Source organism: Staurois parvus, unplaced genomic scaffold, assembly GCF_062004578.1.
Source record: "Staurois parvus isolate SC_StPar_1 unplaced genomic scaffold, SC_StPar_1.0 ptg000454l, whole genome shotgun sequence".
Taxonomy (NCBI): Eukaryota; Metazoa; Chordata; class Amphibia; order Anura; family Ranidae; genus Staurois; species Staurois parvus.
The window spans coordinates 3,560,474-3,704,652 of record NW_028318250.1 but is presented as its reverse complement, the minus strand read 5'-3'; the positions used below and the strand labels follow the sequence as shown (position 1 = coordinate 3,704,652).

General features: G+C 40.4%; 1 protein-coding gene and 2 long non-coding RNA genes across 5 annotated transcripts in view; 1 reads left to right on the top strand and 2 right to left on the bottom strand.

The window, feature by feature from the left end:
- LOC149452939 (uncharacterized) overlaps nucleotides 1–4,712 on the bottom strand; it is a 10,273-nt gene extending 5,561 nt beyond the window's left edge. Inside the window, exon 1 of the long non-coding RNA XR_016314743.1 lies at nucleotides 4,243–4,712. This is a non-coding gene — a long non-coding RNA (uncharacterized LOC149452939). The remainder of the gene's footprint in view (nucleotides 1–4,242) is intronic.
- A 46,028-nt stretch (nucleotides 4,713–50,740) lies between these two features.
- POU3F1 (POU class 3 homeobox 1) lies at nucleotides 50,741–52,466 on the bottom strand. The gene has a single exon (XM_089688785.1). It carries the CDS (start codon nucleotides 52,413–52,415, stop codon nucleotides 51,291–51,293), a length of 1,125 nt encoding a protein of 374 aa, XP_089544911.1. The 5' UTR covers nucleotides 52,416–52,466; the 3' UTR covers nucleotides 50,741–51,290.
- A 294-nt stretch (nucleotides 52,467–52,760) lies between these two features.
- Nucleotides 52,761–133,585, top strand: LOC149452937 (uncharacterized). Of its 3 annotated transcripts, XR_016314748.1 has the most exons (4): nucleotides 52,761–53,044; nucleotides 56,037–56,811; nucleotides 67,640–67,796; nucleotides 128,779–133,585. It is a non-coding gene; the product is annotated as an uncharacterized LOC149452937 (long non-coding RNA). The 3 variants fall into 3 exon arrangements; XR_016314746.1 differs by lacking the exon at nucleotides 128,779–133,585 and having other exon boundaries at nucleotides 67,640–69,141; XR_016314747.1 differs by lacking the exon at nucleotides 128,779–133,585 and having other exon boundaries at nucleotides 52,761–53,048; nucleotides 67,640–69,141.
- The last annotated feature ends 10,594 nt before the right edge of the window (nucleotides 133,586–144,179 follow it).

Sequence of the window (144,179 nt, the reverse complement as noted above, 5' to 3'; positions counted from 1 at the left end):
TCACAGATGGCATCAAGTTACCATCCAAAATTTGCTGAAATTTTATTGAATCCATTTTTCCTTCTACTCGTGAGATGTTCCCTGTGCCACTGGCTGCAACACAACCCCAATGCATGATTGATCCAACCCCATGCTTAACAGTTGGACAGAGGTTCTTTTCATTAAATTCTGTGCCCCTTCTTCTCCAAACGTACCTTTGCTCATTCCGGCCAAAAAGTTCAATTTTAACCTCATCGGTCCACAGAACTTGTTTCCAAAATGCATCAGGCTTGTCTATACAGTTGCAAGAAAAAGTATGTGAACCCTTGGGATTACGTGGAGTTTTGCAAGAATTGGGCATAAAATGTGCTCTGAATGTCATCTAAGTCACAACAATAGAAGAACACAGTCTGCTGAACATAATACTACACAAAAATTAGATGTTGCCATGGTTTAATTGCACATAACATGTAAACATTCACAGTGCAGGGAGGAAAAAGTATGTGAAGCCCTAGCTTAATGACTTCTCCCAGAGCTAATTGGAGCCAGGAGTGAGCCAACCTTGACTGCAATCAGTTTGATGATATTGGATGTGTTGCTGACAGCTGTCCTGCCCTTAAAAAACACACACCTGTTTTGGGTTTACTGGTTTCAAGAAGCACTGTGTGATGTGAACCATGCCTTGCAGAAAAGAGCTCTCAGAAGACCTACGATCAAGAATTGTTGACTTGCATGAAGCTGGAAAGGGTTACAAAAGTATCTCCAAAAGCCTTGATGTTCATGTGTCCACGGTAAGACAGACTGTCTACAAATGGAGAAAGTTCAGCACTGTTGCTACTCTCCCTAGACGTGGTCGTCCTGTAAAAATGACTGCAAGAGCACAGTGCAGAATGCTGCATGAGGTAAAGAAGAATCCCAGAGTGTCAGCTAAAGACCTACAGAAATCTCTGGCACATGCTAACATTTTTGTTGACACATCTACAATAAGGAAAACATTAAACAAGAATGGAGTACATGGGAGGACACCACGGAGGAAGCCATTGCTGTCCAAAAAGAATATTGCAGCACGTTTGAAGTTTGCAAAAGAGCACCTGGATGTTCCACAGCACTACTGGCAAAATGTACTGTGGACAGATGAAACCAAGATTGAGTTGTTTGGGAAGAACACACAACACTATGTGTGGAGAAAAAAAGGCACAGCACACCAACATCAAACCTCATCCCCACTGTAAAACATGGCGGAGAGAGCATCATGGTTTGGGGCTGCTTTGCTGCCTCAGGGCCTGGACGGATTGTTGTCATTGATGGGAAAATGAATTCCAGAGTTTATCAAGACATTTTGCAGGAAAACGTACGACCATCTGTCCGCCAACTGAAGCTCCGCAGAGGATGGGTGATGCAACAGGACAATGACCCAAAGCATACAAGTAATTCAACAAAACAATGGCTGCAACAGCAGAGAATACGCCTTCTGGAGTGGCCCAGTCAGAGTCCTGACCTCAACCCGATTGAAATGCTGTGGCATGACCTTAAGAGAGCGATTCACACCAGACATCCCAAGAATATTGCTATACTGAAACAGTTTTGTGAAGAGGAGTGGTCCAAAATGACTCCAGATCATTGTGCCGGTCTGATCTGCAACTACAGGAAACGTTTGGTTGAGGTTATTGCTGCCAAAGGAGGGTCAACCAGTTATTAAGTCCAAAGGTTCACATACTTTTTCCTCCCTGCACTGTGAATGTTTACATGTTATGTGCAATTAAACCATGGCAACATCTAATGTTTGTGTAGTATTATGTTCAGCAGACTGTGTTCTTCTATTGTTGTGACTTAGATGACGTTCAGAGCACATTTTATGCCCAATTCATGCAAAACTCCACGTAATCCCAAAGGGTTCACATACTTTTTCTTGCAACTGTATGTTCATTTGCAAAGTTCAAACGATGATTTTTGTGGTGAGGACATAGAAGAGGTTTTCTTCTGATGACTCTTCCATGAAGACCATATTTGTACAAGTATCTCTTTATAGTGGAATAGTGTACCACAACTGCAGTGTCTGCCAGATCTTTCTGGAGGGATCGTGCAGTCAAACGTGGGTTTTGAATTGTTTTTCTGACAATCCTGCAAGCTGTTCTGTCTGATATTTTTCTTGGTCTTCCAGATCTTGCTTTAACTTCCACTGTTCCTGATGACTGGCATTTCTTAATTACATTCCGAACAGAGGATATTGACATCTGAAAACGCTTTGCTATCTTCTTATAGCCTTCTCCAGCTTTGTGAGCGTCAACTATTTTCAGTTTCAGTTTTCTAGACAACTGCTTAGAAGAACCCACGGTGCTGATTGTTGGGGCAAGGTCAGATGAGTCTGGGCATTTAAAACCTTTGAGATTGACATAACCTGGTCTTCTCAGACGATGATTGAGAACAATCCATGACACTGGCAGGTCTCAGCTTTGCAAAGGGGGCAGTGCATGCTATAAATTCTGCAGGGTGCCCAAACTTTTGCAGACGCCATTTTTTTGTTTTCTGTTATTTTGAAAGTGTAAATGATGGAAATAAAATCTAACTTTTGTTGACATATTATAAGAATGTCTAATCTGTAATTTGATGCCTTTTGGAGATTTTTCCATCTTTCCTTGGCTTCTTTATGCACATTAATACACATTTTTAGCTGGGGTGCCCAAACTTTCGATCCCCACTGTAAAAGAAAAAACCCACTAAGGAGTTGGAGAGAGATGTGACAATTGGAAGGAGTGTGAGCCGTGCTGTCCAGACCAGGCAAGGTTGAGCTGAAGTTAACAGAGCTGTTAGTGAGCGGAGCCAAGGAGCAGCTACTCTGGGGAGATCCTTCAACATCCGAAGCTTTTATATAAAGCGCTTGTATCCAGATCACCACAGCCACCTTGCTATTTAAAAATGGCCCCCCCCCCATTGAATGACAACTTGCATGCTTAGCAGACAGAAGGATTGGGTGACAGGGTCACCAACTCACACTTCACTACAAAACATTAAAGTTAGTTCTTGTTGCCACACAGGCCTACCTGGGTTATGGTCATTTACTGATGCTGTCCATAATAAGAGTTAAAACACACTTTTGCCATCCATGACTGTAAGCTGCCTCCTTTTACACTAAAGCTGCCCCTGAACCCAGACTTCCAAACTGGATTATCATTTCTCTTCCTGCTTTGCACACTCTTGGCTTCAACAAAATTTACCTTTGCTTAGCCATTTACAAAAAGTCATTCCTACTGACTAACTCCAGTCCTTCTTTATGCAAGTTTCTCATTCAATTCACATCTTAAAGTGAGTGTCCCCATTAACTTCACATCTTAAAGTGAACCTCCTCATCTTAAAGCAGCATCATCCTGCTTTGTGAGCCAACATAAAGGGCCCCAATTGAGCCGGCAGAATGTTACATCAAAGGACTATTCAAACTCAAGGGTCTGCCTGGTAGCAGCACTGGTGTGCAGGAGATTTGACAGACTTTCAGGCCAAAGCGTAGCACTACCAGCTGAGAGCTGCTAAGTGAAATAGCCTATCGCCTTATTGGTAGTCATCTGAAGTCACTTGGAGTGTGATCTCCCAGAGACCTTATGTTTACGCTCTTGGTACTGCAGTACATATTTAGCCTCACTTTAAAGGCACTGTGTTAACTGCACTGTATTGTCATTGCCTTCTCCTTGCGTGTTAGCTTTGAATATTTGAACTACTGTATTACCTTATCACTCTAGTTTTGCCAAAACAACACATTTACTTTACCACAGTCAGTATGTGCTCTTCCTAACTGCCAGGAGGTCCCAGCAAGGGTATTCTGGTGGTGTCAGCAGGAGTGAGGTTTCGCCTAGGGCCAAGGAAAAGAGCAGTGGATCCAATACTACCAGCGGCTCCTACGGGGGTAGAGCTACACTAAGCTGAACTAATCTTGAAGCGTCTCAGCTCACCAGTACATTAGGGCCTGTGGAGGCTGTGATCTGCCAATACGCAGCTGGCACTATACATACAGAAAATATGTAGAACCAACAGTACTCCAAACATTGCTGTGAAGAAGGATGCACTTTATTTTTCACAGCATAATGGTAGCAATATATCAAGCTTGTTCAATGTCTTTTTGCCTAATGTAACAGCTTTATAGTATGTCTTATAAGGTTGATGGTTCTTCATGTTTCCCTAAACCTGAACGCTGGTCATTTTGATGCTACCCATAAATTCATGAATTATTGTTCTCTTAGTCTTTTCAGAGGTCTAATGCAGAAACACACTTACTTTTCCTCACTTCCATGGCAGCCTTTACTTTTCTTCACTACTGAAGTGGAATCTGGATGAGGTCTCGAGATCATTATTTCCACAATGCTGTTGGCAAGTGGCGCAACCGCATGATAGGGAGAAGAGGAGCAGTTTTGCAGGGCCGATCGTCCATCCTAGTTTGGATGATGGTGACATTCCTCTGCATTACATCATCCAGAGTTATCAGTAATTCGTGATTATATGGGAAATGGAGCACTCCAATAAATATAACCGTTTGTTATAACTAACCTGGTTTAGCGTTAACTATAATCCAATCTTAATATGAACGCATTGATGTGTCTGTCTCATCTTCTGAGTAATTTCTCAGCAAGCTGTAAAATAATACTCGATCATTTGAGGTTTACGCAGGTTGTGCACAGTAGTAATACTACATATTGCAAGAGTATTCGTGGTATTAATAACACCTAACCAGATTTTTCCACTAGGAACATGTAAGGAGAAAACTGATTGATTGCTTTGAATGACACAGTGTTTTCCTAACATTTTCACATACTATATATGGGCTGTACCGCGTCTCAGATTTGAAAAAATATTTTATAGTGCCACTGGATCAATGTTCCTCTGGTTTTAAAGTATTAAACATTAAAGTGTTCCTAAACCCAGGACCCTGCGTTCATTATATCTGGTCTCCCACAGTACACAGAACATGGAAATGAAATTATTTTAGTAAATATAAACTGCTAAATACGTTTTCTCATCAGCAGTTAGAGCAGTCTTGTGACTTCTATCAGTGTCCAGCAGAGCTCTGCTAAAGCTTGTAGGAAGAGTTTTTTTTAGGAGGATGCAGAACCCCTGACCTCTTTCTGGACAATGCTGATTGGTCCTGTGCTAATCACACGCCCTCGCTCAAGGAAAAAAAAAACCTCTGCAGCAATACACACCAAACTGAGAATGTGCAGAGTGACTCCGCACAATATGTCATATCAGGAGATAAGAGGGGGACATTGGAAGAAGGGATCGGAGAAGACAAGTTCAAACACCATTTTTACACAATGCAGAGGATTAACCCCTTAGGTTCCACAATGAAGCCTGTTTTACTGCATATACAGACTGATTTTACTGTTGTGGGTTTAGTAACACTTTAATACTAATGAGTATTCTAGTAGAGTTCTAAGGGTTCGACACTTTGAAATGCTAACCCACCCAAAACTAAAGTTTTAGTGCATTAGTTTCAGTTGTTTAAATTAAAGTTTTAGCTCTTAGTACATTGGCTTAATTTTTTCAAATCAACATTGTAGCTTAGTATTTTTAGGAACCTGGTAGTGAGATCTCTATACTTCTACTCACAACTAACTTGTCATGGGTATAATGAGAAATCAGCATTTTTCATGCGTTTTACATGATAGAGAATTGAGCTGTGGGGATGGGGGGGTCTCCTTTGCTACAGCAATAGAGTGGATACTTTATTACTGGTAGAGTCTACTGCCTTACATGAAAGGATATTGAAGACCTGACAGAGCAGCAGTACTGTTGTGGACAGCTAAAGTGCTGCTGACTCAAACTTTATCCCAGTGTTTCTCAACCTTTTTTCAGTCAAGGCACCCTTTAAAATTACGGACAGTCCCGAGCAGGGGCGGACTGACCATTTGGAAACTCGGGCACTGCCCGAGGGCCCGGGGTCAGTAGGGGGCCCCATGAGATGCCCTGGTACCTTTTTCATGGGCTTTTTTGAGTTTGGGCAAGGACACATGGGCCCCATGATCCCCTATTGCCCGGGGGCCCCATGAGTTGTCAGTCCGCCCCTGGTCCCGAGGCACCCTTTAAAATTATGGACAGTCTTGAGGCTCCTTAAGAGTGTCCATAATTTTAAAGAGGCATTCATTCTAAAATGTGAAAAACTATTCTAATAGTTTTATTAAACACAGCAACATCCACACATGTAGGACACCCAACGTTAGATGTGATTTATTCTTTCAAAGCAAATACACTTCTGCACACTGGTACTGACTAGTATACCGGTGTTTCTCTTCTCCTTCAATTTTTCTCCATCACTGAGCTAATGTGACCCCTAGCACTGATGGAGAGGGGCAGGGGAGGGTCAAACTAGGATGCTGTGCAGGCAGCTGACATCCTCCTTAACTTATGATATCATTGGTTGTCAGGATGCTGGCGGCTAGAAGGTCGTAGTGGTGAAAACCTGTGGCTTTGTGTAACTAAAAGGCAGGTTTGTTTTACCCCACACGCTGGTTTGTACACAAGTTTTGGGCAATTTTTAGACATTTTTCCAAGGCACCCCTGAAGAAACCTCAAGGCACCCTTGAAGAAACCTCAAGGCACCCCAGGGTGCCTGGTACCCTGGTTGAGAAAGGCTGCTCTATCCTACCCTCATTGCTTATTTGAAGAGAGATTGGTAATGGCTATGAAACCAGTTAGGTTGATGTCATATGATTTATCCTACCTACCCACCTTCTTATGAAGTCCGTACCCCACTGGTCAGACAAGTACAATATTTAATTCTTGCTGATCCCTTGCTATCAAGCAAGATTCTGCAACATTGAACTCCAGAGAGGTAGAGACTTCTTTAAGGGAGGTGGTTTCCCTACTTGGACACCCCTTTGACATCACAGATAACAACCACAGTAATAGACTTTTTTTTTACCATCCTTATTGACGTAATCAGAATAATATATTAATTAATATAAAATAATATTTCTTTAAGATCTGTCAAGCTATTTTTTTTTGTAAATTCCTATGGTCGAACTGGAAAGCTATACACATTGTTTTTAGATGTCTTCCTTGTAAGTAAGGATCATACTAGCTTTTGACACATCTTGCAGCCACTAGCTGGGTCACTCTGCAAAGGTGACAAAGTATCCCAGCTTTAATCAAAGACTTAGTGATAGATACACACCCTGTGGCAGGGTTCTGCTTACCTGTCCAGCTGAATCAGTGGTAGACAGTAGCAGCTGGGCCCTGCAGTGTCTCATATCCTGAGCTGCAGTCATTACAAATACAGTGTGTACAGACAGAAAGGTAAAGATTTGAGAACACGACCCCAAGCCTTCTCCAAATGTTGTAATGTGATAGGAAACTGCTTTCTTATAGTAACACATGTATTGATAGTAGATTAAACTTACATAGGCTCCTGTACTGTATTGTACTTCACAGGCATAAATGATGTGTTCTGAAAAACAGAGTTTTATAATATCACATTTATCATAAATAATGATAATATTTTCTATATTTATATACAAATGTTATAATTTAATGTTGGAGTAGCTGTTTCATTACCATAAAATGTAACTTATACTGTATTTTGAAATATAAATTAGTCATCACTTACACTGGAAGAGCCACATCTGGATATCAGGATAACATCACATTTTTCTTTGTTTCATGTTAAAAATGTATATTTCGTAAGGAAAAATACCCTCCAAATCTTATTCTGCAATTAAAAGAATATTGGAGATTATCCTAAAGACACCCTGTGAGCAAATATAACGTATAGCACCACCCCGGAAGGAGATGCTTGTTAACTTTGGGTTCTCTGTTCTGTTCCTTGACTTCAAGAACAACCACAGCCCCTCTGAGACACCTGGTTAAAGCGGAGCTCCACCCAAAAGGGGAAGTTCTGCTTTAAGGACTGCTCCCCCGCTCACCATTAAGAATTGGCACCTTTGGGGGGCGGGGGGGGAGCAGGTACCCGAATTTGACCGATACCCGCTCCCACTTCCAGTCCGATCTCCTAGGCGAATGGAAGCGGAAGGTGTCCTCCCTCCCTCTCTGTAGTCTTTTGGGACACGTGACAGGTCCCAGAAGACTACAGGACCATACATGAAGTGCAGTGCTACTCGTGCATGCGCAGTGCGTACCCAGCTGTGAAGCCACAATCTATCACAGCCGGGTGCCCACACTGAAGATGCCGGCCTTCTGGAATACAGGAGGGCCGGTGAAACGGGCTGCAGGGGACACACTGCGGGACCGAGGGACAGGTAATTGGCTGTTTTTTAAAAGTCAGCAGCTACAGTTTTTGTAGCTGCTGACTTTTATTTTTTGACAGGGTGAGTGGAACTCCGCTTTAACTAAAAATCACTGCGAACATTGATAAATACACAAGTATAAAATACCTTTCATCTGGCTTTGGGTTACTACCAGTAAATAGACACACATCAGTTTAGTGGTAAATGTGCTTAATCTATTGATACGGGTTAGAAAAAATGGCAACTTGTACATAATGAGCACCAGCTGATTATAACACAGTCTGCTAGACAGAATAGTAACTATGTTAAATTGGCAAAAATCAGATTTTATACCCCTAACTAGAATCAGAAGGATGAGTTAGTAAATCAGCAATAAACAATGTTATTAAATGTTAAATGCAATATAAATAACATAAAGACTACACTAGGTTAGAGTACACTTTAAGGGACTGGCTGGAATTCACTGTCTCTTAAGAGGTACCTCTTTTGGATGGAAAACTCGGGGTGGTCACAAATGTAAATAGGAGTGTAAGGATATAGTGCACTTGGAAAGTTAAATAATTACTTATTATAATTATTATACAGGATTTATATATAGCCAACAGTTTGCTCAGCGCTTTACAATATAAAGGGAGACAATGCAGCAACGATACAGTTCAATACAAGAGAGTTAGGAGAGCCCATTAACCACTTGCCAATCATGCTATAGCCGAATTACAGCTACAGTGCAGTTGTCCAGTTCTGGGAGGGCATCATATGACGTCCATCCAGAACGCACCCTCCCGCGCGCCCCCAGGGGTGCACACCCAGCGATCTCTGTGATCGCTGTGTCCTATGGACACAGCTGATCACGTGATGTGGTAAACGGCCAATCACAGCGGCCTTTTACCATGTGATCAGCTGTGTCCAATGACACAGCAGATCACTGGTAAATGCAGTTGCTGGTTATCGGCTGCATTTTCCTCACGCTGTCACCGGCAATTGTCAGAGGATGGATCGACACCAACCATCAGGGCCCTGATGAACAGTGCCCAGCAGTGCCACCCACAAGTGCCCAGCAGTGCCATCCACCTGTGTCCATCAGTGCCTAGTAGTGCCACCCACCTGTGCCTACCATTGCCCCCATCAGTGCCACCCATCAGTGCTGCCCATCAGTGCCATCCATCAGTGCCCAGCAGTGCCGCCAGTCAGTGCCCACCAGTGCCATCAGTCAGATCCATCAATCAGTGCCATCCATCAGTGCTGCCTATCAGTGCCCATCAGTGCTGCCTATCAGTGTCCATCATTGTTGCATATCAGTGCAGCATCATCAGTGCCACCTCATCAGTGTCAGCTCATCAGTGCCGCCTATCAGTGCTGTCCATCAGTGCCCATCATTGCTGCCTATCCGTGCCACCTCATCAGTGCTGCCTATCAGTTCCCATCAGTGCTGCCTATCAGTGCAGCCTCATCAACGCAGATCAGTGAAGGAGAAAAATTACCTGTTTGCAAAATTTTATAATATAAACTTTTTTTTTAAATTTTTTGCTTTTTTTTTGTTTATAGTGCAAAAAAGAAATCAGCCAGCGGCGATTAAATACCACCAAAAGAAAGCTCTATTTGTGTGAAAAAAATGGGCAGCAACTGTTAGGGCAGTCTTTAGTCCTGACCCTTCAGCTGGGTAAACGTTAGGGCACATGTTAAGGCAGTCAATAAGGTCTGCAGGCAGTATTAGTGCTGTGGGGTACAGGTGCGGACTGACAACTCATGGGGCTCCTGTGTCCTTGCCCAAATTCAAAAAAGCCCATGAAAAAGGTACCAGGGGCATCTCATGGGGCCCCCTACTGACCCCAGGCCCTCGGGCAGTGCCCGAGTTTCCAAATGGTCAGTCCGCCCCTGGTGGGGTAGCTTGTAGGTAGTTCCTAATGGCTCAGCTTCTTACACCCTGATCACATCAAAGCCGATTTTGAAATCGTGCGACTTACAGTGAAGTCGCATGATTTCACAAACGGGTGACCTACCAATTTCCAAGACTTTGACACAGATGTCTCTACTTTAGAAATTGACCAAGTCAAAATGCATTAATATGAAAGCTCTAATAGCGGACAATAGAGTGCAACTTGGCATACAATTTGCAAGTTGCCTGGCATGCAAATTGCATGCCAAATTGCACCCGATGTGACCGGGGGCTAGTGGTGGTAACGAGCAGCAGCTACAAGGCCCTCTCACCAGACCCAGGGACACAGCAACAGTGATCTCTCCGATTTGGTATCTGCTCACTCTGGGTTGCCAGTGGTAGGCAGCTTCGTTCCTCCACTATAACTGGTCACACTCTGGTTGTCCCTCACATGGCAATGGCCTTCCACTGAAACAGGCTCTTTCTCTCATAAATGGAGCTCCTGAACATGGTCCTCTCACATTCCTCTCATGTCAGACTCTCCCCAGAGTAGAACTGACTGAGAAGAAAACCTTTTTCTGGTTCGGTCTTCCTTACTACTGATTGGTCCATTGCTGTTGCTAGGAGACAGTCCTCACAGACAGTCCTCTTTTGTATTTAAACACTGCACTGTGGACAGGAGGAGGGGGCAGCGGCAAGTCACACAGACAACCTGCAGCTTACCTCTCCATTGTCACAGTACAGCGACAACTGGTGGAGAGGGCAGGCAGATGAGCAGATAAAGCTGGCCTTACAAGTTTTTTAAGAACCTGACCAAATTCACTCTGTTGTTGTCCCTGTCAACACGCTACCATCCAACATCCTTTGACTGAAAAATTCAACCAAAAAATTGTTGGCCAAACAGCAGTTGCATCTAATCAGATGCAGTCGCTGTTTTGGTATTCTGACAGCCGTTGGTGTCAGCTGTCAAAATGAATTAGCCACAGTAGGAGATTTGGAACCAAAATCTAACTCGGTATGACCAGCTTTAAAGGCTTCATACTCAAACTCTTCCAGGTCCTAAGTCAATTTCAGGATCTCACAGCACAGGGAGTGTGCAAGAGCTGCACAGAAACACTAATGTGGAACTGGTGTTATAGAACAACAATGGGCAGCTGGGAGATGCAGCCATTCAAATGATAATGAATTAAAATGATGGCAGCTTCTATAAGGGTTCTTATACAGGGGCTGGGTTTTTTCAAGAACAGATCCCCTACTGAATTGGAGCAAAGTAGGATGGGTGTTACTTTTGTGACATCTGTGTCTGTTTTTTTTGTCTGCATTTTGACAGTAGACTACGGCAGACCTATGTTGGATCTATGGGATGCCAGCTATAAATGGACCACTGGACAGGCTTCCTCTGATCCATCACATTTAGGTCCATTGTTTCCTGACCTGGATGAACTCAGAGGTAGGTGGATGTGAACGAACACAAGTCTGTTTACATCTGTTTGAATCCACCTGCATGGAGCTTCCTATCAGGTCAGCCTGAAAAACTGATAGGTGGACCTGATCAAAAAGCCTATGTCAAAGTGGTCAAACACTGTAACACATCAACCATTTGATTCAACAGTAGTACTATTATTGAGTAGTATGCCTTTTCATGCAGTTGTAGCACCCTTTAGTGTGCTACTAGAATAGTGTAGGCAAATGTATTTTGTATGACTCATGGTAACTGTGTGAGTCTGTGATTAAGGTCAGGTTACTGCAGTTCCACCTGGATGGCTTAAGTTGAGACTCTATCGCCTCCACTTGGTTCTGGAGGATCAGTGGAATCTTCTAGAAGCCAGTAGGCAGAAGAGATGGAGACCTAATCTGCATGTTTATGGGAATCTAACTAATCCCACGTTTGGAGGTCCTGGTAACCAGCCCATAAATATGGGATAGTCAGGCTGGCAGGGGAGCTTGGTGAAAGATGGAGTGCCGAGGAAACTATCAGTGACCTGGGAGGGGTCTCCTAGGTCTGGGGGGCGGGGGGGGGGCTGGCCTTCAGGATGGGCTTGGGCTGGCTCAGGAGGGTCCATTCAGCATTACTGCATGAACCGGGTCAAGGTCTGGAAGCAGTGGGATCAAGGAGGACAGAGTGAGTATGCTAGCACATCCTGGAATTCACAAGGGGAGAGACTGCCATCCGTAGCAAGCTTTCTAAAGACAGCACTTTAGTTTATCCTTTTTCCTTGTTGTGGGAGATCCTCAGAGCAGCCAGGAGGGCTGGTAGTGTCTGCAGGCTGTGGAGCTGGGAGCAGTTCTACAGGGGAGAGGAGACATCTCTGCATGTAGTTTACAAGAAGCTAAGTTGATTTCAGGGGGGGTTGCGAGCCCCTCATCCATAAGGGGCTGTTGCTACTGACCTGCAAAGACTGGCAGCTTTAAAGGAAAAGAATAGTCCAGGATCTGTTTCTGTAAATAGGAAGAAAGTTGTCCCTGAGCATTGATTTAGTCAAGTTGGGCATCCCATAATCACTATTGCCCTATCCAAGTTATTTTCCCCTAATAAAATAATAAAAACCCAAGTTCATGGACTGTTCATTGACTGTCAAAAGGGGGGAGAATATTGGAGTTTACTCGGGTGTTGGGTCACTCCCAATTAAATAATACACTAGTGCCACATCCTAGTTAACCAGACAAAAAAGGAGAAAAGGACAAGGGGAAGAAGTGCACTTCTTCCCCTTGTCCTTTTCCCCTTTTTTGTCCTGTTCACTGACTGTGGCTGAAAGTGTGGAAAATGCATGTTGCCTGACTGTGCAGAGCTTAGGGGTACCAAGAAACACAGCGGCCCTCACGACGGTAGTGCTAAACAGTATTAAAATGAGAGAAATCATATTCATACAGGGCCACCCTCATTTTTCCCAAAATGCAAAGGTCGGTGACAGATTGGTCAGATTTAAATCTCATGTTTGTGCAAGGCAGCAGAGAGGTGCACACTGAGAAGAGAAAACAGTCCAGTTTAAGACACAACACAATACATACTTTTGTGCTCTCCTTGCCTACTAAAGTGTGAAGGTTTTGTGGTAGGCAGGGAAATAAAGACCCATCAACTGGTCATTAAAGCTTGTTGAGCTACCCATTGAGGAATGTGTAGACTTCATTTTTGAATTAAGACAAAGCTTTTGTAATAAGGCATTCATTTATTTATTGAAATCTGTACTATCATAAATTAGGAAATGGCTTAATCACCATATTCTACACATACAGAATAAAAGAAGTTTATTATCTCTAAGAGTGTAAGCTCCAAGGAGCAGGGCCCTCCTAACCCTCTTGTATTGAACTGTATCGTTGCTGTATTGTCTCCCTTTATATTGTAAAGCGCTGAGCAAACTGTTGGCACTATATAAATCCTGTATAATAATAATAATTAACCCAAGAATGAAGGGAAAGGTAAAACTGGTGTGGCTCAAAGAATGAGAGAGATGCAACTTGCTGTCAACATGTGATGCTCCCACCCTGCTCCAGCCTTGTCACTTTCATCAGCCAGTCCACGTGCCTTGACCCATGATGATTTATGGTGGCTACAGTGCAATTGATGCTGCCCTAGCCAGTGGAAAGGAGGGGGCAGGGGACTGCTAAATGGTAGCTATGTCATTAGTTTAAACAGAGGTTAAAGGTGATCAATAGCAAGGTTTTCATGTCCCATTGATCATCCCCTGCTGTTTATTTCTCCTTCTCCTTCCAATCCCTGGGCACTTTTAGCAACCGGTAATTACAGGTCCAACAAGTGTTCTGCTCAGCTGATAATCAAACACAAGACTATTGATTTCCAACGCGTCCCCTAATGACTTCATGCGAGGGCCACAGTTATCCATCATAAGTTTACAAACATACTTCTTTTAATGCTGGAAGAAAGAATATGTTCAGTTTCTCCAAGCAATTTGATTTGGAGTGGTTGAAAATTTTGCTTTTGAAGTCTGCAGTAGACTTTTGGATATATGATTTATTACTAATAAAAATAAAGTCAAACAGCAAAATCAGTTTTATAAGAACATCTGTCTTGTATACATGTCTGAAGCCGTATCTGTATAAGAGTCTTAACATATCTCATAGCTAATACAAAAGCACACATACATACAAGTACACAATTACACAGTAAAGACTTCTGGAAGTATACTCCCAATGACATTGTAAGGTGCTTTCTGGATTTATGCTGCAGTACAAAAGAGAATTTAATAGTCATCTATTTAATCACATTAATTTTAGCACAACAGCAGTTTTTGCAGGATAGCATTAGTAACTAATTGTTTTCACCTGTTGCGGTCGATAGCCAATATTCTATGAAATTATGCCCGTGATTAGGAACATTTTGGTAGTAGAAATAAGTTTCCAGCCTATACAACATATTTAACAAGCCCAACTGAAGGATTCCATGGCCCTGTCATTCTCCACTGTTTGTTACTCATTTCTACTGCCAATGTGAGGACACCAGGCTTAATGCTGGCAGTCTATGGCAGGATTACAGTCTTAAAGAAACCCTATTACCTAATTGCAGTAAAAGCACAAGAAAATCAAGTATTTTCAATGCTTACTTGCAGTTCTTTCTCCAGAAACTATTTTCTATTCACTTGCAACGTGACTTTAATATTGCCAACAAAATTGACTAGTCAGTTTCCTAGCACAGTCCTCCTTCCTTGCACAATATAGTCCTCTTTTGGGAGTATCTAATTATTGTCATTGCTGGCTTAACTTGTCTAGCACTTCCTTATTTATTTATTTCAGGTACTTATATAGCACTGTAAATTTATGCAGCGCTTTACATATATATTGTACATTCACATCAGTCCCTAACCCTTAAGGGGTGTACAATCTAATGTCCCTTACTTACATTCATACACATTCTGGGGCCAATGTAGACAGGAGCCAATTAACCTACCTGCATATCTTTGGAGTTTGGGAGGAAACTGGAGTTCCCAGAGGAAACCCACACAGGCACAGGGAGAACATGCAAACTACAGGCAGGTGGTGCCGTGGTTGGGATTCAAACCGATGACCCTAGTACTGCCAGGCGGAAGTGCTAACCATTTAGCCACTGTGCTGCCCACATCCCACAACTTTCTTACACAACCTTTTGTAGCTGCTGGGGAGGGAGTGAAGGAAAATTATATAGAATATCACTTAATTCACAACTTCTGCTTGGGCTGCCAATATCACATTCAAGATGGTGGTTCCCAGCAGTAGTCTCAGGGTTTTTCAAAGTTTGGCTTTTACATTTAAATACCATAACATATATAAAGTATGTGTAGCGCTTACCCCCAAAGGAACTGCTGGATGTATTGGGTTTCCTGTGCCAACAACTCTGCAAACAGTACCGTGCATTGTGACACACTTGGCTGGGTGGGGTATATTTATTGCAGATGTACAGTCAGGTCCATAAATATTGGGACATAATAATCATAAATCAAAATTTCACTTTTTAATACTTGGTTGCAAATCCTTTGCAGTCAATTACAGCCTGAAGTCTGGAACGCATAGACATCACCAGACGTTGGGTTTCATCCCTGGTGATGCTCTGCCAGGCCTCTACTGCAACTGTCTTTAGTTCCTGCTGGTTCTTGGGGCATTTACCCTTCAGTTTTGTCTTCAGCAAGTGAAATGCATGCTCAATCAGATTCAGGTCAGGTGATTTACTTGGCCATTGCATAACTTTCCACTTCTTTCCCTTAAAAAACTCTTTGGTTGCTTTTGCAGTATGCTTTGGGTCATTGTCCATCTGCACTGTGAAGCGGCGTCCAATGAGTTGTGAAGCATTTGGCTGAATATGAGCAGATAATATTGTCCAAAACGCTTCAGAATTCATCCTGCTGCTTTTGTCAGCAGTCACATCATCAATAAATACAAGAGAACCAGTTCCATTGGCAGCCATACATGCCCACACCATGACACTACCACCACCATGCTTCACTGATGAGGTGGTATGCTTAGGATCATGAGCAGTTCCTTTCCTTCTCCATACTCTTCTCTTCCCATCACTCTGGTACAAGTTGATCTTGGTCTCATCTGTCCATAGGATGTTGTTCCAGAACTGTGAAGGCTTTTTTAGATGTCGTTTGGCAAACTCTAATCTGGCCTTCCTGTTTTTCAGGCTCACCAATGGTTTACATCTTGTTGTGAACCCTCTGTATTCACTCTGGTGAAGTCTTCTCTTGATTGTTGACTTTGACACACATACACCTACCTCCTGGAGAGTGTTCTTGATCTGGCCAACTGTTGTGAAGGGTATTTTCTTCACCAGGGAAAGAATTCTTCGCTCATCCACCACAGTTGTTTTCCATGGTCTTCCGGGTCATTTGGTGTTGCTGAGCTCACTGGTGTGTTCCTTCTTTTTAAGAATGTTCCAAACAGTTGTTTTGGCCACGCCTAATGTTTTTGCTATCTCTCTGATGGGTTTGTTTTGTTTTTTTAGCCTAATGATGGCTTCCTTCACTGATAGTGACATGGATCTCATCATGAGAGTTGACAGCAACAGATTCCAAATGCAAATAGCACACTTGAAATGAACTCTGGACCTTTTATCTGCTCATTGTAATTGGGATAATGAGGGAATAACACACACCTGGCCATGGAACAGCTGAGAAGCCAATTGTCCCATTACTTTTGGTCCCTTAACAAGTGGGAGGCACATATGCAAACTGTTGTAATTCCTACACCGTTCACCAGATTGGGATGTAAATACCCTCAAATTAAAGCTGACAGTCTGCAGTTAAAGCACATCTTGTTCGTTTCATTTCAAATCCATTGTGGTGGTGTATAGAGCCAAAAATGTTAGAATTGTGTCGATGTCCCAATATTTATGGACCTGACTGTATATGCAGTACCCTTGTAGTAAAAGAAATATGACATACTGTATATATAAACAGTATTGATACAGCAAACAGTTAAATAATAGCAAGGAACATAATGCAAATAGGTGAACATTAGAAAAAAATATACCTTTTAAAACTAGCAATGGAAGTAAACTCCAAACGGGGGCGATTCTAACTAAACTAAACTAAATTACACAACTCCAACAGTTCAGCAGTCTGTAATATGTGCGGTCCTCTAATGCCTGCCAGTGTTTTGGAGTATCCTGCACCTTCACCCCTTTACCCGCCTGTGTTAAAGTTCTACAATAAGTTTTCAAAAGGATACCCCAAGACTGAGGGCATCATGAGCACTGAAACTCCGTTCCACCACGTTTCCGTCCAATTGCACGTTGCCACATTTACTAGGCTAAGGGAAAAGTCCCTTGCGAAGTGAAAAATTACTGGCAAAGTGAACATCCCACTTGCCTTTAATAAAGCAACCCCAAAGACTGACTATCTTACATAGCAGCATGCTATAACTGTGAAAAAACATTGGTGTTTAAAAAAAAAGGGGGGGGGGACATTCCATCTACATTTTATAGAGTCAGAATAGTGCAAATTTAGACATCTTTGCCATGATGAAACAGTAATCTTATATTTTAGGCTAACATCTTTTGATCCATTCATTTGGATAATCTCATTGATGTTCGCAAATATTCCACCCTGTGAATGGGATTGCAGTTCCCTGGGTAGAGGGAATCTTTAGGAATTTACTGATCGCTTATTATGATGAAGGTCACAATAATCCAGTAAAATCTGTTCTGTTGATAGATTTCACCAATTTATTAATTCTGAAAAATGATAACTTTTTTTTTTTAACTAAAGATTATGCCAAGTGTGTTACTTCCAAATTATAACCAATGGAAAGAACTTTTCCATAGAAATGTCACTTTTTTTAATTTCACTATATTTTGCTGTCTTTTCACCAGTTTGACATATTTCAACATTGCGACTTTCAGTGTCAAAATTATAGAAAAGCTGGCAAGGTTGGGGTTTAAACTGTAAAAAAAAGTAAAGTTCAACATGAAGCAGTTATTCAGAGGATCTTTATTATTAGCCCCCTTTCCAATCTTACCCAGTAACTGAAACATGAGACTTCAGAACTTTAACATATGAACCTTAGGTTACTACAATAGATGATCAGCAGGGACTCTGATTACAGCTGTTGGTTCGGACCCTGCTGCTGTACACGTGACCTGGAATTTCAGCAGGGAATAACTGAACTTAGAATGTGTTTTCAGGGATCCATCCAATCTTTCTTATTGCTGGTGTTTCTATTTATGTTATCACTCTATCTAAGGAGCAGGGCCCTCCTATCCCTCTTGTATTGAACTGTATTGTTGCTGTATTGTCTCCCGTTATATTGTAAAGTGCTGAGCAAACGGTTGGCTCTATATAAATCCCATATAATAATAATAATGTATAAAGTATATTTTTAATGGAGCTACGAAAGGCTGGACATGCCACGAGGTTTGTTCTTTATTATTCTGTGCACCCATTTCTCAAACAACAGATTTTTTTGTAATGTATTTTGTTTGGCTAAACCAGAAAATTTCAATTGCACAGATCATTGTATAGCTTAAAAAAAAGAAGGTACGTGTGGCTGAGGCAAATTACAGTACCTGAACAATACATCTTTTCCCCTGCACACATTCTGGTCATAGGCACACAACTTTGATCCAGACTAAATAGATCAAGACAACCTACCACCAACAGTTTCTGAAACCACCAAACTGTGTGAAGCATGAACATAACTGGAATTCACAATGTCCCATAGAAAAAATTAGATACAGTAGGTTCCCCGATGACCTCTTTCCATGGCATCTGCTGTTGTCGGTGTACTGACAGCTCTAAAGATATATGCCAGTAATTTGTGCATCAAATATGACAGGTAGATAGGCGAGTCACTACATTGACAGGTACAGGTGTTACTGTTGCGGGGAGTTGTGGGCAGGGTAAGCATTCCAGATAAGAAATTGGCATAGCTGCCTGCTTTAATGGGAGGGAGGGGCAAGTTTCGCAATTTTTTCCATCTGAATGAGTGGGGATGGTTTCAGAGTCCTATCGACATATACAGACACATAACACATGCACAAGCATACACATGGAGAAATACACAAACCATATATAGATGCACACATAGCAATAAACACACACAGGCAAATGCACTTGTATACATATACTCCACACATAAAATAACAAAAGTAGACATAGACACCACCTACATACACATAAATCTAGACAGCATATACATAAAAGCCTCCACAAATTATACTTACAGTCCAGCATAAATGTATTCTGCCCTCCTTTTGGTTCTCTTCCACCCTGCATACTAAGTCAGTGTGTGCTCATGTAGATCAGCATTGTTTTCCTGTGTTTGATATGCAAGTCTGCAGATTCCTATTTACTTCAATATTGTGTTGTTGGGATGACAGTTCTGAGGCTATGTTTGAACAGCTTTGCATTTCTTTGGATGCAGTAGGTCCATTTGGGATTCGTTCATATTGCAGGTGCAGCAGGTCAAATGCAACCTCTTGCTGCACTTTATATTTGAAAGCACGTGTTTAAGCAGCCTTGCTTCTGAATGTAAAAGGAAAAATTCTACATCAACGCCCATCTATATAAGCTCTGTCTTTATCAACCTCATAGAACAGACAGCCGGACCCCATAACAGTGATGTGGGCTGCTATACCTACAAATACGGGGGTAACTGATCTTGCAACCCATAGAGATCCGCAGGATCAGCTTCAGAGGTTTGCAACCTGTAATGGGTTAACTGTGGCAGCTCTGTGCTAAAGTCGGAGATCGGCGATCGGCTTCTTCAGCCTGAAACCGGCATATGTGCAGTTGCTTCAGGGGATATTTCTTCACATGTCCGGGATACTCATTTTACCGCTACACCGGGGGCAGCTGTCACTGTGCTAGGAATCCGGGTTCACCCAATAACTGGCCTGGACCTTCACAGAGCCTAGACGCTCTGCTAGCATCCTGCTCTTGCACCCCCTAGGGATGCCACTGCTTACCCTGACGTGTCTTCAAAGACTTGAGCTCTGTTATTTTTTCTAGCCATTGTTTCAAATTTTTAGAGTTTAATGGATAGCTTGGTACCAGTGGATACTGGCCAATAAAGTGTCTCTATTTAAAAAGTTTATATATAAAAGTCTTTACCAAGCAATTACACTCCTAACTTCTATAGTTGGAAAGAGACTTGCAACTTTGATGAAGGACCACATAGAAGAGGTTTTGCTAGAAAACAATATAATAACCAATAGTCACCATAGTTTTACAAACAGTCGAAGTTGTTAAACAAATCTGATTTCTTTTTTTGAGGACGTACGCAAAAACATAGACAAAGGATGGATATAGTATACTTGGACTTTGCAAAAGTGTTTGACGCAGTTAACACAAATGGCTAATTCAGCCTGTAAATGCATAGAAAACTGGCCTACAGACCAGGAAATAGTGATCTATGATTCATACTCACGAATAGTTCATTATGGTGTTTGCATATGACACCAAGCTATATAGTGAAATAACATCCTTACAGGATATCTCCAACTTACAAGCCAACCTTAATGCACATTTTGGTTAGGAAAATATGTAGCAAATAAGGTTTAATGTTGACAAATGTAAAGTTATGCACCTGGGGGCTAAGAATATGCATGCGTCATACATACTGGGGGGGGGGAGTACAACTGGGGGAATCAATGGTGGAGAAGGATCTGGGAGTTCTGGTAGATCACAAGCTTAATAATGGCATGCAATGCCAATCTGCAATTCCTAAAGCAAGCAAAATCCTCTCTTGTATTAAAAGAGGTATAGACTCCAGAGAGAGAGATATCATTTACCCCTGTACAAATCATTAGTAAGACCTCATCTGGAATATGCAGTTCAGTTTTGGGCACCAATTCACAAAAAGTGTTGTTGGGGAACTGAAGAGACAGCAGAGAAGGTAACTAAATGAATAAGGGGCATGAAGGAGCTCAGCTATTAAGAAATTAAACTGAATTTATTTTGCCTTGAGAAGAGGCGTTTATGGGGAAATATTATCAACATGTAAAAAAATTCAAAAATGGTCCATACAGTCATCCACCTTACTAACCGTTCCACATCTGCTACCCCTCTCTGCCAATCCCTCCACTGGCTTCCCATTGCTCAACGGATAAAATTCAAAGCATTAACAATAACATATCAAGCCATTTATAACTCTGCCCCAAATTACATCACCAATCTTGTCTCCAAATATCACCCAAACCGTACTCTCCGCTCCTCGCACGACCTCCTACTCTCTAGCTCCCTTGCCTCCTCCTCCCATGCTCATCTCTAGGACTTCCCCGGAGCTTCCCCCATCCTCTGGAACTCTCTACCCCAATTTATCAGACTATCGTCTACTCTGCTTACTTTTAGGCGATCTCTGAAAACCTATCTCTTCAGGGAAGCCTATCCTGCCCTCAGCTAATAATGGAATCTTCTACTCCTCCTACCAGTCCATCCCCCACAGTTGCTACCTTTTGCACCACTAGCCCCTCCCTCCTAGATTGTAAGCTCCAAGGAGCAGGGCACTCCTAACCCTCTTGTATTGAACTGTATTGTCTACCATTATATTGTAAAGCGCTGAGGAAACTGAGCGCTATATAAATCCTGTATAATAATAATAATATAGTGAACTGTGTACAAAGTTATTTAATTTAAGATCATCCCCCCCAAAAAAAGTGGTGCATTCAAAGAAAAATAGGTTTATCCTTTGCATACAGAAAGGCTTCTTCACAGTAAGAGCTGTGAAAAAATGGGATAAGCTACTGTAGGAACTAGTTCTATTCAATCTGGTTGATATAAAACGTAGTATGCTTTCCTTAATGCTCAGAATATAACTGGCTATTTACATTTGTAAGTAATTACACCAGAGACTGTTGATCCAGGCAAAATCTGATTGCTTTGGGGAACCAGGAAGGAATTTTTTCCCTAAGGGAGCAAATTGGACCATGCTTTATAAGGTTTTTTTTTACTTCCTTATCATTATTACAAAGATATATGGGAACTGTAAAATATACTGTTAGAATGCATTTTTTTCTGCAAATACTCCTTCAAACAGTTTTCCTTTGAAGTGTAGAATTGGATTGGTTGATAAATTGAGCCTACTGCAAGTGTTAAAAGAAGGACTACATTGCTGTCACATCACAGACACCTTTTTCTTATTTGTTATTCTCCGTACATCTACTTGTTCAACCTGCCACCCGTTTATCCGTATTTCCATGGACCTCTTGTCTTATCATGTATATCACCTACTCAAAGTCTATAACTTCTTACATTTTCATCTGGCTTTTGCTTATGTGTAATCATCATCTTTTCTCACACTTTTCCTGCCATCCCAATACCAGCTCTAATCACCTTGAGCCATTTCATTCCTCATATTGAATGGCTGCCTTTACCCTGTATTAATTGTGAATGCTCCATCCTTTACTTGGCTGTCCATGTTATATATCATGAGATTCATGGATTTCCATTCACCTTCCCTGTCAGAAGATTAAAGCTGGGTACTTGTTTTTCTTGTAACAGTTCAATAAAGTAAAAGACTGTAGATGGAGATATGAAGCCACAACACTACACAACACAATCCCTACTAGGGATGAGCAAACCAATAAAGGCAAAATAGATTTTAACACAAAATTAACTATTTTACTAATTGTTAAAATTTCACTTGGGTGAAATTTGTTTTTTAAAAAAATCAACTACATCAACTTTTTCTTTTTTTATAGCATTTTTTTATTGGATGGTATATTTAGGGTGTTGAAGTCTACTTGATTTAGTTGTCTGTTCCTTTGTTTCCTTTTTGTGTATTTGATAGTTATTTGACAACTGTTGATTTTTTTCAACTTTTTTCACTGTCCATGTTTTCTTTTTGTGAAAAAGTGTATTGCAATGAGGCAAATGAGGGGTCATTATAGACACTAGAACAGGTCCAGGATTTTCAAAAGGTACTTCTATAACCCACTGGAGCTATTTAAATCCCATAGAGTGCCCTGCCCCCCCCCCCCCCCCTTCCCATGCTTCACATGTAGTTGAGGGCTCAGTGAGTGAACTCAAAGAAGTTTCTGGTTTTAGTGAAGTTTTTCTTTAAGAAACTGCAGTGACACTGAAATTTTACATCTTTTAAATTATCTCTAACAATGAAAATGAAGCTTTATCTGCCCCCGTAATGAACTCTGCTATTCTCACCAGTACATATCAAAGGGCGCCGTGTGGTGAGCAATTCCTTTTAGGATATAACTGGACCATTACAGATGTTGGAGAGTGGATAATACAGACCTCTTGTTACATTTGCTACCTAACACGTAGCCCTCTGGTAAGTGCATAGTGGTGGCGGATTGCACGTTGGACTCCAGAGCACTGCATAGGACCGAACACGATATGCTGTGATTACTGCTATCACATCACTGATACTCAGATTTATATCGGAAGGACTTTTTTTGTTTATTATCACATGGATTGCACTGAGATACATGTATATATAATTCATATTTTTTTTCATGTTATTGCTTTATTATTTATTATTATTATTTTATTTATTTATTATTTATTTATTTATTTTATTTATTATTTATTTATTATGTTTGTTTATTGAGATCTGTTATCACTGGTGCTAGCTTAATCTACTATTATAGCTCTCGCATTTGCATTTTGAGATTGTTTCTTTAAATCCCATGGCAACGTTAACATCCAGCAAAAAATATCTTAATTTTACCTTTCCCACTGACACGAATGCATTTAGCAAAAATTATGAATTTTTGCTGATTTTTACCAATATTTTGTGGAAATGTAATTATTATTGGAATTATTTTTTCTCAATCTTATTCTATATATTTTACGGCATTGTGAACTTTGTTAAAATATCCGTCTCTGTAAAAAATGCAGCTGTTTTATTGACCACAATTTTTTGTCTTCTACTGACTACACACTATCATCGTATAATTTTTACTGCACTAGTCAATAGGAAAGTATTGCAGAAACCTACTTTTGGTCAAATGGCTCTTAACTGTGACTTAAAATTACTGTGAAAACTCCTATGTAGTCTGGGCCTTTAGGCAACAGAAGGTAGCAGCAAGTCTGATGCCCAAAATGGTGATAATATTAGGTAACATGTTTGGGACCCAACACCCATTACTCACAACTAGTTTGGGCCTTTAGATATCTGCTACATAGGTGATTCCCTGAGAATTGCTCCTACTTTCCCATGACTGATTTCAGTCTTTGGGGACAAATAGCAGTCAAAGGTCAATTCACTAAAGCATAATGCGTGCTGCGTTTTCATTACCACATGTCATTTGCTCACATTCACATTGCTTAATGATGATTTCTTTTTAGCTGAGTTTATCGCATGAATGTTATATCAGATTTTTCAGTATTGTGAATGTAAAACTGAATTTACAAAATGACCTGCAAACGGTGTTGTTTCTTCTTCCCTTCCCTGTATAACTACCCCCTCCTTAATTTAAGTTTCATTATTTGTTATATTTTTTATATAAAAAATGACAGACCTCAAAAGCTGGCCACATGTTACAACCTGATTGTACAATCTCCTTTAGATGTAATAACTAAAAATCAATTTATATTTAACCATGCAGAACCCTGCACAACATACTTCTAATTAAATATAAAGGAGATTGGACAGTCAGATTGTAGTGTGTGTGGCAAGCTGGATTGATCTTCATACAGATCTATTGTATTGATATGTTTCCCCAGTTCAAGAATGAACCTAAAGCATACATGGCTGCAAAGGAAATAACTCCACTAATGGGCAAATAGATAATGCCATTCCATTCAATATTGCATATAGCATTACAAATTTTAAGCAAGCTGTCTCTAATCATTTCCCTAACATATTTATTGTAAGAATGAGTCATGTATTTAATTGTGTTTACTGATAGAAGCTTGGTGCATTTAGAGAAATGATAAAATAACGCCAAAGAACTACCTTTCTATTAAGTCCGTATTCTTCATATCTTTTTCAGAATGAATATTATTGCTTGCCTCTTAGATAAATCAGCTGGCATTCTGGATTTCTTATTATGGTTGTTGTAGGAAGGCAGCAATACAATTTTTGGCACATAGAGGGCAATAGTGTTCCACAAAAAAAATGCAGATGATCAAAAAAATGTAAGTATTTGGAGTCAGCGTAGAAGGCGCACAAACCATTGGGCACTGAATCCTTTACTCAAATCAATACATTAATCTGTAAGCAAATGTAATTTAATATATTGCTTGTGGATACCAACAGAAGTCAGAGTTCAGAACTGCAGTAAAAGTACTCAGCCAGAATGGGGGACCAATGTGTGTGTGTCTCTGATTTTCTGGATCCCTTAAGATCATTATCTAGATAGTTCTGCAGTAAAGAAATATAAAATTTGCTCTTTGGGTTTTACTCATGGCAACCAGAGATAACCTTTCATGGCTCAGATTGATCTGAGCTGGTGAAAGGTAAAATGTGATTTGTTACTCTGGTTTACTGGAATTCATACATTATTGCTACTGTTTTTGCTGCTCTTTTAAATAACCCAGTTGAAAACACCAGACAATGGCTACTATTGATATTACTTATATTCAATTATTTAAAAATCAGTAATACTTATTTAAAGCAAGTGTAAACACTAACGGGATGACATTAGCATCATAAACAACTGCCATTTTTAACCACTTACCCTCCAGAGGATTTACACCCCTTCCTGACCAGGCCATTTTTTGCGATACGGCGCTGCATTAGCTTAACTGACAATTGCGCGATCATGCAATGCTGTAGATAAGTTACATTTGTGTCCTCTTTTTTCCCCCACAGATAGAGCTTTCTTTCAGTGGTATTTGATCACCTGTGCGGTTTTTATTTTTTGTGCTATAAACAAAAAAAGAACAACAATTTTGACTTTTTGCTATAAAACATATCCAGTAAAAAAAATAAAAAAAATCAAATTTCGTCATAAATTTAGGCCAAAATGTATTCTGCTACATGTCTTTGCTAAATAAAAATCCCAATACATGTAAATTAATTGGTTTACATGAAAGTTATAGCGTCAAATGGCGGTATATATACTGGAATTTTTTTATACTAGTAATGGCAGCGATCAGCAACTTATAGTGGGACTGCGGGACTGCGGAGGGCATTCTGACACTGGGTGGGAACTGACTAACTGCCACTGACATCCCCAGTGACACTAATACAGTGATACAGTGCTAATAAAAAGCACTGACACTGTACTAATGGCACTGGGCAGGAAGGGGTTAACATCTGGGGCAATCAAAGGGTTAACTGTGTGTTGTGTGCTGTTTTACATCATGTGCTGTGTGTGTTTTACTAGGAAAAATGCTGCTTTGTATTAGTCTGTTGTGCTTGCTGACAGGAGAGAAACCTGTGTTGTTTACACACAGGTCTCTCTCCTGTCAGTGTTACTCGGCGTCCGCCAGGTGCCGGCGTTGAATCTCTGGCCGGGACCTGGTGATTGGTATCTGAAGCCGCCAATGGCAGCGCAGATAGGGTGGTGTACACGCACGCCCCCAACCTGGAAATGCAAATCACACACACACATATACACAGTATACATATATAATATATATATATATGGGATTTAGCGCAGCCCTGCCGCCCTGTAGCAGTACTTCTATTATAGGGTGGCTGGGTAGCGGTTAAAGTAGAACCTGACTATATCTGAGCACCACTAACTGAAAATGCTATTTAATTCATTTTAAATATTAAAAGCAAACTCGCCCATCCACCCATGTCTCCTTGCCTAATTTTGTTGAGAAATCACTTTGAAAAATGCCCCCTAGCATTTCTGGCCATGGCCATGTTGATTAATGGCAAATGATTTATGTAGCATTTACTTTCTGGAATCCATCTGTCCTTAGCTCTGGCACGCAGACAGGAGAGTGTGCTTAGTTGAGAAAACCCCTCATCCCCTTCTCCAGAAGAGAGAAAGAAAATGCCATGAAGACTCTTGAGATAACATCATTTTGGCCTGGGCCAGAAACCAGGAAGCAACTGAAGAAATGTAAAAAAAAAAGTTTAAAACAAGTGAATATAATGTACCTTCTAATCTATTTACTAAGGCTAGCAGAAAAATGGTTACTGTTAATTGAGACAGTTTATGTCAATGTCAAGTAGTACAGAAAAAAGTGATGATGCTAAAGCTACTGTAACCTATAGTAATCAACAAGCTTTCATATATTTTTTATATACATATTATAAAACAATGCGACCACTGTAGTATGCTGGGTGTCCAAAACCAATGCTGCTACTTTAAAGGTATTGCTAAAAAAGAAGACAACTTAAAGTGTTACTAAACCCCTGGGTTCAATATATCCGGTCTCCCTCAGTACACAGAACATGGAAGTGTAATTATTTTAGTAAATATAAACTGTTAAATACATTTTCTCATCAGCAGTTAAAGCAGTCTTGTGACTTCTGTCAGTGTCCAGCCAAGCACTGGTTAAAGCTTGTAAGAAGAGTTTTCATTTTGATCTAGGAGGATGCAAAACCCCTGACCTCTGTCTGGACAATGATGATCGGCCCTGTGCTGATCAAATGCACTCTCCCAAGAACAAAAAAAAAAAAAAAACCTCTCCAGCAATACACACCAAACTGAGTATGTGCAAAGTAACTCCACACGATATGTCTTATCAGGAGATAAGAAGGGAACACTGGAAGAAGGGGAGGATCAGAGAATACCGGATCAAACAGCCTTTTTAAACAATGCAGAGGATTAACCCCTTAAGTTCCACAGTGAGTATGCTTTACTGCATATACAGTCTGATTTTACTGTTGTGGGTTTAGTAATACTTTAAGTACGGTCTCCATCCCAATTTCTGTTTTCTATGTTACCATCTTTCTTTACAGGAATACTCAACGATTTTACTAATAGAATGTTATGGCATTAAAGCTGTCTGCATGGAGTTTGCATGTTCTCCCTATGTTTTGTTTCCCCCCACCCTCCCCAGACACTCTGGTAGGATAATTGGTTATGGTCTAAATTGGCCCTAGTATGTGCATGTATGAATGTGAGTTAGGGACCTTAGATTGTAAGCTCCTTGAGGGCAGAGACTGATGTAAAGGTATAATATTGTAAGCTCGAAAGAGCAGGGCCCTCGAACCCCTCGTGTATTGTATTGTTACTGTCTTGTCTCATGTTCTGTCCCCCTTGCTACTGTACAGCGCTGAGCATACCCTTTGGCGCTATATAAATACTGTATAATAATAATAATATAGTATGTATAGCACTGCATAAAATGATGGAGCTATATAAATACCTGTAATAAAAAAATCAAACAAACAGCAGGGTGAGGGTGAAACTATGGATGAAGGGGTTGTGCCAGGCTCCCTTCCTCCAATAACCAGCCATCCGGCAGCAAATGAACTCCCCTATTTCTTCAATAGAGACTTTATGCATCCAGATCCGCAGCGTCTCCACAGCTGCAAGCATTTCTAACCATTGAACTGCTCAGAGAAGCTTTTATATCCCACTGACCAGGGACACCGTGGGAAGGGGAACAATAGAGGGGAGAATAGCTTGCAGGGACAGAGCGTTGCAGTATGGGACCCTATTGCTTAGGGGCATTGTGCTGTAACAACTGTTCTCATGGCACAAGACAGGACTGCTGGGGTAGAAATATATCTACAAAAACTCAAGTATCTACGTCTTTGAGTGTAACAAAACAAGAATGTCCTGCAAGAGCCATCATCAGCTGACAAAATATCATTCAGTTATCACTTTTAATCCCCCCATGTATTAATGTGTTAGTACATAGAACCGTTATTATTTTTCAACAGCTACCAATCAGATTCAGTTTTTGGATTCCAGATGTCATTTTCCAGGGAAGGCTTGAATCTGATTGGTGGTTGTAGGAGACTAATAACACTTGCTGACAATTCTTACATGACATACATAATGAAACAGGGAAGATCTATTTTATATGTTGGTGCCAAAAGGCAAGACATTAAAATGCAGAAATAGTAGGTTTAATGTTGCTTTAAGGATGAAGATAACAACATGAAATAGATCCACTGTTTGTAATATTCTTACATTTTATTGCAGGTTCATTTGTTTAACGATATCTATCATAAAATTGGTAGTTTGAGGTTATTCTAACAATCTTTTGATTGATTGGAATCCACAAGAAAGAATTCCCCTTTAAATGACATTATACAAGACGCAATATGCAATAGGTAAATTCTAGGGACGGTTTAGTGTATTTAAAGTGTTACTAAACCCAGGACCTGCATTCACTATATCTGGTCTCCCACAGTACACAGAACATGGAAATGCAATTATTTTAGTAAATATAAACTGCTAAATATATTTTCTCATCATCAGCAGTGAGAGCAGTCTTGTGACTTCTATCAGTGTTCAGCAGAGCAATGGTTAATCTTGTAGGAGGATTTTTAATTCTTTATAACAAAATACACACAAACATATACATATACATCTTTCTTTTGCTTTATTTAATATCTTTACACTTTTTTCTTATTACATACTTCGTTTTCCAGTTTTTCATCTTCTTTATTATATATTTTTTTACATTTCTTTTCTTTTCTTATTGCATTTCTTCTTTTTTTTCTTTTTTGCTCCCTTTGTTTTTTGTTTTTGCTTTTGAGTTTAGAGATTTTATTAGTTTTTGCTCACATTTGATATATTCTTCTCTAAAGTTTTTTCATCATCCTTCTCTTACACCCCAGTCACATCGCGTACGACTTGGCATGTGATTTGCATGCCATGCGACTTGCAAATCGTATGCCAAGTCGCACCCTATTGTCTGCTATTAGAGCGGTCATATCGGTGCGGTTCCGACATGGTCGGAGCCATACCGATTTTTAAAGTAGTGCATGTACTACTTTTGTTGCGATTTACCATAGACATCTGTGTCAGATGTTTTGCAAATTGCAACTGAAATCGGTAGGTCACCCGATTTTGAAATCGTGTGACTTCACTGTAAGGCTGGCCGTACATTATACAATTTTCTTTAGAAAATTGCTTTAGATTTACCAAAAATCATATAATAGGAGGTCAAACCTAAACAACACTTTCAGTTGTATCCAATTAAGCAGGCCCTTGCACTACATAGTTGAAGGTAAAAAAATTGGGCAGAAATTGAATAGAAAATTGTATAGTGTATTGCCAGCCTTTCACACGATTTCAAAATTGGCTTTGATGTGACCAGGGGCTTAATCTTTTCCTCACATCACCTGCACACACACCTGTTTTCATGGCCAATGATGCTATATCTAGCACTCAGGCTGTCTGTTTCCTAAGCCTCGGTGACCAAGCCCACTATGGGCGGGGCAAAACATATCAGAGGGCATGGCTGGAGCGACGGCTGAGACCATCCATCATACACCCCCTTCCTGAATAGGACATTTTCTGCGATACGGTGCTGTGTTACTTTAACTGACAATTGCACGGTCATGCAACACTGCACCCAAATGAAATTTATGTCCTTTTTCCCCACAAATAGATCTTTCTTTTAATGACATTTGATCGCCTGAGTGGTTTTTATTTTTATAAACAAATAAAGACAAACAATTTGAAGAAAAAAAACAATATTTTTGACTTTTTGCTATTAAACGTGTCCAGTAAAAAAAAAAAAATTTTGCGATAAATTTAGGCCAAAATGTATTCTGCTACATGTCTTTGCTAAAAAATATTCCAATACATGTAAATTAATTGGTTTACGTGAAAGTTATAGCGTCTACAAACAGCAGTATGTATTCTGGGATTTTTAATTTTTTTTATACTAGTAATGGCGGCAATCAGCGACTTATAGCGGGACTGCAGCGGGCATTCTCACACTGGGTGGGAACTGACTAACTGCCACTGACATCCCCAGTGACAATAATACAGTAATCAGTGCTAATAAAAAACACTGACACTGGGCAGGAAGGGGTTAACATTTGGGGCTATCAAAGGGTTAACTGTGTGCTGTGTGTGTTTTACAGTGTTTTTGTGTGTGCTTTACTGTGTCAGCACATTGCTTTGTATTGCTCTGCTATGCAGAGCAATGCAAAGAAATGTGCAGGAGCTGACAGGGGAGAGATCTGTATTGTTTACATACAGGTCTTTCCTCGTCAATGATACTCGGCGATCGCCAGGTGTCGGCAGGTAATCACCGGTCGGAACCCGGTGACTGACAGCTGAGGCCGCCAATGGGGGCGTGGGTAGGGCACGCGAACACGGGAAATGCAAATTCACGTATATATATATATATATATACACGTGATTTTGCGCAGCCCTGCCGCCCTGTAGCAGTATTTCTGCTATAGGGTGGTGAGAAAGCGGTTAAGCTTTGGCAATAAGACCTGGAAGCTGGTTTTTAGGCAGAGCTGCACCAGATTTTGCACTCTCCAGCTTAGGCTGCAATAAATAACCCCCTGTGTGTTCAGATCCATGCACCTGCTCCTGCCCATAATCCATAAACCTGATCAGCACAACCATCGTGGCTCTAAAATCTCATCTTTCTTCAGTAAACCGCAGCGTAAAAAAGTTACAGTAACAGTCAGTTAATGCGTTTCAGCCAACATGGTTAAAGCCGTGTAGGCTGAAATGCGACAACTGGCTGTTACTGTAACTTTTTACACTGTGTTTTACTGAATAAAGATGAGAACCACATCTGTTGTACTGATCAAATTTATGGATTATGGGCAGGAGCAGGTGCATGGATCTGAACACACAGGGGGTTATTTATTGCAGCCTAATCAGAGCCATGTCACTCGTGCTGATCAAGTTTATGGATAATTGTTTTCAGCTATACGACTGAGGATCGAGCACCTGCTGGCTCTATGAATGGAGATCTGCATAGGTAGAAGCACCACTTTTTTCTTTTTTTCAATATTGGACCTGCTTCTGCCCACATGTCAAATTTTGACATACAACTGTGTCCATGCAGCTTCTGCATCTCCATCCTATTCTTTGGGCTGCCTGAACGCAGCTCCAAGGTGGATGCAGATGCAGCAAAATGTGGCTCTGCATGAAGGACGTGCCTGTCTGAATGAGCCCATAAAATGACAAACTATACAGAGAATCAAGGATTTCCAACTATCATACTTATTGTTATTATTCATTTACCATTTTTATTCTTATTTACAGCATACTGATTTCTAAAAAAACACTGAAAAGACTATTAATTCTTTTAAAGACTTTATAACTAGAAAACAACCATGAAGAAAACCTGTGACTTAAAAAAAATAATTAATTAAATATTCTTGCAATGGAAGTCTCAGAATACTTACATCTACGCTAGTCCAGCCCCAGGGGCGGACTGACCATTCCGGCACTCGAGCACTGCCCCTGGTACCTTTCATAGGCTTTTTTGGGTGTGGTTTGAGTGTGGGCGAGGACACAGGGGCCCCATGATCCCCTATTGCCCAGGGGCCCCATGAATTTTTCAGCACTTGTCACATCCAGGAGTGTTGGATGCCTGCCCCATAGTTCCATCTGTCAGCCCTAGGGAGCACAGTAGTACAGTGTGCAGCAAGGGTCAAGATAGCTTACACACACAGATGAGATGAATCTGAGGAACACCTTAGCATTTGAAGACAGTTGAGTTCAAGCCAACTGCCCACCGGAGAGGTAAGTATTCAGAGGATTCTATTGCAGGGACCTTTTACTACATTTTCTTAAGCAGCAGAGTTCATTTCCAAATTGGGTAAAAAAAAGCATACTCATGCAATCTCCGGCGTTGTACCCCATAGACTCCCCTGCAATGGTACATCACTTTTCTTTAGGGTTACATGACACCCAGCATAATTTATCCCACATGTGAACCCAGGATGTCCCCCTACCAGGGGCGGACTGACAACTCATGAGTCCCCCGGGCAATAGGGGATCATGGGGCCCCTGTGTCCTTGCCCAAACTCAAAAAAGCCTATGAAAAAGGTACCAGGGGCATCTCATGGGGCCCCCTACCCTTGATTCACAAAACCGTCGCTGGAGAAAGCAGCAGCATGTTATTATGATGACAAGGGCAAAAAGGACCCGTCACCCGTGACTTCAGAACACAAAAGAAACCTAGAAAAATGCTATGTATACAGTTTTTCTTCTAATGCTGTAGGCAGGGGGTGCTCTTATAAAAGGTTTGGGGTGGAAAACAAAGGCTGGGATGATTTTGCTGAGAGCAACACTTTGGGCTTCATTTTTTAAAGGTAAATACACTAAGCATGTTGCAAGGGAATTTGCTCCAGAGCTTAGTAAATGAGGCGAAGCTTCACTTTGCAAAGAATACCTAATCACATGCAAGGAAAATTTAGAAAAATGTATTTTAGCTTACACATGATTGGATGATGGAAGTCAGCAGAGCTTCCCCTCATTTACCAAGGTCTGGAGCAAATTCCCAACTGCACTTGCAAAGTGCACAGTCTACTTGCCTTTAGTAAATCAACCTGTGTGGAGAGTTAAATAGTATTTAGCATACATGTGTTGCAACTGATACAGTATATGATGTCCATTTGCTGGTTCATGTATGCCATATGTGTCAAACACAAGGCCCGTGGGCCAAATCAGGCCCCCCAGGCCATTTCATGTGGCCCTTGCACCTCTCCTGCAGTTGTGGCACCCCCCTCGTCTCCACCACCACCTTGTTTCAGCATTTATCGGAAGAGAGGACAGAACTCCTCCGCCACATCCTGTGCCTCTATGTGCAGCCGCAGTACCCCCTCATCTCAGCCTCCCTTGGACTCAGCATTCAGCAGACTCAGACAGCTGACTCCTCCTCCAGACTCTGCACTTTCTGCTTCGCAGCTCCACCCCCAGCTTCTTCCTGGCAGAAGCACAAGGTAAGGTGGTCCACTGTAATGTAAGGAAGGGTGGGGGCCTCTTGACTTCAATGGTGGGGAGGCTCTTGACATCTGACGTAAAGGGGGGGGGGGAGTCTGGACATCTAGTATTACAGATACAACTGGCTCTTTGAGGGCGATGCTGATGTGGCCCATGATGAAATTTAGTTTGACACCCCTGATGTATGCTGTACATGTAATGGCACTTGTAGAGAGTGTGCATGCTAAGACTCGTACATCCTGTATGTGTTCATTTACAGGTACTGCCAGGGGCGGACTGACAACTCATGGGGCCCCCGGGCAATAGGGGATCATGGGGCCCCTGTGTCCTTGCCCAAACTCAAAAAAGCCTATAAAAAAAGGTACCAGGGGCATCTCATGGGGCCCCCTACTGACCCCGGGCCCTCGGGCAGTGCCCGAGTTTCCAAATGGTCAGTCCGCCCCTGGGTACTGCTACAGTGTGGTGCGGTTGTCTGTGTGATTGTGACTCCGTGTGGATTAATCCAGCTCACTATACAGGGAGTAGAGTGCTTGGTATGCAAAGACTGACACTTTCATTTTTCTACACCTCGTTTAACCTCATTTCACCTTGTTTCATTGGGCATGTTTTACAGATAAGGTGTGAAGCAATGTGACGTTCACCTGTATTTAACTGAAATCCAATCTTTTGAAGTATAAGCTCTCTTACATCAAATGTTCCTGCACATGATTGGAAGTTTGGACTCGGGTTCCATTCATTTCAACCTGCTGCACACTGATAAATTAGCCTGTGTGTATGTCTAGAACCAAAATTTGGAGGAACATGAGCATATTGGGGCTGGAAACTGCACTCCAGGTAGATATAAAAACATCATTTAACACATTTGGGAACTCCCGTTAAAATAATTCAATATTTTCAACTAGCACACCTACCTGAAAGTGTCTTGGTATCAGTCTCTGCCATTACCAGTACAGCAGCACTCAGACTGGAAGAGGAAGGAATAGGGTACTTGAAGCCAATCAGACTCTGCTTTATGAGTCTGTGGAAGTTGCTAATAGGAGGAGAGAACAGATTGACTAGAACCAGGGGCGGACTGACCATTTGGGAACTCGGGCACTGCCCGAGGGCCCGGGGTCAGTAGGGGGCCCCATGAGATGCCCCTGGTACCTTTCTTAGACTTTTTTGAGTGTTGTTTGAGTGTGGGCGAGGACACAGGAGCCCCATGGTCCCCTATTGCCCGGGGACCCCATGAGTTGTCAGTCCGCCCCTGACTAGAACTGTTGACTTATTAGTGTTTTGCTACTCCTTCATTGTCCAATAAGCAAGCTGTGATGTGTGTGTGTGTGTGGGGGGGGGGTTTGTGACACCACTGCTGTCACTTTGTACTGAAAGCTACTATCATGTGGTGCAGTGAACACAGCCAGGGCTGCTGTTAGAAACCATGGGACCCCATACAGCCAACCTGACAAGGCCCCCCACACAAAAAACACAGTTTACGATGATTCAGTTATGAATGAACACAGTGACCGATCACTTGTTGTGTTCAGTCAGGAAAAGAAGAGGACGCTAAATGTGATGTATTTACTGCACCCTTCCCCGCTGTCCATCCTGAAGTATCCTATTGTGTGCTTGCAGTTGCTGGTGGGAAGGAGAGGAGGAAAGCAAGCAGCGCTGCGGGGCCAAGTAGGGTACACAGGGGCCTTGGGCAATAGAGGGAAACGTATGGTGCACAGGGAGGGTGATCAGTGAGGTGGGGGGCAATTACCCCCTGATCCCCTGTATGGCTCTCTGCAGCAGAGAGAGAGAAAAAGAAGCCAGCTTTCAGCAGCTGCAAAGAGAGCCATACAGGGGATCTGTTTCAGTAATCCCCACCCTCGCATGCCGATCACCCAGCTGCCTGGGCCCCCCTGCTGGCCTGGGCCTCATACAGGAAGACTGGTGGTACCCACTTTTCCCTGGCCCTGAACACAGCCAGAGGCATCTGCACCTGTGTACACCTGCTTTTGGTATTCTCTGCTTCGCTTGAATGTCAAGCTCCTTTGATTGCACAAAGTTTCAACACTTTTAGTTAGTGGCAGATACTAAGCCCCACCCCCACACATTCATATAGGTCCATCACTATGATGTGTTGCCTCACTGGCCAATAGAAATGTGTGTTCGGGAGGGGGGGGGGGTTCTTGGCTATACAATGACGGACATACATAGATCTTTTGGCAGATTGGCACACATATGTGCTTTTAAACCGTGTATTTACCTCTTTGCCTTGAGTCCAGCTTTAAGTAATATTTTCACTTAAAGATACTATGGTTCCCATTTACTCTCCATGCTCAGATGCCCATTTAACTTAATTTCCCAGCAATCCCTGGCTTCCTGGACAAACACACGGAAAATTCGTTTTTTTGCTTCCCTTCCTTGTCTGTTCATAAAGGCCACATCTAATGAGGTAGTTAGGCAAATGATCTGCTGCCAGGTGAGAGGCCCTCTACTGTCAGAACCGTTGTGCAGGCAGCTGGACAGGAGTCTAAAAGAACTGAGGTTCTCCAAAAGACCCAGCTACCGTAGGGAGCTCTGCTCAGATTTCTACTGCAGTACGGCAGTTCTAGTAGGGTGGCTCTTTGTCCTTAGGTGTTGGGACCCTTTGGCTGTTTACCTGTGTTCAGGGGTGGACTGACAACTCATGGGGCCCCCGGGCAATAGGGGATCATGGGGCCCCTGTGCCCTTGCCCAAACTCAGAAAAGCCTATGAAAAAGATACCAGGGGCATTTCATAGGGCCCCCTACTGACCCCGGGCCCTCGGGCAGTGCCTGAGTTTCCAAATGGTCAGTCTGCCCCTGCCTGTGTTACCAGAGCTGCCCTGAACTTCATGATGAAGGATGTTATTTATGAGGATAATAAAAAATAATTGCTTGTGGTCTGAAGTGTTTAACAGTGGGTAGCACAGTGACTAAATGGTTAGAACTTCCGCCTGGCAGTACTAGGGTCGTTGGTTAGAATCCCAACCGCAGCATCACCTAGCTGTAGTTTGCATGTTCTCCCTGTGCCTGTGTGGGTTTCCTCCAAGTACTCCAGCTTACACCCACACTCCAAAGACATGCTGGTAGGTTAGTTGGCTCTTGTCTAAATTGGCCCTAGTATATGAACGTAAGTTAGGGACTTTAGACTGTACGCCCCTTGAGAGTTAGTGACTGATGTGAATGTACAATATATATGTAAAGCGCTAAATAAATTGATAATGATATATAATTACCTGTAATCAGGGGCGGACTGACCATTTGGAAACTCGGGCACTGCCCGAGGGCCTGGGGTCAGTAGGGGGCCCCATGAGATGCCCCTGGTACCTTTTTCATAGGCTTATTTGAGTTTGGGCAAGGACACAGGGGCCCCATGATCCCCTATTGCCCGGGGGCCCCATGAGTTGTCAGTCCGCCCCTGCCTGCAGAAATAGTGATTCTCATCTTAATTATCTGTTGTTGCAGAGACTTTGCTATACCTCTATATGTTACCCTGATTGAGTTACAGAGACATTGTCGTGAAGAGTCCATGTTTGTGCAGCTTTTAAATTCTGTTTTGAATTATTTTACTTTGTATGCATGCTCTTTGCCATCATTGATTCTACTTTGCACCTGTTTAGTAAACTACTTTTACTCTGTCTCACCATTTGGCCTTATTACACATTCTGGCAAAATACCTTAATGTTTCAGGTAGGAAAAAATATTATTTAGTTACTAGTTGTTTGTGTTTGATTTGCATAGTCACATCTTTAGCTTCTGAAGAATTTATTAAAGTGGAGCTACACTGTATCTGAGCAGTGCCAAAAATGCTATTTCATTTCTTTTTAATATTCAAAGCAAACTCCCCCATCCATCCATGTCTCTATGCTTTGCTGGGATATTACTTTGAAAAATGCCCCCTAGCATTTCTGGTCATAGCCATCTTGAGTAAGGGCAGATGCGGCATTTGCTTCCTTGAACCCATCTGCCCTTAAAGTGTTACTAAACCCAGCACCCTGCATCTACTATATCTGGTCTCCTACAGTACACAGAACATGAAAATGCAATTATTTTAGTAAATATAAACTGATAAATACCTTTTTTCATCAGAAGTTAGAGCAGTCTTGTGGCTTCTATCAGTGTTCAGGCAAACACTAGCTAAAGTTTGTAGGAGTTTTATTTCTGCTCTAGGAGGATGCAAAACCCCTGACCTCTGTCTGACCAGTGCTGATTGGCCCTTTGCATGCACTATCTCAAAAAAAAATAGAACCTCTCTAGCAATGCACACCGAAGTGAACATGTGCAAAATGCCTACCGTTCAGTCTGTCTTATCAGGAGATAAGATGTAGACATTTGAACAAGAGGAGGAGCAGAGAAGTCAGGATCAAATGGTCTTTTTACATAATGCAGAGGAATAACCCCTTAGGTTCCACAGTGAGTATGCTTTACTGCATATACAGGCTGATTTTACTGCCGTGGGTAAGTCAGGCACAACGGCAGGAGGGTGTGCTTCACTCTTGAAGACTTCTGGGATTTATGACATCATTTGCCTAGGCCTGGAAACCAGGAAGTAACTGAAAAAAATTTAAAAAACAAGTTAAAACAAGTAAATATGATGTACTTACCCATCCAATTACTAATGCTAGAAGCATAAGGATTAAAAATAGTCACTTTTGACTGAGGGAGTGAAGTTCTGCTTTAAACCAAGCTTTTCATAATGGAGTAGCACAGTATGTTGGGCTTCTATGTACTGCGCTACTGCCACACCAGCAGAAAATTCTTTTTTTCTTGTTAGTAGTTTTTCAAATAACCTGAAACCATCCATCTGATATGAAACCTCTACATAGATCTGTCATTCCCAAAAAAAGAAAAAAAAACCAAAACAAGGAAATGGGTTGTTTCAGAAACAATATTAAATGAACTGATGACTGCCCAAAAACACTATAGGCTTTCAGCAAAGATGCATTTAATAAATCCCACCTTTTGTACTTCAGTAACATTTAGCCTGTGAATGATATTGTAGTGTATTCCAAATCAGTTTAACCCAGAATGCAATGCAGTCCTCCCTGACCAAGCAGGGGATTAGATGGTGGTAATTACGGCTCTCCTTTGCTAAGGGGGAGGAAGGTGGATCACGATTCAACACAGCATATTGATGAGCAGATAAAACGCACACTGGCACTCTCTAGGGAGCTCAGGGAAAAGGAAACACTAAGTAAAAGGAAAATACTGCAGTGAGATAAGAGGAAACATAAGGAAGTAAAGAAAGTGTTAATCAAGTGGCCTGCAAGGACAGTGGTGGTGGTGACACCTGATCGAGAGATTGGAAGTCAACGATAGTGAACACAGATATGTCAATCACGTGACTTCCATGATAACAGGTTTGGTTCTGTCTGCTGTATAGCACCTAGGAACTTCAACAGAAAATGTGCTGTGAGATAATGTGGGTCATAGAACACCCATCATTAAGTGTGGCACACCTTCCGAAAACACTGTGTGGTCGTATGTACATTGTTATCACAAGAACTGGTGCGCTTATTCACCAGTCTTCCTGCATGTATTCACATTTAGATTCCTTGGGAATTCATAATAGGGTAGCCTTATCCATCGCAGAGCAGTGGTGTGACCCATCGTGCCCAGTAAGCAATTTTATTTTTTTATTACAGGTACTTATATAGTGCTGTCAATTTATGCAGTGCTTTACATATATTGTACAGTCACATCAGTCTCTAACCCTCAAGGGGTGTACAATCTAAGGTCCCTAAGAGGCCATTCGAGCACTCGGGCACTGCCTGAGGGCCCGGGGTCAGTAGGGGGCCCCATGAGATGCCCTTGGTACCTTTCATTGGCTGTTTCATAGGCTTTTTTGGGTGTGGGCGAGGACACAGGGGCCCCATGATCCTCTATTGCCCAGGGGCCCCATGAGTTGTCAGCCCACCCCTGGTCCCTAACTTACATTCATACATACACATACTATGGCCAATTTAGACAGGATCTAATTCACCTACCAGCATGGCATTGGAGTGTGGGAGGAAACTAAAGTACCTGGAGGAAACCCACACGGGCACAGAGAGAACATGCAAACTCAAGGCAGGTAGTGCTGTGGTTGGGATTCAAAACCAATGACCCTAGTACTGCCAGGCGAAAGTGCTAACCATTTAGCAACTGTGCTGCTCTAAGCAATGAGCTTTTTTTAGTGTGAAGAAAGCTGACTTTTCATTGGTTTCTGTAGAATACTACACATCATTGCTCATTGGACTGTTTTAATCACTTCCCGTCCGGCCCATGTACATAACTGGGAGCAGTGCAGGAGCGGGTGGCCATTTATAAATGTCCTCCCGCATTCCCTGTCTGTGCGTGCTCCCTGGGAGTGCGCAGCACCGCGATCCGGTGCCCACTGTGTCCGGAGAACACCGATCGCTGTACGGGACCTCTGTGTGAGGTCCTGATCATGTGATCACTGATTGGCCAATCAGTGATCACATGAATAGCAGTAAGCAAGATGTCACTTCTGACATCATTGCTTACTACTAGTGAAGATTGTGAATGATCACAGAGGTCACATGGTACAAGGCTATACTATACACAACAGCCTTGTACCATGTAACAAGCTGTGACCAATCACAGCTCTCACAGTATTTCGCAAGAATGCAGCCACAGAGAAGGAGAAATTATTGCTTTCACAGCCTTTATCGGTGTAAAAGCAATCAGTGTAAAAAAAAAATCATCACCCCCCCACAAGTAGTGCAGTGTCACTGTACTGCTAGGGTGAAAGTATGTTAAAAAAACATAAATAATAATATAAAAAAAATTAAATAAAAATGTAAAAAAATGTATTTCAAAATTATAATTTTTGGTTATAAACTAATTTGTTTTTTTTTTTTTTACCAGAAAGATAACTGAATAAATTTTGGTCAAGATGTATGAAGAAAGATTATTTATTTGCAAAATGTTATAAGAAAAACACTTTTTTAAAAAAAATTGTTTGGACTTTTTCATTTATATAGCAAAAAAATAAAAATCCCAGTGGTAAATAAATAACACCAAAATAAAGTTTTATCTGTCTCAAAAAAATGCTAAAAAATATAGGTACAGTGTTGCATGACCCAATAATTGTCATTCAAAGTGTGATAGCACTGAAAGCTGAAAATTGGCCTGGACAATAAGGGGGTGAAAGTATCCAGACTGGAAGTGGTTAAAGGAAACTCAGTTCTGTGCCATGTGTTTCTTTTGTAAGCATGGATTAATACTCCCATAGCCCGACCAGACTGCTATACATTAATATACCATCTTACGTTATTAGGCATGCTTCTTGTAAATAAGGCCTCATGTGCACAAGACATTAAAAAAAACTCATCTAGAATTTGTCCTCCTGGCAGCAGCACTATTGCAGAAAAAATGCCTGACGCTTGTAAAAGTATCTAACACTTTTACAAGCGTCAAACGCTTGGGCGTTGATTCATTTAATTGGCCAGAATGAAAATGTATTTTGGTCATTGAAATGAATTAACGCTCAAGCACAAAATGTGCTTAGCGTTTAGGCACGTTTAGCTGCATCAAGCATTTTTTCTTTCAAAATGCTTCTGCTCCTGAACGCATGGGCCCTGTGGGTTTTTTTTCCTGCTGGTAACCGCTACTGCTACTAAAAGCTTCTAAAAGTCTATGCTTGCATGGACACATAGGATAACATAAAGGGCCGTTTGGAAGCAGTAAGAAAAAAAAAAATGCCTAATGTCCCTAAAAGAGGCTGCAAAAGCGCCCTGTGTGCATGAGGCCTAACACTATAAATGTATTTCTGGGACACACTGGGGTAGATTTACTAAAACTGGTGCACTCAGAAATTGATGCAGCTGTGCATGGTAGCCAATCAGCTCCTAACCAGCTTCTTCAATTAGGCTTTGACAATAAAATCTGGAAGCTGATTAGTTTCTATGTTAAGCTGCACCAGATTTTGCACCATGAAGTTTTAGTAAACAACCCTTGTTGTTTTTAAATGTAATAGTATTTACAATAATGGTTTAAAAAAAAATACTTACTGTAAAACAATAGAATTTTATTAGTTTTGGGTGCACTGTTGAAAGAATGTGGCTGTTTCTTTTACCATGAAACCATTTTGTACCTTTGTGAACATGTATAAATTGCTCAGCTGATAACAAAGTTTAGCTACATTTCGTTGGTTAAAGTGAACCTGTATTCTTCCAGAACCAATTAAATTTTAATTTGAATCCTAAATAGACGCACAACAGCACCTTCATTGATCTTCGAGAAGGCCTCACATGCCCCAACATCCAGAAAGTTGCATAGTCAAAGTCTAGGAAGTTGCAGTTCTGTTATCCCCCACCTTAACCATTGACTCTTTCAATGCAACCGGGGAAATTTACTAAAACCGGAGCGTGCAAAACTGGTGAAGCTCTGCATAGAAACCAATCAGCTCCAGTTTTTTTTTTAGTCAAAGCTTAATTGAACAAGCTGAAGTTAGAAGCTGTTTGGCTACCATGTACAGCTGCTCCAGATTACTTCAGTTTAAGTAAATCTCCCCCTATGTTTCATATCTTCTTGGACATTGCAGAGCCATGCATTACTGAGGGCCAGTACTCTGCTGCAGGCTGCCATTACATATTAATCATATTCATGGGTTTAGGGGCACCCTGAACATTTTGGAAGATGAAGGGAGAGGAATGTAGGCACGGATGTAAGCCTACTTTTAGATATTGATGTTGTTTCCACTGGTTTACTTCCAACTGCAATTGCACAGGGTGTCCCTAAAGTCTGGACACATAGAGAAAATACATATTAAGAAAAAAAACCATATAGTTAGTGATATTTCCTATGTGTCCAGACTTTAGGAACACCCTGCAGTTTGGGAAGAAAGCATACACTGTAACTGACACATGTCAGGATGATGAGATAAGCAATGTTCTACTGAATTATGAAGCTGTTAGTGAATTTTTGAAAAGTGTTATTGAGCCTTAACCTAAAATGGTCATTCCTTAGGTTGATTTCACATCAGTGCTAAGAGCTGTAAAGTGCGGCAACCCATAGTAAGCAATGAAAAAAGAGCTTTCATTAGTCTGTCAACTCAAAGCTACCAATGGTTCGTTCTTCTTTGACGACCTTGATTTTTTGTTCTGTCCATGTTAAATAGGGACGTCCCTGAGTATAAGAGAGTTACTGTCCATCTTAACAGTGAAGTGATAGTATACACATGTGCACACATACACACTCACGCTCTTACTCTCTTGTTCACTGCACTCAGTCACTCACTCACACATTTTCTCTTTAGGAAGGCATACCACTTTTTATTTAAAAATCTTAGTTTTTTTCCTCAATGCTCCAGCATTACCAGTGCTGACTTTATTAAAGTACTCATAGTTAGCATACCACATTGAGAAATCTAGCCTAACAAGTTCCACAGGAACACCTAGATTTGAATGGCTATCTGTGTTAACTATCTTCGAATATTATATGATATAATGTAAAATATCAGCTGGTACAATTGCAATGGATATCATGCAAGAATGTATACATTTGTTTTTTATTATTTTTTGTTAATCTCAAAAACATTAGAAAAAAAAGTCACCTTTGTGGTCATTCTACCGCCTAGAAAAACCTGCAGTTGTTTTGAGTCAAAATAGCATCAGCATCTGAAGCATAGCATAAAATGTTTAAATCTTCAGTTGAGATTGCATTCACTTTTAAACATATTGTATTTATAATAATCAAAACTAGGTCTTCGCATTATCTTCGTTTTATGTGACTCTTATTAAGATATTCATATTTTCCTTCTTACCCTACATTCATCACTGCCTTTCCTATCTGTCCCTCCTACTTCTCTTTTATAAGATTTATTTCTACTTACAAGACCTAGCAAGGTGGCCAAGGAAATCTTCACTAGTTTGTATGTGGCATAAATAGTGACAATAACTATTTTAAAATATGGACATATGTATTTTATTCCTGGAATGCATTGAAGCTTCCACTGGACACAAAAGGCATCAATGAGTCAATGAAGGCAGAAATCTTAGAAGTATATGGCTCATTATTTGCATGGTGGATGACTTGAGGGTCACCCTTTCCATGGTGACACTCATGTAACATGCTAGACTCCTTTTCATTTCTAGGGAGATGTAAAAGAGTGCTTCTTGTAGGAGAAAGCTGTGGAGTGTTTAGCTCACAACATTAATCACTCTCCCATTACTGGAAATCACCATGCTGTTGGTTTTAATGATGTGGACATCTGAATCTGTACATGAGAAATCACTCAATGTACACAGACTTGTAATTTACATTATATGCCTGCTACATACACTTCATTAAAGCATTTCAGCAAATGTAACCTCAGAATGGATTTTTGCAAATGGTGTCCTGTAGCAACCTTGAGCTCACTCACTTTATGTAATGGCTTTCTGGAGATGGCAGGTTATATGATCAAGAAAAATAATACATGATTTGTATAGGTTCTTAATTGTCAGACTGATTGCTGAAAAAGAAAGAATAGATAGATAGATAGATAGATAGATAGATAGATAGATAGATAGATAGATAGAAAGATCAGCTGGTACTGTTATTTTCCAACTAGCATCTTGAAAAATACTATACCTTAATGTGAAAATAATTTACTCTGGTGAAAAGTCTACCCCCAAAACTTTAGGTTTTGACATTACCTAAACTGATAAAAGAGAAAAGGGAAATTAGGTTCCCAGTAAGGTATACCTTGTATGCCTTATAATGGTGAGCCTCTGAGAGCTTTTTTCCAAACATCTACGCCATGCTGCCAAGACTGACTCACCAAGACTACTCTACCAAGCGTGTTCCATAAGCCAAAAGAGTAAAGTAACACTGGTAGCCAAAAAAATATATAATATTTTATTGATATGACTATATAATTCAAATTTATTCTGACTGTGCTTCTGCACTTTGTTCATCATCATCATTGTGGTCCGCACTACTTTACTGACTAAGTCAATTTAGCATTAAGTAGACATTCCAACACACCATGTTTGCCTCAGATGATAGTAGCTTTTAGTAGTAGCTTTGACATTGTGGGATGTCTTTCAGTGTGGTTTATTGCTTCATGGTCTTTTAACTGTAAAGTTGCATCCATGACCATGAAGCCTCAAAGTTGCCACATAGTGAACCAGTTTTCGGTGACCAGTCTTGAAACCATTAAAAACAACCATCTCTTCTCTGTGCCTGTGAATATTAAATAGGTGGTCTTTGAGAGATATGTTCATCATGTATCTCATCAATTCAGTAAGACTCTGTTCCCCTTCCCCCATGTGCGTCAGCTGGTGAGTTGAGCTGGCTGACTGACGCACACTTTGTAATGGGATGCAGGGAATGCTGCATCATTCCTGTTTCCCTTTTAATGATCTTTAAGTACTATGAATCTTATCCGATAATGCTGTACATGAACTTCATAAAACATCTGCAGGACAGTGACCCTGCTCTCATGGCCTATGGGCACAACCCTGAGCTTTTCTTTATTCTTATATATTGAGGGTAGGTCTTCTAACTTTTAATTTGATGTACAGTGGCTTATGAACTGTACTGTCCTCTTTTCCTATTTGATGAATAGCCAAATATACAATTTACAATCAACTTAGCATGAAAGGCTATTGTGGCAAAATAATTTGTTTACTTCCCATGCAGTGCATCGTGTGCCGTATTTATTTGCTCATTCCATTACATTATTAAAATGTAGTATTCTTCATGGACCCAGGAATTAGTCCATTTGCTGACTGCAGAGCAATGGTATTGTTTGAGGAATCAATTCATTTAAAAAATGTGGAGTTTAGCATATCAGAATGCTTGCCTTATGCATTGTGGGTGCCTCCATATTCTGACTTACCAGGTGATGCACTATACCCATGGCTACATGAACCCCATGCCATTGTTGTAATTCAAAATATAATATAAACTAAAACCAACTCTATTACATTATCAAATAGTTCTTTATTGTTCCAAAGAAAATGCATTTCCAGGCCTTTGGTAGAAATCTATTCACTATAAATATTTGTAATATTTGAAAACTCATTTATTAGGACAAATTGATCCAAATGAGTTTTGAATTGCTACTGAATGCATCTATTCCACAAAAATCAATCCATAAGCAAAACTTTACATTCCTAATTCTCTAAAGGATATTAAATTGTAGGCCTTTGTAAATGATAGAATTGGGAAATATCTGTCACCTGTGTTTTTGTAGATCTTAGATCTAATAGTTGATTTTAAATTGGCTGTAAATGACTTCTCCCCACAAAGGTTAATTCATACCTTCTACTAAATTCAGTAACTTATAAGCTATCCTTACATTGGGATTTAACAAAGCTTTGCTTGCTTCAAATATTTAATTGCCTTAAGGAAAGAAAAAATATATTTTCCTTAACATGTTTACTTGCTGTTTGGTGGGTTCTCTGGCCTGACAATCCTTAATAATTGTTAAATCTTTACCAAAAACAACTTTTTTGCAAACGATTATCAGCCAACACAAAAGAGAATAAAATGTAATTTCTCACTGTCACCAAAGAAGTGTAGTAGCCACAGTGTTGAACTTCAAGCTTTCTTATTTAGTAACATTCTATTTTTCATTTTAATATGTATCTATATATTGGTTCAGAGGAACTTTTCAAGTATTTTGTAACCAACAGAGTTGTCATATAGTGCTAAATTTGTTGGTGTCTATAAAAAAAGAATCATTTAAAAAAAAAAGTAAGACGTAACCAGTTTAGTAGCCCCGCATTTACCTTTAGCAATGTATATAATATATATCTTTAAATCCGCAAGGCTGTTTTGGTGCAACATAAAGGTAGAGCCTGAAACTTTGCATAAATTGTAAATCTCTTAAATCAGCTCTTTCTAAACAAACTAAAATTACACCAAATAAAAAAGTCTTAGCATCCCCCTGATTACTAAGAAAAGTCAAAAATTCCCACAAAATGGTATTTTTCATAAAATATTTTGTAGCATGCAAGATAAACATTTTCAAAATTCTGCATGTGCTAATACTCAAGCAGCCAAAACATTACAGAGAACAGCATGATACAAGTTGAAATCCACAGCTTGTCATCTTACCTCCTTGCCAGTGTTGACATAAATGCAATATATTCAAATATACAATATATTAATGGCACAGGGCTGTGAAATCTGCTATGCATGAAATTAACCCATTCCCAGGAGGTTAGCGTGTATAGCCTAAAAAGGATTTAAATATTATTGCTTTTATGTTTTGCCTAAGTATAAATTGTTATTAAAATGCTAAGGCATGTGATAACTTCAGAAGTTATTAAACAGCAGTGAAAGCACCTCCTGGCAATACTCAGGTCTATACTGGAGTAGGTAAAGGAGAAAGTGCCCAGGAAGGTTAGCTTCAAGCCATTTGAGAGCAGTCATTAGCCAATAACCAAATTATCTGTACCAAAGATGGATTTTATATTATTTTCTCCCTGTGGCTAATACCACCCATCTGCTCTCTAAATAATGGAGTTGTGTTAATTGTTCATTTCTACTCTTTCAGGGGGTTTTAGATTGTTTTTGAACTAGTTCCAGTACATCAATATAAAAAAAAAAATCATATGAGGGCACATTAAATCACATATACATATATTACGCTATTTGTGTTATATATTTACAGAGATTTGATAATAATGTATCTGTCAGCAAAAAGTCTATATTAGCTGTAGGAATAAAATGTATTTTGATGATTGTCTTGGAAAGCACATCTATGCACATTGCATTTCAAGATAGTGCATTACATTACAGACATGAAAATGTTAATAAACTATATACTGTGTATCCATCGCATTAGGTACTTGATATATTTTGAAGTGTTAGCTACAATGCTAATATTAATAAGGTACTTTCGTAAAAAAAGTTTTACAAGTAATGTGCATGGAATATATTTTTTATAAAGTGTCAAATTACGGTTTGTGGTATATAGTAATGTTATGAAACAGTATATGTTGCATTAGTTCAAATGCTACAGACTTTCAAACATCCATATTTAAAAAAGCAGTATGGCAGTGCTATTATTTCCTACTCAGTAACTTGAGATAAGTGCATTTTAAAAATGAGTCTAAAATAAAAGCATATAGATAGATAGATGATAGATAGATAGATAGATAGATAGATAGATAGATAGATAGATAGATAGATAGATAGATAGATAGATAGAAACAGAAAAACAGATATAGATAGATAGATAGATAGATAGATAGATAGATAGATAGATAGATAGATAGATAGATAGATAGATAGATAGATACCACTGTGTTAGAAATGACTTAAAGGTATATTTTAGCATATGTGAGCGTATAAAAGTATGCCGCTTTATTATGTCTTATTAATATTAAAATGAAATCATGATTTATTTATAAATATTTTATTTAAAAGAGTATGTACTGTGTATATATATATATATATATATATATATATATATATATATATATATTTTTTTTTTTTTTTTAATTTATCTTTTTTTCCTATCTATCATCTATCTATCTATCTATCTATCTATCTATCTATCTATCTATCTATCCCTTTGTATTTATATCTTTTTAAATAGTGCACTGTTTAATACTAATAATAACAGCAATAATAAAAACAGAAAAACTAGCAACAACTGCAACAATGCCTGCCCTTTATAAAGAAGTGTGTTTTATTTTTATAGTAACTCCCTTAACCTGTAGCCACCTGTACAGTCACAAGATTTTAGTGCTTATGACTGTACAGGTGTAGGATGAAGGAAGCCTTCCTCCTACACTTGTCCACAAAAATGCTACAATGTATGTAGCTCAATTCACTGACATAGAAGCAACAATGACTGTTTTTATGAAGCAAATGGAACCATGATCGTGTACCTCCTAAAGGATACATGATTTCAACACAGTAGGGTCAAGAGGAGGCCATCTAAAATAAAAGGAGACAAACATTTTTGCAGCAGGAAACATAACATAGGAAGTCATTAATTTAGCACAGGTGATGAAAAAGAAAATCACATAATAAGCAAAATTCACACAAATAAAAAATATATGGAACTTAGAAGACACCAACCTATTTTTTTGCAGGCCAAAAAAAAAGAAAAGGGCTTGGTAAGGTCAATAGATTTTGCATAACATTAAAAAGAAAAGATATATATATATATATATATATATATATATATATATATATATATATATATATAAATATATAAGATTCACCAGCATTTTGCGAGTTAAAAACATGTATATGACTTGGTAATTCAACCCCACAACAATAAACGAATTTAAGGCGATGTAAGAGCAATCTGGTACTTCATCAAAAGATTCTTCGCCATGTGATCATAATTTGAAAAGATTGCAATTCCCATTTCTAATCCAAAGGATAACTTTTATGCTATAGAGTTTGTAATGCCAGTAACAGAAGTGCTTCCTCATAAACTGCATAGGTAGGCTACTGAAAACTTTTCCCAGTAAAAACAAAAAAAGTACTTCAAAGGTACATTACACCTGCTGTTAAAAAACACTACCATATGGTCAAAGCATTGTAATCCAGTTAGCAAACAAAGTTTCATCAAATACATCATCAACTTAATCCAAAACAAAATCTAAAAACCTAGGAGGGAAAAAAAAAAAAAAAAAAAAAAAAAAAATATATATATATATATATATATAAAATTTAAATAAAGATGCCTATAGCTTATATGACTTATGGCTTAAGGAAGCATTACAGATCAGGAAAGAGGAACATAAGATAATTTCCCTATTAACAGATATTTCACTTTAATGGAACCCAAGATATATATATATATATATATATATATATATATATATATATATATATATATTTAGTTAGTTATGAAGGTTTGTGGCTTTATTTTAAATATGTTTAAAAATTATTATGTTACTATTCCCCAATTGACACAATTTTACAATATAAAAAATACTATTAACCGATACTACAATCCACCATATATTATTTACATATTTGTGTTTATGAGTTTGTAGGAAGGCTGCATATTATCAAAATCAGGAAAGACTGACTTCTGATATGTTATCTTCGAGCTATTGTGGGTTGTTGGCACCATCAATTATGCTGAGGCAGCAAAGGAGACTTTTTTACAATACATATGCATTTATTCGAAATATTATTAAGACATTCTTGTTTTTGATTTTAAATTCAAAAGTCAACACTCTGGTTGTTTCCATATATATATTTACATAGTTATATAAAAAAGACACAAGGCTTTCTTAAAGGAATTTCTTTTTTTTATGTAAGTAATACAATATTACTTTAACATAAATATAAAAAGTAAATTGCAAATCTACATTTGTAAAAGTTACAAACAGAATTCACCAAACCGAAAAAAAATATATTGCAAAGTATATTACACAGCCAAAAAAAATGTGAAAATAAATAGAAAGGGCAGGTTTATCTGGAAATAATATTAAAATATTCTCTTAAAATTAGTAATTGTACAAAAGTGTGTAGAATGAAAACAGAACGAAAAAAAAATACACAAATTTCAAAAACATACATATGTATACATATAACACATATTTACAATGTTAAGTCAATGTTAAGTAAAAAAAAACATTTCTCCTCTTTTTTTAGTTTATTTGCTTTATAATGGAATATGTAAGTCTCCTTTGATCTTTGTTTTCTAAATAGTTCCCCTTTTGTAGAGTATACACCATATACTTTTTTTTAGCTTTTACAGAGCTAGGCAATTGTCTGAGGTTTTGTAATCCTTTAATCTATTAAAGCATATGGATACAGTAAAATAATGTATCTTTAGTGGCAGTATGAAAAAGACTTAATATTAAACAGCGAACTGGCATTCTGACCTTACAAGTCATAGTATAACTATGCCAATTAATAAGGATCCTAAATAATGTATGCATCTCATTAATTAATGCATAGCAACATCACTTTGCTGCTTGTCCCAGGATGTACTTTTTGGTATAAATAGGGTATTTGCCAATGACTTTGAAAACATACACATAATACCAAAAATAACAAATAAAAAAACAATTAAATAAAACTTTGGATATTTAATTTAATTTTTTTTTTAAAAAAGAAACTTTGTGGATCTGAATAAATAAGTGTAACTTTTATTTTTTTGTGTAAAACAACAGGGGTTTATAGCATCCACTTCCATGCCAGAGATATTTCCCTTGTACTGCACTTCAGGAGCTAAATAGTCTAATTAATAAATAACACACATTTCCATTCAAAGCTGCCAACAAATTTGTGAGAATGAGAATTTACATTAATAATAAAAATATTCACAGTTCTTATAATCTGCCTCTATCCCACAATATTCTGAATCAATAAATTACTTCCCTCCCCTTCTCCTTTTTTTTTTTACCTTCAAGAAGAAACAAGATTATTAAATGAGCTGAGGTGTACCCAAAAAAAAAAAAAGGTTTGGGAAAAGGGATTTTTATGGTGGTGTCTTAATTTATTCTTCTGGCCAAAGGTACTCCAGTCTCTTTCTAGGGGTCCTGTTACAATTTTTTCTTTTGTAAAATCCAAAAGTACTTACTTCATCCCCCACATCCTCCCTTTATAGATTTCTTAGTCATTGTACAGAGGTCTGCAGCGTGTGATGGAGTGGAGGGGTCTCTGCTTGTGAATACACATCCTCCATGGGGGGGTGAGGGACCCCTGCTGGGGTCATCCTTTTCTCTTTCTGCCTTCTGTTGCAAAACCAAACTCTCACCACCTCCTTCTCCAACTGGAGACTGTCTGCCAGGCTGGTGATCTCATGGGCTGAGGGTTTAGGACACTTTAGGAAATGGTTCTCCAGGGCTCCCTTCACCCCAACTTCTATGGAGGTCCTCTTCTTCCTTTTCCTGCCTTGGGCTGCGATCTTGTCTAGGTTGGTGGGGCTCCCTGTGGTGGAATCGGTCTCCTCTAGCCATTTGTTCAACAGGGGCTTCAGTTTACACATGTTCTTGAAACTCAGCTGCAAAGCTTCAAACCTGCAGATGGTGGTTTGGGAGAAAACATTGCCGTACAAGGTGCCCAGGGCCAAGCCAACGTCTGCTTGGGTGAAGCCCAGCTTGATCCTCCTCTGTTTGAATTGCTTGGCAAACTGTTCCAGGTCATCGGAGCTGGGGGCGTCTTCATCGGAGTGGTCCTGATGGTGGTTGAGATGCTGGGGAGGCGACTCGACATGGGTGTCGTGGACTCCTGGGTCATCGTGTAAGGGGTCCCTCATGCTGTGGTGTAGGGAGGAAGCCTGGGGCCCCAGCATGCCGTTCAGATTCGTGTAGGAGGACTGCGAGTAGAGGAGAGGCTGGTGGCTGTTGGAGCTGGGGGACATCGGAGACAGGTGGTGGCTTCCTCCTTGCGCCCAGGCGTGAGTGCTGGGAGTCTGTTGGTGGACCAGGTGCGACCTGTGGTGGTGGAAACTGGTGCTGAGGTCCTCTCTGCTGTTCTGCACCCCACCTTTGTGGTCTGCTTGCCCGGCCAGGTGAGAACCGCTCCCCCAGTCACTGGTGGGATTGGGCAACCACTGGTGATGAGTGAGGCTCATGGGGTGGCCGGCGTTAGTGGCTAAGCCTTGAAGGTACTCTTGGTGCATCATCTTCTGCACCTCTCTGTAGGTGGTACCTTGGTGCATCCTATCGGAGTCCGGATGCATCAGAGGATTGGAAGGCAATGTGTTATTCCTGGGCAGATACTGAGCAGTTGCAGCCATGGCTCCTACTCCTTAACTGGCTGCAACTTCCTCGCTTTCTGGGCTTTAGAACCAAGCTCCAGCCCTGTGGAGAGAGCTCGTGCGAGAGGCACCGCCCACCGCCTCCCCGATTGGCTCCCGCCCCTCTGATTGACACGCCGGGCTCACCCCTCTCACTTTCCATTGGTTTCCAACCTCCCCGCCATTGGCTCCCCTCGACATATTGACTCGGGAGCGCTCTCTCCCATTGGCCGAGCGCTTTCATTCATGCTGTTTTGCAAACAACCACGTGGGGGAGTAAGGAGTGTATTTTTTGCAGTTTACATAGAAATCTTGTAAATAGTACATTGCCATTTTTACATTGGACTGCATGCCTGGGAGATGGGCAGGTTTGGCTGGAATTATGCATTATTAATTCCTCTTATTATGATACTTGATCAGCGCTAATTGAGAGTATTCAATGAAAAAAAAAAGAAGAAGAAGGGAAGGGGGGTGTCCTGGCACGACGATAATTACGTATGATCTCATCTGGGGTTTTACAAGATTAAAGGGGGGGTCAGGATTAGATGATCTGCAGCCAGCATGTACACGTTCCAATGAACATTAAACCAATAACGAGGGATCAATCCGTACAGACTCAGGACAACCTGGTAGGTACGGCCGATCTGCTTTATTTTCCTTTACAAGTCTGCAGTCCGAACTAGAACTTCCACTAACGCTGTCATCCTCATCACACGATCGCATCGTTCATCCCAAACCTGCTGCGATCATCCCATTGATCATCCTCCTGCTGCCGGTGTCACCCAGATAATCATCCTGCACCCAGCAATGGGATCTGGAGTGGATCATCATCCTACAGCCGGTGTCACCCCAGATCCCTGATAATTTTCAGCAATGGGATCTTCCTGCAGCCGGTGTCACCCCAGATCCATGATCATTGTCAAGCAAGGGATCATCCTGCAGCCGGTGTCACCCCAGATCCTTGATCATTGTAAGGGATCATCCTGCAGCCGGTGTCACCCCAGATCCTTGATCATTGTAAGGGATCATCCTGCAGCCGGTGTCACCCCAGATCCTTGATCATTGTCAGGCATGGGATCATCCTGCTGCCGATGTCACCCAGATAATCATCCTGCACCCAGCAATGGGATCTGGAGTGGATCATCATCCTACAGCCGGTGTCACCCCAGATCCCTGATAATTTTCAGCAATGGGATCTTCCTGCAGCCGGTGTCACCCCAGATCCATGATCATTGTCAGGCATGGAATCATCCTGCAGGCGGTGTCACCCCAGATCCTTGATCATTGTAAGGGATCATCCTGCAGCCGGTGTCACCCCAGATCCTTGATCATTGTATGGGGTCATCCTGCAGCCGGTGTCACCCCAGATCCCTGATCATTGTCAGCCATGGGATCATCCTGCAGCCGGTGTCACCTCAGATCCCTGATCATTGTCATCCTGCAGCCGGTGTCACCCCAGGACTGTTTCAGCAAAGGGATCTGGATCACCATCCTGCAGGCAGATCCCAGATCATTGTCAGGCATGGGATGTGAAGTATCATCCTGCACCCGGTGTTCCCCCCAGATCGCATATAATTGTCAGCAATGGGATGTGGATCATCATTCTGCAGCCAGTGTCACCCCAGATCATTAGGGATCATAATTCTGCCGCCATATCCCAAATCATTGTCAGGCATGGGATGTGGAGCACCACCCGGCACCCAGATCCCATATAATTGTCACCAATGGGATGTGGATGATCATCCTGCATCCGGTGTCACCTCGGATCCCAAATAATTGTTAGCAATGTGATGGGGATCATCATTCCGCACCCAGATCCCATATAGTTGTCAGTAATTTGTTGTGGATCATCATCCCGCACCCAGATCCCATATGGTTGTCAGTAATTTGTTGTGGATCATCTCGCACCCAGATCCCATATAGTTGTCAGTAAATTGTTGTGGATCATCATCATCCTGTACCCAGATCCCATATAGTTGTCAGTACTTTGTTGCGGATCATCATCCTGCACCCAGATCCCATATAGTTGTCAGTAAATTGTTGCGGATCATCATCCTGCACCCAGATCCCATATAGTTGTCAGTAAATTGTTGCGGATCATCATCCTGCACCCAGATCTCATATAGTTGTCAGTAATTTGTTGCGGATCATCATCCTGCACCCAGATCTCATATAGTTGTCAGTAATTTGTTGCGGATCATCATCCCGCACCCAGATCTTATATAGTTGCCAGCAATTTAATGCGGACCATCATCCTGCACCCAGATCCTATATAGTTGCCAGTAATTTAATGTGGATCATCATCCTGCACCCAGATCCCATATAGTTGTCAGCAATGAGATGGGGTATAGGGATAATCGTTCTGCACCCAGATCCCATATAGTTGTAAGTAACTTGTTGTGGACCGTCATTCTGCAACCAGATCCCATATAATTGTCAGCATGGGATGGGGGTCCTTATTCTGCACCCACTTCCCATTTAATTGTCAGTAATTTGTTGTGGATGATCATCCTGGACCCAGATCCCATATAGTTGTCAGCAATTAGATGGGGATCATCGTCTTGCACCCAGATCTCATATAGTTGTCAGTAACTTGTTGTGGATCATCATCCAGCACCCAGATCCCATATAACTGTCATCAATGGGATGGGGATCATCATCCTGCACTCCGATCTCATATAGTTGTCAGTAACTCGTGGATCATCATTCTGCACCCAGATCCCATATAGTTGTCAGTAATTTGTTGTGGATCATCATCCCGCACCCAGATCCCATATAATTGTCATCAATTGGATGGTGATCATCATCCTGCACCCACATCTCATATAGTTGTCAGTAATTTGTTGCGGATCATCATCCTGCACCCAGATCCCATATAATTGTCATCAATTGGATGGTGATCATCATCCTGCACCCACATCTCATATAGTTGTCAGTAATTTGTTGCGGATCATCATCCTGCACCCAGATCTCATATAGTTGTCAGTAATTTGTTGTGGATCATCATCCTGCACCCAGATCTCATATAGTTGTCAGTAATTTGTTGAGGATCATCATCCTGCACCCACATCTCATATAGTTGTCATCAATTGGATGGTGATCATCATCCTGCACCCAGATCTCATATAGTTGTCAGTAATTTGTTGTGAATCATCATCCCGCACCCAGATCCCATATAATTGTCATCAATTGGATGGTGATCATCATCCTGCACCCAGATCCCATATAGTTGTCAGCAATGGGATGGGGATCATCATCCTGCACCCAGATCCCATATAATTGCCAGTAATTTGATGTGGATCATCATCCTGCACTAAGATCCCAAATCATAGTCAGGCATGGGATGTGGGAGATCATCCTGCACCCGGTGTCACCCCAGATCATTGCTAGCAATAAGATGGGGATCATCATCCTGTAGCCAGGACCCTAGATCATTGTCAAGCATGGGATGTGGGTGATGATCCTGCGCCCAGTGTCACCCCAGATCCCAGGTCAGAGTCTGGCATGCTGCTACTATTGACTAAGCGGTTGGGGATGTTTGTTTAGCGCAGGGCACTGCCATGTATATCTGTAATGACAACCCTGCGTACCTGTGATCACACAGCACTGTTTGTCTTGCAGCAGGTGAATAGCAGACGGCAGCCAATAGCTGATCGGAGCTGGCCCTGTTGGAAAACTTCAGAGAAGCAGCACAAATGAAATATTCTGCTTTCTAATGAGGCATAGCCTGATGATCTAATGAAAGAAGAGGCTGCTCCTGACAGTATTTGAAATACTAGAAGAATAACCATTATTTCCAAACGCTGGGAGCCTTTGCTTTCCCCTCCCTTCCACTGCCTCCCCCCTTAAAAAAAAGTCTTTAAATCAAAATAATGTAATTACAAAGGCACTGAAACAACCGCAACTAATTATTTTGAATTAAATTTTAATCCTGCTGCATCTATCAAGGCATGAAAAAAAACAAACAAAAAAACAGAACAAAAAAAAAAAAAAAAACTGTTTACTAGGCTGGGTGTTATTTAAGAAATAAAACTGCATTTTGTGCCTTTCAAAGTCAATTAGATAGTGATGGCCATTTCTCTCGTTTTCCTCTCTGCCTGTGTGCTCTGATTTCTGATTGTTTTTCTGTTCACGTTTTGCCCTAACTGCAAATTACCAGTTGTATGAATTGCAGAGCAGCTGCCATGAACAGAGCAGAAAGGGAGCTGAGCACACACACACAATCACATCCCTTATGTACATTCCCAGCGCATTCACACCCTCTGCCTACAGAGACTACTGGACCCACTACTCAGCTCATCCCCTTCCAGCTCTGACCACTACTTCCAACACACTCCTACTAAACAATGTCACTTTTATGTCACCACCTCAGGAGCAGCACAGCAACTTGCTAAAGGTGAGTCATTGCCTTAAAAAAAAAAAATCCTTAAAGCTTAATGATTATTATTTTGTAGCAACTGGTTTTATACTGATTCGGTCATTATTTGTTGTAGTAGTATTTAATTTATTCTTTGGATGCGCTTGTGATATTTATTTAAACTGAGCCCTTTTTATTTTAAACAGGAGGATCAAATTTTGTATTTATTTGATCCAACATTTAATTTATCCAATAATATTTTTATTTACACTCTATATAATCTATCTATCCATCTATTACAGCAATTATAAACATGTATATATGTATGTATAAAAATGTATTGTATGATATATATATATATATATATATATATATATAATGTATAAATAGAAATGTATTGTATGTTGCATATATATATATATTTTTATATATATATAGTATATATATTGTAATCATAAATATGTATGTAGAAAAATGTATTGAATTATATATATATATATATATATATACTATATTATTTAAATGCAGTAGTTAATAAAACAAGTGGAGTATTAACATATATTTAGATTTTTACTAAACTTTGAAAGTTTGCTCTGCCCTTAAAGTGGACTAAAGTGGCCAGCGAAGGTCAGCTTACAGCATATGAATTCACAAGCAGTTCTTATGATTAATATTCCTCCCATGTTTTTTTTTTCTTTATATATAGCTACATTTTGCAGAGCTGATCTATTGGATTTCTATGTTATTTTCAGTTAAGTCTGTGTGTAATGATTCTAGGGTACATGTTAGTGTATATATTTGTATTCTTTTTTTTTCATTGATGCTGCTTACTAATAGATTTGTTTAATGCAATGTTTATGTAAATAGTTTATAACTGTTCACTATTTTATAGCTATGTGCTGATTATAGTGCACGTGGTCATTTATAGGACTAACATCCAGTTTTTAAAGCAGTACACCAATTCAACTGAAATTGTAGTAGTACTACATTCAATTGAAAGCCTATAAACTTAGTTGTAGGGAAGTCAGGGATATACAGAGAGTAACAGAAGGCAGTATTGTTGCTACTTTCCTAATTGTGATCTATTTATCATTGCAACTTTGAAAACATCAAGTTACAAAAGTACATTCACATGCACACAGAATTATACAGTGTGTGTGATTCGATAGATAGATAGATAGATAGATTAGATAGATAAATAGATATGAAATAAATGTGTGTTTCATATATAGATTTCATAGAATTAGAATGTGCATTGCTAAATGGTAAGCTTTATTTTTACAGTTTTGTTTCACAGTGGAGATGTTTTGTTTAATATTCTCTATAGAATTGCAGTATCACCTTAAGCTTGGTTTAATGCATTACATTTGTATAACTACTGCATATTTATCAATATAAGTGGTACTGCTGATGAGAATAAGAGCTTCAATTTTAAGCAATAGATGAATAAATTTTGTCTCTTCCGACGCATGATAGGGGCTATACTTTTCCATAGGTGTATGGATTCATATAAGCATTTGTGTTTGTGCTATAATTTAGACAATGATCTTTTATTTTAACACAACCATTTACAAAATGCTAACAATGATCTTCTTTTTTAAATGAAGTCATCCTTAACTGCACTCTTCTTTGGTTTCCAAATCGATTAGATGATTCCCCAATATACTAACTGTATCAGTTCATATGTATATTATTATATGTTTATTCTGTTTTAATGTTGACATGTTGTAAAATTAAGTTAAAATGCTGTAGACTATAGACCCAAATCAGCTATATATAATTTTGCCTATTTTGGAGATATTCTGTTTGAGTGGAAAAAAATAAAAGTTACTTCTTATTTGATGCCATTATAAGCAACATCAAAATTCCCTGATTTGCCTTTACAGTTATCCTAATTTGTAGACATGAAAAGCTTGAGAGATGGTTGGAGGCCAGTAAAAAGAAAGACTAGCTGCTATGGTGTTACAGGGACAAGCAGTAAAAGTTGGTTAAAAGTGTCCAGATTGGCCATTGTGAAGAATATGGCCTTGTCTTTGTGAAGGGACATATTTGTCAGGATCCCAATGGTAACTATGGAGAGAGAATTAAAGGCCTTACAGAAAGCATGCTGAATGGGGTTCAATCAGAGGGAGACAGAGAGAGGGAGAGTGTTAGAAAGGCTTCTGTTTAACCTAATCAAGTCCACAACTCATGCGAAACTAGGAAAGGATTCATCCGTTTATTCAAAAACAGAATTTTTCTATGTTTGTTAAAATATTCTAACAGTATTAAAACATCAGGAATGCTACACTAGAAATAGAATTTTTAAGATAATGTACACAACAGGCAGCAAGCTTATTCAAAAGGACAGAGCACAAGGCTATTCAACAATGATCTAAAGTGCATCAACTGACAGCAACCAATTAGGGCTCAGTTAACTGTAGTCGCATGAGTGAAAGATGGATTCTGATTGGCTGTTACGGACTACTGCTCTTTGATTTTTACTTTATTAAGTAAAGCATTTGGCTACCCACTAAAATCATGTTGAATGCTGTAGTATAAATTCATACAAGTAGTATGCAAGAATGTACAATTCATTTCCATCATCAGCATCAAAAGTGCTTTAGTATTTGCCCTACCATATTGTTACATGGCAGATAGAGTGCCAAAAGACATAAGCATGCTTTCCTTCTGTCCCTCTCCTCTCTGAAACAAAAAGAAAGGCTGGTCAGCTAGTAAGAATATATGGCATATGGAAATTCGTATTTACTTTGAACAGACTGTTCAAGCAGACTAACAATTTTATTGTTTCTTTTGCCCCCTAGTTAAACCTACTGATAACAAAAAGAAAAACAAAAAATAGCCTATAAACTTTTTGCTATCAAAGTAACCTTTTTATTATCTTAGGTTAACACTGTTTAAATAGTCATTATAAGGAAAAAAAATTAATGGATCTTGTGTTATCACTAATTTGGCGAAAAACATTGACTCTTGAACTGTGCAGATCTTAAATATAACCTATTAAGGCAGAACATGTTTCTGGTCAAGCACTTTGCAGAGCACAGGTACATATGTACTCTCTAAATAGGTATCTATCTATCTATCTATCTATCTATCTATCTATCTATCTATCTATCTATCTATCTCTGTTTCACTGCAAAATATTACTTTGTGTTGGGTTATTGCCTTTAAAAGGTTACCCTGTGTTATATTCTGTTATTACATTTTGGGGGAAGCTTCCGCATCTACCGAAGATTTAGATTTAAATAAATAGGTAGACAGCAAGTGCAGGCATACGCCATACAAATGTATATTATTAGATCTACAATCCACCTCTATTATTCAAAGCCCATGAATAATAGATTGTGCACTATTATTCATAGATTGTATCCCTGGCATTCCCACAGTCTCTGCTAATCCACTGGTCCATAGGCCTCACTAGTATTACCATTTCAGTGTTTACTAACTTATAAATCTTAATGTATCTTGGGTCATGTAGTACAAGTATCAGCTACAGGTACAGAGCAAGCAGTCACAGGTTTAACATTCAGCCCATAAACAAGTCACCTGTATTCAGGCTGAATGTTGCGAAGTGCAGTGATGAACTGTAGAGCCTCTATGGCTCACATTGGTTGGTTCATAGAGCTGGCAAATTAATTATTTTACTATAGTTCTTGTTATGGATATAAAGATTATTTCTGGGTCTGATAGAAATGCCATACCAGTGCAGAGTGATATTGCTGGACTATGTTTTTCATAATTTATTAAGGTTTTTTTTTTATAAAGGTTTATTTTAGCTCAACGAAACTGCCTCGCATAGAAAACTAAAATGAACACAACACTCACAGACACACACACACTTGTGCACAAACGCATTCACTAACGCATACTCACAACACATACTTAAAATGGTATTAATAACTATTTAATAAAATGCATATTGTATTTAATTTTTCTTAGTCCTTTATATGGCAATTTATTTAAATTTTTCTATAAATATATAATATATGCTTTAATGACAGATCAGCTACAAACAATATAGTACTTTTTTTTGTCTTGAGTGGGCAAGGGTGTAATAAAAACAGGGAGGCTCCAGAGTATTGTACCAGCTTACTTCATCTATTTATTTCCTTTTTTCAACTAAACAACAATAAAGGACTTTAAGACTTTAAAAAAAGGAAAATCTGTGTATTATATATTTATAATAATACAGGTGGGATCTTCATAACCAAGTCTTAAAGAAAATGGCTATTCATGCCATCAAGCTCAGAACCCTATGTACTTCTTTCAATGTCTGAAAAGTCATCTCCAACTATAGTGAATAGAGCTTCTCTGGCATTAAAATAATACAAAAGGGCTTCTTCACTTAAATGTATTATTTTATTCTATACTGCTCAGACGTCTCGGTAAGAAATTGATCTAAAATTTGGGAACTGATGCTGGGAATTTATGTAATAAGATTTTTTTTTTCCAAAATGTAATTTGACCTAAATAATGTACCTAAAAAGGGAGCTAGTAGGTAATAAAAGAAACATAAAATAGTAATAGAGTACACACACACAGACGCACACACCAACAAATGATTTACATATACAGTGGCAAAGTTTTCCTTTTCTTGATTTCAGATTCAAATTTTATTTTATTAAAAACCTGAAACTTTTACGGTTATCTATAAGCTACTTGCCTATGTGCTGCTATTTTCAAACTTTTTAAATGCTTTCCTTTTTAGCATCCCCTCAAAGTTATTTTCAGTCATCCACAGATTAAATTGATGCAAACTTTGCAATTATTAGGAAAGATGCTTACAAAGTCTTGCTTTTGTATATGGTTAAGTCCTTAAGGTCTAATTTATTTGGGAAAACAGCTTGTGTTAAGTTTAAAACCAGAAAGCTATCACCTACGTTATTATAGGCCAAGCTGATGCTTTCTAAAACTATTATAGTTATCAATGTGAACAGTGCAATATTATCAATGAAAACTTTGATGTACGCTTTGACCTTCCTTTAGATCAGAGGTAACCGCTCATCTATCACAAGTATTGTGCTTGTCCATGACTACATTAACCATAGCTATTCCCTGTGCTCAGAACATCTTGCCAAATCGAGTGGGATTATGTGTTCAATCACAAAAAGCTTCCAGGCATTTTACAGGGACGAGGTGTTGCTGTTGTGTTTTATTGCACAACTACCAAAAAAATGCCAACACAAATATAACTCCCTAAAGAAAGGAGGAGTATCAGATAAAGAAAAACAGGTAACACCTGTACTGGGACAGGGAGAAACAGGTGTGTGCAGGGATGTAGTAACCTGCTATAAAGTAAAAGTTGGATTTTAATTAAAATATTTCTACCTTGGATCTGCATTACTTTCACCATTTACACCTTTCAGTATTTGTTGATATACAGTGACATGTATTATCCTCCAGTGAGCTCACAAGCTGAATATTTTTTCCACTTTGAAAAATGCGTGCGCGCACACACACAGGGGTTGACTGAATAAAGGAATATTTATTTTATGTAATTATATAGACCCATCAATTTATGCAATGCTTTTACATATATATTGTACATTCACATCAGTCCCTAACCCTCAAGGGGTGTACAATCTAAGGTCCCTAACTTACATTCATACCTACACATACTAGGGCCAATTTAGACAAGATCCAATTAACCTACCAGCATGTCTTTGGAGAGTGGGAGGAAACTGGAATACCCAGAGGAAACCCACGCAGGCACAGGGAGAACATGCAAACTCCAGGCAAGAGGTGCTCTGGTTGGGTTTGAACCAATGAAGCTAGTACTGCCAGGTGGAAATGCTAACCATTTAGCCACTGTACTGCCCATATAAAAACTGTTCACTTTGAAAAATTGTATTTTCACATTGCAAAGTGAAGGTTCAATGAAAACGTTGAAATTTTGTTTACTTCAGCCCTGCGTGTGAAAAAAACCCTTTTTAAAAAAATCTTCTTTGCACATGGTTGAATGTTCAAAATTAACAAAGTGTCACCTTTTTTTAAAATAAAATATATGAACATACGCTTTGCAAAGTGAAAACTGAACAGCCGCTACCTTTTTAGTATATCAACCCTATAGTGTTTATTCTTGTAGCTGCATATATCTGCCGAAAAAAAAAGATCAGCATCATGCACACACCTGGAATATTTTATAGACAGTCTCTATCCATCTTTCATTGATGACCCTTCACACAAACTAGCCCCATACATAGTGAGTCTAGTATTGGCCCACATAAAGGTCTTAGTCTTAAAGCTGGATTCTAGTCAGCCATATAAAATTCCCATGAAACGCCATCCTCCCAGCACTGCAAGGTTAAATGCTATTTTTATTTCTAAGGGATTGCAATAAGAAGTAATAGTTAGCTGGTCGTGCATTGTATGTGATGACGACAGAAGGCCTATGACTGGATAAGCGACGGTGATGGCCTTTAAGAGCTAATTGTTAAGCAATACGACCCATAAAAACCCTTAGAATCTATTTTAGACTTCATCAGAGTAATACTGCACTTAAAAATTAGTATGTAGAGTAAGGGCCCTTTATGTTATAACAATGGTTACAGAGAATGTTTACACGATATCAGTAGACCTTATCTCACTGGAAACATTTGATTTAATTAATAGAAAACTCATTATTTTATTTCCCCTTCTCCTGCTAAGGTCTCGGAATGGAGTGCATTTGTTCAGCTGCTGTAAAATATTTTCATCTTAGCTAAGTGAGCTTATTTTGTAAGACTGTACAATTTGATAATAGGTTGTAACTGATAGCATCCAATCCCATTTCAATTCCCTTTGTCGGTTCAGTAAAACACAATTTTAGATAGTTAACTGTTGTGTGCTGCACTTGTTTAGTTATTGTTCTTTGCATTACCATATTAAATATGGCCTTATGCTTTGAGTAATGCAAGCTTACCTATGCCATTCAGACCCCCTGATAGCCGGTGTCACCTTTAAGTTGGGGTGAATTGACAGGAGAGACGTACAGTGGTGTTTATAAGAAAGGGATTTGATTTTTACTATCTTTCCTATCCTTAGGGGGAGTGCTAATCCTGCTTGTAGACTTTTTTATGTAAAATCTGGTGGATGAAATTTAGGCTCCTGTCATGGACACATAGGGGTTGATTTACTAAAACAGAAGAGTGCAAAATCTGGTGGATGAAACATAGGCTCCTGTCATGGACACATAGGGGCTGATTTACTAAGACTGAAGAGTGCAAAATCTGGTGGATGAAACTTAGGCTCCTGTCATGGACACATAGGGGCTGATTTACTAAGACTGAAGGGTGCAAAATCTGGTGGATGAAACATAGGCTCCTGTCATGGACACATAGGGGCTGATTTACTAAGACTGAAGAGTGTAAAATCTGGTGGATGAAACATAGGTTCCTGTCATGGACACATAGGAGCTGATTTACTAAGACCAAAGAGTGCAAAATCTGGTGGATGAAACTTAGGCTGCTGTCATGGACACATAGGAGCTGATTTACTAAGACCAAAGAGTGCAAAATCTGGTGGATGAAACAAAGGCTCCTGTCATGGACACATAGGAGCTGATTTACTAAGACTGAAGAGTGTAAAATCTGGTGGATGAAACTTAGGCTCCTGTCATGGACACATAGGGGCTGATTTACTAAGACTGAAGAGTGCAAAATCTGGTGGATGAAATATAGGCTCCTGTCATGGACACATAGGGGCTGACTTACTAAGACTGAAGAGTGCAAAATCTGGTGCAGCTCTGCACAGAAACCAATCAGCTTCCAGGTTTTTTTATTGCCAACGCTTAAATGAACAAGCTGAGTTTTAGAAGATGATTGGCTACCATGCTCTGCTGCACCAAATTTTGCACTCTTCAGTTTTAGTTAATACCCCCCATAGTGATTGGTGGATAAATATCACTAGTCACAGCAAGCCCTGAGGACCTCCAGCTCCCTCATTAAATCCCTCATTGATCAGACAGGGAGTATCTTTAACTTGCAATCTACTAGCCTGGTGCAAAATTTGAAGCAATAATACGAAACAGGTTCAGAGTGGCACCGCAGAATATTACAAAACAGATCATGAAAGATGCAGAAACATGGACTCTTCGCAGAATGTCTCTGTGACTCCATCAGATTAACATATGGCTGTATATCACAGGGGTTGATTTACTAAAGGCACATAGACTGTGCACTTTGCAAAGTGCGGTTGCTTCAGAGCTTAGTAAACGAGGTAAAGGTTCACTTTGCAAAGAATACCCAATTACATGCAAGGAACCCCCCCCCCCCCAAAAAAAACTATATTTTTGCTTGCACATGATTGGATAATGCAAGTCAGCAGAGCTTTTGCTCATTTACTAAGCTCTGGAGCAACTGCTCTTGCAGAGTGCAGCTGCACTTACCAAAGTGCACAGGCTATTTGCCTTTAGTAAATCAACCACAAAGTCGCTATAAAACGCTATAACAACATGGGGAGATTTACTAAAACTGTTGCATTTAGAATCTGGTGAAGCTGTGCATGGTAGCCAATCAGCTTCTAACTTATTTACTTATTTCAGGTACTTCTATAGCGCCATCAATTTACGCAGTGCTTTACATACATATATTGTGCATTCACATCAGCCCCTAAACCCTCAAGGGGCGTACAATCTAAGGTTCTTAACTCACATTCATACATACACATACTAGGGCCAATTTAGACAGGAGCCAATTAACCTACCAGCATGTCTTTGGAGTGTGGGAGGAAACCCACGCAGTCAAAGGGAGAACATGCAAACTCCAGGCAGGTGGTGCCGTGGTTGGGATTTGAACCAGTGACCCTAGTACTGCCAGGCAGAAGTCCTAACCATTTAGCCACTGTGCTGCCCAGCTTGTTCAAATAAACTTTGGCAAAAAAACTGGAATCTGATTGGTTTCTATGCAGAGCTACACCAGATTTTGCACTCTCTAGTTTTAGTAATTAACCCCCAAAGAGTCTAGCTGAGAATCACTTTATAGCAAAAGAGTTCAGAACACAAACAGTTATTTGCAAGTATTCTCATAGACAGTATCCCTCTCACTAAAGTCCAGGGTAGCTCTGGTAAGGACAGCAGACAGCTGGAGGGATTCAAGGCCCACCCCACTAGAACTGGTGTACTCTAGCAGCAATCGGAGAAGGACTCCCTATAGTAGCTAGGTGTTTTGGAGCAGCTGAGTGATATTAGGCTGCTGCATGGCTGCCTGCACACCAGTTCTGACAGTGGAGGGCCTCTCACCTGGTTGAAGATTGCTTGCCCAGCTATTTCTGCCACATCACATGTGGTCTCTCTAAGGGAGGGAAGCAGAGAAACATTTCTTTGCTGGATATGTCCAAGAACTGAAGAGTTGTGAGGGAAGGAGTTAAAGGACCTACATCTGTATCTGAGCATTGTGAATCATTGAAGGTACTCTGCTACAGTTGTAATACAATAACTTCTACACTTTCCAAATCTTAGATTCAGAATAAGTATGCAAATCAGTTGTTATAGTTTCACTCTGATTTCACTTACTGCATGATTGTTCCAGTCAGACAACTAACAATTTCAGAAGGTGGTTAACAGGGTTTTTCTACTTTTGTTCTTGGTGTTTTGTTTCATCTTCTAAAAGATAAGTTCAGCTTTAATAACGTGTTACATGTTACATCATTTCCCCGCACCTACTGTCACATTTATAAAAACGGCACGATTGTGTGGGGCTCTGCCTGCACATCCGCGCTATATATTCTTGGCAATCTGTGAATGAAAAAAACTACATGTCCCACCTGCCACCACAGCTAATGGACTTGTAATTTCAATGAATTTTGAACTCACTGATCAGTTTGCCCATAGAATAGCCATTCTTCCTCTAGCTTCGTAACAGAAAGTTTATACAGAGGTATGGGCACAAAGCTGGAGGAAGAGGAGCCTGACATTGCATCCATGATCTGCTTTTAAGGGTCCTGTAAAAAAATAAAAATAAATGCACATTATTTTAAAATCATGGGCATTTATTATTATTTTTTTAAGGTGAACTTAGCCTTTAAAGTTGTAAATCTGTACACACTCCTGCTGTTTTATTTCCACTGCATGAACAGAGAACTGTCCTGTAATGATCGGGTAGTGTTGAAGAGAACTATACGCAGTCCTTTTTGTGGGACTAGTCTTATTAGTGAACACCACACAATATGATTGTAGCAAGTTATTGAAGACTGATCACCATCATCTCTGATCAGACCTTGTTTACTGTGGCAAAATAAACAAATGAAGCCCCTGCTACCATCTCCCCGTTGGCCTGCTATGAAACCGATCGAACTAAAGGTCTGCGTTAGCAGATTTTTAATCAAGGCACAGCATAAAATTATGCTCTTGAGGGCAAATGCTACTTTCTAAAATCAGTGTGATACAAATGAGTTACCGGTCAGGGAGAGGTTAATCTGCTGCTACGAAGCGATATAAAAAACCACTAGTGTAGTTTAGCTGAAAAGTTGCCCAGTTGCCTGAACGACTTTACAAACTAAGCTAGGAAGATTTAAAACATGTTGTGATAAAACAATGGAGGCTGTCGTTGCTGACCTCACCTTCCGAGAATGGCAATTGGCAGGGTGTCATGCTGCTGCTTTGGCTTTAGTACGGTCTGAGTCACTGACCTGGCATAAGCATATAGATAAGGAGTTCTGACTTTCTTTTGCTGCATTCTTGTTCTGGGTCTGTGATTCAAAAATATTAAAGTCAAACGGAGTCAGAAACCTAGAATAATGGGAAGTATGGTAATGGCAAGCTGCTTATTTATAACTTGTATGGTCTGTAGAGTAAACCCATACTTTTTCCATGCAGGGCAAAGCAACAGTTTCAGTTTAACTGCCTCCATATGTCCAGTATCATTTACCAAACTTTTCTTCTCTCCTGCAGCTCCATTCAACATCAGGAGACAAAGGAAATACCAGGTAGTGATTGGCCAGCGCTGTCACACAGGGAGTCTACAGCCCTGTCTAAGCAGCAACTCCAGAGGCTTGTAACCTTCAGATGGTTTTCCCTTCATTCCAGGTGGCTTAATGAAGGAAAGAAGGCAAGTATAAGCTGCTTCAGAGGACTATTTTAATGTGACCCTGTTGCTTTGCCCTGTATGACCAACAGAAAGGTCCACATTAGGGATATTGCCATTAATGACTCACTCTGGTTCTGCTTTGGCAGATTTGGTCAATGATGAGAAATTATATTTTTTATATGATATAATTAAAAGGGCATTGATTTAATAAAGGTATTATATGTTGTTATTCTTATAGAAATTGTTATATCTCGCCTTGACTATTGTAACTCCCTCCTCATTGGCCTACCTCATTGCAGGCTATCCCCTCTTCAGTCTATCATGAATGCTGCTGTCAGAATCATCCACCTTACTAACCGTTCTGTATCTGCCACCCCTCTCTGCCAATCCCTCCACTGGCTTCCCATTGCCCAACGGATAAAATTCAAAACACTAACAATAACGTAAAAAAGTCATTTATAACTCTGCCCCAAATTACATCACCGATCTTGTCTCTAAATATCACCCAAACCATACTCTCCGCTCCTCGCAAGTCCTCCTACTCTCTAGCTCCTCCCATGCTCATCTCCAGGACTTATCCAGAGCTTACCCTATCCTCTGGAATTCTCTACCCCAATTTATCAGACTATCGCCTACTCTGCTCACTTTTAGGCGATCTCTGAAAATCTATCTCTTCAGGGAAGTCTATCCTGCCCTCAGCTAATACTGGAATCTTCTACTCTTCCAACCAGTCCATCCCCCACAGTTACTAACTTTTGTTCCACTAGCCCCTCCTTCCTAGATTGTAAGCTCCAAGGAGCAGGGCCCTCAAATCCCTCTTGTATTGAACTGTATTGTCTCCCGTTATATTGTAAAGCGCTGAGCAAACTGTTGGCACTATACAAATCCTGTATAATAATAATAATAATAATAATAATAAAAAAGGATTCATTGAATCTGTTTCAGATAGAATGTTTTTTTTAATTCAAATTTTCCCAAATCCGACTGGATGTTGGGTGTAATTATAGGCTAAGATAAAAATGTATCCTTTGGAAAGTCAGCCTGGGTGTACAAAATGTGTGTTTCACAAGCCAAGTAAAGTTAGTACCCCTAAAAGACTGTATGATTCAGACCCAAGAGTTTTGTCAAGCCAGGAGCATTAGGCAACAGTTAAAGTCCACCCAAATTGAGCTGACTTGGAGAGCTTTCCTTTCATAAAAACAGTTGTTTATAGAACTACTGAATGTTGCTCTCTTTAAATTACTACATTTGCTGTTAGTGACTCACTCTGGTTCTGCTTTAGAAGATTTGGTCAATGATGAGAAATCTTTTCTATATGATGTAATTTAAAGGGCATTGATTTAATAAAGGATTAATTTAATCAGTTTCACATAGAATGGGTTTTTTTATTCATATTTTCCTGAACCCGACTGGATGTTGGGTGTAATTACAGGCTAAGATAAAAATGTATCCTTTGAAAAATCAACCTGGGTGTACAAAATGTGTGTTTCACGTGCCAATTAAAGTAAGTAAAAATGTACCCCTAAAAGGCTGTATGATTCAGACCCAAGAGTTTTGTCAAGCCAGGGGCTGTAGGCAACAGTTAAAGTCCACCCAAGCTGAGTTGACTTGGCTTGAGCTTTCCTTTCATAAAAACAGTTGTTTGTAGAACTATTGAATGTTGCTGTCTTTAAATCTCATTTACAGTGTCCTCTAAAATATAAGCAACAGAATGGAAAGAGAAACACCAGACTTAAAGAGGAATTACACTCCTACATTCCTGTTTTTTCTTTTAATCCCTCTTACCTGGTATCCAGGGTTGCCCTCAGTTCACCTACTCATCTGTCCTGAAGATCCACAATTGTTCTGTTGAGATCCACTGCACCGCTGTCCCATACTTCTGGGTGCCTCTTCCTGGTTCAGGTAGCCTAGCCCAGACCAGGCCCACCTTCCTCTATTTGCTATGAATGGAAAGTGAAGCATCCTGATATATGTGGTGTACACATCTCAGGAGGCTTCAGAGGGGTGGAGACATCATTCTCACTTAGGCAAAAATAGCACCAGGGGGTGGTATAAACAAAAGAATAAAAAAAAGGTAAAGAAAGGAAAAAAATATTCAGTTTTAGATAGTGGAGGGGAAAAAAGAGAGCAATGATGCTCAGTGCATCCAGTAGGTGAAGGTCTGCTTTGAGAAAGTGCTGTATTATCATATACCCACACACACCTATTCCCATGTGCATATATAAATTGAAATGTTGCAAAGAAAGTTTTAAAAACCCGTGCTAATAACTTACATCACCATGAGCCTGAACTGCACATGATGGATCCATGGATACATTGACAAGCTGGAACTTCACGTGGTCCACTGCCACCTATCCTGTCCAAGGTACGAAGTATTGTGTGTTTAGAGATTCCTTCCACGCATCAATAAGAAGAGAGGTTATCTGAACGGATGTGGACTTCTTTGGACTTCATTTTAGCCCAAGGCTTGCTTGAACTTTTTTGTAAAAAAGTGTGTTTGAAAAACCGGTGAGCAAATACTGTGCGACATAAAAAATTGCATAACCCACCATTTTATTCTCTAGGACCTCTGCTTAAAAATATATTATTTGTGGGGGTTCTAAGTAATTTTCAAGAAAACAAATGCTGATTTTTTCATGGAAACCAAAAGTGTCAGAAAAGTCCTGGACTTAAAGTGGTTAAATGGGTTAATGGGCAGCTATATCTAATTTATGGTATAATGTATACATTTACAATTTTGCTGTTTGAAAATTTTTATTTTGCATGATGTATGCTTTATATCTGTGCTTCTACAGTATAGTCTCTCTCCCTCTACTGGTTCTCTCTCTCTCTCTGTCTCTCTCTCCACCATGCTGGTCTTCTAAGATGGAACTATGAGATTTAAATATGAGCTGCAGGCACACAGTTAAGTGCACAGATGAGTTACATATAAGGGAGTTGTTTTACCTGCCAAATGATATGTATCTCTGTCCATCCAGTCCTGAGATTTACACAGCTATGCCACACAACACAGTCCTGTCTGGCACAGCAGAAGATCTGTTTTTTAAAGCCGCAGTTAGAGTGGATGTAAAGCCCACACCTTTTTTTACATTTGGATAGATTAGGGAATGGTTAAGACCTCTGTGAAGTGTTGGGGAGATTTCCCTTCAATTCCTGCCCTAGAAACAAACAGGAAGTAAGAAATGATCTCCCCAAAGTGAAGAGATTAAAAATGTTGTCTTTTCCATTACTTTCTTTACTGGAATAAATAGTGAGGGTGAATCTCTCCAAAAATGACATAGATAGGAGTAAAAAGCTGACAGAGGTTTTAGTCACCACTCTATTTAAATCTAAAATTTAAATTTGGATTTAGATATATTTTATTTTTTATTTTAGATATATTTTATTTAGCTACATTTGGATTTATATATATTGTAAGAAACACTTACAGGCCACATTCCTTTTTAGCATACTAGCACTGCAGTACAACTGGTTGCTTCTTTTTTGCTGGTTTTCCTTTCTCCTGGGGTTGGATTTACTTAAGAAAATCTAGCTGTTCACTTTGCAAGGGAAAAGTGAAAGAGATGAGGTTCTGCTGATTTCCATCATCCAATCATGTGCATTCAAAAATGCTGTTTTTTTAAATTGTACTTGCACATGACTGGGTATTCTTTGCAAATTTCATGTTATTAAAGTGTAGCTCCACCCAAAAGGAGAAATTCTGCTTTAAGGCTTTGGCCCCTGCTCCCCATTAACGATTGGCACCCTTGTGGAGTGAAGGGGGAGTGGGTACTCGTATTTGACAGGTACACATTCACACTTCTGCTGTGATCGCATAGGCAATCAAACATATCTGTAGTCGTCTGGGACACGTGACAGGTCCCAGAAGACTATGGGGCCATTCACAAAGTGCAGTGCTGCAAGCTGTCACAGCCTGGTGCCCACACTGAAGATGCCGGCACCAGGTAGAGAGGATAACCAGTGAACTCTGAGGACACCGCGGGAGTCTGTATTTTAAAAGTCGGCAGCTACAATTTCTACAATTTTTTTTTCTTTGACTGAAGCTCCACTTTTATATTATTATTATTATTGTTATTATTATTAATATTACACAGGATTTATAAAACGCCAACAGTTTGCGCAGTGCTTTACAACATGAGGGTAGACAACACAGTTACAATACAATTCAGTACAGGAGGAATCAAAGGGCCCTGCTTGTTAGAGCTCTGGAGAAAATCCCCTTGCAAAGTAAACAGCCTATTTAATCTGAACTCTGATGTACAGAGGATTGCAATAGGTCAAAATCAGATTCTTAGGCTTTCTTTATGCTAGCGGTGCTCTCTGAAGAGCTATCCACGTTCAGATCGCTCTTCAAAGAGCATTTCACAGGCATTGAGGAGGTGTCACCTTTTCACTGCCTTCTTTAACCCCTTGAGCTCCTCCATGCATATGACTGTGGGGCATCCCTATTCTGTAGAATGTGTAGAATAATAATACATCATTAAATGATTTCTTAAATGCAGTCAGGATTAGGCCTCCTTTACACTAACAGTTGGGGGGAGGTGTGTGTTTTAAAACCATGTGGTTGATCTGCAGTTTTACCACCCCCTAATACTGCAAAGGCAGCAGCCAGGAGTGTATACATGCTACAGCAAAAATGACTGCCCAGTAAATGCAACAATGGGGATAATTTTTGCCATGGCATGTGTACACTCCTCGCTTCTGCCTTTGCGGTATAACGGGAGATGGTTGGGGGATGGTACAACCGAGTATCGACCACATGGTTTTAACGCCTCCACCACCCAACCGATAGTGTAAACGAGGCGGAACACTGCATGTATTTAAGAAATAATTTAATGATGTATTATTGAATACAGAGCTTGATTGATGTTTGTCTTTCATTCTTTGCCAGGTGACAAACCTTCTACATGTAGCTACTTCCCCAGCCCCCCTTATACTTAACTGAGCCCGATCTTGATCCCTAGTGAAGTGCATGAGAGCAGAGGCTCTCCTGGCTATCTCTCCTCCCATTGGCTCCAACTGCTGAGAAGGGGGCAGGGCCAAGTCTGTTTCTCTGTGTCTATGGGCACACAGAGCTGGCTCGGGAGTAAGCCCGCACAAGCGCCCCAAAGCAAGCAGCTTGCTAGGGGGACACTCAGCAGGGAGGAGGAGCCCAGAGCACCGGTGGAGGACCCCAGAGGAGGAGGATTGGGGCTGCTCTGTGCAAAACTACTGCACGGAGCAGGTAAGTATGACGTTTAATATAAAAAAAAATTAATCCCACATTCAAATATTTGAATGCGGGTAAGTTTATTTACAACATCCTACCTGTTCACTCACGTATAGGAAGGTTTCGCGGTTCTAACAGTTTTACTTATTGGGTTGTGCTTTAATTCACTGTCCCATCTTTATGCTTGGATGAGGCAGTTTTAGATTCATTTGTAAAATACAAATCAACTGACTATATAGAGATATTAGAGGGAAGACAAATGTGTAAAAACAAATGCTCACTGCCGGATAGACAAACACAGCCATCCGCGTTCATGAAATGTGACTTACGAGAAAAACATAATTCCCATTTATATACAGCTTGTTTCACTCTTATTATGGCTTATCAGTGAATGGTTTCTGAATGGCACTTAACATGCTGAGGAGGAGGCAGCCCCACCGAAAAACATTAGGACAAGTTTTACATTTATTCTAATCAGCCACCCCTCCTTTTTTTTTAAACCAAACATCTCTTCTGCTGAAGAGCAGCTCAGCTGACTCGTAGATTTGTCAGTTTAATAGATTGACAGGCTGAGTGCGTGTGAAAAGGATGACAATGACAGTGCTATAATTCTATGTAATAAATGTATTGAAGAATAAAAAATGTTTCAGTGAAAACATTGGTTGCCTGTTAATTTATTGAAACAATTTATACGTCTTCATCTACTTCCTTGTAATAACTTACAGATAAGGTCATCTGTTCATTAGAGGAACTAAGAAACACAACGTTTTTATTTTACAAAATAAAAAATTAACTTTTGTTAGCTATTAGGGCAGTTTATTAACGAACAAATGCAGACAGCAGTAATGATATGTCTCATTCAATACTCAAAAGAGACTGAAATGATGAAGCCTAATAATATATAGTAGAGAAAAGAAAAATGGAGCAAAGGAGGAGCCCCCCACAGCTATTTCCTCCTGTACCACTATTCCCTCCCTCCTAGATTGTAAGCTCCAAGGAGCAGGGCCCTCGAACCCCTCGTGTATTGAATCATATTGTTACTGTACTGTCTCCCATTATAATGTTATAATGTACAGCGCTGAGCAAACTGTTGGCGCTATATAAATCCTGTATAATAATAATAACAATAATGATAATAATAAAGCTGTTGTCCGTACTGACCAATCATATTTCTTATTTTTTATTCTTGGAGTATATAATAAAACCATACTGGACTTCAAGATATAGCAGCTTCCCTTCATCTCATTTTCCTTTCTCCAGTATAAATAAGATCCAGTGTCCTTACCAATGTATTTGGACTCTTTGTTTTAGGTTTCTATACCTCCAAATCAGCCCACAAACCTAACCATTAAAGTGGTTGACATGATATATGAACAAAGTATATCCTATGGTGTGTACTGGTCTCAATCTAGAGCAAGCGTCTTTTCTCTCTGCTTCCTTGTTCCTCATCAGTATGAATTACTTCTGACAAGTTTTCCTGACAGAAAGAGAAAAAAAGTGACGGGGAGGAAGCTTCAGCACACAGCCTGAACTCTGTTCCTGTGTGCTGTGTGTGTGTGTGTGGGGGGGGGGGGGGGGTCCCCCTTCCCTCCAATCAGCTGTCAGAGCTCTCCTCACTGAGCTCTTCAGTGTGTAATTTCAGCTCTCTTTTTTTTTGATGGCTCAGACAAGATGTATAAATTCTCGAATGGATGTAGAGAAGAGAATACTGTAGATAAACAGGTACAACTTATAAAGGAGGATTTATTTCATATCTGTGTATCACCTGGGGCCAATCCCTTCACTGGGTATATGGAAGGGTTTACAACCACTTTAAAGTGTTACTGAACCCAGCATTCACTATATCTGGTCTCCCACAGTACACAGAACATGGAAATGCAATTATTTTAGTACATATAAACTGCTAAATACCTGTTCTCATCAGCAGTTAGAGCAGTTTTTTTTACTTCTTTCAGTGTTCAGCAGAGCACTGGTTAAAGCTTGTGGGAGGAGTTTTCTTTAGGAGGATGCAGAACCCCTGATATCTGTCTGGACATTGCTGATTGGCCCTGTGCTGATCACATGCACTCTCCCAAGAAAAAGAAAAACCTCTATAGCAATACACACTAAACTGAGCATGTGCAGAGTGTCTCCACATGATATGTTTTATTAGGAGATAAGAGGGAGACACTGGAAGAAGGGGAGGATCAGAGAAGTCAGGATCAAACAGCTTTGTTTACACAATGTAAAGGATTACCCCCTTAGGTTCCACAGTGAGTATAACAAACATACTTTACTGCATATACAGACTGATTTTACTGTTGTGGGTTTAGTAACACTTTAACAGGCATATTTCTTCTCAATATTGATGAGTTATCTGTCAGTAGTTTCAGCAGTTCCAATAATTCCAAATCAGAATTTGATTTTTATTCACATTTCATTCATCTTTTATTTTTATTGAGTGTATGGCAAAGTGGTTGCTTCCCTTTCTATGAGGCAAAATGAATGAGCATGCTGGCAGAGGTCTGTAATGTGTCATGTATGTTTCTTGCTTTTGTGGGCTTCTGTGCTTGATTGTTAAAGTGACATTAAAAGGCACCTTTATTCTTCAAATATCATTTATACACATTCACTACCTAATTGCCCTGTTATCTATTTTTCATTGAACTATTTCATACTGTGTTTTTTGCCTTCTTGTAATGTCCTCTGTGGGTTCTCAAACCTCTCCTTTTCCCACTCATTTCCATTTGTTTGGACCAAGAAGTACACATTAGTTGTGGTTATGTGTACTGCTCTATGCACTCTACAATTCCCATAGCCCATAGTCTCTGACAGGGGCAGACTGACAACTCATGGGGAAATAGGGGATCATGGGACCCCTGTGTCCTTGCCCACACTCAAACCACACCCAAAAAAGCCTATGAAAGGTACCAGGGGCATCTCATGGGGCCCCCTACTGCCCTGGGCCCTCGGGCAGTGCCCGAATGGTCAGTCTGCCACTGGTCTCTGGTCAATCTCAGAAGCAAGCAAGAGTAGGGTGGCTACATTCCTACATCCAGTGGGATCGTGGAGACTAAATGTAGCCACCCTCTAACAGATCACAGCAGCATCAGCAAAAAAAGGGAATATGGAGATTTGGAGGAGATTTACAGCAAAAGAATGTACTTTTTGAGTTAAGAATATTTTACTTGAATAAGTTTTTTAATTAGAATTTGGTGTCACTTAAACCCTATCCTCAATCATTACAGATGATTATTTGATCAGCCTCCACACTAGGGAAAAGCAATCCAAGTTTGTACGGCTAACCAAAAAATTGTAGAGAAAAAATACGACTGGTAATGCACTCCATTGTTCTTTCTTTGCTGAAAAGTATCATTCTAAAGTTATTTCTAATGAATTCTGTTATTCTGATAACAACGCCTCTAACTTTTCCACCCTTGCCATATTTGCTTTAATAATAAATATGGTGGTACTGAAATGATATCACAGGGACCCCAGGGAAGCCGCTCTCCACAGTTTCCTACGTCCTAAAAGTGATCATGTTCCTAGGATCCTCCTCATTTCTTAGCTAGAGAATTTCCTCCTTTAAAAGGCACCTGGAATAAAGCAGAAACCAGATTCAGAACGTAATTAGGAGACAGTGAATACTGTAACCTTTTGTTCTGTATCTGTGTTTTATTAGAATTCTCTTTATCTGCATATATGGTGAACTGATCAGTTGTCCAAGGGGCCCCAAAAAACCAATACATGAGGGAAAGAGTGGCCACCTACCTGCCCATTGATGCTTTGAGAGGGAGTTGTCCTTTTATGTGACTTCTCCCAAACCTCTCTTCCTCTATTCCCAGTTCTGAAGGGCATGCAATCCATGCGACTGGTCTGTAATATCATAAACAGTGGGGGTTGTGGTCACATATATAACTATAGGGTTATAGGTTATAAAGGCTACATGCTTCCTCATCTCTCTTTATAGCCACCTTCTCTGATATGTCATATGTTTAGAAGCTTCTTAAAGGTAGCAAAGCTAACAGCGATGAGCAGAGCGTACCCAGGTTCAGTTCAAGGTGTGTTCACCAAACAGCTCACAAGTTCCAAATGTTAATCTGCACCCCATTGAACTCAATGGGAGCCAAATCCTTAAAATCAATTTTTGGAATAATAGGAAAGAAGGAGCGCCTGATTTCCAGAAGAATGCAAGTTTATTAGAAGAGGCATTTATTGAAAATAGCAACAAGTACATCAAGCCAACGGAGAAAGGAATCTCCCTTCTTCTGGGCTATTGTATAAAAAATATACAGAAAACAAATATATGAAAAAAACGAGAGCATAGTACTGAATATGTCAATATATCACCATCAAAATACCCAAATACCACCCAACCCGTACTCTTCGCTCCTCACAAGACCTCCTACTTTCTAGCTCCCTGGTCTCCTCCTCCCATGCCCGACTGCAGGACTTCTCCAGGACTTCCCCCATCTGCTGGAACTCTCTACCTCAATCCATCAGACTATCACCTACCCTCCTCACCTTCAGGCGCACCCTGAAAACCCATCTCTTCAGGGAAGCCTACCCCACCCTCACCTAACAGCCGATCTCCTCCACTCCTCCTACCACTCCATCCCCCACAGCCATTTCCTCCTGTACCACTATCCCCTCCCTCCTAGATTGTAAGCTCCAAGGAGCAGGGCCCTCGAAACCCCTCGTGTATTGTATTGTTACTGTATTGTCTCATGTACTGTCCCCCACTATAATGTACAGCGCTGAGCAAACCTTTTGCCGCTTTATAAATAATGTATAATAATAATAATCAAAATAATCACAATAGAAATAATATCAATATTATTAATGATACCAGCAAAAAAAATCTGCATTAGAAATGTTTATAAACTGAGGCAAAATTCAAAAAAAAGAATTGTGTATAAATAATCATGATAATATTAATATTATTATTATTAATAATAATACAATAATAATAGTAATCATTGGGCCAATAGACTCTGCAATGGAAATGTGTGTAGATTGCTCTAATAGGTCAGTTCTTCAGGGGTATATACTGTAGGTGTGTATGTGGTTCTGTGACATATACCTGTCTGTATTCTAATTTAAGGACTGTATACCAATTTAATTTAAAATCAATGCTAACCATTTCCAAGGCTAATAGGCAAGAGATTGTCAAACAAATGGCATGGAGGGGGGGCTTTTTGAAATACCTTTTTTGCAAGGGGCAGCAATTTTAATGATGTTTAAAATAAAACATAAAAAAATTCCTTTAAAAACAATTCATGGGGGGTGCCTTACACCTGCCTGTGAAGTGGCACACCTGTATGATGTATACAATGCACTACAGCAAAAGAGACATTTGTAAAGATAAAGACTGGTAAATTACATTTTCTTGTCAACTTGGCTTTGTTTTTAAATGGCATGGAGATCCACCCCATCCCAAATTCATACCATAATCCTCATCCTTAAAAAGAGTCTGTTATGGGTTTTAAAAAAAGCACTATTGTGCCCCCCGCCCAAAAAAAAAATTCATGCAAGTCCCTCCAAGTCTAGTTGTCTCTGAACTTCCCGTGCTTCATTAGTTAACAGCTTTGGATCAGCAGAACAGCAGTACAGATGGCCCAATGGAGACACACCACCTTCTCCCTCCTCCTCCTTCATTGAGAAAAGTTTTATCATTGATTACACTGCTTGTAACATGATCTGAGAATGATGGAGAGAATCATGTGACTGATCAGACTCTTCCCCATTCTCAAGTAATGTTACTAGCAATGTAATGAAATTTTCTCAATGGAGGAACCCATATGAAAGAAAAATATATTTGAAATGTATTTTAAAAATATTATTTTCAAATATATTAACATATATTTGAAATACTACAATTTTGGCCATATTCAATATATTAAAAAAAAAAAAAAAAAAAAATATATATATATATATATATATATATATACACTGTATGTTGAAATGCGTTTTTATTACAAAATATATGAAAAATAAAGTATATTTTAAAAAATACATGTCAAATATACTGTATGTCTTTAAAAATACAAATCTACTTTTTTGGAATGCATTTACAAATATAGGTAAAAATATATGTTAAAATGACTTTTTATATGTTAAAACAAATCTGAAGAATATATTTAAAAATATATATATTTTTAAAAATATTTTTTATATATTTTGTAATACATAAAAAATGCATTTCAACATGCAATATATATATATATTAAACTATATTTTGAAATATATTGAATATGGCCAAAAAAGTAGTATTTCAAATATATTTTTCTTCCATGTGGGAAAGAAGGAGGGGTGGTGTCCCCATCAGATCTTCTGTACCACTGTTGTGCCTGAAGACCTGAAGCTTTTAACCACTGCAGTTCTGGATGTTCAGAGACAAGAAGAGGACAGGAATCCCTGCAATGAAGATTTCTTTTGTATCCAGTTGTCTTCACAAAATGGGACATACTTCATCACAGGTGACTAAAGCTGTAGGGATCTAAACTTTAGCTTTAATTAAAAATCCAAAGGAAACATCAACAGATGATAAAATGGCATCTAAAATATGGATTCTATGGTACATTTGGTCACCAACTGATTGGAATATAAGAAGTACCAGAAAACTATCTTTTAAAACCATAGGATTGTCTGTAGAAATCAGGGAGCACTAGCAACTATGCACATTAGAGATGATTTAAAAAATGTGGAGTCCATGCTGTCCATAACTACCAATCTATATCCAGCTGTTCTGCCTCTAAAAAATCATCTAATTGGTATGTATGCAACACACTTTCCTCCAGTTTTTTTTCAAACGTGCCCTTCTAGCCTACAGTTAAAGCTGTCAACAACACTACAGCCTGAGTCTCTGTTTTCTTCTGCCTTTCATGTCCTACGGTGAACCCATTAAATTATCCTAACAGAAAAGATTTTTCTAAATGTTTTTTTTTTGTCTGGAACATAACTGTAACTGTGAATTTCTTCATCTGAGCGCAGAAAATTTTTAAAGCTGAACTCCAGACAAACAAATATATGTAGAGTTGGAATATACACATGAAATACCAAAGAATTTATAATACTGTCCAGCTTGTAGGTAGGTGTTGGACTGCAGTATATTCACTGACCTGAAGGTGGCACTGTGAAATTTCATCAGGCTGACAAGAGACCATTGAGGACTAATTTGTCCTCTGCTATGAACTCCAGGCAACCAATTTGGGGAGGAAAGGCATGTCTTATTGGATGCCAAAATGCTGTGAGAATTGAGTGGTCATCTTGACATAGAAGTCCTTAAATAGGAGTTTCTGTATCATTCTGTGTACCTGCAGTGTGGGAGTAAGACCGGGTCAGAGCACTTGCTGGATAGGCAAACAGTAGGAGTAGCAATAGGGAGATATATCTGTCCATGAGGGAAATAATAGGTTTTCCATTACAGTGTGTCTCCTCTGTCACTTTCTTCAGTCTCCTATTGGCAGCAGGATATCTGCAGAGATTTTTGGGTATCGCTTGATGCAGTAACATTATGACCCCTCCAAGGGAAGTGCTCATCTGGCATTCTGTGATCTGTAAGTGTGTATCATAACACTTCTGGGGAATTGCCTTGCTCATAAACATTGCCTTCTCTGCCAGAAAAACTGAATGGTCCACAACAAATGTAGTACCATTGCCATAACTGCCTTAATTGTGCCTATTCAGTTTCTACAATATAAGCCAGGGGTCTCTAAACGTTGCACACAAAGGGCCAGTTTAGTGCCCTGCATAATTTGGGGGGGGCAGACTGTGACCAGTGGGATTAGAAAATAGTGTTAGAAAGAAGAATAGCGGCCCTTCTTTGGTGTCAGAGAAAGAATAGTGCCTCATTGTTGGGGTCATGGGAAGGAGTAGTGCTCCATTGTTGGTGTCAGTGGGAGGAATAGTGCCCCATTGTTGGTGTCAGTGGGAGGAATAGTGCCCCATTGTTAGTGTCAGTGGGAAGAATAGTCCCTCATCATTGGTGTTAGGGGAAAAATAGTGCCTCATCTTTGCTGTTAGTGGGAGGAATAGTTCCTTTTCCTTGGGGTTAGTTGGAAGAATAGTGCTCCTGTCATTGGTGTCAATAGGAGGGATAGTGCCTCATCATTAATGTCAGTGGGAGAAATTGTCCATCATCATTGGAATAGTGCCCCATCTTTGGTGTCAGTGGAAAGAATAGTACTTCATCATTGGTTTCAGTGGGATGAATAGTGCCCCATCTTTGGTGTCAGTGGAAGGAATAGTGCCCCATCATTTGTGTCTGTGGGAAGAATAGTGTTCCATCTTTGGTGTCAGTGGAAAGAATAGTACTTCATCATTGGTTTCAGTGGGAGGAATAGTGCCCCATCTTTGGTGTCAGTGGAAGGAATAGTGCCCCATCTTTTGTGTCTGTGTGAAGAATAGTGTTCCATCTTTGGTGTCAGTGGAAGGAATAGTGCCCCATCTTTTGTGTCTGTGTGAAGAATAGTGTTCCATCTTTGGTGTCAGTGGAAGGAATAGTGCCCCATCTTTTGTGTCTGTGGGAAGAGTGTTTCATTATTTATATTGATGGGAGAAACAATGCCTGATTATTGGAGGCAGTGGAAGGGATAGTGCCTCATTTTTTATTTATTACAAGTACTTATATAGTGCTGTCAATCTAATGCAGTGCTTCACATATACAGTATATTGCACATCTGTCCCAGCCCTCGAGGAGCTTATGATCTAAGGTCCCTAACTCACATTTATAAATTTTAGGGCCAATTTAGACAGTAGCCAATTAGCTGACCAGCATGTCTTTAGAGTGTGGGAGGAAACCTACACAGGCACAGGGAGAACATGCAAACGTCTGGCAGATAGGGTCGTGGTTGGGATTCGAACCAGTGATCCTAGTGCTGCTAGCTAGAAGTACTAACCACTTAGCCACCGTGCTGCCACATCATTGATTGGTGCATTGTATCAGTGGAAGGAATGGTGCCCTAAGGGCCGGATAAAGGCAAGCACAGGGCCGCATCCGGCCCCGCAGTTTGGAGACCACTGATCACCATGTGGTGATTCCTCCCAATCTTTGGATACACTGATTAAACCCTGTCTACAAGATACTTTTGTGTCAGCTGTGGCATGTGACGTCACCATGTTCTGGAGGTATGGCGGCCATTTTCTTGGTTGGAAACTTTGTTTAATGTTGGTAACCATCCATGACAATGTACGAGTAACTTGTAATAAATTGGTATTTTAATTTTAAATTAGTACACTATGAGTGGTCTTCTTTTCATATTCCTCATCTAAACACTGGATGGGAGTCTTTTTTAAGGCCTGTAGTGATCTTTTGAGAGGAAGATTGAAATTTTCTTGGGGAAGATTGCCAGCTTCATCATCTGCATTATTCATGCCTCATTTTGGGCTGCGTTTATTGACCAGTGTGTTTTGGTCAGAACTTCCGGTAGGAGGCTTAACCATTCGGGTGCTTTGGTGATGGTGGATCGTGTGAACTCCGCTTTGGACACTTCGGCGTGTGACGTCACCACGTTCTGGAGGTACGGCGGCCATTTTCTTGGTTGGAAACTTTGTTTAATGCTGGTAACCATCCATGACAATGTACGAGTAACTTGTAATAAATTGGTATTTTAATTTTAAATTAGTACACTATGAGTGGTCTTCTTTTCATATTCCTCATCTAAACACTGGATGGGAGTAAATTTTAAGGCCTGTAGAAATCTTTTGAGAGGAAAATTTTAATTTTATTGGGGAAGATTGCCAGCTTCATCATCTGCATTATTCATGCCTCATTTTGGGCTGCGTTTATTGACCGGTGTGTTTCGGTCAGAACTTCCGGTAGGAGGCTTAACCATTCGGGTGCTTTGGTGATGGTGGATCGTGTGAACTCCGCTTTGGACTTTAATATGATTTTTTTGATTATTTGGACTTTATCATTATTTAATTTGATTTTGATTAGTCTGCAATTGCAATTTTTGTATTATATAATAATACACCTATACCTGACAGCATTGCCAGTAGGGTGACACCACTTGGAGTTAAAGGATCAGCTCACTTTAGAATTAAATCTTTGCAGCCCCATTCCCTGGACCTGCAGATTATTCTAAACTCCCCCCACATTTTGTCCAAAGATAGAAGCCTTCTACAGCGCTGACATTTTTGGTGCAGAATTCTTTTTCTATGTGGCTTGTATTTGTGTAGTAAATTCCAGTATGAATGGGGCCTTGCACAAGGTAAAGGTACAGACTACTCAAGTCTATGGGAAACTATCGTGCAGGCAAGGGCAGTGGCAGCAAGCTGCCTGCACCAAATTGTAAACCCCGCGGGAGGCTCCTGCCTTTAGAAAACAGTAAGCAGGGAGTGGGTGGGAGGTTAGCTTAGAATAGACTACTGCAGTGGTGGGCAACCTTTTTTTTCAACTGAGCCAAATCTTGCCAAAACCACGATTGAAATTTATTTTGAGAGCCACATTTTTAAAACTGAAAATACATAGGATGGTACACTGTTTTTAGTTTCAATAAGTTTTTATAGTAATTCATCCCCCATAGTAATTCATCCCCCATATAGTAATTCATCCCCCATATAGTAATTCATCCCCCATATAGTAATTCATCCCCCATAGTAATTTATCCCCCATAGTAATTCATCCCTCATATAGTAATTCATCCCCCATAGTAATTCATCCCCCATATAGTAATTCATCCCCCCCATAGTAATTCATCCCCCATAGTAATTCATCCCCTATATAGTAATTCATCCCCCATAGTAATTCATTCCTCATATAGTAATTCATCCCCCATAGTAATTCATCCCCCCTATAGTAATTCATCCCCCCTATAGTAATTCATCCCCCCTATAGTAATTCATCCCCCCTATAGTAATTCATCCCCCCTATAGTAATTCATCCCCCATAGTAATTCATCCCCCATATAGTAATTCATCCCCCATAGTAATTCATCCCCCATATAGTAATTCATCCCCCATAGTAATTCATCCCCCATAGTAATTCATCCCCCACATAGTAATTCATCCCCCCTATAGTAATTCATCCCCCATAGTAATTCATCCCCCCTATAGTAATTCATCCCCCATAGTAATTCATCCCCCCTATAGTAATTCATCCCCCCTATAGTAATTCATCCCCCATATTAATTCATCCCTCATATAGTAGTAGTAAGTAGCAAGTAGTAAGCCAAGTCCCCCTGTGTCAATTCACTTACCTTTGCTCCGCGCGTTCCTCTCGCCATGTTCCCGCGCCGTTCCGGTCTTCAGGGCGGACTGTGAGAGGAGCCTAGCTCCTCTCACGTTCGTCACGCTGCCCCGCCTACACACATCCTGACAGCCAATTACTGGCTATCAGGATGTGAGTGGCAGCGAGACTGGCCAATCATTGCATTTGAGCGCGCTGCCCTGGCTGTTTTTTTTGGATCACGCTGCAGAGTCCCTGCCGCCCAAGAGGAGGGAGGGGAGCGGGCGCCCGGCACACAAGAGCCACATTAAAGCGTGTAAAGAGCCGCATGTGGCTCGCGAGCCGTGGCTTGCCGACCACTGGACTAGGGGGTTAGGGTACTTTTATTTTAAAGTGAGTCTGTCCTTTATGGAATACAGCAGTGTCACCTCCCATGATTTAACCAGCTGATTGAACAGTGAATCAGCAATACATTCATGAGGTTATCTCTCTGCTCACTTTAAAATGAGAGCACATGCAGCAGAGCATGATTGGGTCATAGTTCTGCTCTTCTTTCTCCCAGTTTGAGTTCTGCTGTGCAAGGCATAACAGGAGGCTAATATCAAGACACATTCAGGTATTTATTCTAGTTGTATTAAAAAATACATATATAATTTCCAATAAATAGACAACTACTTAAAGTGGCATTAAACCCAAAACTAAACATGTAATATATTACAACTTACCAATCATTAGAAGTGATGACTGCATTAGTTTTTTTTCTTCCAGTAACATACCTCCTGTATTAGTGAGACACCACTCTGGATGAATGAGCACAAAAGGCACAGCAGACAGCAGCATTGTCAGTATGGGGGTGGGGGAATGGGAGTGTTAAATGTACTAGCAGATTTAAATACAATAACGAATTGAAGCCAAACTCTAGCTCACACTTTATAAGCAGTTGCAGCAAACATTTTTTTTCCTTTTTCGGATAAAGGTTTTACATGAATAAATCAAAGCTGATCATTTTGATCACCCCTGTCAGTGTTAAATGGTTTGTCTCATCCATGTAAAATAATACATTCTGTTGTAGAGCTTGTGCTTCTGAAAAAATAACAGACTTGCTGGCTGGATCACCAGATGAAAAAAGAAGACAGAACGCCTAATAAAGGAAACAAATACAGCCATCACATCTAAGAAGTGGTAAGCTGTAATATAATAAATGCTTTCTTTTGGGTTTAATACTGCTTTTGGTTCTTTTTAAAGAGAACTGCCTATCTTCCTTTTTAAAATACCCCAACCTAAGGGCTCACAGGCTGAGTGGTGCCCCCTATTTCCTCCACATTCTTATACTGGTAGTGGCCTTGATATTTTGGGGTGGTGACCAGGGGCGGACTAACCATTTGAGCACTCAGGCAGTAGGGGGCCCCATGAGATGCCCCTGGTATCTTTCATTGGCTTTTTCATAGGTTTTTTTGGGTGTGGGCGAGGGCACAGGGGCCCCATGATCCCCTATTGCCCGGGGGCCCCATGAGTGGTCAGTCTGCCCCTGGTGGTGACACAGCAAACAATGGGTATGTTTGTGATTCTTCAACATTTTTTTTTCCCGCTTTATCATACAATGATCACCACCTGTAGATACGACTGTCCATCACAAAGGTCTTCCAGGCAGCTAGTCCAGTCACAACAATCACCTCTGCTCTGGAACACGTGAGGTGCGGAATCTTCATAACAAAACAGAACCGGAAGTGGCAACATCTTTCCCCACTGCAGCTAGGGAGAGTGACAGCTACCCATTACCATTGAGAACTCCAAGCGACTTGATGGGTAGTAGCCCGAGGATTGGAAAGGGAGGTGGGAGGTGACAGTGATGTGGAGGTAAAGAGTGAGTGTCAGCAGGAGGGGTGCCACCACCGGAGTATGATCCTCTGACCCCAATCACATCTCACAATAATGATACATGTTGTCCAGGCCCCTCAGGACACCCCTGATGGTGGCCCTGTGTTTTGCATTTGGAGTGGCTGGTAGAGCCACATCACTTCCACCAGCCAGTGCACCTCTGTTTCCTCACTTCAAATAGCAGAATGGGATTCTGCTGGACACATAGTGTGGATCTCATGCGTGTCCTATATTAAATCTTCCTCTCCGTAATGCTAGTCTGCTCCAGGTTGCTATGGGAGATGGACCACTAGGGAGAGGGCTGAAATAGTGGCTCCCTTGCTACCAGAGGACACCTTACCAGGTACCACACCTCTCCTGGTTGCTTACTGCCATAAATGTTACTGTGTTACTCCTGACAATGACCTTGTTCTTCTTCAGCATATTAACTTGACACTGTCAATACTTGATACCCCTCTAGTGCTATTACAGGCCCAGGTTTTTTGTATACACCAGCCCCATTATACACCCCTTTGAGTGATTTTAGACCAGGCTCAAAGACAACATTTTAACAGTCTTTACTGATCACTTAGTGCAAACATGATACAAAATGTAATGGTTCCTACACTAGCCCTAACTATCTACTAGTTGGCCGAAGCATACCTTAGAGGTGTCAGATCATCGAGAAGGAGTCCATAGATAGTGGCATAGTCTATGATTACTGGCATAATCCATAGATGGTAGTATCCTGGGGTCCTCGGTAAATAAAGCAGGTGGTTAGGACTTCTCTTGGAAGCAGGTAGAGCAGCATAATATAGGAACTTTCAAGGGGCTCTCCATGGAAAGCGGGACCTCAGTCTTCCCCCAATTTATATCACAGGTGGGCTGGCTGACACTCTAAAAAGCCTGTGCAATGGTAGCAGAGAAATTAATCCATTCCCAACCAAGGCCGGTGCTTCCACTAGGCAAACTAGACAACCGCCTAGGGTGCACTGCCACCTAGGGGCACCTGGGAGCAGCACAGGCAAGCACTCTCTGTATGGAACGCCACCACATCAATGATCCTTCAGCTGAGAGGAGGGGTGGCAGAAAGGATAGCAGCAGATGCCGGATGTCTGGGGCCAGTGTAGCAGCCAAGCTGCTGCTCCTTCCAGTGTTCCTCTCAGATTTAGTCCCTTACTTCAAGCCGGCTGGCAGATGCTGATCACTGTGGAGTTCCAGCCCTTCTCTTCTCATTCATTGGCAGAGGCGGAGCTGAGCCTGTGGAGAAAAGCAATGTCCAACTCTGATGTCTCGTGTCTGTGTGAGTGTGACCCAGCCGGCAATGTGTCAGTAAATGATGCATCATCAGACATCATCATGATCCCACAGCTTGCTTTTGTAGTGCCTGCTGATCTGTGTTGGTGTTGGTGGTGGTGTGTTGTGCTGGATCTGTCAGTGTGTGGGATCGCTCAGTTCAGCTGCATGCTGTGACAACGTTTTATCTCCCCCTATTAGTTGGGAAATTCCAGCCTGGGATTTGCCAGAGTGTGGATCCATCATCCTCCACTCACTACAACTGTCACCCTGCCACTGCCAGCCACAGATACAGTCCGTCTGTGACACTGATTTTGTCTTTAATACTGGTGCTGGTGGCATGTTATTTTTGCAAATTAAAAGAAATTCAGCAGTTTCATGTTTTGTTGACTTAATATTTTCTACTGTTTTAAGAATGTATTTTTTTTGGGGGGGGGAGGCGCAAGTAGCTAGTCTTCCCTAGGGTGCAAAATAATGGTAAGCACCATCCCTGTTCCCAACCCAGCCTGGGCCACATCCTAACTTACTAGCAGTTTCACCCTACTTACAAGTCAATCCCCATAGATTTCTATAGGGCCAATTCCTGACTATGCTAGTGGAAAGATAGATATTGGCTGTGGTATATACAGATTGTGCCTGGTCAAGGCCATAAGATTCAGGTAGGTATAAATCTAGGATGGTGGAGGGGGCTACTTTCAATCTGCTAAGCTATGCAGTTGGAATAACTGTACTTAAATAAAGTTCAGTTATATAAAAGTATGGTTATTCCTTAAAATCATTCTGCCTGGGGTCCAGATGTTATTCCCTCACTCTCATGCAAAAATGGCCATGCCCCATTGTGGTAACATTGCATCCATTCGCATAATTTCACCTTCCTTTACATGCTATGTTTGACAGGACAATGACATTTCCAGTAAAATATAATAATGGTAAGAAATAGATTTACTTCTTAGCCTCGCATGCAAACTTCAAAGGGATTTTAATATATTGTGTCTTTATCACTAGTGAGATATTATGCCTGCTGTCTCCTGTTTGCCCAGGGCAACTACTTCTACTGTCAACCCTCTATTACAAAGCTGGCTGGAAATCTAAAGATGTACAAAAAGAAGCAAGAACTGGTCATTCTGAGCAATGCTTGGATAATGGTGGCAAAATCTCTTGTTCCTTGCCAATATATGCAACAAACTGATCTACGATTTCTACCAGCTGAAAGCATCCAACATTTTTCTTTCATTGAACATTCAGCTTTTATCATACAGATAATTTACAGGAGCTGGCAATTTAGAGATGCAGAAAGAAGACACTAACCTGTGGGAAGGTCAAGGTGAATGCAAAAGGCATTGTTCTTAAGAAAGCAAACCAGCAAATGAAATCCAGCTATGCGAATACATATTTGACAGACAGGGAAAGGAGTAAGCATGAACAAAATCTGCCAAAAAATCTAATATTATAGGCAAAAGAAAATAAAAAAGTGTTTTAATTTTTATCCCTTGCATGTGGTTGGGTTTTCATGGTAAAAATAACTTCACTATATTTTCTAAGCTAATGAACACTGTCTATTCTGTTAGTAAATTAAAGCGGTATTAAACCCATAATCAAAAAAGTCATATATTGCAGCTTACCAATCATTAGATGTGGTGGCTGTATTAATTTTCTTTTTTTAGGGTTTTGGACTAGCAGATTTAAATACACTAACAAACTGACACCAAACTCCAGCTAATGCTTTATATTCAAAATCTGCCAAAAATCTGCTATTATAGGCAAAATAAAATAAAAAAGTGTTTTAATTTTTATCCCTTGCACGTGGTTGAGTTTCATGGTAAAAATAACTTCATTATATTTTCTAAACTAATCAACACTGTCTTTTCTGTTAGTAAATTAAAGCGTTATTAAACCCATAAACAAAAAAGTCATATATTTCAGCTTACCAATCATTAGATGTGGTGGCTGTATTAATTTTCGTTTTTATAGGTTTTAGGACTAGCAGATTTAAATACACTAACAAACTGAAGCCAAACTCCAGCTGATACTTTATAATCAGTTACAGCAAAAAGTTTTTGTTCCATTTTGGGCTAAAAGGTTTACATAAATAAAATAAAGCTGTTCATTTTAAGCACCCCTATCAGTGTTAAATAGTTTGTCTCATTCCTGTAGCTGTAAGAGAGCCTGTTCTTTTGAAAAACAACAGACTGGCTGGATCACCAGATGAAATTTTAAGAAAGGAAGCCTTAAAAAGGAAACTAATACAGCCATCACATCTAAGAATGGATAAGCTGCAACATAATAAATGTTTGCCTTTGGCTTTAGCAGTGCTTTATCCTCATAGCAGGGGCAGACTGAGAACTCATGGGGCCCCCGGGCAATAGGGGATCATGGGGCCCCTGTGTCCTCACCAACACCCAAAAAAGCCTATGAAAAAGCCAATGAAAAGTACCAGGGGCATCTCATGGGGCCCCCTACTGACCCCAGGCCCTCGGGCAATGCCCGAGTATTCGAATGGTCAGTCCGCCCCTGCCTCATAGTCTTTAGTTGTGAGTACGAGTGGTAAAGCACAACCACTGTGTAGCAGTGGAGGAAGCAGAGCCCACATATGCAATTAGAAAATTAGGCTGTCTTGATGAAAATATATTATTAGAGATTATACATAGAAAAGAAGGTTTACAAAATATTAACACTCAGATAAGATTAGAAATTGTAAATCAAAGCTGAGCTCTTCTACACGTATATCTGAAAGAGAAAAAAACAAGTCTATGCAGTCCCTTTAAATAGTTCCTGTATATTATCTTCACCTTTGCCTTTAAGGTAGTCTCCCCTGCTAACTTATGAATCCTGAATTCATCCATTACACAATGAAGCTGATACTCGATATACAGTATATGACATTCAGCAATGGCTCTGTGGGTCATTATGGAATACTGATAATACAAATTTTAAACTCAAATTTTCTGCTTTGGGTTTGGGAACGCCTATTGAGTCTATGCTCCCACCTATGTAATTATTCAAAACATATGAGCAATAATGATATCCTCTCCTATCAACCTTTCTTTCTTTTTTTTCTTGGTACCTGCATTTCGTTTATACAGTATATGGATGAGTTGACTCTATTGATGGTATAACCAGCACAATTACAGCAGCATTAAACTCTCTGCATGTTCCACCCGTCCCAGTGGGTGCAGATCTGCGGCAGGCAAGGACAGAAACACTTCTATTTGCAATCTGTTAGCTGGAGGGCTGCTGGAAAACTTTCTGTCAGCTTTTAGTTATAACAAATGAACATCTGAGGGTTACCGCCTGCTTCAGATCGTTCCGCATCTTGTGGTGAGAGAGCTGTGTTTTACACAATCCTCGTATGTTTGATAAGAGAGCAGACATAGGGAAAAGTATGTTTCACACCGAACACTTACACATGTGTTTTATAGATCACAGGTTCTGTATAGATTATGCCATTGTGGATCTCTTTTTGTCAGCCTTTACTATTATATAATTACTTAAGCACTTCACTGCCAGGACCTTGAAATGACAACCCTTTAAAAGCCTAGCACTTATTAAATCAGCAAATAATGCTATACCATTTCTTCACATAAACCAAGATTTTGCTATGGCCTGCCAATCTCTGTCTGACATGGACACTTCTAATGGTTCTAAAGTCTGCAAGTAATGCATATACTGTACGTAATATATATATATTGTATATATACACGATTAACCCCCCTTGCAAAAGCCCACTGTTTTTTTTCAACAAAGCACAAAATAAAGCAGAAAAATGTTAAATGAATGAAACATGGCCCTGATAAATTAAAAAAGAAAAAAAAGGCTAAAATGATGGGGCTCAGAGGCTAGCAAGCATGCAATCACACTGCTGATACTGAAAACATTGTCCTAAGAAGGACAGTTATGTCTGTGATATTGTAAGAATTGAGGGAGCAGAAGGAGAGAGATGGGGGGGCGCTGGAGGAGATGAAGGAGGGGGCCACTGGAGGAGGTGAAGGAGGGGGCTGCTAGGGGAGATCAAGGAGGGAGCCACTGGAGGAGATGAGGGGGTACTGCTGGAGGAGATGAAGGAGGGGGCCGCTGGAGGAGATGAGGGGGGGCACTGGAGGAGATGAGGGGGGGCGCTGGAGGAGGTGAAGGAGGGGGCCACTGGAGGAGATGAGGGAGAGGGCCGCTGGAGGAGATGAGAGGGGGACCACTGGAGGAAATGAAGGGGACCACTGGAGGAAATGAAGAAGGGAGCTACTGGAGGAAATGAAGGAGAGGCCCGCTGGAGGAGATGAAGGCAGCGGGGGGGAGCATACAGGAGCCAACCGCATGCAGGAGATTGATAGGAGAGGCTCCTGCAAATGCCCGGTGTGCCCTATGGCCATTCCAGGCCTGTGTCCTGGGGTATTTCCTCCCAGACAAGGACCAAGGCATCACTGAGCTCCTGGACAATATGAGGTGCAACCTGGTGGGGTGGGATGGACCGAAACATGATATTCCAAAGGTGTTTTATTGGATTTAGGCCAGGCGAGCATGGGGGCCATTCAATGGTATCAATTCCTTCTTCCTCCAGGAACTGCCTGCATACTCTTGCCACATGAGGCCGAGCATTGTTGTGCACCAGGAGGAACCCAGGACCCACTGCTCCAGCGTAGGGTTTGACAATGGATCCAAGGATTTCATCCTTATACCTAATGACAGTCAGGGTGCCATTGTCTAGCCTGTAGAGGTCTGTGCATCCCTCCATGGACATGCCTACCCAGACCATCATTGACCCACCACCAAAACGGTCATGCTGAACAATGTTACAGGCAGCATAACATTCTCAACGGCTTCTCCAGACCCTTTCACATTTGTCACATGTGCTCAGGGTGAACCTGCTCTCATCTGTGAAAAGCACAGGGTGCCAGCGGTGGACCTGCCAATTTTGGTGTTCAATGGCAAATGCCAATCGAGCTCTATGGTGCCGGGCAGTGAGCACAGAGCCTACTAGAGGACATCAGGCCTCAGGCAACCCTCAGGAAGTGTGTTTCTTATTGTTTGGTCAGAGACATTCACACCAGTGGCCTGCTGGAGGTCATTTTGTGCGGCTCTGGCAGTGCTCATCCTGTTCCTCCTTGCACAGAGGAGCAGATACCGTTCCTGCTGATGGGTTAAGGACCTTCTATGGCCCTGTCAAGCTTTCCTAGAATAACTACCTGTCTCCTGGAATCTCCTCCATGGTCTCGAGACTGTGCTGGGAGAAACAGCTAACCTTGCAAAAGGACTTATTGACGTGCTATCCAGGAGGTGTTGGACTACCTGTGCAACCTCATTGTTGCCCATCTAGTGCACCTGTTGTTAATTTCATTAACACCAAAGCAGCTGAAACTGATTAACAACCTTCTCTGCTACTTAAATGACCAGATCAATATCCTAGGAGTTTAACTGACTTGATGCTATACTCTGATTAATAAGTGTTCCTTTAATTTTTTTGAGCAGTATATATATATATATATATATATTAATATTTTAATAACTATTTATTTATTATTTATTACAGGAAATATTTGGGTTGAAGTGCACTGTAACATGATTGGCTGATTGAAGTGAACAAAGCTTCAGTTTATTTATTGAACAGTCTCTTTGCTAGGAATATATATTAAAATCCTTGTTTATATTGTGCTGCATTGCACTCTCTAAAGCTCTCTGTAACTAGAGATTCAGCTTCTAGACTTATACAACACACTGTTTTATAACAGGGCTGATATAGGGGAATGCTAATGCAACAGCTTTTAAACATAGCACCTGAAAAGTAAATTGCCAAAGAACCCAGAAAAAGGTACAAAAATGTGCAAATTTTGTTAGGGTGGTTAAGAAAAGGTAAGCCAAAAGTTGCATTATATAAGAATAAGGATGATGACATTCATAAACATTTATGTAAAATTTCTCATCATTGGTAAGAAGTTGAGATACTCCTCACTGCATGTGCAAATTATATGCTTGTGCTTCTTCTATGTTCCCTAAAATAGGCCAAAAGTTAGCATATAAACATATAAACGTTTAGCTCTTTCATATCAACCAACGTGCAACCATGCCATTTATTTATTATTTATTTATTTCAGGTACTAATATAGCGCTGTAAATTTACACAGCACTTTACACATATATATATATATATATTGAACATTCACATCAGTCCCTAACCCTCAAGGGGTGTACAATCTAAGGTCCCTAACTCACATTCATACATACACATATATTAGGGCCAATTTAGACAGGATCCAATTAACCTACCAGCATGTCTTTGGAGTGTTGGAGGAAACCGGAGCACCCGGAGGAAACCCACGCAGGCACAGGAAGAACATGCAAACTCTATGCAGGAGGCGCCATGGTCGGGAATCAAACCCATGACCCATGCTAGTGTATTAAAGTAAAAAGATGTTCAAATGGTTTGGTTTGTTCAGTGTAATGTTTACCTGTCCTGAGAGGCTGCCATTGCTGACCTCTTAAAAATGTTAGCTCCTGGCTGTCTCCGGGTTCTATCTGAGTCACTGATCTGGAATAAGCTAACAGAGTAGAAGGTCTGTGCAAAGTCAGAAATCCTGAGCATCCTTGATTTGACAGCTAACTCCAAGAAAGTAGAAGGCAGCCAGCATTTTTAGAAGAAGAGGTCAGCAATGACAGCCTTCTCACATCTTCAATAGTGTTGGGTTCGATTTACTTACTTTTGACTTGAACATTGGCCATTCCTGTGACGTTCGCCTGCTGAGCACCCCACAATGCACTGTGCTCTCACAGTGCATTGTGAGAACCATAATTGGCCAAAGTCATGGTGACTTAGTAGAGTTAGCGGTATGTTAGAAGTGTAGTGTACTGTAGTGCAGTGTTGTGAAGAGCAGTGTATTGGTGTCAGTGAAGTGTCAGTGTGTTTACAGCACTTCTGCATCACCGCTGTTCCCATTTTTTTCTTTACTATATTTTTCTTTATTTATTTTGTTGCAGGATCAGGTTCTGTTGCTGCATCATTAGTGTCCCCCCTTCTATGTCGGTGGTGTTCCTCCTTCTGCATCAACAGTGGTTTCTTTTTTTTTGCTTTCTTATTTTTCAAATTTAATTTAATTAAATTTTTTTTTTGCCGCAGCAGCAAAAATATTTAATCCCTTTTTTTGGCTTTCTGAATTTATTTGGCTTTGTTTATTTGTCCAGCAGCAGCAGCAGCAGCAGCAAAAAAAAAAAATTCTCCATAATTGCTGTTCCTCCTGATTTGCAGGTGTTTTTCTTTTGTCCTGCGTCACCACCAGTGTTTTCTTTTTTTGGCCTTCTTAATTTTTTTACATTCATTTTATTTTAATTTTTTTTTTTTTTTTTTTGCAGCAGTAACAAAAATTCTTAATAATTGCTGTACCCCCTATTTTCCTAATTAAAAAATAAAATAATAAAATGCACAAAAGTATTGCAAGCACCACATTCTAAAATAAAAAGGTATAAAAATACCAGAAAAAAATCCCCATCATATCTGAAAGGCCAACAAGGAGAGGCAGATGCTCACAGGCAGCTAAAAGAGGGAAAGCCACCTCTGTGTCCACAGTGAAAAGTGGTGGTCGTGGACATGGTGCATCCTCTGCAGGCAGGGCATGCTTGTCCTTTTTTTTTACTGTGCTGGCCCTGTTATTGAGCCACAACATGCAGAAGAGGTGGTGGAGCGGATAACTAAGCCATCTTTATCCTCCTCATCCTCTGTCACCCAGGCTCATACTAGATCGCCTTCCACCGCAGCTGCCAAAGCAGCCTATTCCCCAGGCTCCTTATCCACAGCTACTCCTTCCATAGCTTCCATCATGCATGGAGGAGTCACCTGAATTATTCAAACATAATGTCAGTCCCATGCTGCTGGAGGATGCGCAGCAATTTCAATGCTCCAATGTTGGTTCCTAGGTTGAGGAAGGGAGTGAAGAGCCTAGAAAGAGGGTGTGCCAGTGACAAACAAAAAACTGTCAGTCATGTTCCCCCAGCTGCAGCCTACTGCCAAGTTGGCTCCAGTGACAAGGGGGGAGGTGATGACGAGGTCACTGACTGTACTTGGGTGCCTGAGAGAACAGAGGAAGAAATTGAGGAGAAGGCACAACTCCAATGAGGCAGGATGTCCTCCAAGGGCAGGCATTAGGGCAGTCACCCTATTGCATGACACAACATAGTTCCACAGGTGCAGGGCGCTGCTGACTCCCCGCTGACTTCCAAAAAATCATTAGTGAGGGCTTTTTTTCAACATGTGCAGCAGACCACAGCATTTCTGTTTGCAGTCTTTGTCTGAAGTGGATCAAGCGTGGCCAAAACACCAGCCGCTTGGGCACCACATGTTTGACAAGACATATGACGACCTTCCATGCAGCCCGTTGGCAACAGCGTCTGAAAGACCAACATCATAAAAAAGTGCAGACTTCTCGCTGCTCCTCATCTGGGATATCTACTCCTACTATACCTCAATACCTCAATTCTTCTCAAAAGCCTCCTCTGAGAGGGCTGATGGTATAGTAATGGGTGTCATAGGTCCCTGTACCCAATTTACTAGCAGTACACCACCTGTTGATTTCACCAGGCAAATTTCGCTATCCCAGTTGCTGAACTATAAAAAAAATACTGTCCCACCCATCCACATACTCAGCTTCTAATGCTAGCTTGGCCGAATTGCTAGCATTACAACTGCTTCCTTTCCGTTTGGTGGACTCTGCCCCCTTCCGTGAATTTGTCGAATGTGCTGAACCACAGTGGCAGTTTCCACTGTAAGGCCATTCCAGCTCTGTACCCTCATGTGGAAGGCATAGTTTTGGCCTCGTTGGGCAGGGCGGTCAGCAGCAAGGTCCACATTACTGCTGACACATGGCCCAGCAGGCATGGTCAGAAACGTTACATTTCCTTCACGGTGCACTGGGCAAAACATTGCCTTCATGTGAAAGGCAATGTTTTGGCCTCCTTGGACAGGGTGGTCAGCAGCAAGGTCCACATTACTGCTGACACATGGTCCAGCAGGCATTGTCAGGGACGTTACATTTCCTTCACAGTGCACTGGGTAACTCTGGCAGCTGGGAAGGATGCAGGACAGGGTTCAGTGCTGGACCTTGTTCTGCCACCACGCCTCCAAAAAGCCGGTGGTGATTCTGCCACATGTTTGCTCCCCTCCCTCTTTCTCTTCCTCTATGGCATCTTCTGCTGAATTGCCCTCTGAACCAGCAGTGCTCCTTAACATTCAAAGGGCTACACAAGCAGTCAGGCTAAAAGATCGGTGCGATGCTTGTAGCATTTCTTGAACAGGTACCCAGGCATACAAGCCAGAAAGTCTGTGTCCATTTCTGGCAGTCATACACGGCCAGTGTTCGGCTGGCTGACATTCAACAGGAATTCAAACGGCCCACCAACCGGCTTATTTGTGACATGCCCACCAGGTGGAACTCAACATTGGCAGTACTGCAGTGGCAGCACACGCAGCAAAGGGCCATTAATGAGTACCTGTGTGAGTATGGCACTTTTAAGGGGAACACCACCCCAAAAAAATGGGGGAAAAAAGCTTGGGGTCCCCCCTAAATTCCTACCAGACCCTTGTTCCGAGCACAGGCCTGGCAGGGCAGGAAAGGGGGGTGGGCAGATCCCGTGCTAATGGGCACAAGGGCCTCCTCCCCACAACCCTGGCCTGGTGGTTGTGGGGTTCTGTGGGCAGGGGGGCTCATTAGCATCAGGGTACCCCTTTAAATAAGGGGGCACCCTGATGCTGCCCCCCTTGTGAATGAGTAAGGGGTATTTGTACCACTACCCATTCACAAAAGGGTTAAAATGAGAAAAAATAAAGATGCCAGACTTTTGAAAAATCCCTTTATATTGGAAAAAAATGAAAACAACAGTTTTGGACAAGTTCTTTAATTAAAAAAAAAATCCATATAAAATGGTTCTATTGATGCAATCAATCGTGAATCCTGGCTTCTAGCAATGTCCCCATGTTTTCGATTTGCCAAAATAGAAAAAAAAACCTGATGCCCGCCGACCCGTCCACACCCAGTGAGCACTGACAGTTGCTGGTTAGATGTAAACAATTGGGCGGGGCTAGAGGTGACATCGGCGGTGACATCACCTCTAGCCATGCCTATTTGTTTACATCTGATGGCAAATTTCAGACCTGTCATATTGCGGAGAGTACTTGGTGTGTGTGGAATGGTCAGTGAGCATGGTTTTTTTTAATTTCGTCAAGCCTGAAAAACTGTATTCACAAGGCGGGAAGGGGGGGGGCAGCATCAGGGTTCCCTCTTATTTAAAGGGGTACCCTGATGCTAATGAACCTCCCTGCCTGCAGACCCCTCACAACAACCAGGCTAGGGCCACAACTATTGGCATAGGGCCACCTTCTCCATGCCGAGGGTATGTGGCCTGGTAAGCCGCGGGGGGGGGGGGAGCTCGATCTTCGGATGCTGTGCTCGGATTAAGGGTCTAGAAATAACTTAGGGGGGACCCCATGCTTTTTTCCCCCATTTTGGGAAGTGCGGTTCTTCTTACAAGTCCCACCAGGCCTAAAGGGCCTGGTATGACTTTTAGGGGAACCCCACTCACTTAAAAATTTTTTTATTTTTTTTTTATAATTTAAGCAATGAAAAATGACTGCCCCTTTAAAAATAGTACCCTTTTGAAAAACTTTTTTTCACTGATTTATGTCCCTCAGAGCAGTACCTGAGTCCCCATATCACTTTTATGGCCAATAACTTGCATATACTGTAAGCCTTCAAAATGGCCACTTTTGAATTTACAAGTTCGGGTTCCATAGACTTGCATTGAGTTTGAAATTCGCGGTTGAAAATTTATTAGGTTCGAACGTTCGACCGTGAACCAAACACTTCAGCACAAGTTATTTTTAAAGCAAATGGAAACCCTTAACGTATACATGACCCCACCATTTCATATTCCTTTTATGTGTATGTTGTACCATGTCCTGTTCTTTTTGTATTTTTTTCTTCCTTTGTGTGAAATACCTCATGATCCTGCCAGTCCCCCTGCTTTCCTATTTCAAACTGACCACGCTACTAGACATAGAAGCATACCTAACCTGGTGTGGTCAGTTTCCTGGCTTTGCTGGGAGCACAACCTGCCTGTCTTTCAATGGTCAAGACTTTTGCTGACATGCCCCCTGAACAGCCAATAACTGGGATCAATGTACTGCTGTTTATATATATTAAAATATATATATATACAGTATACACAGTATACAGATGAAAAAAAAAAAAAAAAAGGTACAGTGTATTTATAATGTATGTATATATATATATATATATATATATATATATATATATAAAATATATATATATACAGTATACACAGTATACAGATGAAACTCGAAAAAATTAGAATATCGTGCAAACGTTCATTTATTTAGTAATGCTACTTAAAGGTGAAACTAATATATGAGATAGACTCATTACATGCAAAGCAAGATAGTTCAAGCCGTGATTTGTCATAATTGTGATGATTATGGCTTACAGCTCATGAAAACCCCAAATCCACAATCTCAGAAAATTAGAATATTGTGAAAAGGTGCAATATTCTAGGCTCAAAGTGTCCCACTCTAATCAGCTAATTAAGCCATAACACCTGCAAAGGGTTCCTGGGCCTTTAAATGGTCTCTCAGTCTGGTTCAGTAGGAATCACAATCATGGGAAAGACTGCTGACCTGACAGTTGTGCAGAAAACCATCATTGACACCCTCCATAAGGAGGGAAAGCCTCAAAAGGTAATGGCAAAAGAAGTTGGATGTTCCCAAAGTGCTGTATCAAAGCACATTAATAGAAAGTTATGTGGAAGGGAAAAGTGTGGAAGAAAAAGGTGCACAAGCAGCAGGGATGACCGCAGCCTGGAGAGGATTGTCAGGAAAAGGCCATTCAAAAGTGCAATGCAGAGCGTCGAATGCAGTGGTGTAAAGCACACCGTCACTGGACTCTAGAGCAGTTCTCTGGAGTGTTGAATCATGCTTCTCTTTCTGGAAATCTGATGGATGTGTCTGGGTTTAGCAGTTGCCAGGAGAACGGTACTTGCCTGACTGCCTTGTGCCAAATGTAAAGTCTGGTGGGGGGGGATTATGATGTCGGGTTGTTTTTCAGGATCTGGGCTTGGCTCCTTAGTTCCAGTGAAGGGAACTCTTAAGGCGTCAGCATACCAAGACATTTTGGACAATTTCATGCTCCCAACTTTGTAGGAACAGTTTGGGGATGGCCCCTTTGTGTTCCAACATGACTGCACACCAGTGCGCAAAGCAAGGTCCATAAAGATATGGATGAACAAGTTTGGGGTGGAGGAACTTGACTGGCGTGCACAGAGTCCTGACCTCAACCCAATAGAACACCTTTGGGATGAATTAGAGTGGAGTTTTCGAGTCAGGCCTTCTGGTCCGACATCAGTGCCTGGCCTCACAAATGCGCTTCTGGAAGAATGGTCAAACATTCCCATAGACACCCTCCTAAACCTTGTGGACAGCCTTCCCAGAAGAGTTAAAGCTATTATAGCTGCAAAGGGTGGGCCGACTCAATATTGAACCCTACGGATTAAGACTGGGATACCATTAAAGTTCATGTGCGTGTAAAGGCAGGCATCCCAATACTTTTGACAATACAGTGTGTGTGTGTGTGTATATATATATATAGATGGATTGGAATTTGGCAGGGCTCTGTTGAACTTCGATCCATCTATTGCCAATTTAAAGTAGTGTATATATTACTATATATAGTGAGGGTTAATATATACACTACTTTAAACTGGCAATAGATGGATTGAAGTTCAACAGAGCCCTGCCAAATTCCTATCCATCTATGCCCATTCCCACTTGGGAAAAGTCAATCTAACAATCAGCTTCTCTATGGTGTCCGTTTATGAACCAGCAGTAATAGATCTCTGCTCAGTTCTCTGGCATTCTCGGAGAACACAGTTCTCCTGTGAATGCTGTTTATGAAGCATATGTAGATCAGTTCTCCAAACGAAGGGAGAACGGTCTACAAACGCTGGAAAACGGCTGCTTTTACTGTAATCTCGCGAGATTACAGTAAAAGATCAGTTTACTAAGCAGAGGTAAATTATCTCTGCTTAGTTTTCGGTCCCTCTGATTCTCCAGCTCTGGGCTGGAGAATCTGGAGGGAGAACACAGATCTCCAGTGAAGGGCTGAACATGTGCTCCTGAGTGTCATAAACTGTGAATGACCAGAGAATAGCTGCCATCCTCTGAATCGCAGCTATTCTCTGTGTCCTAAACGGACACTTTTAGTGGGAATGCTGGAAAATTTTCATTTTATTAGCACCTGCAGCCAATTGGCTGCAACACTTGTGGGTAGGTGCAGCATGGTGTAGTGTCAGTGATTTCACAGAGTCTGGTTGCAGATAACAAGAGTTTGTATTAAAGGAAAGGCTCAACTTTACAAACACCCCAGCAGGGAGAGTACTATGCCAGGAAACACTCACAGTTTTGTGCAGCTTGGAGGTACAGCAGGTTCAGATGCACTGACAGCGTCTGTATCAGAGGACAGAATGCGGCCAGGCCAGTCCAGTCCCAATAGGGAGGCTTCCAAAAAGGTTAGCGTGTCTCTGGCCTGACCCTATACATCTGGAACCTCTCCCTAATCACTTTTCCTGTCGGATGGGTGCTCTCTCCCTACATTATCCACTTTGCAAATGTGTACCAAAACATGGGGGAAGGGACCTAAAAAGGCTTTGTTTACCCAATATGGCCACCAGGGTTCACCTGGATGCAGCATAGCCAACCGGAATGCTGCTCCAGAGGGCCAGGTTATAGAGAAACCAGTTTTCTCCTAATTTCCTTTCCAGCTGTGGTACCGCTCCAGTCAGGCACCACCTACAGTGGAGTAAGCAGACTGCACCTGCCTACACTCCCCCCTCTTTGACAGATGCTGTCCTCTGCATTGCAGTACAGTAAGAACAACATTAAAATATGTAAACAGAAGTAGGGTGAAGGCAAAACAGTAAAACAAGTTCACACAACATAGTCAGAATATCTTGCAGGAAGTTGCTCATGGTTGGACTGCAAAGGGCGGCAATTCTCTTTGATTTCAGTAGAATCACTTGGCACAAACTCATTCTCAGGTTGTGGCTTGGGGGCCACAGGCTGCAGGGGGGGTCACGCGCATTCCCCGCTCCCTTCTGCCTGGGCCCAAGGCTGTGTCCCCTGACCCATCAGAACAGTCATTCGTAGCGGATGGGGTTTCCGGGTCTTCCATACTTCCAGCACCAGAGTTGTCAGTCTCTGAATCATTGGAAGCCAGAGGCTTGAGAACAAGAGGAGGAAGGAGCCACTCAGCGGGTGGCTGCTTGGTCCTTGGTGGGTACTACCACCGCAAATTTAAAAAAAAATGGTTAACAAAAACCAGCTCATACTGGTAGCTGGAGGGTTTACTGGAAATCGCCAAAAAGTCCATGGTTACCAATTCAGAAGGTTCCGAGGTAGCAATCGTCATGGGGGCTGCCCATTCAGGAGAAGTCTTGTGCACTGTGTAACTTTCACACTCCTGGCAAGCTTTGTATACTCAGTCTGACAGGGGGGGGCAAACAAAGCACCGCTGAACCAGAGCTGATCTTCCGTGAAATGTCCACCTGCTGTGTGGAGCACCTGACAGATTTGTAGAATATGAAGGACCAAGACTTGGAGGATGTGCGCCTGACAGTATAATACCCTGTCCCACATCTCAAGCTGATCCCACTGCCTTAGGATTGCCTGGACAACAGGGTACAGCTTCTGGCACTCTTGGAACAATGGCTTATCCTGATGGGACAGAAATTGCTGTACCTGCATCAGGTCGGGGTCCTTTTGCTGGATCAATGCCCATTCCTCTTGATTGTAGAGTTCAAAAGCCTCTTCCTTTGGGTTGGAGGCCTGTTTCTGGAGGATGCATGAGACAGCTGGTATAGGCAAAACAGGGGCGATCTCTATATATTCCTGGCTAAATTCCACATCCTCCCCAGAGCATTCCATCGGAAATTTGGACAGAGCTTTGGCATGTCCATTATGTTTTCTTGCCCGGTAATGAATTCTGAGCTTGAACTGTGCCAGATGTGTGGCCCACCTTTGCTCCAGAGCCCCAAGTTTGGCTGTGTCCAGGTAGATCAGGGGATTGTTGTAGGTGAGGACTTTTATGTCGGCCCACCAAGATATTCTACTAACTTCTCTGTGATTGCACCTTCTAGGGCAAGCAACTGAAGTTTAAAGGAGCTCTATTTACAGGAATTCTTTTCTGTGGGTTGCAGGCTATGGCTGGCATAAGCAATCACCCTCTCGTGACCATCCTGCATCTGAGCCAGGATATCCCCCAGACCCTGGAGATTCCTGTCCGTGTACACCTGGAAAGGATGGATGTAGTCCGCATTGGCCATTAACAGTAAAGAGGCCAGTTTCTGTTTTAGTGTTGAAGGCCTGCTGTTGGTAGTTAATGGCTTCAGTGAACCCATAGTCCTCTGGGCTGGTGGCAAATACTTCCAAGTGCTTCTCCAGCAAATGATGAAGTAGTCTTTGTTATGACAAAGGAAAATCATGGAAAGGCATATCCAGTTGTTCTAGCAGTGTCTTATATTGGGCATCGTCCCAAGATGTCATGGCTGCTTGTAGGGGAGCACATATTGCTTCCACCCTGGGTTAGGCTTCAGAGTTACAGTGGAGGAGCACCATGTAGAGATCTTCTATAGTGGAATAACTGGGGAGAGGTATTGACATTGTTCCCAGGTTGATGATCTGTACCAAAACTTTTACGTTGTGAATTTTAGACACAGTATGGCTCACCAGCCACTCCCCTGGGTCCTTGAAGGGTTCAACAATAACAGTAGCTCCCTGTAGCTTCTTGTGGGCCCCAGCAGGGAGCGACCACAACACTTCTTGCACAGGTTTCAAGAGTAGTTTTTGTTTGGGGGACGTGTGGACCACCCCCACTTGTTCAGACTGTTTCCTGGCTGCTCTCTCCTGGAGCACTCTGAGCCACACTGCCTGCAGCCCACAGCCCCGGGTGTGCTGGCTGGAATTCAGGTGAGGCAAGTCATAGTCTTTTGAAACATTCATGCCTAACAAAACAGGCACTGCAAGGTTAACTGAGTCAAGGGTCACCACTACTCCCACCTGCTCTACCTCCAGGTCCTCAATTTGAATCCTCACTCAGGTGATGCCTTCAAACAGAATAGGTAGATTATTGGCTGCTCAGAGGGATATCCAACAAGGGTACAGTTGTTTCCATACCCAAAGCCTCTGTGCATAAAAGTCATACTCAATGACAATGATCTTTGAACCAGTATGAGTCAGGCATGGCACTTCCTTGCCATTGACAAGAGCCAATACACTGGACCACTGTACTTGTACAATGAACTCTGGCTACCTGGGACTTTGAGTTGCCGGTCCCGGGGGTCATCCATCTGCCCCAGGAGCCACTAGTTTAATGACAGTCTGGGTAAGTTTTTGAATTCAGATCACTCACAGTTCTCACACCTCCAGCACTTCCCATCCCTCTTGGGGTCCCTTCATAGCAGGTTCTCATCCCTATGAGACTGAGGGGAGTCCTGTTTAAAGGAGGACATCTTTTGTTTCAAGGAGGCCTTGAACCTTCTGCCTTTAGAGCATTAATTGAACAAGCTGATCAGGGGCGGACTGACAACTCATGGGGCCCCCGGGCAATAGGAGATCAGGGGCCCCTGTGTCCTTACCCAAACTCAAAAAAGCCTATGAAAAAGGTACCAGGGGCATCTCATGGGGCCCCCTACTGACCCCGGGCCCTCGGGCAGTGCCCAAGTTTCCAAATGGTCAGTCTGCCCCTGAAGCTGATGTTACTATGCACAGCTGCACCAGATTCTCTGTGCCCCAGTTTTAGCAAATCTCCTCCAATAAATGTCACTTTTCGCTAGCCTATATTAAGAAAGGCCTCAATGGAGCCTTCATAGAAGGAACATTAGGTATTATTTTATTGAAAGCTGCAGATTTAAAAGGCTGAACATGGCTTTCGAATTTTGTTACCATTAGTTACTGCTTTAAATATAATTGGTCATATACAAAGTGTTGTAGAGCAGATTGAAACTGCAGAAATAAATTTTGCTTTTTAAAAGAATGCAGCTCTTGCTGAGTAATCAGCAGTGAAAAAAGCAGTGGTTTTGTCACCTTCAGTTAGATCTCTGGCTCATAAACTGCACAGCCTTGGGAGCTCTTTACACTTCTCTGTGCCTGGATAGTGCAGATAATTGTTCAGAGTGGCTGTACCTACGCTGAATTTAGTATTACTTTGAAATGTTAATCCAGACCCTGACAGTCTCTGGGAAAGCATGATCTAATCAGTAAACTGCTGCATGTCTAAGCACTCTTTTCTTTAAAAAGCCTTTAGATAAAATTGTAATATATTTTTTTTTTCCTTTAAGAATGTAGGCACATTACCGGTTAGTCTTTGATAAACGTTTACAGTGTGTTATGCCTATATGAACAATGAAGTTTAAAGCAGATGTTCACAGCATGGGACAGTGGCCAAAAAATCCCTAGACCAAGTCATTTTCAATTTTCGGATTACTTCTCAGTGGCGAATGGGATCATCCTCTGAACAACTTGCCAACCACATACTGTATTTGTCAGTGTCTGAATACTGAATTAAGTGTGGTTATATGATTATATGCATTGCAAGGAAAGGAGATAACAGGACAAATATCCACAAGTTCAAGACATTTTTTTCTGCATAACACTGAGGAAAATGCTTGTTGAAAGCATTAAATAAGGGCCAGTAAAGATAAATTACAAAGCTACTGTCACGTAAAAAAAACTATAAATGCCTTTAACACATATGTGTATAAATGTTTCCACATACTTACCAAAATTGGGGTATTTGATGTGTTTAAATTTGATATATGAATAAAAATACTGCATGTCATGTCAAAACAATCAGTAGATCCAGACAAAGAGGCAGCCAATTTTTTTTGTAAATGTCAACTTTTCTGTAAATATTACAGTGACTGCTGGTTCTTTTTAAAAGAAAAACAAAAAAAGCAAATAATTCCCTGTAAAAAAAAAGCAGCTAATCATTATTTGTCCCACTAACAGCTCTGTTGACCATTGCTTTCTTGACGAGTAACTACTGCCTGAATTATTTTTTCTGCATTCGACACTTCTGGGAGTGTCAGATGCCTGTGTTCCTCACTGCGGGCTGTGCAAGCCTCTGTGTCAATACAGAACAGAATATTGCGCATCTCTCAGTGGGGGGACTAGGCATCCTTTACACTGGAAGTTTGTCACAGTGGGAAAAATAATTATTTGATACCCTGCAGATTTTGGAAGTTTGCCCACTTACAAAAAAATTAAGGGTGTATAATTTTTATCATAGGTGTATTTTAAATTGTAAAGACATAATAGCAACCAAAAATCCAGAAAAAACACATGATACAAATGTTATAAATTGAGTTGGAGTTCAGTGAGTAAAGTACTGTAAGTATTTGACCCCCCACCAGCCAACAACAATTCTGGCTCCCACAGACTGGCTATGTACTCATGTGGTACACAGCTTAGTCTTGTCAATTTAAGAAGGTGTGCCTAACGACAACTTGTTATGTATATAAAAGACACCTGTCCACAGGACCTCTTTCTTGGCCACCACCATGAGCAAGACCAAGGAGCTGTCAAAGGATGTCAGGGACAAGATTGTAAACCTGCTCAAAGCTGGAATGGGCTACAAGACCATCAGCAAGCAGCTTGGTGAGAAGAGAACAACTGCTGGAGAGATTATTCGCAAATTATAGAAATACATAATAATCATCAATCACCCTCGCGCTGGAGCTCCATGCAAGATTTCACCTCATGGGGTAAGGATTATCATGAGAAAAGGGATCAGCCCAAAACTACACGGGAGGAGGTTGTGAATGATCTCAAGGCAGTTGGGACCATCATTACCAAACAAACAATTGGTAACGCAATACACCGCCATGGATTGAAATCCTTCAGCACCCGCAGAGTCCCCCTCCTCAAGAAGGCATATGTAAAAGCCCATCTGAAGTTTGCCAAGGAACATCTAAATGATTCAGAGAAGGATTGGGAGAAAGCGCTGTGGTCCGATGAGACCAAAATTGAGCTCTTTGGCATTAACTCGACGCGCCGTGTTTGGACGAAGAAAATGCTGATTTAGAGAAGACCTGTAAAGAAGGGTGGACCAAAATCCCTCCTGAGATGTGTGCAAACCTGGCAACCAACTACAAGAAATGTCTTACCTCTGTGCTTGCTAACAAGGGTTTCTCCACCAAGTACAAAGTCATTTTTTGCTTGGGGAATCAAATACTTATTTTACTGACTGAACTACAACTCAGTTTATAACATTTGTATCAACTGCCAAAACATTCTAATTTCACTTCCTTGTCACTATGGCAGCCTATTTTTTTTTTTGTGTACTGTATACATAGGTATAGCAATAGCACCTCTTGCAACTGCTATAGGGCCCAGATGCACAGGAGGCAAGGCACTGCTTGGCTATGCAGTGGTTGTACAGGTAATAAGAGCACCTGGCAAATAATATTGGATATAAGAAATATATTTATAGCTTGGGAACTTCTATACTATTGCAATTAGATGACAACAATGAGTATGACAGCAATGAGTATAGTGACCAAAATAATTGCCTTTGAGATGGAGGTAAGAGAGGCAAGGGTCCCCTTCATGGATTTGTTGTGTGAGAGAGAGAAAGAAAGAAAAAACCCATTGGCTTCCATGCAGGTTAGCCCTACTACATATGGGTCTCAACAATTAGGCAGCAGCAGCAGGGACATTAAACTTTAGGTTTCTTCAGGGTATGAACTGATGCAAGAATTTTTGTGATATGTAAATGAATAAAGTAAATACATAATCTACAATTTGATTGCCAAATATTGCTTGTGTCAACTAGCATGTGTACAAGGATTAGTGTATCCAAGTGAGGAGAGAGTGCTCGTTAGTACCCCCAAAGTCAGGCTGAGACTGCCATTGAATATCTCATGCTTATTAACTTTGGAGACCTCACTGCATCTTCTGTGACTTCCAGGTTGGGTCCCTAGGACGCCCCATGTGGCGAGTTGGACCCAGTATTGGGGTTCTGATCACTAGGGAAGCAGCCTAAGCACACAAGCTCTTTCACTTCCAGAGCCCTTCGTCACCTATGCTAAGTCACACAGCTTCCCAACTGGCTGGCTGCTTATGCACAAGATGATAGTACTACAGTCATTAGAAACAACAATATAGCCTCCTCTGAATAGATTCACTGCATGATAGACCTTTGTACTGCATCTCCTCTATCACGTTTTGTCCCCTTATTAAGCCCTGTTCTTGTGATATACCATACATGCATTGCACCCCATTAGGATGGGCCTCAACTAACTTTAGACTAGGCCAAGTTGAATTACGATAAACATTCTTTACTGAAGTTGTTAAGAGTAACAAATGAACAGTTCAACAAAGATGTATTCAATAGACATTCCTGTACATAATCTTCTAAATGCCCCTCAGTTAGTATCCTGGTGCCTTTTTACCCCATGATGTAGTCATACTTTAATTAGGTGAAAAAGTCCTTTTCAGTCTATTGCTCAATCATGAGTCCATACCTCTGGAACCCCAGCTGGGCTTCTACAAGGGATGGTCAGGTGTGAAGTATTAGTTTATATACTTAGCAGCATTCTTTCTAGAGATAGGAATAGGTGAATCATTCATGAGTCAAGGGATGCCACGTCCCTTAACTGTACCATACAAAAAAATGTCTCCCATGGGACTTATTCTCAAAATCTTTCTTAGCTGAAAAACCCCAATTCATTTCAGTTGATCAGTACAATCTTCAATGGGGGGCTACTACCCCCTGATGAAGATTATACAAATCAATTAAAACGCATTGGGGATTTGTGGCTAAGAAAGATTTTGAGAATACTATTGGTGTATGATTTATTAAATGCCCAAAATGTAGGGATACACAGTATATAAATGTACATTTTCAAACCCAAAATATCTATACAATAATGGTTTTATGGAGTGATTTTATGAATGTATAATAAAATAATAAAATAATGTATTTTACATACTGTTTTGGTATTGGCTGCATTAAAGTTCCATGGGAGACATTTTTTTTGTATAGTTCTGTTATTACAGTGGGGAGACCAGGAATTGTATCCCTGGTCGTCTTACTAACCACAGCACCTCCTAAAGGTGGTCAACTCCCTTTCTATGTGTTTGCCTTTGCAGAGGGCGATACATCCCCAAAAAGCCCAAGAAAACCTGGACAGCAGAGTTAATCCTTACCTCCCAAGGAGTACCACCTCAGCAGGGCAAGCACAATTAAACAATGCAATATTCTAACACAGAAATCTAAACACAGACATCAGCTGAAAACAGTAGAAACATACACAGCTGACATCCACAAGCATAGTATCTAAAGTAAAACAAAAGAATATCATGCAAATGGAGAAACAGAAAAAGGGCGTACCAACCTAGTGTATTATCGTTTAAAATATTTATTGAAGAAACAAAGTAAGTATCATACTCACAATAGACATAAAAACACAGGCATGTCAAACTGAACAAGATGTATGATCCAAACAACATCTGAGTCTATAAGATGGAACCCTGGATGACCAACTGGCTAACGCGTTTCGAGGACACAACCTCTTCCTCAGAGGTTGGCTCTGAGGAAGAGGTTGTGTCCTCGAAACGTGCCCTTTTTCTGTTTCTCCATTTGCATCCAGTGTATTTGGACCACCCCAGGTCTGTTGAGGGCAGCAAGCAGTGCATATTCCAGAAAATTCCAGAACATTCCTATTGGGTCTACTGAATCTTTTCCTAGCTCAGGAGAAAAGTGTTTGTTGTGTTGGAAAAGAATATCATGGACAGAACTTTTCAACTATACCCAAAATCTAGGTTTGAATACGCCAAAGGTATTATGGTATGAAAACACTAAGGCCAGGTTCACCGGTGCACTTTGAGAGCAGCCTGATTGTATATTCATATTACATTAATTTTTTTAGGTGTGCTGCCTTTGACTGTAATAAACCATGTAAAGTGCATCAAAATCCTGCATGCTACATCCTTGATGCACTTTCAGAAAATACATGGTCTAATAGAAGTCACTAGGAATGCACCTAAAACTGTGCGTAAAACATGCATATAATTGCACTGTGCCCAACCACAGCACACCAGTGTGAGTAATTGACCTTTATGAAGTCTTGTCTTTAGATATGCCTCTAAGAATGAGTTCCCCAGTATCACATTTTTACAGAGGACTGTCTAGTTCTCTTGCTATTTTACAATTTATCTTCATAGTTTCACATACAAAACCTTACTCAATGTCCAATGTAATAAACAATGTCTTAAAATGGCCCTGTACCATGGAAGCTTTGCCCCAAAACAGCAAGCAGGGCTAAAAGGACAAGTCAAAAATGTGTCCAGTAACCTTCCTGTAGCTGTTCCTTTACCATGCTTTGTTCTGCACAAGAGTGTACGGAGGCAGGCATCTTGGTAGAGGCAGCACTTTGTTTCTTCATGTCAGAGCTGACCTGATGACTGGGGATCTGATGACTGGAGGGTAGTAATCAAGAAGCAGCAGAAGAGATGAAGGAAGTACAGATACAATACAGGTACAATGAATGAAACAGACATAGTACGATATTACAAAGTATATTGTTCCCCTACAGGCAAACCCCCCTCACTCCTCCAGCTCTGGGTGCAGGCTTTCAGCAGTCACTGGGTGCTCCATGAATTCCACATTTAAGCAAGAGAAAAGAAAAGGAAGTTGCTATCCTTTTAAAAAGCCTTGTATACATTTATTGGAATATCCAAATTACAGACTGCTCTATCTGTTCCTGCAAGATCTAGCGTGTTTCACTCTATTTGAAGCTTATTCGTGATTTTATTCCTGATCCTTGTCGATCTTGGTGTCACCAGCCTCATCTGCAAATTAATTTAACTTGCTGCATGGCCACTTCCAGTTCAGACTCCCAATCTTTCTAATTTATTTAGGTTATCCTTAGATCTGCTCCCATGGTCTGGGCAATAAGTTTTATCTAGCCTTGGCCCTCCTGTTCCTAGCACCAGTCCATGTTCATAGCTCCAGTCCAGATTCCTAGTATCTGACCTCCTGTGATACTACTCTCGCAAGCAGTCCTTTTGACCCCTGTGTGTCTGTTTCCTTGCATCTTCTGTGACCCCTGCCTCTTTCATTGTTGGATTGACCATCTCCTAAATCCTGTTGTGGGCTGACAACACACACCAGTTTCTGGAGTGTGTCAGCTTTGCCCATTTTTTTTTCTTTTTGCTAAACTACTTAGACCCACCTATTCTGCATCTTCACAACGTAAAGACTAATCATTGTGTAGTTCCAAGATTAGGAGGAGAACTGGAAAGGCTATTTACTCTCTATGTGGAAAAACACAGGACAGCTTTGAATTTCTGATATGATCGACAGTGGTTTTCTGGGGTTTTTTTGCACTTATTGAACAGATATATCAAAACAATGTCAATTATAGATTTAACAGACTCAAAAGGGAACATATAAGAGAAGTACATTGTTTGGGTCTGCATATACATTACAAAAGTGAAATACTACTCAAAGCAATAATGATAATGTGTTCTACTGGTTTAATCAATCCAAAACTTGAATTTATTTCTGTGTGCTGAAGACCCACTATGCCGACTGTAGGTAGGTGGAGGTGAACAGGTGATTTAAGGTCCCCTGGGGCATGAAGTCAAAGCACCAGCTGGTTTTTACCAGAGCTCCTGATAGAGGAGATGAGTTTTGTTTTGTGCTAGTGCCAGGTTACAACACCCAGGTTCACTTTGCTCAAAATGCATAGAAAAGTGGATATGGAAGTGGAGCAGGGGAACTAGTGGAGCTGAAGTGGGCATAGACAATGAGAAGATTCAGGAACCAGGTCAAAGATCAGGGCAGGAGGCAGACAAGCAAATCCAGAGAGAGATGAGGTTGGCACACAGTAAGTCAATCCAACAATGAAAGAGGGAGGGGTCATGCAAGGAACTAGACGTACAGGAGTTACAAGAATTGCTTGAGAGAGTAGCGCCAGAGGAGTTCAGAAAATAGGAACATGGGCAGGAGCTAGGAACATGCACTTGTTCTAGGAACAGGGGTTCAGGGCTAGATATAACCTTTTGCCCAGACCATGGGAGCAAATCTGGGAATGACCTAAATAAATGAGAAAGATTTGGAGGCTTGGCTGGAAGTGGTCTTGCAGCAAGTTAAATTAATTTGCAGGCGAGGCAAGTGACACCCATAGCTACCAGTTCTATGCAGCAAGAAAGCAACAACAGAGCACACTTGTAGAACCACAGTTTCTGTCGAAACCACAGTTTCTGGCGAAACCACAGAAACGGGGGTTAAGACAAACTTGCTTGTGGAATCACAGGTGATGGATCAGATCAGCAGCTAATCTGTGACAGATGGTAAGAGTATTGAGATGTTTTCTACTTGAAACAATACACATATTTGGACTAAATATTCTGAAGAAGCTCATAAAACATTGTTGGAGTTATAAGAAGGGCAGCTGGAACTATGTGACTCCATAGCTTGTATAGATAAAACCTTTAGATCTGTACATAGATCCATAGATCACTAATGTACTAACTTCCTTGTTATAGTCTATGACAGTGTTTCTCAACCTTGTTCCAGTCAAGGAACTCTTTAAAATTATGCACAATTTTGAGGCACCCCTAATAGTTTTACATATTGTAGCAACATCCAACACGTAGAATATTCAATATTATACATGATTTATTCTTGCAAAGCAAATACACTCTTGCACACTGATACTAACTAGTATTTCAGCATTTGCTATCCCTCGTTTTCTCTCCACTATCCAGCTAATATGAGCTCAGGGCTGAGAGAGGGTCAAGGGAGGGTCAGACAAGGATGCTGTGGAGGAACGGTTATTAGGACACTGGTGGCTGGCCCACATGGTGCCCAAGGTTGTAACAATAAACAATGAAAACCTATGACTTTGTGTAACAAAAAAGGCAGGCTTGATCCACTCACTGGCTTGTTCACAATTGGAGGTGATTGTAGCCGTATTAGTGCATTTGCGACAGAAACAATTGAGTACTGTCCGTGATACTTTTTTTATTTGCACTAACATACAATTTTGAGGACAAGCTTTCGGGGTATGTCCCCTTCTTCAAAGGAAACACAGATCAACAGTGATATTTTAACATTCTGCTTAAACTTTGTGATTTGTATAGTACTGCTTGGACTTTGAAGAAGGGGACATACCCCGAAAGCTTGTCCTCAAAATTGTATGTTAGTGCAAATAAAAAAAGTATCACGGACAGTACTCAATTGTTTCTGGGGCAAGTTGGAGAAATTTTAGGCATTTTGTCAAGGCACCCCAGAAGAACCCAGAAGGCACCCCAGTTGAAAAAGGCTGGTCTATGGAGCCTGTCAATGCTGTAAAAAGAAGATGCAAAGTCCTGCTAGGGCAATATTTGGGAAAATACCATATTTGTTTTTAATTTGCCCATATTATGGGAGGTGACAGGGGTCTGTGGATGGATAATGCATTATATACAATGTTATTTAAGCTCCATTTTAAACCTTTCACATAGGATTATCCCAAAGCCACATTCCAGTATTTCACCATTGGTCAAAGCTTTTGAGAAGCTGGTATGGAGAGGCTACAACAAGTCTTTGGAAAAACAAAATAACATTGTATCAGAACACATTGACAGTATCTATGCAGAGTACAAATTTGCAAATTAACCAACTGGATCTTACCATGTATTCAGGGTGGCTAGGGGAATGAGAACAATGGACTAAAATAATCACATTATTTTATAGGCAGATAAATGAAGGTAGTAGTAGGTAGTAGTTTAGTAAATAGCATAGATAAACTACATTCAACCTGTATTTGTTCTCTGCTGTCAACCTGAACTCCTGAACACATTTATATACAAATTATATCTATTTGGCGAATTCCACAGATACTTCTAAATTTTATCATTTAATAGATTCAATATATTACCATATAATTGTGAGTTGCAACAGAGAGTGTGAGGATATTTAAGAAATGTGATTCAATTAGATTCACTTAATGGAATGAAAGTAGATGAAAATCTTTAAAACAGAGTGGGTTTGGGACTATTATATCAATAAAACTAAAAAAGTAGTGTTAATACAACTACTTAAAATTTAATGCCCTTAAGGTATTATAGCATTTGTTTTTGAACATGTATTTTTTAAATGAAATATGAGTCTGATGCTTTCCTTTGATGCAAAACTATATGTCTGGAAACGAGAGCCGGAAAGTCACATTCAGTATTGATTCTACAAAACTTTTTATTTTTTAACCAGCCATGTTAAAAGGAATGCTCTAGTGAGCAACTATAGTGAAAGTGAAAATAATTGTGTGACAATTAATATTTATTGTATATGGCAGTTCACCTGGTACACATGCAAGTATATTTCCTCTCACCAAACATGGAGGTACAGCTACAGTACATGCGTTAGAGGGAAGATATAGGGCTGCCATTTGTTCAGCTTTTTACTGACCTGATGGTGACAACCATCTTAAAAAAGACACTAGGAAGCCTACTAAGGTTTTTGTTTCAAGCTAAGCTAAGAGGTTATATAACTTTCACTACTTTTCTAGAAACTGTATGTGATATTTCCTAAATGTTTACACAACTATGTGTAACTGACTCTTGAAGGAGCCGCTGGATGTACTGGATCCCCTGTTCCTGTACCCATGACTTTGTAAACAGCTCCATACACTATGATACGCCTGACTTTAGTGAGCAACGCCTCTTAAACTCTATACTGGGGCAATCCTAACTAGGGAGTACTATACCATCATGAGCATTCAGTAGTCTATAATATACTGACACTTTTCTTCAGCTGACCAGCTTGTTGGGGCCCAAAATATTTTACTGGAGCACTTAGGTTAGTGATCCTTTAAGAATTGACACTATGTTACTTGCAGATAACTGTGTCCCTTTAAGAATTGATACAGACACTGGCACTTTTTACTTGTGGATAACTCTGTCCATCTTTGTCCAAGTGTATTGTGATTTTTGATAGCAGCCAATCAACAACTCCTGTGTCAGCAGAGGATCTTCCTCTGTTTACTGTGTGAAACAGTCTGTCAGTGTCCGTAGCATCCTTCCCACTTGGTCAGGAGGAAACAGGCTCCAACAACATCCATGGATCTCTCTTATGTCCCAAGCCGTCTATTGCTGTGATTCTATGCCTATCAGTTTCAGCAGTGAGCAGTTTGCTAGCAACTGACTGTGCATTCAGTCCTCTCCAAATGGCCTCCTCACTTCTTTTACTTATCCTAGGAAAACAAGAGAACCGCCTCTCCCCTTTGCCCCAGTGTCTTGTGGGAGTTTTATATCCTCCTCTTTGCAATTTACCTGGCTATCTCTGTGTGTCAGAACTACTGGTTCAACACTGGTTATACACAGTTCTACAATACGAGTCTCACACAAAGAAAGTGCACATGGACTTTTTAAGAGATACATCATAAAAAAATGGTCCAAAGGTTGAAATCGTATATTTTTTTATAGTTTCTGAAAAGGTGCATAGAATCAATAGTACTATAGGGGTACATTCATCAGCGATACATATACAAAAATCAGTAAACAATGGAATTATAGACAGAAAGGATGTCTAAGCAACGACATAGATCTCATCTGGTTTTGAGAAACCCAGTTCATTTCATCAGGAGATCTTTATGCTGAACAAATATGCACCATCTGATAAAAACAAAGGTGTACAGGAGTTTAAACTTTGTTGGACACTGGGTGTGACTAGGAACCCCATCAGAGGGTTTGACCTGGTAGCTGTGGAAAGGGCCAGCAAGCTGTCCTTCTGGTCACTAACAGATGCACATGGACTTTGTGGTGATGACAGACTACCCAGCCAGCCTTATCTTACAGTCCTGCTGTGTGTAGGTGGTGTGTGGCCCTCCACCCTTTCCACAGCTCCTGAGCTAGACTCTCTGACAGGGTTCCCAACCACACTCAGTGTCTGATGGAGTTATGCTCCTGTACACCTTTGTTTTCAGATGGTGTATATTTGATCAGCAAAAATATCTCCTGATGAAGTGAACTGAGCTTAACGAAAGGTGTCAAGAGCTATGGCATTGTTTAGCCATCCTTTCTGTCTATAATTACATTGTATACTGATTTTTGTATATGTATTGCTGATGAATGTATCCCTATTATGTCTATTGATTCTGTGCACCATTCTGGATGTTTTTTAGAAATTATTTTATACTTTGAACCAAAGATTATAAGATTTTACCATGGACTGTTTTTATGGTGTACCTCACTGTCTACAGCACAGGCACTGAGGGCTTCACACTGGGCCACATGTGTGTAATGGAAAAACTTTTTTTTAGTTTTGGATAGTGCAATTGGATAAAGCGGGAAAGGGGAGTCCCTCTGTCAAGTTTTTATTGTGGTCTCTGTCTCTGCTGGAGAGATTTGCTTCACTGTTAGTCCTGGTGACCATTATCAGTGACAGAGAAAAAATTGGAAATACAAAATTTTAGTAATTATAAGAGCAAGATAAATCTTCTAGTTAGAACAATTTTCTGATAAAACTGTTTATGATAGGAATTCCTTTTTGATTGGAGAGATTTAATCTAGTGTCTTGTTGTGTCTTGTGAAGTGGAATTTCACCAGCAGGCCATAGACACCAAAAACCTAACCTGGTGAGGGTCTTGGCTATATATGCATTTTAACCTTAAAGTGGAACTGCACTGCATCTGAGCACCACAAACCAAAAATGCTATTTAATTCATTTTTAATATACAAAGCTAATTTTGAAAAACACAACATTTCTGGCAGTGGCCATCTTGAGTAAGGTTAGATGATTCATGTAGCATTTATATCCTGGAATTCATCTAACCTTAATTAGGCATTGGCTGAGCTGAGAACCCTCCCTCCCTTCCTGAAGACCCTTGAGTTGTATAACATAATTTGCCTAGGCATGGAAACCAGGAAGTAACTGAAGAAATGTAATCAAAAAGTTTAAAACAAGTAAATATAATATACTTTCCTATCTATTTTCCAATGCTAGCTGCATATTGATTAAAAATAATCCATGTTGATTGATCCATGTTGATAGGGTGAAGTTCCACTTTAACTTACATCCAAATGCCTAACACAGAAATATATGTGTCAGGTGAAAATTCTAGCAAATTTCAAGAAGAATGATAAGACAGGAAATGGGCAATTAAAGCCATTTTCTCTAGAAAAAAAAGAAAGTTTTCCCCTGAAAAACAAAGGCATAATGTGCTAGTATGCATTTCATTTAGCACTTTATGTGAAACTTACCTCAAAACAAAGCCTTCCAGCAGCACCTTATTGGTCCTTCTTCCAGGTTCACAGGATCTGGCAGCTTGAATGGACAGTGCATGTTTAGGAGATATTCACAGTACCTACAGGTAAGCCTTATTATAGGCTTACCTGTAGGTACACGTAAAAAAACAGACCTTACTAGCATTTTAACCTAAATGGGGGTTGTTTAACCATTAGCCGCCCGGCCTATAGCCGTTTGGCAGCCGCAAAAATGCTCTAGCTTTCCGGGTGCATGCCATTTGGCGTCCTCCCGCACATGCGCAGTTCGCACGGTTGCAGAGCTGCGCAGCGGCGCGATCTGTCACCGGCCGTGTACCTCGGAAAAAATTAAAAATAATAATAAAAAAAAAAAAAAAAAAAATATATATATATATAATTTTTTTTCATACTGTCACCAGTCAGTGTCCCTGTTCACCGCCATGACAGTTATATGATGACGCTGTACTGCACTGGTGACAGTATGTAAAAAAAAAATTGTGAAAATAATTTTTTGAATTTTTTCATTTTCCGAAAAATTATGACAAAAAAAATACAACTTCAAAAAACTCGCCATTCCTCTTATGAAGTATGTTGGACTGTCTACTCTGCAAAAAGGGGTCATTTGGGGGATATCTGTACTATTCTGACATTCTTGGACCTCAAGAAATTAGATTGGCCGTCAGTGCTTCAGGATTGATCAATATTCAGATCTATACCATAGTTTGTGAACTCTATCACTTTCCTGCAAACTAAATAATACATCCTAATTTGGGTTATTTTCACCAAAGACATGTAGCAGAATACATCTCGGCTTAAATTTATGAAGAACATTTATTTATTTGCAAACTTTTATAACAGAAACAAAGAAAAACGTGTTTTTTTTTCAAACTTTTTGGTCTTTTTTTGTTAATTTAGCAAAAAATGAAAACCCCAGCGGTGATTAAATACCACCAAAAGAAAGCTCTAGTTGTGTGAAGAAAATGATAAAATTTTAGTTTGGGTACAATGTTGTATGACCGCGCAATTGTCATTCAAAGTCTGAGAGCGCTGAAACGTGAAAAATGGCCTGGGCAGTAAGGTGTAAAATTGCCCGGTATTGAAATGGTTAAATGAACACAATGGGATTTATTCCATTAAATGAGTATCTAAAAACATTTTTTTAAACTTATGGATGGAGCGGGGATGGGTTAGCAACCCTATCAAGTTTTCATTTTTGTCTGTGTCCCTTCTGTACTATTTTCATGCTTTGTTCCATAAAATAAGAGTTTTATGTTTTCTGAATCCTGTTTTTTTTCCATTTTAGTGCTGCTGATCTCCTCCAACCTCTTTCAGTTACTTCCTGTCTTCATGCATTCACTGCTGCCATAGAATATTAATAATGACAATGGTGAACTATTAGAAAAAAAAAATAATGGAGAACTATGCCTGCACAATGTGCATCAGCATGGCCTCTTGTAGTTTTCACCAGGGGCATGCATGACAGGGTGACAACACAAATAGACATATATAATGCCAGCATACCATGGGGTAGCATTGGCAAGTATAATCTTGGAAAAGTATTAATCTTGGATTAAGAATTCAGCATTGAACTTTGGCTTTGGACTTCAGCGATTACACAAAGCAAGAAGCCACAGTAGACAACTCCAAATACTAAATGGACTACAGGTGACCTGTTTCCCCCATCCAGCTTTGCCATCTCTTACCCAGTCAGTTTATAATCTCACAACTCTGTAACATGCATTTCCTACTCCTCCTTCTCACAGTTGTATCCTCTCTCTTCAAACTCTCCTTCCTTGACCCCTCTTCTCCACGCCACAGCTTAAATATATCACCCTCACTCCTGTCTTCACCTTATTAATGCACTCATCATTGCTAATTCTGAACCCACATACTAATAAAACCTCCAGGACACTGGGACCTGTCCCTCCATATAAGTCATACTCCCATATTACCTCTTTCACCCTTCTTCTTCTCCTAACATCTGGAGACATTTCCCCAAATCCTGGACCGCCATCTTTTTTCTTTGACCAACATACCCGGCACCCCCTATCTTCTAACAGCTGCAATCCACACAATCTGATTACTATTCATCTTCTTCCTAGAACCAGCCTCCCCTTTTCTGTCTGTAACAAACTCACCTCTGTCCATGACCTTTTTATCACAAACTCCTTTAACCTACTTGCAATTATGGAAACCTGGCTTCATGAATTTGACTTTCCCTCTCATGCTGCCCTCTCCCATGATGGTCTGCTCTGGACTCACTCTCCCATGCCTAGTGGACAGAAAGGAGGCGGAGTTTGAATCCTCTTATCCCCTCAAAGCACTTTTCAGGTCCTTCATTCACCTCCCTCTCTGTTCCTCTCCTAATTTGAAGCTCACTGTATTTGTCTATTCTCTCCAGTTTCCTTAAGAATTGCTTTGATCTATCAACCTCCTGGACCAGTATCAAGCTTCTCTCGATGACTTCTCTGCCTGGCTACCGCACTTTCTCTCTTCTGAAATTCCCACAATTATTCTCGGTGACTTCAACATCTGCATTAACCTAAACACTCCTGCTACTTCTAAACGTCTCAGACTAGCCACTTCTTTTGATCTAAAACAATGGACACATGCTTCTACTAACTCTAATGGTAACTGTATTCTCCATGCAATCTCACCAACTTTCCTTTTCCTCTCTCTGATCACTTCCTTATTAGCTTCACTCCCTCCTTGGCTTCCACTTCCTTGTCTTCCAGCTACCGAAGAGTTACCCATAGAAACCTTTGCTATCTTAACCCTTTTCTTCTTTCTTTCTGCAACAGATTGTCTCTATGACAAAATATCAGTCCTGTCCTGCCCTAACCTGGCCACTTCTGTCTACAACAGTTCACTGTCATCCACCCTGGACACATTGGCCCCCCTCACTGCACATGGAATTAGGCCCCGACCGCTACAGCCCTGACAAACAGACAATATCAGATGCCTCAAAAAATGTAGCCGTGCTCTTGAGCGTTTATAGTGTAAGACTAAGATCCAGCAAGACTTCAACTAATATAAATCTGCCCTTCAAAAATACAATTCCTGTCTCCATACTGCCAAACAGACCTATTTTATCACTCTCATTAACAACCCCTCAAGTAGACCCCATCAACTCTTTTCTACCTTTAATGCTGTACTTTATCCTTCATTACCTCCACCCACTAACTCACTCACTGTCCAGGAGATTTCTAATCACTTCAAAAATAAGAGTGACACAATTTGTTATGAGATTTCCACTGCACAAATATCTCCCTCACCCTACACTCCTTGTCCATCTGCACAATCAATACTTCCCTTGTTTAACCCAACTACTATAGAGGAAGTTGGTAAACTTTTTTCTAAAGCCCAATGAACTACCTGTCCCCTAGACCCTGTTCCCTCGCAAATACTATGGTCACCCTCTGGCTCTATCCTTCACTCTTTAGCTCATATCTGCAATCTCTCTCTTTTTACTGGCATCTTCCCCAACTCTAAAACATGCTCTAATTACCCCCCATACTTAAAAAGGTCTCACTGGACCCCATGAATTTTAGCAACCTAAGACCCATGTTCCCATTTTCCTCAAAATGCCTTGAATTTCTAGTCTACAACTGGCTAAGCTGCCACCTCATTGAGAATAACCTTTTCGATCCCCTTCAGTCTAAATTTCGCCCACAACACATCACAGAAACTGCTTTCCTAAAACTCACTAACGACTTACTAACAGCTACCGTAAAACCAATGGTAACTATTTTGTTCTCTTACTCTTGGACCTCTCTGCTACATTTAACACAGTTGACCACCCGCTCCTCAAAAAACTCCTCCGTGACTGTACTGTCTGTTGAATCTTACCTATCTCACCACACCTTCAGTGTCACTTACAACTCTACTTCCTCCTCTCTTACTCTTACCATCGGGGTCCCCCAAGGTTCTGTTCTTGGTCGTCTCCTATTCTTGATTTACACTTATTCCCTGGGTCAGCTGATATCTTCCCATGGTTTCCAATACCAATTCTATGCTGATGACACACAAATCTATCTCTCTACTCCTCAGCTCATCCCATCAGTTTCCTCACGTATCACCTATTTACTAACAGACATATCAGACTGGATGTCACACCATATCTAAAACTCAATCTAACTGAGCTCATAATATTTCCTCCCCCACGTGCCTCTTCCCCTGATTTCTCGGTCAAGATCAATAGCACAACTATCAACCCTTCCACGCATGCCAGGGTGCTAGGGGTAACCCTGGATTATGAACTATCCTTTTAGGCTCACATCCATTCCCTGTCCAATTCATGTCGCCTCAACCTCCGCAACATCTCTTGAATATGCCCCTTTCTAACCAATGATACCACAAAGTTTCTAATTCACTCCCTGGTTATCTCTTGTCTCGACTACTGCAATTCCCTCCTCATTGGCTTACCTTTACATAGGCTATCCCACCTTCAGTCCATTATGAATGCTGCTGACAGGCTCATCCACCTTACTAACCATTCAGTGTCTGGTACCCCTGTCTGTCAATCCCTCCACTGGCTTCCACTCTCCCAATGAATAAAATTCAAAATACTAACAACTACTTACAAAGCCATCCACAACTCTGCCCCCAGCTACATCAGCAACCTCGTCTTAAAATTTCAACCAAACCACTCTCTTCGATCCTCCCAAGACTTTCTGCTTCCTAGTTCCCATGTCAGCTTCTCCCATGCTCACCTCCAGAACTTCTCCCGAGCTTTTCCCATCCTATGGATCTCACTACCCTCAATCTGTCCAACTATCTCCTAATCTATCCACCTTTAGACAATCCCTGAAAACCCTTCTCTTTAAAGAAGCCTATCCTGCTTCTAACTAGTAAACTGCCATTTATTTCCTCCATCAGCTCATCCTCCCATAGCTATTACGTTTTTTATCATTCAATCCTTCCTCTAAGATTGTAAGCTCTAACAAGCAGAGCCCTCTGTTTCCTCTCGTACCAAAATGTATTGTAACTGTAATGTCTACCTTCATCTTGTAAAGCACTGCGCAAACTGTTGGCACTATATAAATCCTGTATAATAATAATAATCAGGTAGGTGATGATCAAAAGGACCCTACATGGCTCAGGAATTATGTCCTTTCACTGCTGTGATGTGAAAGCTTTAATAAACAGTTGGACATATTCTTGAAGATCCATGGTGTGCTGGCAATATACTGTATGCTTCTATTATTGTTGATACTAGTTCCCAGCTAATATATACTGTATTACCCATTTAGCACCATCCCAGGAACATGTGCAACAGGAATATTTAGGGTGATAACGCAGGAGCAAAATTTGGAAACAGTTGTCATCAAATACCAGGAAATACCTGAAGAAGGATCTTCATGGCAGGATCACCAGACATTATTTAAAAGAAAGCTGCAGATTTAGAAGGATTGAACCCAGTTTTGCAAATTATATTAAAGTGTTACTAAATCCAGGACCCTGCATCCACATATTTGGTCTCCCACAGTACACAGAACATGGAAGTGCAATTATTTTAGTAAATATAAAATGTTAAATACCTTTTCTCATCAGCAGTATTTTATTTATTACAGGTATTTATATAGCACTATTAATTTACACATATATTGTATATTCACAGCAGTCCGTGACCGTCAAGGGGCTTACAATCTAAAGTCCCTACCTTACATTCATACATATACATACTAGGGTCAACTTGTAGGAGGAGTTCTCATTCTGCTCTAGGAGCATGCAGGACCCATGAACTTTGACTGGACAGTGCTGATTGGCCCTGTGCTGATCACATGCACTCTCCCAAGAAAAAAAAAAACCTCTCTAACAATACACACCAAACTGAGCAGGTGCAGAGTGACTCCACAGAATATGTTTTATCAGGAGATAAGAGGGGGATACTGAAAGAAGGGGAGGATCAGAGAGGACAGGATCTGTGTTTTTACACAATGTGGAGGATTAACCGTGAGTACAACAAGCATGCTTTACTGCATGTACAGACTGATTTTACTGTTGTGGTTTTAGTAACACTTTAACATGTTAAAGCTTAGATGAAATTCTAGTGACTGGGTCTAATTTAACTACTTCACTCCCATAAATTTATGCTGTATAACTCAAAGCTTTTTCAGGTTTTGAAGATGTTTCGCACCAAATAACTTTGGAAGTTGGGTTTGGATCTGTTTTCAGCTATAAGTACAATTCTGTATATATTACATTTGTATCATACAAAAGTGCATCTGATCAATAACTCATTATGTACAATAAGTGTTTCCTATTGGGTTAAGTTCAGTTATCATAATTTGTGTTGTGCTAAATTAAGTAACATTTGTGTTTTTCACAAATAACTCATTGGCTGTTTGTATGGAAATTATATCCTCCCACATGGAACAATTTCCCTATCAACAGAGAGGCTCCATTGGATAAGAGGCCATAGCCTTGACCTGCATCTTGGCATTAACACGTTCCTAAGCACAGTGATACTGAAGGCTTCTATTCAACCAGAATAAGAAGGGGGGTTGTAGTTTTACCATCTGTGCGGTGGAACAGAACCCAGGGTCAGTGGGACAAAATCCACAGCTGGCTGACCTGTGTGACAGAATTGTCCGAGTGGTGGCTCACATCCTCCGACCCCTGCTAGCTGTCTGGGCTCTGTGATGCTTTGCCATGCTAATGAGAGCTCTGTTGTGTGCAACTACTAGTGCACAACCCAAATCACATTTCACACACACAGACATTTATTATTTTAGATTTTCCTGTTATATATCAGATTAGTTTTCAGCTGTGTGATTTAGTTGATTTCACAAAACCTAAGTATATATAATATAGATATCCAGTATATTTTATTTAGTAAATGGTTATTTCAATTTACTGAAGACAAAAATAAATATAGGGGCCTATTAATAACGGTTATGGCACTTTACCACTCTTTGTCACTGAAGGGTTGACTTGTTCAAACTAGAAGAAAGAGAAATAGCAGAAGAGTGAATTTGTAGCCTATAGGAACCAGATAAATTTATTTTTTATTATTATTATTATTTTACAGGATTTATATAGCGCCAACAGTTTGCACAGCGCTTTGCAATATAAGGGAGACAGTACAATTACAATACATTTCAGTACAGAAGGAATGTGGGGGCCCTGCTCGTGGAACTTACAATCTAAAGGATTTTACAATCTTTATGAAAAAAATGAAGCAAGAATGCCAAATGGGTGGGGAAGAATGGAAAAGAATAAAGAACATATTAAATCTGAATTCCTGCCTTACACTAACTATGTTCAAAAATGTTCCCTCCACCTATGCCTAACATCTGTAAAAAAAGTGTATACTTACCTATTTTCAGCCTGCTCCAGTTCGTTCACAAGCTCCAGCTCCCTGTGTCAATGAGCGTTTGCTGCAGGGGAGAGGAGGAAACGCTGACAATGGTTGGAACATGGGAGCCTATAGGTAACATCACGGCACCCCAAATTCCATGCCATTGTTGAGTGCTCCTTCCTCACTGCTGCAGCCGCTACTCACTGACACAGGGAATCATATGACTAGACTGGACCAGGCTGAAAATAGGTGGGTATACTATTTTTTTAATACAATTTAGACAGCTTTGGGAGGCGGCACAAAATTACCGTAGTTAGTTTTTTGGGCAGCAATTCAACTTTATTGTTTTTTTGTTTTAACATTTCAGCCTCCTGCAAGATATACTGTAAGTACAATGTAAATAATACTTTGAAAATGACATATTACTGTAAAAATGTTTAAAATATAGTTGGAAAAAAAAAACTTAAGTTAATGTCCTTTCTCCAGCTGCTCTAGGTTAGATCATCGGTTCTGTAGTGGAATGCCCATTTGCTCACCATGCTCAGATATAGACCAGGACCCTTTACTCCATTTCTCACAACTCCCTGGGTTCCTGTAGATACACAAGGAAGATAGGTTTCTCTGCATCCCTCTCTTAGCAGCTCAGAAAGATCACACCTGATGAGGCTGAGGTAGCTGGGCAAGTGATTTACAGTAAGGTTAGAGGCCCTTAACTGTCAGAACATGCATGGGTAGCCAGACCAGAGCCAAAGTGGCACAGTGGGGGACCAGGAGAGAGAGATACTGCTTTTTTTTAAGATGTCCAATGTGAACAAAATGGCCTGTGTGATCTTTGAGAGATCCCAGAGGGAGCTTACACAAGGATGAGGAGTCTCCAGCTCTATGCAACAGTGATGGGCCAAACACCAGTGCTCTCACATGGCATGAGTCAAATGTTCTTTCATTCCTGAAAAGAGGAACATTTTCTGATGGTAAGGGAGAATTAAAGCAAACATTTTTGTTGCATCCTCCTAGAACAGGTTTGTAAATACACAGAGTTTGCTTGCAGAAAAACACGTAACTTGTATTAAACAGAATGCCAACATTACAAACACCCAGGCAGGAGAGCACTGCTACGGAAATAACTCACAGTTCAATGTAGAGGAAGAGAGGTGCCCACAGTATCTGTTTCAGAGGGTGAAGTGTGGCTTGGCCAGTCCGGTCCGGAAAGCTCCTTTCCAGGATAGTGAGTGTCTAATCTTTCCCTTCTCATCAGGGACCTTTCTCTATCCTTAGTTACTTTCCCAGCAAAACACGGGGGACAGGAACCTAAACAGACCCTGCCGACCCAGGATGGCTGCCAAGGGTCACATGGGTGCAGCATGGCCAACTGGAACACTGCTCCATTGACCCAGGAAACCATATAGAAATATTGTTTCTCTTGGACTTCTTCTCCAGGCTGAGGTGCAACTCGATTTGAGCACCACTGCAGTGGAGAAAACAAACCGCACCTGCCTACATTCTCCTCCTCTTTAACAGACTCTGTCCTTGGCATCACAACACAATAGAATGTTAACAGCAGGCAATCAAAACAAGTGAAGGCAGAACTAGTAAACACAGGTAAACAACATAATCAGAAAATCTTGCAGGTTGCCCTCAATTAGGCCACATGAGGGGGCAGATGGCTGGACTCTCATCAGAGTAATTTGGTAAAGATTTATCTTTGGGTAGTGACTCAGGGGTCACAGTTGGTAAGGGATCGTTGATGTCCTCTGGCTGCTCTTCACCTGGGCTATATGTGGGATTTTCCCCAGACCAGTACAGTCTTTGGCATTAGTCGAGGTGGCCAGTTCAGCTGAGATTCAAGCTCAAGGGGTGTCAAGAACCATTCCAGGGATGTTTCTTGTACTGGTGGGAGGTCAGCAGGATGGACGGTGTGTCTCTGGTGTGAATTGGGTGGTCAATGTTCTTTGTGAATCCGTAATCCTCCAGAGTAGTGGCAAACACTAGGAGATGTTTCTTCAGTAGTTGGTGGAGTAGTCTCTGTTGGGGTAGGGGAAAATCTGTGAATGGGATGTCCAGTTATTCTAGCAGTGACTTGTACTGGGCTTCATGACAGGAGGCCATAGTTGCCTGTAGGTGAGCACACATGGCCTGTACCCTTAGCTGGGCCTCAGAAATGCAGTGGTGGGGGACTGCATGTAAGTCAGCAAGGATGGAATTCATGGGTAGTGGAATGGGCGCATCGCCCAAGTTGATCAGCTGCACTAAGACTCATCCCTAGTGGATTTTGGATAAGGTTTAGCCCACCAGCCACTCTCCTAGCATAGTTGCATCCTTGCAGGGTTCAACCATGACAGTGGCTCCATATCCTTTCTGGTGAGCTCTAATGGGGAAGGACCACACTACCTCTTGTAGGAGTGCTAGCAATGACTTCTGTTTAGTGGGTGTACGTACAACCCCTACCTGCTACCTTCTGATGGGCCTCAAAGGTCTGGAGCACTCTGAGCCACACTACTCGCAAGCCCGAGCTATGGGCTAGCATGAATGTTCATACTTGGCTAGCAAGTGAGGTAGGTCCAGGTCTTTCAATATATTAATTCCCAGCACGACAGGCACTGCAGGGTTTACTGGGCCACAGGTCACCACCACTCTCACTCATTCCATCACCTGGTCTTCAATTTGGATCTTCAGCCAGGTGATGCCAGTCACCAGGATTGGTAGGTTGTTGACTGCTTGGAGGGGTAGCCAGCAAGGGTCTAGCTTTTCCTACCAAATCATTGAGCATAAAAGTCATATTCCATAACAGTGACCTCTGACCCTATGTCAATAAAGCTTGGGACTTCCTATTCTTTTACCAGGGCGGACACCACTGGACTGGGGGCGGCTATGACTGTACTGGGACTTTGATGAGCTGGGTTTGTCCCTCTGCCCTGGGAGATACTAGTTTAATGTAGGCCTGGAGAAATGGCCATATCAGCTGCACCGCCAGCATTTGCGCTCATCCTCGGGGTCCCTGTGCAGCAGGTTGTCATCCCTCTGGAGTTGGGAAGAGACCTTTTTTGGAGGAGGCTATGTCTTGTTTTAAATCGACTACATCTTGAGACAATTCCCACATTTAAGATTGCAGGGCTGAAAGGGGTGAGGGTGCCAAGGCCTCTTTCTGGAGGTACACTGGTGCATACCTTTTGGTCACTGATACAGTTACATCTGCCTCTTCTTGGGCAACCGCATCAACTACCATCTCAAGGAAGGTTGTTGCAGGCTTTGCTTTAATCTTCTCTCATGTAATGCTCTCAGGCTTCAGACCTGCAATAAACTGATCCCTCAGTATGAAATCAGAGTCAGTTATGTCAGCACAGCACATCCTGCTTCTATAGGTGTCTCCAGAGGTGCTGCATAGGCACTGTGGAATGGGTGATGTTCTCATCCTCCTGTTTTTTCCTGTTGAAGAACCTCTGGCAGTGGTATCTTCTCCTCAAAGAGGCCCTCCAGATGTGACACAATCTGTTTTAAGGTGGCCTGCTCCTCCTCTGGCAGCGACATCACTGCCTCATGGGCATCCTTCTCCACCACTAATCTGGCCAGGACCTGATACAGACACATGGCACTCTCTAGCTTCTCCTCTCATTCTGCCAAGGGGATATTAAAACTATTATACTTAGGCATCAGGGCCAAGGCCAACCCACGTGGAGCCATGCTGGAGCCCAGTCCTCCTTCCATATCCGCTGCAAGGTACATATCCTGCCAATTGCCATTGTGGGGAGCAGAAGCATAGTGCGTGCATTAAATACACAGTCTGCTTGCAGAAAAACTTGGAACTTGTATTAAACAGAATGCCAATGTTACAAACACCCAGGTGGGAAATCACCACTAGGTAAATAACTGATGGCTCAATGTAGTCAGATGTAGAGGAGGAGAGGTTCCGACAGCACAGGGTGAAAGGTGGCCTGGCCAGTCTGGTCCCATGAGGGAAGCTCCTTTCCAGGATAGCAAGTCCCTTTCCCTCCTCATCAGGAACCTTTCTCTACCGCTAGTTACTTTCCCTAACATGAGGGGTCTGTCTCTCTACACTAGCCAGACACCAGAAGCGTGCCAAAACCCCAGGGGCAGGGACTAAAATAGACCCTGCTGAACCAATATAGCTGCCGAGAGTTACCTAGGAGCCAATGGAATGCTGCTTCATTGACCCAGGAAACCATAGAGAAATGTTGTTGGTGGACCTCCTCTCCAGGCTGCCTCTCGATTTGAGCACCATCTGCAGTGGAAAAAACAAACTGTACCTGCCTACAGGTTGTTAGAGAGGTTCAGGTAAATCTAGTTCTCTGTAATCTCTGGAGCGATGTGTGATTATTTTTGACTGTTCTGGGTCTCATTGGCTCCAGGCTTAACTACTTCCCCCTGCCTTCTAGTGGATTCTGGAATGTAGTGGGTTGGTAGAGGCAGACCCTTGGCCTGAATATTTACGTAATCTCCCTGAGGGAGAATGCCTAGTAGGTGGCTGAGGAGTGTAGGGTTCTTGTCATAGAAACATAGAAAAGTGACAGCAGAAAAAAGACCTAGTGGTCCATTGAGTCTACTGTTTTTTAATACGTTTTTGTATTTTTTTTTTTTTAGGTTTTTTTATTTGGTTAACTTTTTTGTCTTTTGTATAGATCTATGTTTGTTCCAAGCATGTCTGAAGCCACTTATTGTTGACTGACTCACTTGCTCTGCTGAAAGTCTATTCCAAGCATCAACTACTTTTTCAGTAGAATAATACTTTCTAAAATTAGTTTTGAACTTTCCTCCAGTTAGTTTGGGGTCATGTGTTCTTGATTTTGGTTTCATGTTGAAAATACTGCCATCTTGAACCTTATTCACCCCCTTGATGTATTTAAAGGTTTTAATTATGTCTCCCCTTTCCCTTCTTTCCTCCAGGAGGAGAAGACCCCAGCCTGGAGGGCTACTGCCCTTCAGGGCAGTATAGCTGAAGTCTGCAGGGGTTCTTTGCGGTCCCAGCTCAGTGAGAGGGGTAGTTTATGGAAATAACTGAAGCCAAATGAAGTGGATTCACTGAGGATCTGGCCTGGAGATTCACAGAGAAGTGCCTGGCCAATATTGGATGGAAGCATGCAAATATATAGGGACATTGTGAGTATAGGATTCTAGTGACTGCTTGGTGCTCTATTATTTATTTATTTCAGGTACTTATATAGCACTGTCAACTTACACAGCACTTTACATATATATATTACATTCACATCAGGCCCTAACCCTCAAGAGGTGTACAATCTAAGGTCCCTAACTCACATACACATACTAGGGCCAATTTAGACAGGAGCCAATTAACCTACCAGGTTGAAGTCTTTGGAGTGTGGGAAGAAACCCACACAGGCACAGGGAGAGCATGCAAACTTCAGGCAGGTGGTGCTGTGGTTGGGATTTGAATCCATGACCCTATTACTGGTAGGCAGAAGTGCTAACCACTTAGCCACTGTGCTCTAACTCTTTGAATGTCTACTCCAGTAATGCTGAATTGGAACCTTTCCTTCACTTGGAGTCCAAGGGTTGTTCTCCTGTTGTCTGCCAAGAGGAAATTTATCCTGAAGAGTATAGACAAGGCCAAGAGTGCCCTCTGGTTTCTTTGTGCACTAAATTTCAAAAGACCACTCTGCATCCCAACTAAGTTCATTGAGCATCAAAGCATAAAAATATATGACTTGTCTGGTCATTGAGTTGTGAGACTGTCCGAGTTGTTGTGTGCCTGGCTACTTGCACACCCTATTGGGAAGAGAACCTGGCTTGGGAAAAGCACAGGTTTGGTTTGAGTACCTGTGTATATATTGATGCAGCAATAAATATCTCCCATCAATAGTGAAATTCAAATGACAAATACAAACTTATGCATCATAATGACACATATATAGTTCATGACCAATAAACTGAAATATTGTTTATACAATACACACAATAACACTAATGTGTGCATAAAACTCTACTATATGTGTAATGCCAATAAATTCAGATAATGTCCCTCAGGCATATTCTGTATACCCAGTGCTTGAATGCCAAAAACAAAGGTAATGTAGAAGTCAGTGAGATTCTTTACTGTAACCAAATCCACAAACACACCTTCTCCAGTGGGCTGCTCGTCCAATGCTAAAATAATAAAATATGCGTACCAGAATGTAAAAAAAAACCCTATTTATAGAGAGGTCTTGATAAGCATAAACTGTAAAGCCTCCTGCTCGACTTTCCATCCACTGCCATCCATTCAGCTCACCACATGAAATGGCCCAAAAGGAATACTCATAAAGTATGGATTCACAATAACACTGTTCAACAGGTAAAAAGTTTTGGGCATAAAATTAGCTAATCTTACATAATTTTGGGGTGCTGAAAACGAAAATGACCCTAAAAAATGTTGATTGGCTCTAGTTTCCATGATATATTCACCCATCTAATGACGTAAGCCATTCAAAATTATGATGCAACTTCAGCTGCATATTGCGCAATTGATACTGGTAACCAATAGAAAATTGCATGTATACTGAGATGATGCAATATTAGCCTTTAATTGCATCACTTCACTGCATAAAAGCTGCAGTATCTGTAGCTGATTGTAGTTCGACAGCGTCTTTACATTTCATTTTATGCTTATATAGGCTACTCAGTAATGCCTCCAACTTGTGTGAATAAAGCAGATAATTTCTGCTATATCTGCGGTGAAATAACTTTTATCTCACAAAAAAGGAGGATAACAGGAATGATTAAGAAAGCCTACAACTTGTATTTTGGCTGCAAGATAGGAGACCAGGACAAGAGCTGGGCACCACATATATGCTGCAATTCTTGTGGGACGGCACTGGAGCAATGGTTGAATGGAAAAAAGGCATCTATGCCTTTCGCTGTGTCAATGATTTGGAGAGAGCCAACAGATCATGTTAGTAATTGTTACTTTTGTATGGTGCCTCCAATTGTAAAAGGGCTAAATAAGAAGAAAAAGTTATCTGTGCACTATCCAAATATTCCATCGGCAATACGTCCAGTTCCTCATGGAGAGGGGCTACCAATTCCTAAAGCACCAGAATCCTTCGAGGTTGAGTCAAGTGAGGAAGAACCTGAAGCGTGTAGTCACGTGCAGTTGTAAGAGATAGCCCTTTCCTCGAATACAAGAGAAAAGCCAAGAGAAGCAAAACCGACACAAACTGAAGACAAAACTAGTGAGAATCCTAAGTATTAAAATGATTCAACTTAGCTTATGGCTATAATTTTTCTTGGTAATCCTATGCAATATATTATGCCATTTAGGCTTTGTTATGTAGTCAATATCACTTGCTTTATATTTGTGGAAAGACATCTATCTATATAATTATTGTGCATTATGTAGTCATTACGCCTATAGTAGAAAACTTTCTGTTTACAGAAAAACTAGAGCCAATTGACAAATTTCATTGTTATATTTGAACTCAGAATGTGAAATTCATTAAGAAATGGATCCTTTTGTTTCCAAAACTGGCAAAAAATAAAAATTTGTTGAACAGTGTAATTAATGTAACACACTGCAAGGTGTTTAAACTCTGGTCCTGCAGGACATTTTGGGTTTGTTTAAAAGTGATACTGTGTTTGATCCTTTGGCTGAGCCTTGCAGATTGTCTAACTGCTGTAACTGCTTACTGTTATCGCTTTTGTGCTTGTACTATTTCTTTTACTTTGATCTCAATATAATCAAAATATTGGTTCACCTTAAACTGTGTAATTACTTTGTGCTCCAGGGCCAAGGGATTCTCCTGGTCAAGGTTTTATGGTGGTGTCATTAGGGGCTGTGCTTACAAATCAGGCTCAGAACAAACAGGGATCCCAGAAATATTCAGAGGCTCTTGAGGGGGTACTGCTACCTTAAAAACTAGTAAAACTACTCACATAGATAAAATCAGCAGCATAGCAAATAATCTACGGTGTCCTGTGCAATACTACAGATATATCTGAGCCTATGAAAGTTGCGTATGTGCTCTTTTGCCCTAAGGTCTCGGTCTACAGTATATGCTTTGGGATATGATTTTATGTTCTGGAATAGAGATGTAATAAACTGTTTTTATATATTTATTTTTGTGCTTGAATTATTATTATTTATTCTTGTAAAGCCAGGTATACTTATGCCCCTGCGGAAGAGTGATACTTGAAACATTTAGGGCAGCCTTTACATCAAGATTTTTACACTGAACCTATGAAAGTTGCATATGGGGGTCTAATGCCCTAAGGTTTAACCTACAGTATATGCTTGAGATATGCTTTTATGTTCTGGAATAAAGATGCAATAAACTCTTTTTGTATTTTTTGGTGTTTGAATTGTATTTGGTGCTGTGAAAGTTCCAGTCTGGTTTAGAGTAGACTAACGGGCCGGCTGAAATTTAGTGGGAACACTTGAAGGTTGCTACTGTCACTGCCAGTATAATTACTGCTGCAGTTTCCGCTACCTTCTACAACAACCATTTTATTTACAGTGGCAAGGACATTAGAAGTGGTAGGGGCACAGGAATGTCTGTTTTTCATGCCAGTCCCTTTTGTTCATCATTGATTATACTGATGTTTACAAAAATGATCCGGTAATGAGGTACAGTTGTACTGCATCATATTTGGCTGTGTAAGTTAAAGTAAAAGGAGATGGATTTCTGTTTTAAAACGTGGTATGGAAAAGTAGTGAAAACAGTGCAAGAAAAAAATCAGTGAAACAGAACGACGATAAAAAAATTGTATAATTTAATTTACTAAAATTCATGTCTTTATTTATAAGTCTGTATTCTTTTCATTGCCAGCATATTTTCTAGGTCTACAGCTTTTCTAAAGTTCACCTATATATCATCTAACATTTTTAAATTTTTAGTAGACATTTTCATATAAAATGTTTTTCTGTTTATTTGAAATTTCTAAATGTTCAGCATTTTCTAAGAGTAAAGATTCTAATCTCAATAGAATCTTATCATTCTTTCCTACGATGTAAAGAGCACAGTATTCATTAATAAATACTTCCTCTGCACACTAATGGATGTAAACCTTTATTATAGTAAAAAATGGTGACAATAATATGACCCACAATACATCTAAGTGAGCATATTTCTGCATATTTTGCCACTTGGATGACACTTGTTATCCTGCTTCTAAGACATATGGGCTTAATATTGTAATACTGCTTGTAGCCCCCTCTGTCTAGAGCCACCATGCCAGTCTTATACTTACCTTTCTCTGAATCAGGGAGATATCATGACGAGGCTGCTCAGTTCATCACTCTACATTCAATTCAATGAAAAGTTTATATTGTCTACTCAAGTGGTGAAAGCAAGAAATGTTAAAGTCAGTTGGTCAGTTGGAAGAAAAATGCCTTGGCGTTGGTGGTCAGAGGGAGGAATAACGACTTGGCATTGGTGGTCAATAGATGAAAAAACCTCTGTATTGGAAGTCAGTGGGATGATCATTGGTCATAGTGAGAAAAACTGTTAGACAACTTATCTGGGCAGCCAACCATTTACATTCACGGCAGAAAGCTTTGCCAACAATTTACTTCTTTGGTGGGAAATGTCCTCAAATGCTGGGCTATGGGATTCTTCTTAAATACTTGGACAGTTATGTGGGATCCAGGAAAGGTAGAGTGAATGCATATAAAGTTTAACTTGTTAATGTAATTTAAAAAGCAATTTGCATGTTTTCAAATGTGCAGCATTTCATTAAAAGATTACTTGGTATCTGCTCTGAATGTCCTTCTTCATGCACTTTTTGTTATGGGATGACCGCTGTCTCCTAATTTTCATCATGTTTGCCCCAGATGGAAACTACAAGCAGCTGTACAGACACATATTGCCGAGGAATAGTCCAATGTTAGCAACAAAAGCCTTTCCATTGCAACAATCTGCAGCTGGTGCTGGGGCAAGTGTATTGAAATAGTAAGGAACTAAAATAAACCTCATGAAATTAGCAGCACTGAGATGAATTAAGGTGAAAACAGTATTTTATAAAAAAAAGAGAATAAAAAAGCCATGTTAAACCAAATTGTATCAGTTTAAGCTTTACTGGATCATTTACTTTGGCTTTCCATCACACCTTTACTGCTAGAGAAGAACCAGAGGCTAATCTGTTCATGCAAGACAAACAACAAAGTAAAAAAAAAGCACCTTATAATAAATATAACTTCGAAAGGCATTTAAAGTGGTTGAAAACCTCAGACATTAAATGTAAACAAAGCAAATCCCTCTATAGTGTGTACTTGTCTCTATACAGAGCACTGTGTAATTTCTGTCTGCTGCCTTGTTCCTCTGCTATCTGCATGAGTCACTTCTGGTAGATTTTCCTGACACCAAGAGAAAAAAGGCAACAGCAGAGGGATCTCCAGCACACAGCCTGCGATTGACAATCTCAGCTCTGTTCCTGTGTGCTGTATGTGTCCCTTCCCATCAACCTCACCGAACCTCACTGAACTCCGCAGTGTGTAATTTCAGCTCTCTACCTTTTTTGTTCTGACAGCTCAGACAATCTTTCTAAATTCTTGACTTTGAATGAGTGTAGAGAAGAGAAGACTAGAGGTAAACAGGTACAACTGATGTATAAGGATTTGTTAATGGATATATGTGTTTACAACCTCTTTAGGTAACTTTGTTAGTGCCTGATACAAAAACAAATATCAGCACAAAGGACATTACTTACTATTAATCAGGTGTGTCCTTTGTAATTTTCTCTCCTGAATTCCTTGAAATCTTCCTTCTCCTATCCCCCCCCCCCCACTGTAATCTTCCAGTGTGGCAGGGGTTAATAGAGATGAGACAGGCACTCTTCAAGAGTGCTTGATTTTGTCTACCCTTTCTGCCCAGCTCCTCCATTCACAGAAGTTGTAATATAGATTCCATGAAAGAAACAAGATCTGTGACTAGAGGGGGCGGATCTTTCAATCATCCACCCTTCCTCCATTCATGTATAATGTTTCATTGATGGAAGCTGTAGTACTGCTTCTGTGAATGGAGAAAGTGGGCAGTAGTAGGGCACATTTCAAGATCAGAAGGAATTTCTGGACTCACACAAGAACCCCATTAGTTATCATTATAGAAATTGGCATGCCAAAATCATTGATGGAGTTAATCACCCTACATTCTGATGATCAGTTGTCTATTTATTGACAAAAACAGAATGGGAATCATCACTGAACAAACCTATTTGCCATTTCCCTAGTTCTCCTGAGTCTGACACTTGGCCAGCCATTATCTTCTTAGGCTCATACTCTTGTTTTATGCAAACTATTACTAATGGTCCTTTCTGTGATTCCTGTTGTGACCACAGATCTGATATTGGATGAAATGATCTCTTTGTTACTGCCGGTCTAATAATCTTTCAGATTCTCGTGTCCTTTTGGTCCAACCTTTCATGGGATCCTTCTTCTCACATTTTCAGCAGACTTTGTGGTATGATATAGAACGCTTCAGGCATGCAAGCTAGGAGAAATATTGTCTCCTTCTTAGGGCTGACACCTTGTTTGTTGTAATGGGTACTGCAAATACATGTGCTTTTCGTTTTTCGGATGAAAATGTCATTTTTGGAGATGCAGATGTATACAAATCTCCGAATAGACATAGTAATGACTCCGAAAAAAGTTATAATGAAATTAACAAATGCATTTGTTTCATTCCTTTCATTTGGATGAAGTCACATGATGCGATAGTAGTTCAGGCCCATGGGGAAATTAATAAAATTTTCAAATTTGTTCGACAATTTGAAAGTAAATAATGAATGGATCCAAATTCAATTAATTAACTCAGATGCACATGATGCCACTCAATATTGTCCAATCAGTTCATGCCATTTCTGTGGGTTGGACTAGCATCCAAAAATATTGGAATATTGAATCCTTCCAATTCAATAATATATTGAATACATAGCAATCTTCCGGAAAAACTGCAAATTTTTTTACTTAAACTGGACCAACAACTATAAGAAATGAATGCCGAAGATACAAAATGAATTCCGAAAATGAAGATTCAATATAATGAATATGATGCAACAAAATTCTTCAATGAACAAATGCATCCAAAAATTTGCAGAATGCACATGTTTAGCACTTCTCCACTGGAGGTAAGATGTCCAAAACAACTAAACTTACATCTCAACATGCAGCTTCCTTCTTTTAGATTGTCACATCTTTGAGTGGTTCTAAAGGCTGAAGGTTTTTTTTACCTTCATGCATTCTCTGCATGAAGGTAAAAAAACTTTTTGAGTGCAGCTCCCTCTCTCCGATTTCACCACTTATACTTACATGAGCGCACCCTCGATCCAGTACTGTGCACAAGAGCAGTGGCTCTATCAGTTCTCTCCCTCCTCATATGCTCAAAGGAAGCAGTGGGAGCTTTTGGCAGTGAGAAGAGGGCAGGGGTTGGTGCAAGCCCTATGGACACACAGTGCTGGCTTAGGAGAGAGCCCCCAATAGTGCCCCCATAGCAATAGGGCTATAGTGGGCACTCAGCAAGGGGGAGGAGGCAGGAGCACGGGCAGGGACTCGAGATAAGGAGGACACTTACCTGCACAGAGAGATAAGTATGACATATTTGTTATTAAAAAAAAGGGTTTACAATCATTATAAGCCCACAGGTAACAACAGTGACAGACTGAGCACTAAGCAATATAAGTTGATTTACTAAAGAAGCAAAGGCTATTAGCAATAGCCTAAAGCTGTGCTCAATCAAAACATTTGTGTTAAAATTCTGTTGTTTTTTAAACTTTTTCTGGCATATGATTGAGTATTCAAAGAGAACACAGCATAACATGGTTTAAGAATGACTTTGAAAATTGTACATTCACTTTGCTACGTGAACAGCCTCTCCTCCTTTAGTAAATAAAGTGCACAGCCTTCATCAGAAAACTGAGCAAGCTGCATATTCTATATGGAGAAAAATTTAAATGTAAGGGATTCAACCACCAAGTTACAGTAACATGTCTACAAGGAGTTTATATTTCCTAGAGAATACAGATATTAAAAATCAGCTGCTGGATTAACTACAATTAAAATGTTACCCACAATTACACAGTTACCCACTGTCTTCCAATCATTCAGATTTAATTATTAACTACTAAGGGATTTTTTACAATACTGTATACATCACTATCCTGCATTTGTTAATTGATTCAGCATTGCTCAATTTTATGTTAATATACCTGCAATTATGGTGAAGCGAGGAAGGTGGAAGGCGGGGGGTTTAATGAATTGTTAATTAAATTAATTAAGAGCTGTGGCTCCCCAGAGGAGGTTGTTCATGAGTTACTCAGGGTAAGCATGTAGTGCTCTGGATACTGTATTATTCTGCAAGCTGGCTGGAAAGTTAACTCCTTCTCAGGAATGGTGGCTTGCCGGCCATTAGTACCCCTAGCGCTCCTCTTTATTTCAGTTAATCAGCACAATGACCCATAACACCCAATAGCATTTCAGTTTTTAGAACTTTAGCATAAATACAGTTAAAGAAAATGTTTTGATTGGTTGCTGTGAGTTCCTACACTTTGCACATGAGTCATGGGCTTACTAAGTGAAGGCTAAATGAGGTTTAACTACTTTATGTTGGGCAACTTATGTTCAATGACTGCAAAAGTGCGGTATCATTATAGAAAATGAATCTATAAGTGGGGGGGAGATGTATGTCAATAGCTCCTTATCCCTTATAGCAAATAGGAAATAATAGGAATGGAATTTTTGGTGCATATATTATAGACCAGACTCTGAATATCAGTTAAAATATTACAATTTATTTTAGACAATATATAAAAAACATTATTGTGATAAAAGTAGCTAGTAAAGTTTCATGGTAAAGTAAATATCCAGTATATTCAGTTTGATGATGTTAACAAAATCCTCATAAACAGGTTCTTCTACATGTTTCACCAACTAGACTTCTTCAGGAAGCGATTATGTGCATAGGATACTAGTAAAAATACAAAAGATACAAATAAGAAAAATAACAATTTAAGGTGATTGATGCATATATGTATGCAAACAAGGGGGACTAACCCCCATCACTACCAGGTTCATCATAACAACACACACCTCAGATCCAGACCACCAGGGATTTGACCAGACCTAGAAAAAAATTCTTATATCATTATACAGGACTTTGAAGTTCCATGATTTAGAGAAAATATGCCTATGTAAATGACAGAATCCATGCAATTCTGCAGGTACAAAACACAACAACGTGTTTTGGTGGTTTATCCATGAAAGGCTGAACATTTTATAACTGAGGTATATCACTTCTGACAGTTGGGTCTATTTATAAATCTGTTCTGGGTTTTTATTTATTCATTTTTTTTTACTTTCTTACTCTCATTTTCTCCATATTTCAACAAAGATGAAAAAAAATGGCAAAATACTGTATATTTCATAGCCATATTTAAAGTTAGACTTCAACAAACATGATATTTTAGTTACAGAGGGAGTCTGGCCGAAGTTGGGACCCACTCATAATAGCCACAAAAAGAATACTATCTCAGGAATTAGAGCGCTCCGGCTAAGGGTATCACCACTTTGTTATGGACCTCAGCTTGGTGGAAACCAGATGAATTTATCCTTACTAGATTCTTATTTTTTACATTAAAATGATACTAAATGGGAGTCCCATGAACTCACTTTAATTCTGGTCAACAGACAATTTTTATTTTGGGAAGTAATCAGTTAAAAAAAAAATTCAATTTTTATTCATAAACTGCTACAATATAAAACCTGCTCCTGACTGCTTCTTAACCTCTTCCCATCCGGCCCATGTATATAAACGGCCAGAAGGGAGCAGTACAGGAGCGGGTTGCTGTTCATAAACGGCTGCCGCATTTACAGCCTGTGCGCGCTCCCTGGGACCGATCGCTGTATGGGACCTCTTTGTGAGGTCCCAATCATGTGATCACTGATTAGCCAATCAGTGATTACATGAATAGTAGTAAGCAAGATGTCACTTCCTGACATTATTGCTTACTATTAGTGAAATCTGTAAATGATCATAGAGGTCACATAGTACAAGGCTATTCACAACAGCCTTGTACCATGTGACAAGCTGTGACCAATCACAGCTCTCACAGTATTTCTCAATGGCTGCAAGTATGCAGTCAGAGAGAAGAAGAAATTATTGCTTTTACAGCCTTTATGGGTGTAAAAGCAATCAGTGTAAAAAAAAAATCTTCCTCACCCCCCACAAGTAGTACAGTGTCTCTATGGTGATACTGTACTGCTACTTTGACAGTATGTAAAAAAAAAAACATAAATAATAATATAAAAAAAAATAAAAATGTTACATTTTTTTTTCAAAAATTATAATCGTTGGTTATAAACTAATTTGGGTATTTTTTTTACTAAAAAGATAACTGAATAAATGTATTCAGATTTATGAAGAAAGATTATTTATTTGCAAAATGTCATAAGAAAAACACTTTTTTTCAAAATATTTGGACTTTTTATTTATATAGCAAAAAACAAAACAAATCCCAGTGGTGAATAAATACCACCAAAATAAAGTTTTATCTGTCTCATAAAATGCAAAAAAAAATTCATATGGGTACAGTGTTGCATGACCGTGCAATTGTCATTCAAAGTGTGATAACACTGAAAGCTGAAAATTGGCCTGGACAGGAAGTGGTTAAAAGAGTCCAGACTTGAAGTGGTTAATTGTGTGACCCAGTTACTGTATTAAATCATTGCAAAACCATGTTAGTTGGCTTTCCAGGATCACAGGCACAAGGGGTCTCAAATAAAAACTAAATTGTCCAAATCCATATCCATACTATATGAATTCAATAAGGTATGTGGTGCCCTTAATTATCCACAAAACATTTTGATTTACCTTAAAAAAACAAATGATCACAAATAAATTACTAATTGAGAGACAACATGGTTTGCATGTAATGCTGGTGTTAATGTGCTTGATAATCTCCTTTACAGTGGAGTTCAACTGCACTTTGAAAATTGTGTTTACTTTGCAAAATGAATGTTGTTATAGTTTAGTAAATACCATGAAGCTATTTTTACTTAGCATACGCAATCACATGCAAGGTCATCACTTGATTGGATGATAGAAGTGAACACAACTCCACTTTATTTACTAAGCTAAATAAACATTCACTTTGCTAAGTGAACATCCTCTATTCTTCAATTCAACCCCATTGCTTAGAGCAGCGACATCTAAAAATGTTACCTGCATTATGTGACAAATTTTTCATATTGGTAACACATGAAGCTTTCTCTATCTGTCCTGTCTGTTAATGAATAAAACTTTATAGAGCTATAAAAAATGTTGCACGGTCATTTCTAAAAAGGCATGACCTAACTTTTCCACTAAATAATAAGATTAATGGTTTTTTTTCTTTATAGCAATAAATACATTAAAATTGGGAATATATAACAAAATATGTGAAATATATGAAAAAAAATTAACTTCATGGTAATTGCATTACAATACAATACATATTATATTAATAGCACGCTAACTAAACATTATAATTAGCTTTAGTAGTTGTTCAGTTACAAATATTAAACATTTTAATTTGTTAAATTAATCTATTTTCAAGTGTGTATGAAATATTTAATGACTTCTTCATATTTACCACTTGTGACAGGCAGGTAGGTTTAACCACTTCCCGTCCGGCCCATGTACATAAACGGGCAGGACGGGAGCAGTGCAGGGGTGAGTGGCCGTTTATAAACGTCCTCCCCGCTTCCCTGCTTCCCTGGGAGCACGTAGCACAACGATCCTCCAGACACAGCGGAACACTGATTGTTGTACGGGACCTCTGTGTGAGGTCCCAATGTTGTGATCACTGATTGGCCAATCAGTGATTACATGAACAGTAGTAAGCAAGATGTTACTTCTGACATAATTGCTTACTACGTGTGAAATCTGTGAATGATCACAGAGATCACATGGTGCAAGACTATTCAAAACAGCCTTGTACCATGTGACAAGCTGTGACAAATCACAGCTCTCACAGTATTTCTTAATGGCTGCAAGGATGCAGCCAGAGAGAAGAAGAATTTATTGCTTTTACAGCCTTTATGGGTGTAAAAACAATCAGTGTAAGAAAAGAAAAAAAAATCTTCAGCACCCCCCACAAGTAGTACAGTGTCACTATGGTGACACTGTACTGCTAGGGTGACAGTATGTTAAAAAAAACCAAAAACATAAATAATAATATAAAAAAAAATAAAAATGTGAAAATGTTTTTTGAAAAATTATAATTTTTTGTTATAAACTAATTTAATAAACTAATAATAAACTAATACACTAATAAAATAAACATACTGTCACCCTAGCAGTACAGTGACACTGTACTACTCGTGGGGGGGTGATGAAGATTTTTTTTACACTGATTGTTTTTATACCCATAAAGGCTGTAAAATCAATCATGTCTCCTTCTATCTGGCTGCATTCTTGCAGCCATTGAGAAATACTGTGAGAGCTGTGATTGGTCACAGCTTGTCACATGGTACAAGGCTGTTGTGAATAGCCTTGTACCATGTGACCTCTGTGATCATTCACAGATTTCACACGTAGTAAGCAATGATGTTGGAAGTGACATCTTGCTTAAACTATTCATGTGATCACTGATTGGCCTATCAGTGATCACATGGTCGGGACCTCACACAGAAGTCCCGTACAGCAATCGGTGTTCCTCCGGACACAGCAGGCACCGGGTAATGCGTTTTACATTGCGATTTTGCACCTGTGTTTTTTATGTGTTTTTGCTGTGTTTTTGATGCATTTTGCATTTTTTTCTTGCTGCTAGGCAAATTTAAAATGTGAAATGCATCAAAAACGCATCAAAAATGCTGCAAAAATGCAGCAAAAACACAATACATGCTTTTCTGCAGCGTTTTCATTGAAGTCTATACAACCAAAAATGCAACTTTTGCATTCAAAAAAGTCCCTGACCCTTTCCAAAAAATGCACTGGGTGAAAACGTGCAGATGCGAACATGTCCCATAGGAAACCATGTTAAATGGACTGTACTGCATTTCTGAAAAACACTGCAGAAAACGCTTAGGGTAAATGTAGGTTTTTAAAGTAGAGATTGAATGCAAATATTTTAAAAATGACAAAAAAACTCTATTTATAGACTTGTAAACCTGAAAAGATAGTTAAACAAAATCATGATATCTGCCCTTTTATTGTGTTAACCATTACTTATTAAATGCTGGGATCCATTTTCATGGCTTCACAATTGGTGGTGACATCATATGGGTGGGTATCAGAATGTAAATTCTGAATGGTTGTCAAGTGTTCCAATTTACTACTACATTGATATGAAACACCACTCCTGCTAAGCCATGGTCAAGCCCAGGTCTGTATTTAGCTCTAATACTGCTTTGATTTGCAAGAATTTTCACTTTACATGTTTCACTCCCTTTTTTTTAAAAGTCACATTATATCATAGTCATGAAAATTACTAGAAAGTGATAGTTGAGGCAAAGGGTTGATTACTTTGTACACAAGGCTACCATCTCTATCTTTATCAAGCCTGATGACGTCATAGGACGAAACATGTAGGGCAGGGCTTGATAGATCTACACTTGTTCTCTGAGAAGGAATTGCTTTTTGCAGGGATTTAAAGTGTCATACACATGGTTTTTATGTAAGTGCAATTTTAAATGTTTTTTACCTAATAAATACGGTGTTATGCTATGGAAATTTCCCTTTGATGTTTTACGGTGGTGGAGGAGTATTGTGGAGGTTCTGGAGGAGTTTTATCACAAATGATTGTCACAAACAAAAGGCATGATGGTGCAACATGTTTAAAACCATTTCACATTTATTAAAACTTAATCGCACTCACAAGTAAGGTGTCCTGACCGACACCAGTATAAACAGCATGAAGGAGGAAAGAAGATGGACGAGCCCCGCTCACCGTGGACACACCGCCGACAGCCACAGGGAATGTCCTGACCATCATCCACTAAGCTCCGCCCTACACGTTTCGTCAATCCGACGTCCTCACAGGCCATGTCCTCATGGGCTCATGCCTTTTCTTTGTTCCTGAATGTATTTCCCACATACATGGAGAAATGATCGCCATATGAAAGGTCCCATCTATGCTGTATAGTGGCTGCAGAGTATTGCTCCTGATACCTGGATCCTGCCTAACACTACAGAGCATTGCTGCTAGAGTCTGGATATATTCATTGCTCCCAGAGCAAAATACGCTTATGCTGATTTATAATTTGATCAGCATTTAGCTCTGGTGAGTTTATCCCATTTACCTGGTGGTAGATTGATCACGGTGTTATGATTTATATATGATTTTCTGATGATTGTATGGTGTTTTTGATTTCACACAAAGCTAAACAGACTTTTTTTGTTTATTTTTTTTTGGTGTCTATATGGTATTTGGACTTCTATATTAAGTGATATGGACTTTTTTTCTGTTTATTTTCAGCGCATTCCTATTTATATTTACCGCTTGTGGTACTGAAACTTTACCCCGAGCTACACTTGGGAATATCGCCAGGGAGGCTACGGGCCTGTGATGACAAGCATTCTGAATTCATTGTAGGTGTATTTGACCTGCAGTTGATCTGCATTTGACCTTAATTTACCTGACTTTGTGCCTTTTTTCTTTTCATAGACTTTCAAAGATGAACAAAAGTCCATTGACATTGGCCTTAAATGAACCAGCGTTTTGCTAATGCAGGGCAGAATAAAGTAATCACTTTAATGGCAGTGTCACAGCAGCACAAATATCACTACTGCTTTGTTTGACTGGCAGAAAAATACCTGGCATTTTTGTTATGGGGGAGCACTCTCATCTACCCATATGGAAGAAAAATATATTTGAAATATTTTTTAAAAATATTCTTTCCAAACATATTGACATATATTTGAAATGCTACAATTTTGGCCATATTAAATATATATATATATATATATATATATATATATATACACTGCATGTTGAAACGTGTTTTTATTACAAGATATATGGAAAAATATTTTTAAAAATACATTTCACATATACTGTATGTCTTTAAAAATACAAATCTACATTTTTGGAATGCATTTACAAATATATGTAAAAATATATGTTAACCACTTCAATACCGAGCACTTTTACCCTTTTCCTGCCCAGGCCAATTTTCACACTTTGAATGACAATTGCGCGGTCATGCAACACTGTATCCAAACTAAATTTTAATCACATGACACAGATGGGCTGTGATTGGCCCAGCCTGTGCATGTGATCGCTGTGACCAGTCACAGCTAGACACACTTGGATACAATGGATGACATGAAAGGAAGCCATCCATTGTATACAACTGTCATTTGACCTGCTGTGATTGGTCC

Coding starts and splice junctions, on each gene's coding strand:
- POU3F1 (XM_089688785.1), bottom strand. CDS start 52,415: ATGGCTGCAACTGCTCAGTATCTGCCCAGGAATAACACATTGCCTTCC.